Source organism: Solenopsis invicta, chromosome 12, assembly GCF_016802725.1.
Source record: "Solenopsis invicta isolate M01_SB chromosome 12, UNIL_Sinv_3.0, whole genome shotgun sequence".
NCBI classification, from domain to species: Eukaryota; Metazoa; Arthropoda; class Insecta; order Hymenoptera; family Formicidae; genus Solenopsis; species Solenopsis invicta.
Window position 1 is genome coordinate 1,309,083 of NC_052675.1, and position 135,699 is coordinate 1,444,781.

General features: G+C 36.7%; 5 protein-coding genes and 1 long non-coding RNA gene across 8 annotated transcripts; 2 read left to right on the forward strand and 4 right to left on the reverse strand.

Moving 5' to 3' along the window:
* Positions 1 to 3,050: 3,050 nt before the first annotated feature.
* Positions 3,051 to 6,530, reverse strand: LOC113004927. Of its 3 annotated transcripts, none has more exons than XR_005575969.1 (4): positions 6,119 to 6,530; positions 4,040 to 5,870; positions 3,654 to 3,813; positions 3,051 to 3,511 (listed from the first exon to the last, which is right to left on the reverse strand). It is a non-coding gene; the product is annotated as an uncharacterized LOC113004927 (long non-coding RNA). The 3 variants fall into 3 exon arrangements; XR_005575968.1 differs by having other exon boundaries at positions 4,040 to 5,944; XR_005575967.1 differs by having other exon boundaries at positions 4,040 to 5,547; positions 5,652 to 6,526.
* Positions 6,531 to 18,223: 11,693 nt separating this feature from the next.
* On the forward strand, positions 18,224 to 71,054 carry LOC113005845 (ABC transporter G family member 20). Its single transcript, XM_039455707.1, is given in 16 exon segments — positions 18,224 to 24,007; positions 58,255 to 58,393; positions 64,482 to 64,726; positions 65,840 to 66,014; positions 66,088 to 66,178; positions 66,335 to 66,532; positions 66,621 to 66,724; positions 67,392 to 67,617; positions 67,958 to 68,153; positions 68,291 to 68,406; positions 68,496 to 68,566; positions 68,637 to 68,725; positions 68,817 to 68,990; positions 70,299 to 70,385; positions 70,842 to 71,005; positions 71,007 to 71,054. Coding segments are annotated over 15 exon segments (2,085 nt in total). The 5' UTR covers positions 18,224 to 24,007; positions 58,255 to 58,292.
* LOC120359227 (geranylgeranyl pyrophosphate synthase-like) lies at positions 38,037 to 45,968 on the reverse strand. The gene is made up of 6 exons (XM_039456034.1): positions 45,835 to 45,968; positions 39,127 to 39,268; positions 38,775 to 38,892; positions 38,553 to 38,683; positions 38,367 to 38,472; positions 38,037 to 38,239 (listed from the first exon to the last, which is right to left on the reverse strand). Exons 1-6 carry the CDS (start codon positions 45,966 to 45,968, stop codon positions 38,037 to 38,039), a joined length of 834 nt encoding a protein of 277 aa, XP_039311968.1.
* LOC120359228 lies at positions 48,853 to 51,579 on the reverse strand. The gene is made up of 4 exons (XM_039456035.1): positions 50,583 to 51,579; positions 49,910 to 50,141; positions 49,207 to 49,384; positions 48,853 to 49,071 (listed from the first exon to the last, which is right to left on the reverse strand). Exons 1-4 carry the CDS (start codon positions 51,190 to 51,192, stop codon positions 48,853 to 48,855), a joined length of 1,239 nt encoding a protein of 412 aa, XP_039311969.1. The 5' UTR covers positions 51,193 to 51,579.
* A 2,453-nt stretch (positions 71,055 to 73,507) lies between the features above and the next one.
* Positions 73,508 to 74,713, reverse strand: LOC120359229. The gene has a single exon (XM_039456036.1). It carries the CDS (start codon positions 74,711 to 74,713, stop codon positions 73,508 to 73,510), a length of 1,206 nt encoding a protein of 401 aa, XP_039311970.1.
* Positions 74,714 to 89,981: 15,268 nt separating this feature from the next.
* On the forward strand, positions 89,982 to 92,519 carry LOC120359230 (zinc finger MYM-type protein 1-like). The gene is made up of 2 exons (XM_039456038.1): positions 89,982 to 90,345; positions 90,868 to 92,519. The coding sequence occupies exons 1-2, from the start codon at positions 89,982 to 89,984 to the stop codon at positions 92,517 to 92,519; spliced, it is 2,016 nt and encodes a 671-aa protein (XP_039311972.1).
* Positions 92,520 to 135,699: the final 43,180 nt, after the last annotated feature.

Below are 135,699 nucleotides of genomic sequence, written 5' to 3' on the forward strand. Positions count from 1 at the left end.
AGTTACAAAGTAAGTACTTTATGGATAAATATAAAAAAAAATTTGCACAAACTTATTATAAGTAATCTTATCATAACTCTAAGATTGTCGCAAAGAATATACTACAGTTTACATATGTCATGTCTGATAGCATTCAATTTTTATAAAAAATTACATATCTATAATAATTATTTGAATATTTTCTAAATATGTAGGATAATAGTTTCATAGACACTTTTGTGATTTCAGATTGAATAGATCATAAACATTTATTACAGATGTTACATAAAAATATTTATGAAATACATACTATATTTAATAACATTTTCAATATTGCAATAACAATTTTATAATTTTTTCCCTTTTTTTGTATAAAATATTTATAAAATATTTATATGATAAATATAAAAGTAAATATTAATACATATTTATAAATATCATAAATATTGTGTGTTGTCTGGAATAGCATCTTATTAAGCTTCCTAATTTATTTAAAAATTAAATTTATCCATTATTACAGCTGAAATTGATACAAACAATGATAAATTTGAAGCAGAAGAATCAGAAATCATAACTGTAGAAAATAAGAATATAGGTATAAATACGAGTATATACACACACATGTGTACAAAAGCACACAGGCTTGCACGCCCTCCCTCATTAATATTTTTGAACAATTTAAATAAATCATTCCTTTTTAATTTATAATAAATTATTTTTACTGCTGAAATAGATATAAATGATAATATTGAAGCAAATGATATCGAAGTTAATATTATTGACGCTAACGATACTGAAGCTAATGATATAGATGACTCCGAAATATTAAATGCTGACAGCATTTCTTTCGTTGAAAATTTTATTTCTTGAAGACTAAATATTTTATTATATTAATCTTATAAAAACATGATTTGCTTAGATAATAAAAGCAAAAGAAATCTATAGTTCGCGCTCATACATTTTGGTTTTTTTCTATAAAAATTTGCTAAAAGTTCTTTTAAAACGAAAATAAAATTTGCACAATTTTTTTTTTTTAAATGACGTAGTTAATGTAGTCATAGTGAGTATATTATTGATAATAGTAAATAATTTTATATATGTGCTTGTTGCTTCCTAAAACTGTTTAGTGAATGTATAAGTCAAATTATATGTGCAACATGTTGTCCTCAAATTGTACGTTTGACATATCAAATGGAAGTCCCTGCTAAAAATTCCATTAGAAGCGGATAGATTCTATAATAACAGGGAAAGAATTGTGCAGTAAAATAATAAAAAAATGGATAAAATGTTGAAATAACGTTTATTACGGAATCTATCCATTTCTAATGGAATTTTTACCAAGGATGTCCTCGAATTATACACTCGACATATTTCATGGGAATATAATGTTCTCAAATTAAACATTCTATCTCTATACTTTTATAATGTACTTTGTCCAGAGTTAACATTATATAATGTTTTTGTAAAACATAAATATATAACTCGTACTTTGAGGACAAAATGTATTTTAAAAGTATAGAAATAGAATGTTTAATTTGAGCACATTGTATATCCATAAGACATGTAGAAAGTATAATTCGGGGACATTTCCGTCAGGTATGTCCAATGCATAATGTGAGGACAATTCATATGTTGAATGCATAATTTGAGGATAGTCTCCAACTAATGCTTTCAATCCAAAAAGATTCAAAGTATGCATTGATTGTAAGATTTCTAATATTTTTTTTGTCTACTGTTCTAGGGTAAGTGCACCTATTATCGTGGCGTTTTCTGAAAATCCCAACTTTAATGCATCTTAAAAAAAATAAATGAATGAAAAGTTTAAACTTTTTTTTCTTAACGTTTATAAAAGAACTAAAAGAATATATAAATCCATCTATTATTAACAAAATGCAATTGTATTAATATTAAAATTAATGAAAACGGAATGCGCTTGTCACCGTGGTCATGTACAAATTATCGTGTACCCGTTTCCACAGATTTACCAATTACCGTGTCCGAAATACCGTTGATGAAAAAAATGTATTTCGTAATGCTGATTAGTTCTCATGCTGTGCTTACTTCATGAGCTACTGTCATCGTGGAGATCGCGTTTTGACAGTTATCAAGAATTATGTGTATATCAAGTAAATGTGTAATTTATAATATCAAAAGCTGTGTATCACGCGCGTAGCATAAAAAAATGATAGAATGATAGTGAACTAAATACTTATGTGTCAAGTTATTTGCACTTTCACTGAAACGTGTATACCGCGGTAATACGAGTACCAACAACATGCGCATTGCACCTAATTTCGTGTAGATTTGACGCAGTTTAACTCGTGGTTTCCCCACTTTCGGCGCGCACCCACGCTCACATGCTTGCCCGATGTTACGCCTGACGTCACGCGACCGGGTGTGAGAGCGAGCGAGACGGAGAACGATACCGATGTCATGTGGCCAGAGCGCGCGAGCGAAAGAGACGGACCGACATTCCGCGATCGGGCGTGCGAGCGAGAGAGACATAATATTATACCTTCGTAACGAGCTATCGTTACAATATATATATAGTATAATATATATATTTACTACGTTTTCATTTAAACGTAGTAAACGTAGTAAATATATATATATATATATATATATATATATATATATATATATATATATATATCAAAAGCTGTATATAAATATTATAAAGCTATATATATATATTATCTGAATATTATATGTAAAATTCTTTAGAATATTGTTATAATTTTGTTATTACACTCAAACGAAAAAATCTAATTGAAACATTTGTAGAATATAGTTAATTATTGATTTAATTAAATGTATAACTTTGATCTTTATACTGATGTTTCAGAGATACTCAAGAAAAAATCAAAGAAGTTAAAATATATATATGCATATAATACATATATATATATATATATATATATATATATAGTTAATTATTGATTTAATTAAATGTATAACTTTGATCTTTATACTGATGTTTCAGAGATACTCAAGAAAAAATCAAAGAAGTTAAAATATATATATGCATATAATATATATATATATATATATATATGTATTATATGCATATATATATTTTAACTTCTTTGATTTTTTCTTGAGTATCTCTGAAACATCAGTATAAAGATCAAAGTTATACATTTAATTAAATCAATAATTAACTATATTCTACAAATGTTTCAATTAGATTTTTTCGTTTGAGTGTAATAACAAAATTATAACAATATTCTAAAGAATTTTACATATAATATTCAGATAATATATTTATAATTTTTTCAGCATTGATTCAGCATGAACAAAAAAGTGACATCTGACTATTGCTTATTCTATATTGCTATAAATCAATTTTAATTTGATTAAATTCCAAACCAAGAAATCTGATTAATCTATATATAATCATGACATTCCTAACAGAGAAAACATACGTATACATACTTATTTCTTTGAATTCTTACAGAAGCTTGAGCAAGCCGTTTTGATATGTAGTCTGCAATGTCACTTTCCGTTAATTGATATGTTACACGAACAGTCTCTGTAATGCATTCATAAATGTTTTTTTTTTTTTTTTAATATAGATTGTTAAAATTTTTTTTAAATATCTGTATATGTGCATGTTTAAACTAAATCTGAAATAAGTAAATCAAAGTTAATTTAAAAGTATACTAAAAACTTACATACGATCACTTTAGAAAGACTTAAATCTTTGAAACAACACTTATTGTTTTTGCCAGTCCAGTTAAAATTTTGCGCTAAAGGATCTACTGTTACTTTTTTCAAAATACTTCTTACCATAGTATGTGCATTAAACCCACCAACACTTTTTAAAATGCGAAGCTGAAAAATAAACAATTTTGAAATTAATATCGAATTAATAAATTTTATATAATAATTAATTATTATTAAATACATAAATTATTTTAGTTTCTTTTAACAATATGTAAATTAGAAATATAACATTCATTAATTTATGATAAAAAGTATAATAATATTAATTGTTATATTATTCGAAATAACATGAACTTATTCTATAATGTAAAAACATTAATAACGTTTATCATACTACTTTGTCCTCAAATGTGGTGTTATGCGTGATTTCCTCGGATTCGTTTGGCAGGAGCCCGTCGATCGGAGACGTTTGAATTAAACACTCGTTGTACGGTTAATAATAAAGTTCTTTATTATAGTTTGTTACACTGCCTTTTATTTGAGATAGGTAAGATAGTACCGAAATAGACTGTCGCGTGCTTTAACCTGAGTCTACCGCGTCTGTCGTTGGCTCTCTAGTTATTGGAGAGCTGGCCGATCTGGCCTTGCAGATTTAGCAGATCTGTTGTCCACTCGAGAAGGTCGCCTATTCAGCGTTCCTGGTATCGGTTACTGTGTCATGATGTCGGCATTACCGATACCGGTGGCATAATATAAACAAATTGTATTTTGTAATTAATTGTTTCGTCAGCGGTGGCTTTCGCCACTCGTGACAGTAGTTTCTTTCAATTGTTCCTCAAAGTTTATCAATTCAGTAAATGTAGATATCGGGAACTGGATATCGAATTCTGAATCATTGTAATGCCTGGAAGGTTGTATTTTTTCCTCTAATAAATATCAAATCTATTTTCAATATTATCCAATTTATATAATACTTTGTTAATTTTTCCTGTAATTTGTTTAGTTAAATCTGAAATAAATTTATTATATATTTTAGTAATGTTGTTATGGTACAATATTTAAAATGCTAAATATTGTTACGTCCGTCGGTGGCATAGGACACTCACGCGCACTCTCGCACAAAAAGGCACTCGCGTACAATAAATGATTGAGCAGACTTTTAAAGAAACTCAGACGTTTATTGAAACACGTCCGTTACCAAACGAGGCTTCAGACAAAAACAGCATAGCAACAAGCGTCGCTAACAAGCAACCGTCAACTCATTAATATCGAATAAAAAAGCTACACGGTAACACATTACAAATAGCACGGCCGTAACACTATCATACAATAACTAGACACACGCGCATAGACATACATTTCTCAGCACAGCTTTTTAATAAAAGAAATAAAAAATTTAATAATTTATTTTTATAGTAAATACCATCAGCATAAAAATTTTCTTTTTCGATATTTTTTGGAGAATCTTGCATACAAAGTTTATTTTTATCAAGTTGCTTTTTTATTTGTATCTAAAGAGTAAAAGTTATTAATAATTTTTTGTGTCATATAGTTTATTTATAAATTTTATTACTCACCATTACTGTATGTGTTGTTCGTAGGATTAAAATTGTTTTCATGTAAAATATTTTGTGTAGATTTATTAACTACTTTATCAATTGATACTGTACTTCTTTAAGGAAAAGGAGGCAGGATTTTAGATTGATTTACGTTTAATTGATTTTTCTTATCCTTTAAAGATATGTCTTCTGAAGAAGAAGAGGGGGATGATGCATGTCTTTTAGCTTGTATACGTCTTCTCTTTTTTTTTTGTTTCCTTAATTCATCTGATGATATCCCTGTATCATCTATATTTGATGTATCTTGCGTTAAAATTAGTTTCTGCATACCTTCTTCATAAGTCTTTAAAACATTTGTAACAAAAAAAGGTGTAAAACAAATTACATTTATTAAATGATTAATTAACATGTATATAAATAATTAACGCGTATGAATAATTCTCTTACTTCCTGTGCCTAAAATTCTTTTAAGTGGTAGTTCTTCTCAATCAGATTTTTCTCGTGGCATTTCTCTTGCCATATTAATGCGCAATTTAGTTTCCATATAACTAGGCCATATACATGACATTTTATTAGCATTGTATCATACTGTGAGTATCAATTGTAATCCATCAAAAAATTCCGCAATCGTAAATTGCCAGTTTTCCATTTTTCTGATATAAAGTGCTGTACACGTTGCATATTTATTATGTGTAGTTTACATTATTGAAAAGAAATATGTTAAATTGTACAGGATATAACTAAAAAAATATACATGGAGTGTACCACGAGATACGTAGGACAAGAATTCAAGTCAAAAAATCTCATTAACTAGGTTAGGTAAGAAATTTAATACAAGATTAGGTTAGATTATAGGTTTATATCATTATAACCTAATCACTTTGGAAGAGATTGCATTATTGCTGCATATTTACCTAAAATAATACATATCCTTTTATACATTGAATTTTCGCCACGTGTGTTTACGATGAGACACCCTTAGAACATATATTCATATATGGTACTGAAAGTGACTGGAAAGAGGCTTGCAAGGCTTGCGCCTAGTGGACAATACACATGCTCAAAACAAATCAAACCATCGCACACAACACACACAAGACTATCGATCAGTTATCGGCGCGTGAATCTCAGCGATAAATGTGATCAGTTGGATTTGTAAGAACCTTATCACGTTCAATCGCTTGTAGCTATTTGTCAACTTGAACGTAATCAATCTTAACCACAATAGATATAAGGCGCTTATATATATTGTTGTGCCCGTTCGGCCGAGCTTGAGAAGCTGGCTGAAGGAAGATCTATCGATCGGACAAAAGAAGCGCGGCCGGCGTTTGTTTGTTCTGTTCTGGACGCGTAGCTGTCAAGCGACATTTAGATAATTCCGCTTCCAGTAAATTGTATATAATTACTTAATTAAAGTCAGTGTTCTTTTGTACAAAAGAGAGAGTGTAGTTATTTCGTGCTGTGTGCTCGCGCGAGTGTTTTTTTTGTGTGCTCGTCTTGTCGAGCATAACAATATATATATATATATATATATATCGCGAGCACACAGCACGAAATATAGCAACTAATTTACATATATATATATATATATATATATATATGTAAATTAATTGCTTATATATTAAATATATAATAATATTCCCTGTATGTATACATATATAATTATTAGTAATTAATAGTTTAAAAATTAATAATTACTATAATAGTTTAAAAATAATAAACAAAATGAAGGTATACATAAACATATCAGAATAATATAAGATTATCTGACAATAATAAACCTGTAGGAATCTTTTTGATACCTCTGATCTTTTATAAGAGTTTTTCAAAATGTTTAACATTTTCGGTTTCTCTACATTTTTTTTTAACTATTGCTGCAACATTATTAAGTTATGATGCATATCTATATTTTAACAATGTTTCTACAATATTGCACTGCAATATGCAATGTTGCAACGTTGCAGCAATATTGCTGCAAGCTTTTGTGCTGTGTGGGATACACGTGTACTCGATCGACATCCGTAACGGTAAGAACACCACAGTTGTCCGTAAGTCTACGTCACATCATGCTTTCTCTCTCGACCCAGCATCAAGTAAGAAAGATGCGTAGGGAGCTCTACTGTCTTTTTCTTTCACAAGCGGTCTATTCTTCTCGACCTATCCTCTTCTACTTCGAGCGTTCTCGCTTTTTCTCATTACAAACCGGCAACACTGCACAAGCGGACAACACTGCACAGCTTAGCGAAACGATTTCAGATTTTTGTGTCGCGGATCAGAATTGCTTCGCGCGCGCGCGCAAGCGATGTATTATTCTATATACGTTTCCCACTTTTATATATATATTATATATATAAGTTAGTAGGAAAATTTTGATAGGACAACATTTATTAAATTATATGACGATAAAATCTTGTATAACAATTTTAATCAGCAATTAGGTGCATTTAGAAAAATAGATGTAGAGGTATTGACCTTTTATAAAACATTGATAACTGCCGATGTAATTTACCAAAATTAGTATTTCGGCAAAACTATAACGATATATATCGATTTTTTATCATGGTATATTTACAAAATTAGAAAGAAATTGAAAAAAATATAGCTGCATGCACGGATAAAACACTTTAAAAAATAATCCATATACATGTTTACAAAAATGCTTAATTCTTTCTAAATTACAATGTAGAAATATTGGAGTATGAAATATATTACAAATATTCAGTATAGTGATATTTTTAATAAAAGGAACCAAACGGTATTGAAATAATTTTAAAATGTTTGCAGCTCAAACAGAGATTTAATTTTTCACAAATATTATTTAGAAATTTTATTTCTATAAAATTCTTGCGTTTTGACGCTTTATCATAGGGCAATATTGTAAAATTTTCGTCAATTCCTTGGGTAATTAATAACTTCGATAGGCATATTGCGTGAATAATATTGTAAAATAATAGCATCAAAAATTGACGAAAATTTCGAATAATTGCATTAGGATAAATTATTACAATTAGAACGAAGCAGTTAAGTCAAAATAAAATCTCTAAGGAATATTTGTCAAAAATGAGATAAGCCTAAAATTGAGATATAAATGTTTCACAATTATTTAAAAAATCGTTTGATTCTTTATTTACAATGTTACCATGCTGAATATGTAATATTTCATACAGCAACACTTCTACATCATAATTTAGAAATAGTTGCATATTTTGGTAAATATTTATTTGGATTAATTTTTTTATAAATGTTTTACGTATAGCACAACTAAAAGTATCTTGCCTAATTATTTCTTTACAAATTTAATTTTGCAAATACATCACTAAGATGATTTGCATATCGTTATAGTTTTACGAAATACTATTTCGAAATTAATTGAACAATTATCAATATTTTATAAGAGGGCAATACTAGTTTTTACATCTTTTTTCTAGATGTATCTACATAATTGCTGATTACAATATTTTTATGCAAGATTTCGATATAATTTAATAAATGTTGTCCTATCAAGAAATGTCGCACGTCGCGCATCGCCAATTCGACAACTCTAGATCTGAAATCACATATAGCTGTTATTGTTGCTGTAACATAATTTTGAATTTCGAAATTTTTTAGACGAATTTGATGGCGATCACAATATTCGGTAACTTAATATAGCAATTGAAACATGTTAATATTTAAGTCCATTATTAGCCATGCGCGTTTTTTTTTTTTTTTAAATTAAAAGATATGTGTTATGTACGTTACAAAAAAATTATGCTCAGTTTTTTAAATGCTTCAGTTTTTAATATTTTTTTTGTAAGAACATTGTTCGAAAAGAAAGCGTGTGAAAAACGTGTCAATTTAAACACGTAAAACACATACACACACACACACACACACACACCAAGGAAAATGTAAAAAATTTATTTTGAAAGTAATATTTAATTAGTTACATTATTGAATATTCACACACTCGTTCTTTTGAGCAATGTTCTTACAAAAAAAAAATATTAAAAAACTGAAGCATTTAATAAACTAAGCATAATTTTTTGTAACATACATAACACATAGTTTTGAAATAAAAAAAAACACGAATAATGGCTAATAGTGGACTTAAATATTAACATGTTTCAATGGCTTTATCAAGTTACCGAATATTGTGATCGCCAGAATTCGTCTGAAAAATTTCAAAATTCGAAATCATGTTACAACAATAATAACAGCTAGATTTCAGATCCGGAGTTATCGAATTGGCGATGCAATATGCGACATTCTCTGATAGGACAACATTTATTAAATTATGTGACAAAATCTTGCATAAAAATAATCAGCAATTATGTAGATACATCTAGAAAAATGATGTAGAAACTAGTATTGACGTCTTATAAAATATTGATAATTGTGTGTTCAATTAATTTCGAAATGGTATTTCGTAAAACTATAATGATATGTGAGTCATCTTAGTGATGTATTTGCAAAATTAAATTTGGAAAGAGATAATTAGGAAAGATACTTTCAGCTATGCTATACGTAAAACATTTCCAAAAGAATTAATCCAAATAAATATTTACAAAAATGCATAATTATTTCTAAATTATAATGTAGAAATATTACATAACTATTTTGAAATGTCATCGGCAGTTATTAATGTTTTACAACAGGTCAATACTTCTACATCTATTTTTCTAAATGTGCCTACATAATTGCTAATTAAAATTTTTATGCAAGATTTTATCATCATACAATTTAATAAATGCTGTCCTATCGAGATTTTCCTGCTAATTTATATGAATAAATAATTGTACGTATAATATATATATATATATATATATGTGTGTGTGTGTAAGGGTGTGGTTCAACATCACTGTAGAATAACGTGCAATTTCGGTGTTTCTTCCAAAAATCTGGAGTAATATATTTTATGACAAGATACAAATATGTCCGAATTAACAATTAACCATTAATAATTCCAATACTATAATGAACACGTGGTCGAGTCCTCACCTGGAGAAGCCGAAGAAAAAGATGTAGTTATTCAACAGGTAAGGGCTCGTTTCAGGGTTCCAATGACCCCGGAATAATCTTACCAAAATGAATGGTTACAAATGAATGGAATTTAATTACAAAGAAGTTGCACTATAAAACGAGGATTAACCATACTCGATCACCGTGGGAACAATCGTCACGGGCACATATCAATATTCCTCGCGTTACTCACTCGCGGCGTGCTACGAATCAAACTCCTAACGGAACGGCGCTGTGTCTGCGGCTAGCGCGTATTTATATGGAGTGGGGATGTTTCCACATAAGGTATATCATATCTTACATCCCCCCATCCCCCCATCCCCCCACCCGCCCATCCACCCCATCCCCCTCCACCCAACGGCGAGACTGACGATCGGTCCAGGGAAAGAATCTCTGCAACAGCAGACGCACTGACCGGAATCAATTTGGATATGTGATGACGATTCGATTCCGCTGTTTTTTTTTCTGTATCTACTTCGTATATTGTATTTGAAACTTTTTTTAGAATTTTATAAGGTCCCTTTCGTACTTTATTAAGTTTTCCTCTGTTCAATTTGTTACCGACGCTCACAAACACAAGATCGCCTACTTTAAAGTTATAGTGTTTTCTGTTCTTATTAATTCTCCTGAAATTTTTATCTCGTGATCTTTGTGAATTTTGGAACGCTATTTCTCAATCGGATTAAAAATTCGATATTTTTCGAACTTTTTGCGGTATTAATTCCGGCTTTTTACCTAGGAGCAGGTACGTTGGCGAGAAACCTGTTGAGGAGTGGACAGTGTTGTTATACTCTTCCACTGCCTCCTCCGCCAGCATTGACCATGGTCTATTCAGTTCTGAGTTTTGTTTACATCGGATGCGATTAACCAAAGTTTGATTGAGCCTTTCATTTAATCCGTTCGAGAATGGACAATTTACTGCTGTGAAAGTTAATTTTGTATTTAATTTTCGGAGTAGCTTTTTGAATTCTTCTGAATTTATCCCGCTGTATTGATCTGCTAGGATTTCATCAATCTTTCCAAAACACGCAACTTTGTTTACCAGTTGTATAAAATCTTTTGGTTTTTGAGTTGTGGATGTTACAATGAAAGCAAAACGAGTGAAGTGATCAACCAAAAGATGGAGATATTTTTTTGTGGAATTGTTATCAACGAATCCTCCAATCGTATCTAAGGATATTATTTCTAAGGGTTTTTTTGCTGGGACTAACTGTGAAAAAAGTCCCAGTTTTGCCCCTTTTCTCGTTTTGTTCTCTATGCATATTTTACATTCTGAAATCAGATTCTCAATCATTTGATCTAATTTTGTAATATAGTAATATTTTCCTAACATGTTCCTAATTTGATTTTTATTTATATGACCGTAATTTATATGGCATATTCTTATTAATTTTTTCGCTAGTGTAGAAGAGATTAATATTTTCTTTTTGTTTTTGATTTTTAGCATTTTTATTCCCGACTCCGATATTAATTCATAATTGTCGGGATTTTCTTTTTTGATACTATTCTGATCTTTACGTAGTTCCTCGATAATTATAAGGTTCATTGTTTTTATTTCTTTTTCATTTTCACTATTTGCTTCTAGGACTGGATTTCGAGACAATCAGTTTCTTGGTTTTGTGATCCCGGGGTGTATTTTATGTTGAAATCAAATTGCGATAAATAGAGAGTCAAGTCCCCAAGTTTCTCATCCGTTCTGGTTTTTATATTCAGATTTTCAAAGGGTTTATGGTCGGTGAAGACTGTAAACCTCCTTCCAATCAACCAGTGTTGCCAATAGCGGATGGCCTCCCTGACCGCCAAACACTCTAAATATAATGCTTTTTTCTTTTTTTGTGCGTTATTTAGTTTTTTTGAAAAGTACACCACCGGTTTCACACCTCCATTTTGCTGTTTCTGTTTCAATATTGCACCCACATCTTCGAGGCTCGTGTCTGTTTGAATAATAACATCTAATTTCGGATTGTAAATCGCGAGAATCGGCTCTGAGCAAAGATGATTCTTAATTTCTTGGAAGGCTCGTTCGCAATCAGCGGACCACTCGAATTCTACTCCCTTTCGCAGTAATGCATGTAGCGGCTTCAGAAGCCGAGTGGAACTCGGTATGTATTTATGATAGAAATTAGCCTTTCCCAAAAATTGTCTGATATTTTTTTTGTTCTGTGGAACTGGGAAATCGCGAATTGCAATTAAGTTGTCACGTAGGGGTCTTACTAAATTCTCTTCCAGGATATGTCCCAGATATTTGATTGACTTCTGTGCGAAGTGACATTTTTCAAATTTAAAACGAAATCTCTCGCCCGCCACCGCGACCAGGACCGATTCCAGATGATGCATATGCTCTTCCAGAGATTCTGAGAATATAATGATGTCATCGATATAAACCGAACAGAAGAGATGTAAATTTTTTTTGAAAAAAATGTTCGAGAGTATTCTTTGGAATATTGCCGGGGATGTCTTTAAGCCAAATGGGAGACATTTCCATTGGTAGTGCCTGTTCTGTGTTACAAATGCCGTTTTATACCGATCTTTTTCATAAAGAGGTATGGACCAGAATGCAGAATTGATATCCAGAGTCGAAAACAAGGAACACCCGGAAGTTTTTACTAAAATGTCTTCGACGAGAGGAAACGGTTGTGGTTCGGGGACCACTATTTTGTTGAGTTCTCTGAAGTCCATACATAGTCTCGATTTTTTCCTTCTTCACGTATATAAGCTAATGTTACTGACGCCGCAAAAGGTGAGCTAGAAGTTTCTATAAGGTTTGCTTCTAATGGGTTTTTGACTTGGTCATCAATCTCATTCTGGAATCGAACACCGGTATGGTCTTTTTGCAACATAGCGGTTCTCTGTTAATCTAATATGGGCTTCGTAGCCCTTGACCGAACCTATATCGTACTTATTTCTAGCGAAAATATTTTTTTTACTAGATAGCATATTATGTAACTTATTGTTAATATGTCTATCTGTATGGTACTGATACTCTAAGAGGTTTATAATTTGGTTTTCTTTTTCGTCGTTTTGTTTTTCTGAAAATTTTTGATCAATTTGTAATTTTTCATTTTGTCGTAGTCCAAATCCTGATATTACATCTGAACCAATGAGAAGGTCGTACTTGAAATTTATACTTTTCGTAACATAAACGTTGACTTTTTTTTCAACATCAAAAATTTTCAAAGTGATTTCGGTTGTTCCGTCAACATAAGTGACTCCATTAACCGTGCGGAAAGTGCTCTTGGAAAATTTTTCATTTCGTTTGATTTTTTTTAAGAATTTATAGCTTATTATCGAAATGTTTGCACCCGAATCGTATATGGCGTTTGTTTTCCAATTGTTGTCAACTAGCACCTCCACCTTAATTAACGGAGTCACTTCTCGTTTTTTCAAGCCTCCTGAGCTAAATTGATTTTTTTATCTAGTTCTAATTCGATTTGGTTGACTTTTCTGTTTTTATCTTGATTATCAGTGTTTCTATACTAGCAAACGATTTCTGGATGATATCTATTAGAACCAAGTTTTAAACAGTGAGGGCAAGGCGAACGACGGGTCGGAGATCAAGATTTTGAACCAGCAGTATTAGATGGGGAAACATACGTTGGTTTTCCTAATTTTGAAGTGTTGAACTTCTTCTCTATTTTTGGACTTTTTTGTTTCCGAGTCGTTACTAATGTTTCATAGTTTTTAACAGATTCTAACAATTTTCTAACTGAATTTGTCGTTTCTCGATCTAATTTTTCTCGCACATGTTTAGGGAAGTTATAATACAAACAATTAGGTTTACTCGTTGTCTTTCAGGGGATTGCGGATCGGTTTCCAGTAGTAATTTGTTTTTCTTTATTACAAAATCCGTTAATGTCCCTGATAGATATTGATAATCGAACGCGTAAGCGACGTGCTCCCACCCGTGCTTAGTGAATGCAGCGAGAAACTCGTCTCGCCAAAATTTTCATTCGCTTTCTACGGAATTGTTTATTAGTAAGCTAGAGTACCAATCCGCAGCTGTATCATCCAGAAATAAACGTAATGCTTCTACTCTACGTCCAATAGGTAACTTGAATCTTTCACATTCTGCTTCAAATGTAGTTATCCACAGAGATGCGTTTTGATTAATATTATTATAACGGGTAATTACAAAACGTTTTGTGATTTTGTCTAAAATATCGCGTGATTCCGGTACCGATGAATCCTTTGGTGTTTGATTAACGGATGGCTCTAACATTTCCTCTTCGAGCATTATACCTTTGAAGATCGGATTCAAATCCTTGTACAGTTTTGAGAGTTCTGGTTCTAGTGATATTGTAATATTACGGAATGCTTCCCGTTTTGTAAGAGCTTTTATCGCTGCTTTCGCCGCCGGTAGTCCCATTATCTCCTTATGATGAGGTGTTGTTTGGTAATATTCCGGAAAAATGAAAGTCCGGTTCTGCTCGGCCAGAGTCACCGTTCGAATTACCGCAACACCAATTTTCGGATCCGGGCCGGCCATCATCGTGATGTAGAATCGAAGTTTTAAACTCATCCTAACTTCTTCGGCTTGTAAAGGTGTGGTTCAATCACTGTAGAATAACGTGCAACTTGTTCCTTCCAAAAATCTGGAGTAATATATTTTATGAGAAGATACAAATATGTCCGAATTAACAATTAAACATTAATAATTCCAATACTGTAATGAACACGTGGTCGAGTCCTCACCTGGAGAAGCCGAAGAAAAAGATGTCGTTATTCAACAGGTAAGAGCTCGTTTCAGGGTTCCAATGACCCCGGAATAATCTTACCAAAATGAATGGTTTTAATTACAAAGAAATTGCTCTATGAAACGCGGATTAACTATACTCGATCACCGGGCACATATCAATATTCCTCGCGTCACTCACTCGCGGCGTGCTACGAATCAAAATCCTAACAGAACGGCGCTGTGTCCGCGGCTAGCGCGTGTTTATATGGGGTGGGGATGATTCCACATAAGGTATATCATAGCTTACACACATATATATATATATATATATTGCGACCGCACTCACGAGCGTGGTGCACCTACGTTAACTGCACGTGACGCTAGTTAGACAGCCGCGGTAACCGCGAAGTCGCTCACATCAAATGCGTGAAGTTAGCCGGTACGATTGGGCGCTAGGCACGAGCGAGCGTGCCACTTTTAGATCGGAACGTGACCGATCTCTCGGTTCATGCCGGAAAAGGAAACGCGAAAGCTCTCTACCTCGTCACGGGCAATAACGGGCTCTGTTAACCGGTAGCTCAGCCACGGGATTGGCAGAGGGGGTGGTTCGCGGCGGGCGGGAGGTGGAGGAGAGCGAGGGAACTTAAAGAAAACACTTCAATTTGATAAAGAAATGGATAATGTATTTCCACGATCTAACACTACTCCCAGGGTTCGGCGACGATGCCTCGCGACCCGGGCGCGGTCGGAGAATACTACGCGGTCGTCGGTACGAGCTCACCAAACGGAGAGAGTCAAAATTCCCTTCTAATTAGCGGCGGACAACATACACCGTGCACACTCGCCACTTTGCACACGCACTCTCATTTCACGCGAAATTATATGGCGATTCGGTACGAACCAAGTTCGGAAATACGCGGAGCAAAACGGAAATCGCCAAACAGAAAGGCATACACACGCTACTACGGACGACACACAAGAATGTGACACAATTAACGCGACTTGGCTGTGGTGTCGGCGACGCTCTCAATAAACGGAACCGAAAGAATCCAGACGGGACTTGATCGGATGAGACGCACGGCGGCTGAGCACGCGGACAGCACGCGATCACCGGCGTGTTCCCGGCGGGAGATTTTACGGCGAACGATAACTCTAAATGCAGCTATCGCACGCGCGACTCATCCGATCGGCGAAATCGGTGGCTTTACACAGGTCTCGTTCGTCTCACCACAACGCTGGCTTGTCTCGAGCTCGTCTCACAAGGGGAGACTACAACGTGATACCAATCGATTTTGTCGAAACTCCGTGTATCGATAGAGTATCATGTCAAGTGTTTCAGGGTAAACGGATAAGACGCATTTCTCAAGCGTTCGCGAGAATATCGAGATTAAAGAACCCCAAGCGCTATATTAACACATGGTGTAGAGCATAAAATCGAAAAGCGCGTAGCTCAGCGGTTAAGTACTAGACTCGTAACGGCAACGTTGCTGGTTCGAGTCTCGATATTTTTTTTTTTTTTTTACAAGGAAATGTAATTATTAACATATTATTAATATATTATTATTAATACATACACAGAAAATAAATGTAAATACATTTTATTCATTCATTGCATATTAAAAAAGCACATTTTTCTACATATTACGAAGGAAAAAATTAAATAAATGTAAATGTAAAGTAATAGTAAATGGTCAGTGCTATGCAAATAAATAATCATAAAAAATTAATGTGAAACATATTTTATTCATCGGGGGAAGTAGATGGAACAGTACATGTTGAAGGATGATATTTATCATAAAAACAAGCGAAACAATTCGCACGACAATGTGCGCATCGTATAAAAGCTACATTTGTACAATCGCATGACTTTTTTAAAATGTCTAACGGAAAACATACTTCGTTGACATTCATGAAAACTTCTTTTTCATCTGGACCCTTGCAAAGGGTCCTTGGTAACATAACGTTCTCCCTTCTCCTTCTTTCTGTGTAACGGCTTTTAACTGCTTCACAAAACACGTTTAACATTTACTTGTATATAGCACTAATTTATCCGTTGTTTAAAAACAATCAATAATTACATTTATTTAATTTTTTCCTTCGTAATATGTAGAAAAATGTGCTTTTTTAATATGCAATGAATAAATAAAATGTATTTACATTTATTTTCTGTGTATGTATTAATAATAATATATTAATAATATGTTAATAATTACATTTCCATGTAAAAAAAAAAAAAGAATATCGAGACTCGAACCAGCAACGTTGGCGTTACGAGTCTAGTACTTAACCGCTGAGCTACGCGCTCTTCGATTTTATGCTCTACACCACGTGTTAATATAGCGCTTGGGGTTCTTTAATCTCGATATTCTCGCGAACGCTTGAGAAGTGCGTCTTATCCGTTTACCCTGAAACACTTGACATGATACTCTATCGATACACGGAGTTTCGACAAAATCGATTGGTATCACGTTGTAGTCTCCCCTTGTCAGAACAGGGGTACGACTCGTCCCTGGGTGATGGCGGCTCCCGTCGTCTCGGCTAAGGGTCCGATCCCGGCGACGATCCATAGCGAAGTGATCGATAGCGCGAGGAATTTTGGCAGGCGGCACGCAGGATCTCTCACCCCACGCACGGGGGTTTGTCGCGCCGCGCTATTGGTTCCGCCTTATAACGCGGTCCTCGCGACCCTCTAATCAGGCTGTTGCGCCGCGGCGCGCAATTCGAGGTAGGTCGGTGTCTTCGGGCAGCTCGCGACTCTTCCCGTGGTTTTCCCGAGGCCGGACGGCTATCCTTACGGACTCTTCGACGTCCGGTGCCCCCGCGCTCGGGACCACGTCAGAAACTTTCTCTCGCAGCTCCTCGTTCGTAGTCTCCTACGCGATGATCCGCGTGGAGTGTCGACATCCCTTACTCCGGACCTTCCCTCTTTGCGTCCTGCAACTTCAGCGGCCTTACTGTTGCGTACAGGCGTGACGGTAAGAGATAACGTAATTAAATGAAGAGAGATCACCTGTCGCGCGCGCTACTGCGCCCCTGCGCACGGTCCGGAAGGTCTCAAGTGGCGGGAGGTCCTCCTTCTTGTAGTCTGCTCGCCGGGTGAGATTTCGTTGATACAAAAATTGAATATCCGCTAGCCGCCGATCCGCAAAACGTCGCTAAAATTAACGGACGGACACACGCACACAAAACAAAGACGCGAAACTGTAAGCGCACTCGCCGACACGTCCGACTCCGAGCCGAGAGGACGTAAAGCCGCAGCGTGCGCTTCTCGTCCGGATCTTACGATCCCTGTGACGGACAGCCAAACGGGATGTCACGTCACAATATATATATATATATATATATATATATATATATATATATATATATAAAATACATATATAAGTAGGAAACGTATATATAGTGATACGTCGTGCGCGCGCGCGTCGCAAACTCGGCTCTGCGACACGAAAATCGGAATTCGTAGCTGAAAGCAAAGCTATGCCTGTTATAAGAAAGAAAGAGAACGCTCGAGACAGAAGAGGATAGATTGAGAAGGAGAGAGAAAGGACAGGAATAGCTCTACGGCTGCTTTCCGCCGGAGAATGTACATATGTTGTCAAGGTCATGACCCTGAGTAACGTCTAACAAGTTTTAGCCGTCGCTCGCCCTTCGTTAAAAAGTTATAATCATAAAAAGTTTATGAAAATTAAAAGCGATAACTACACATATACTGACATATATTCACATATACTCATATATACACATAAAAATGATACAGAGAACGCGTAGGCGGGAGAGGGGTTCCGCCCCTCCCCCTGCACTTCCTCCCTTTATTTTTTCTAACCTAACCTAACCCTATTTTAGTACCCTAACCCTAATGTTGGTATTATCGACATTTACCATTTTTAGTTCTGCTAAGGTCTGCAGATGTTGCATTTAGTTCCACAGAAGGCCGCAGATGTTGCTGGACCATTAGAGTCTAGACCGACCTCGATTGAGTTCGTCGTTCACTTTAGCATCCCCTTAATAATAATATTTGTACACAAAAGAGCATTTTAATAACTCTTACGTCCAGCCTCAAGGGAAAGGTAGGCTACCTGAGGTACGAGTAAGGCGGGAAGGACGCAACAAATGCTTAAACTCGTAACCGTACTGATCGGACGTACTGCACAAGGGCGAACGCACTTTATTGACTCAGAAATGGGTCAACGTGTCAAGACACGCTTTAACACCTCTTTAGAAGTCGTGCAATCGTCGGCCCTGTTTTGAGTCAGAGAGTTGAGTCTCTTTAACTCGGGATCGGGCCTTGGGTGATCTTTTTAGCCAGGAGGAAAGGGAAAGAGATGGGTTTAAGAAATCAAAGTTCCTTTAAAATTAAAAGTTAATATATATTCTTGTAATTATTTGGAAATGGATACATTACTTTATTAGTTATTATTATTAAAAACTTGAACGTTTTTTCGGGAAATAATATAAAAAAAAATTATAAATACTTAACTAGAAATTAGTGTACATTATCATTAACTAATACAAATAGTTAATGTAATTAATATCGCAAGAGAAGATGGAACTGATTTATTTTAAAAATGCCGTTGAAAAATTACATCAAATTTATTTGAGTATACCTATTGATGTTTGTGGAAATAATTGTAAAAGAGTGTGTGCAATGCGGGAGAGGAGCGGTCATGATCATGGTCAAAAGGAATGTTTACTTCTTCTAAAAATTCCTCGCTGGACGTGGAATTCGCGGGTGAAAAAGGCGAAGGCTTCCTCCAAGAATTCTACGCTAGACGTAGAATTTGTGGGGGAAGGAGGGGAGCAGATTTCCTCTACGAGTTCCACGCTGGACGTAGAACTCGAGGGTCCTTGAAATCTAACGGAATCGGGGAATAAGGAATACTTGAGGGGAAGACGGAGGGGTTTCGGGATAAATCCGGTACGTTAGCTGGGAAGAAATTGGATGGGCCGGAGAGGGTGGCGGAGGAGGAGGTTCTTCGCGGAGGAGTCGCGTTCTTCGGGAATTAGAGGGGAGGGCGCAGAAAAATCAAATGGGGGCGTCTCTAAAAAGAGCGCCCATCCCGGAAGCGGTTCTTTATTCCGGTTTTCGCGCCCCCCCTGCAAGATTGCTCCAAGTAACTCGAGGAGTCTGACTTGGCGTACGGCGTAGTTTAAGAGGCGATCCCCGCGGTGGTGACCGGGTCGCGACTTCCTCGGAATGTACACCTTGTCTACTGATAATAACGATTACTAAGTTAGAGAAATCTGGCAAGGTGTTAAGAAATAAATAATTTAATTGTTGATTGTTGATGAAAGAGGAAAAACAAGAGACGGCGAGAAATCCTTGGACTGGCTCTTAAGTGTAGCTCGTAAGCGTTAGGCTGCCAATTGGTAGCGGTGGTGCGGCTGAAGATATGCACGTAGATGTTTCTAGCACAGATTCTAGATAACTCGAGCTTAAGTCGGTTTTAAAATATCTTGCACAGCTTCGACTCTAACTTCAAGGAACCAAATGATGATGAGTGTTAGGAAGTTGGACATTTAATAGGACTTGAAAAGAAGGGCGTGACGAGTCGAGCGGGTGGACTGGAGATTTTAGTGGTAGGAGATTTAGGATTGTTATAAACTTTATATGGTTTATCTTTAGACTCGACTTGTTGTTGGCTAGTTTGCTAACGAACATTGGTAATCAGCACCCAGGATGATCTATCATTGATAAGTTCTCCATCTTCTCCCAAGTTTCTTCAATTCTAAGGGGAGCGAGTTGTGGGATCGCCCAATTGTTCGAGGGCTTTCTTATCGGTAGTTTCCCTTTTTTGAGGGTTTACAATCGCGGTATCTCGTGTCATTTATTGTTTTTAAGGTTTGTTGTTATATCGTTAATATGAGTGGTTTGTGTCGCGACGTCCACGGGAGCGAACAGGACCATCTTCATCAATTTTAATTTATAGTTTGCCATTTTCCTTGATCGACGTTCCGACTCTGCGCTATCTTTTAGTCGACGCCAGGTTAAGATAAACTTGAGTATCCTTTTTTGAATCCTGGTTTTTCCCGTTTTTATGATACGACTATTGTTCCCGATTGCGTCGGGACTCGTGCGTTTGAACAGGTAAGCCAGGGTTGTAAATTATATATCTGTTCTAAATTTAAAATCATTTTAAGCACAATCTTAAGAGGCTAATACGGCCATTTGACATAAAATAAAAAATTGTATATGTACTTATAAGACGATATAATGGTTCCTGCACACTGGACGCGGAAACGCTTGCCGCGCGGCAAGCGTTTCCGCGTCCAATGGGAAGGAGACATAAATGTAAGACGAAACTACATGTAAATATCTTAACATATAATTTTCCATTATTCTACGTATATTAACATATAACATTCAATGGACGTTTATAATGTATTGATAGAATATATTTGTAATAGAGTTGGGATACAGTTCTAATAGAGATCTATCTGGCTTCCATGGCGGAAGTAAAATCCTATGGAGCTATGGAGGTTCTATGGATTTTTAATGGACGTCCATTTGACTTCTATGATGGAAGTAAGATTCCATGAAACTATAGAGGTTTCATGGACTTCTAATGGAGGTCTGTCTGATTTCCACGATAAAAGTAAAATTCCATGATAAAAGTAAAATGGAGCTATGGAGGTTTCATGGATTTCTAATGGACGTCTATCTGACTTCCATGATGGAAGTAAAATCTCATAAAGCTATGGAGGTCTCATGGACTTCTAATGCACGTCCATCTGACTTCCATGATGAAAATAAAATTTCATGGAGCTATGAAGATTAGATGGATGTTTAATGGACGTCCATCTGTCTTCTTTGATGGAAGTAAAATCCCATGGAGCTATGGAAATTACATGGATGTCTAATGGAAATCTATCTGACTTCCATGATGGAAGTAAAATCCCATGGAACTATAGAGGCTTCTAATGTTCGTCCATCTGACTTCCATCATGGAAATAGACCTCCTATGGAGCTATGGAAGGGCGATGGACATCCACTGGAGGTCATTTTCTATGTGGGTAATTTCGACACTTTCCGTTCGGTATTTGGTTCAAGTGTGTCTCCCATCGGTCCCTTGTCTTTAGATAGTTGCTTCAGATCCTGTTCATCTTCACTTTGCGCCAGAGTGAGCACATTTGCTCCTGATATATGATTTTTTTTTATGTTTTTGCTTTGTCATTTTGGTCGTATTTTTAAGAGTTATATCTCTCGAAACAAATATCCTGCGTCGCCGATTTTCTTTACGACACGGCGGGGAATTTTATTATCGGCGAAAGGGGAAATCGTGGAGTCCGCTGAACGTAACAATAACAATACTATAATAAATGTTAAACGGAACTGCTATCTGAAAATAAAGTATATAGAACACAAAGTATCAATTTTTATAATGATAATTTTTACAACCACAAATAAAAACGTTTCGTAAAACTTATCTGGATAAAACTTCGAAAGAGCTAAATCACTCTTGATGACCTTGACCTTTACATGTGTTACAGAGGCATAAATACTGAATAACTTTGTCTTATAAATTAATCGGCGGTCTTGTACAGTTTTTGAAATATACATGTATTTAGAGAAAAAAAAAACAATTTTTCTTAATTATTCTAGAAAATATTCATTTTACAAAGAAAAGAGTTAAACAAGAAATTAAGCTCGTGATAAGCTCTACAAGAAAGGTCATATACATATTTTACCTAATTTCAATACTTAAGTTGTTATAGTAGAAAAACTGTTTTAAAATAAGTATATACACACTTGTAGTAAATGGCCACACAAAGCAAGGTCCACCCTACACTTCCATGCCGCGGGAGCGAACAAGCACACGCGTGCGCGCGCGCACACACGCACACAATGACGGACTTTTTACCTTAAAGTCATCTTCAGTGTCTCTTATTGTTACAAATTTAAATTAATGACGAATTACTATTATATTATCCCTAATATAAGCCGCTAAATAATTTTGACTGAATAAATTCACTTCAAAGTCATAATAAATAAGAAATCCGATAATTGAAAACGTATTATAAAATGTGAAGGATGCTAGCAACATATCCAATCAAATGTATTAAAAGGCAACGAGCGTCGCATACAGAATTCAATAAAATTAATATTACAATAAATTATGAACAAAGCAATAATCAGTAATCAAATTAATTTTCAAATGACATCAACACTTGCTTAGTTATAGTTACTTATTATGTCCAGGCTTGAGAAGAAATAATATGTGAAGAGAGAATGGAGGGATGTAACAACTTTAGAACGTGCAGCTGTGGCACGAACGGAGCGCGTCGACAACCCGAGATATATGGGTCAGTGGCCCACAGATGCGGGCCCAACAACGAATGTCCCTCGGTCCTGTTTTGAGACAAGAAATTTAATTGTTTTACCTCGGGATCGGACCTAGTGCTTAGCTTATTAGAGCGGGAGATGGTAAATTAGCTCGCGAAATCAATCAAATTCTCTTATATTTAAATCATTGGTTTATTAAAAAAAAATATATTAAGAATAATAATATTCTAAAGTAGTTTGTTACAAGTTGCTTGTTTAGGATTGTCGAGTAAGAGATTATAATAAATATTTATCTATGTTAATGTAAAACATAGGGAACGGAAGCTTTAATACTAATAATTATTTAATTAATAAGGTAAGTTCAATAACTTTGACAATGATTGGTAATTGATAATTATATTTATACCTATCTACATATGTATTTCTATTATAATTTGGGTAACTTAAGATGAAAATGTAAGAACATAATAGATTATTACAGATGAAAATTAGTAATTAATTAATAATAAGAAAGGTTTAGAGAAGTTCGCAAAAACTTGTGATAAAACGGTGAGGATTAATAATTATGCTCATATATTTATCTTTATATATTTTCATTTGTTATATTTTGTAATTTTTGATCCTTAGTTATAGTTGTATGACAAATAATGTTTAGGTATGTGTGTATGTGTTCGTATCTACTGAGGGAATTCGTATTCACCTGCAAGATCAAGAATTTGGAATTCAGGGGGAGACGGTGGAAGAAAAGTAGGGGTATCGGGGAAAATCCTGTACGTGAGAGCACTGGAGGATGAGTCGGGGAGTCAGGATGGTGTTCAGGGAAGGACGAGGATCGTTCGACCGGTGAGTAAGAGGGTTCAAGAAAGAAATCGGGAGGGGATTGAGTGGGTGGTTCAAGGGAGTCTGAGGAGTGTTCGGAGGGATAAGGGCATTTCCTCAGAGGGGGGAACGGGAGAATGAGAGGGTTGGTTAACAGAAAAATCAAGGGGATAGTGAGAGCCTGATTCGGGGGGAAGATTTACTAAATTGTTAGAGCTTCCGGGTAGGGGAGCAGGATGTGGAATGTCAGCAGTTAATATGGCATCGTTAAATTCCGCGGCGAGGATTTCGCATCTTTCCGCGAAGAACTTGTGCATTCGAATTTTCGGATGCGACGGTTGCGGCGATTCCGCCAATGAGCCACGGCTGCTCGCGATTTCCACTTGTGAGTGGGTCGTTGGGGAACTTTATCCACTAGAATTAATGTTAACAATAAGAACCTATTTCTCTCTGCAGTTTGGAAATCGTTATAAATAAATAACACAAAAGAAAAAAATAATTAAAACAAAAATATCTTCCTAAAAGGAGAAATGCAATGAGGAAATGAATGGAAAACCGAGTAAGTTAAATCTTGTTGGAACAAGTTCAAATGAATTCTTGAGAGTGAATTAGAAAAAAAAGTGAAATTGAATCTAATCGATAAACTCTATTAAATTATCAAATGAAGTGAAGAATAAGAATTTCGAATCTATTCGAGACTTGCTCGATCAATTTTGCAAAAGTAGAGCAGAAAGAAGAATAGACTAGAGGGAGAGAAAAAAGAGAGAAAAGGGGGGGAAGGAATATCAAAATGAGAATAGCAGTAACTTTTATAGAGATGAATATGTAAAACAACCTTACTCGAGAGAGAAAAAGGTAGATATTCAGGCAGGAAACGGAGGAAGAAAATTAAATGTGAACTTACTATTTGATAGTAGTAGTATTCGTGCTGTGTGAAACGCTCGGAGCCGCAGGTCTCCAATCTGGCCTGTGCACAGCGGAAGCGGGTAGCTCGGTCGAATACAGCTGAGGGGCGCAATGCACAATTTATGAGACGCGTCTTAGAGAATCGTCTAACACTTGTAGGGATTTTTAGAGTGCGGACAAGCTTAGAGACCGCGGATCCGAGAGTCACCGGACTTGGACATACGAGATGTCACGGACTGTGTACCGGATTGTATTAGAATAAAAACTGCGCGCTCCGCTAGGAAATCTCCTTATTTATACCCCTTTTCATCGCTTTCCCTTGTTCTAAGGAGGGTTGTGTGCACCAATTTTTATTACCTACGCCTACGCGTGAGGCGTAGGCGTTTAATTTTACAACTTTTTTTGTCTTTAACCCTTTGCTCATTGAACACGTGTCCAACGATTATGCTCTCTGCATGACGAGTCTCGTCATGTCATTTCCATATTTTCCGGTAATTATTGAGTGATTTACTACTGAGTTTTCAGGAACTAACGGAGCTGCGTTCCCACGTCTTTCAGCTTCTGGACTTTTATGTCTGCTGACGGAACTTTGTTCTTTCCGGTGTCGAGCAACGGTGTTATCTTAGGCGCCCTCATAAATTAATTTGTTCCAATGGGTTTATTAACCAGGGTAGTATAGCTATCCGCGGTAGAGTAATTGACGCGACATTTCTATTTTAAATTTATGAGGGTCAGGTTGGCCGCTTGTAGGAGGATGACGTTCTCACTTGCTTTAGCCATCTGTTCTCTGTGTCACTGAATCACACTGATCTTAACATCGTTGCTCGGCCCTCTTTTGTTTTTAATATATCGAATGTTTCACAAAGGAAAAGAATTGTTACTCCGCAGGACGCAACATACTCAATAAATAATAAATGTTGCACAATTTTTAGTTGAATCGTCCCCAACAAAGGTTGCAGAAACTCAAGCAACCATAGTAATTATCAACTACTCCATTAAATCAGATATATTAATTTTCTTTTATCACGAAAAAAATTGTCACTTTTTAAGTTGTTTTTTTTTTAACTAATAATCTAATTTAAAAAGCCTACGCTTAACTAAAAACAATTTTGTTATAAATGTTCTGTCCAAAAATCAAGACATTCTGATAAAAATTAGCTGAAATATGTTAGCATTCAACTACGAAAATGTAGTTTCGAAGATAACACATTTATAGCTATTAAATTATATTTACTATATTTTTGAATGGAAGTTCAATATAATATTTTAGGACCATATTTTTAAAACTCTAAACATTACAAAAATAAAAAAGAACTTTTTTAATATTTTCACAATGGGATGGTTGCTTAAAGATGTTACAATTATTTTTTTGTGTCAGTTTAAATCATAAGTGTTTAAATTTTTGCGTTGTAAGATTGTAATAGAAGCGTCTTTATATTTGGTTTTCTTAAATATAATACAAGTTAATTACGTTTTCGTTTCTGTAAAGACCCTTGCCTAATGCGAGGGAATAGCTATAAGAACAGCGATAGGAATAATATAGAAAAAGCGATATATAATTGTCGCCTCCTGTTACACAATGCTGCAAAAGAAATAAAGATCAATTAATCAAATCGCGTATAGACTGTAGTCTCTCGCATCTATACCTCAAGTAAAACGTAACCTAAAATTGTTAAAAGGACGAATTTTGATGTTTGTCGATAATTGCTACTATGTATCATAAATATATTATTTAATTATGTAACAAGCACATAAAGCACTGTTAAATGAAGTTGTCAAATAATGCCGACCAGTAAATAAATAATATATATTGTATTAATTTACTTATTGAATTAATTAAAAATTATTTAGAATATTTAAAATTTCGACTCTCTTTTTCCACGCATTATCTTTCAAATTTATGTTCTTATATTCTTTCATGCTTTTATCATATAGATAAGGACGACTTTGTACAAGGTCAATTAGAAGCTCATTACCAAATTTTTCATTATCACTTACTTGATTGCTATCACGTATTTTGTGTATTAGACAATTATTCATTGTTAAAAAAAAAAACATTTTTATTGCAATAATCGAAATGATCCATCTTATAGTTTAATTAAATTAATTGACAAATAGTCTTGAAACGTGAAATTTGGTGGAATCGTACGTGTCTCGCGAAAACAATATCAACACCGAGGAAAAATCCGAACGCTGTGATTGGTAAGTTATAAACACACATAAGGCAATAAACACAGACAATTCTAACTCGTTGGAAATTTTGTCGCTATTGCCTATTCCGTGTTCCAATCTGCATTGACACGTGCATTCCCGTATGTTAGATTTCTTTATTCTTATCGTTATGCTTATTGCCTATGTTACTTCTATCACTATTACTATTCCCTCGCATTGTACAAGAGCCTTAAAAGAAGAGGCAGGGTGTCCGCCATTGTTAAACAAAATAATAAACATTATTTTTTAACATAATGAGACAAAATTCCTTGTTATAAAAAAAAGTGTATTTTGCACACATACAAAAATAGATTCTTTGAATCAATGGAAATATTATGGAATTGAATAATAAAACAACAAAACATCCAGAGAAAATATTCTAAGTATATATAGAATATTCTATTCAGAAAATATATTTGAATAATTTTAAATTAATTAATATTAACAATGGTTGTGTTAAAAAAAAAATAAAAAAATAAAAAAATAAATAAATATATGACCAACATCTGAAAAACATCTGATGTAAGATTCGTTATTACGATCGATTCGTGTCAATTCTCCACTCAATTTTAATGTATAATCGAAGAATTATGTTACAGAATCTTACAACAGTTGTAGAACGATTTTTTTCTGCTAAACACAGCAAGTGATATACACACATGTACATGTTAGATTATTTTAATCAATTCAATCTTTTTTGAACTTATTGCGATACAAAAAATATGTTGGATGAAAGTAGAATGATTCATAGTAGAATGTATTTTGGTCACGTTAGTTTTTTCAGAAGGAGGTGCCAAAAGATATAAATATTGTTATTATATTTCTTCATAAAAATTATTTGCTTTTCTTTATATAACTTGATTCTTTTAAATATTCTACATATTAAGATAAATTTATTGAATATTCAGTAGTTTACAAGATATTTTACACTTTATTCTAACATATTTTACCTGTCATATCTGAATGTAATGTTGCGAGTTTGTTGTTGCCAAATAAGCAACATTCGCGCTCAACAGCCGAGATTGTGGTCGAGATAATGATTTGTATTAAATCTTATAACTATGTTATTATTATTATTATTATTATATAAGACTAAAGTTAAATGAACTTTGATTATAGTCGAATATTGTTATTGGTTTTCAGAATTTGTTCGTTTCTTAACCCTTAAACACATCTCGTAAAATATGTAAACACATTTTCGGGTCTGGAAGACTTTTTCAATTTTGAAAAGTTATAACTTTGATTCTAATCAACATTTTTCAACAACATTTTTTTCACGTGAAAGTTTAGAATCTCAGGAGTGTGACTGCATAAGCGACTTTGCCAAAAGTAATTTGTTGTTAAGTTGTAAAAGAAAAACCATTAAGCAAAAATTAGAAATTGTGTTCAAAAATCCACTTTTTCTATAAAAAAAACATATCTCCTCAACAAAAAATGTTGGAGCCTGGCGTTTGAATGGCGTGCGATTTTACGGGCCCGCGCGGGGGTCCACGATTGCGCGGCGCTGTTGTTAGCTAGAGTTGGTATAAAGAGAGTTGCGACAATATACGTGCTTATTGCTGATTGGCTTCGCCATTAAGGGGGAAATTTCCGATTAACTATCAGTTAGGTTAGGTAGATTAAATAGAGCTGTACACACCGAGTGCCTTGGACTGTCGTTTTATCTTTGTTGTTCACTGAATGCTAAACAAGGATAAAATGATACTCGGAAGAACTTGGTGTGTATGCCCGAACGCAGCCTAATCATCTTTGGTTGTAGAGTGTGTTTACGTGTGTCAGTTGATACAAACTCTTTTGCAGCCTTTTTGCAAACTCTAGAAAGAATATTAATTCTGAAAAGAATAATAATTACATAAGTGTAATTTTTGTCAATATTTTTTTAAAGCCAAGAAGTTAACTATTTCTTAATAAATAATAAAAATAATGATATACAAATATAATCTCAAATTGTTTTAAAAATTTTTTTATTTTTTTATTTTTTATTGTTAACATTCTATTTATTATTACAAATATTATTGTCATTTTATATGTAGACTAATGAATAATATTAAAGAAAATATGTTAAATAGTCTTTCTGTACACATTGTTTAGTGAGACGGTACATTGTGCAGCAGAAGGATGTCAAAACACTTTAATGTAATAATTATTTTTTTATTAACATATAATTTTTCTTTTAAACATTTTTTTTATATAACAATTTACGAGGAATTTAAGATGATTGAGTTAAGTATTTGATCCTGGTATATTTATAAAACTAATTTTTTCTTAGCATAATCTTTCTGCTACATAAAATAAAAATCTCCTTAAAATAATCTTTTTAAATTATATAATTCTAATTGTAAGTCGTAGAACTCAAAATGTAAAAAACTTATATATATTTAAAAAAAGTAATGATTATTTAAAGTTAAAATTTTATTTCATTGTTATTGAGAGCTTTCCAGCAACAAAACATAGTCATACACTGTGTGACACAGTATTACACAGTATCAACTCGTAAAACACTGCTTCTATCAAAGCTAGATGTATTCGACCTCTCATGAATAAATAATATCGATCATTTGACATGGTTTTCAAAATTGTGCAAAAATTAAGGTTAAGTATGTTTGCTGTATATGAAAAAACGACTCTGTATGATTGTGTCAAAATTAGAAAGCATTGAATTGTATAAACATTGTGTTACACAGTATTGCTTGCTCATATTTTGAAATTGCCGCTGTGTAGCTATATATTTTCCCCCTTAATGGCGATTTCCGGGTAATTGTCGCAACTCTCTTTGTACCAACTCTGGCTGTGTTCCGATATAACTGCCAGTACTGGCAGTGGTGAAAAATCCGTTCCGTTATTGGTACGCAGCGCACTGCGACAGCATCTAGTAACTTCAATGACATCGTGAATGGTAGCCATATTGCCACTGTGACTACTGCAGCTTCCAAGGTGAGGTAGCTACAGTGCAATATGGCTACTGCAATGCTGTTCCTAAATACGATGCTATAGCAGTGCTGGCAGTAATGCAGTAATATTGGAACAGTTGGAACAGTGTACTGTCATGACGTCACATTTACTGCACTGCCAGTAAAAACGCAACACAGCCTCTATTGTTAGCGAACGAGCGCCGTTCGTCGGCCTAGTATGTACTACTGTGTTCAAAAAGTAAAGTGAATTTTTAATTTAAACTTCCCGCGCTAATCGATTCGAGCAAACTGTTTTATTTTTATGTTGGTACTACTGTTAGTGACATCTGTTCCAAATTTCATGTGAATGTTATCATTAGTCATATAGTTACGCTTGTGTTTTCTAAAAGACTAAAAGTGATTTTGGCGATTTTTACAATGTCTGATTTTGCAGAGCAAAGAAGTGCCATTAAATTTTGTTTGCGGAATGAACCTTCGGCTGCGGAAACGTGCAGAATGTTGCAGAGGGCCTTCGGTGAATCGATTATATCGCAGAAAAATGTTTATAAGTGATACAAAGACTTCAAAGAAGGCAGAGAACGTGCTGATGACTTGGAACGCTCCGGACGACCATCAACGTCAACTGATGAGCAACACGTAAAGAAAATTAAGGAATTGGTGCTCGAAAATCGTCGATTGACAATTAGAGACCTTATCGATATGGTTAGCATTTCAATTGGATCAGTTCAAACAATTTTGAAGGATCATTTGGGCCTTAGAAAAGTCAAATCTCGTTTGGTGCCAAAAACACTCAATTTCTTCGAAAAAGAGCGTCGCGTTAAAGTTTGTGAAGAGATGATTTCTGACTATCAGGACGTCTACGAACGTATTATTACGAGAGATGAGACTTGGATCTATGCTTATGATCCGGAAACAACCGACCAATCGAGTGAATATCGTGCTAAAGGCGAGGCAAGACCAAAAAAATCACGCCAAAGTCGCTCAAAAATCAAGGTTATGTTGACAGTTTTTTTCGACTATCGCGGTATTATGCATTATGAGTTCCTTCCGCCGGGCCAAACTGTCAACAAAGAATATTATTTGAGTGTTATGCGTCGTTTGCGTGAAGCTATTCGCAAGAAGAGGCCGGATTTATGGAAAGACAACTCCTGGTTTTTGCATCACGATAATGCGCCGTCTCACACGGCATTGATTCTTCGTGAGTTTATCGCCAGAAATTCCACTCATATCGTTTCGCAATCGCCTTATTCACCTGACTTAGCTCCGTGTGACTTTTGGCTATTTCCCAAACTCAAAGACCGCTCCGAGGACACCGCTTTGAATCTATTGAAGAGATTCAACGTGAATCGCTGTGCGCTTTGAAGGCTATACCGGGAAACGCCTTTTTGGCATGCTTCGAGGAATGGAAAAAACGTTGGCATAAGTGCATTGTATCGAAGGGGGAATACTTCGAAGGGGATGAAATTGATTTGGATGAATAAATAAAGATTTTTCATTTTATAACAAAATTCACCTTACTTTTTGAACACAGTAGTATGTACTCTCTTGTGTGTGTTTGTGTGTTTATGTATGTAACGCGCGATACGAAGCGCAGATTGTCGTACAAATATAGCATTTTAATTAGAATAGAACAAGTTTTTTTCAAGCCACATAAAAAAACTTTTAAGAACTTTCAAATACGGCATTTTAAAGCTAAAGAGTCATACTTAAAAGAAATTATGATATTGTCATTTCTTTTAAAAGGTATAATTATATAACAAAGAGAATATGAGATATTTTTGAGTGTCTAAAAATCCACTTTTTTTTAAATCATATTTTTGCAACAAAAAACTTTTAAAAACTTTACAATACGGCGTATTAAACGTAAAGAATCATACTTTCAAAAAAAGTTATGTTGCTGCCATTTCTATTGAGAAATGTACTTACGTAATAAGGTGAATATGAGGTATTTTTGATTAACTCGAGGTGTCTAAAGTTGAAAATTGATGTGTTGATAATATATTTCGGACCCTATACAAAAATCCACTTTTTTATGGCACTATAGTATTTTAACTTTAGACAGAGTAACATACGCGTACGGATCTGTTTGAACGTGTTTTGTCCAGTTCTTTTACATAAGATTACTCACAAGAAAGTTTCACTCACACACTTTATGAGTCCCATTGACCCTAACAAAACTTTGCTATCGTGCCGTCCGAATTCTAGTTGATCAAAAAAAGTTCATCAACCATATCAATTGAAAGAGAAGATTTCAAACTTTCTTTATGTCCTGGTCCGAACCTTCTATCTTATTCCGTCTTCACATAGCAAGCGTTCGAAGCTTCATATGGAGTCTTTCAGACCTACTTATGTGTTTAAGGGTTAAGGCTCTTGTCTACTCGCCGCGGCTATATTGAAGTTATGACGTGATAAACGTGAAATGACACGTAATGTTGTTTGACGTACCGTTTGCAAATAAAGACAATTTGGATAAAACTGAGTAATCAGATGACTTTAAAACACTTGTAAAAATGGGTAAAGTCTAGCTTTACTCCGTCTAATAGTCGTAAAAAGCATGTAAAGTAAAGCCTATTCAGACAGGAAAACACACGAATAGTTACTGAAAGTAGTGAAAAATATGCTCTTATGTATAAAATTCAAAGAAACTTTATTTGCAGTCCATTTTTACAAATTTGTAGATACGAAACAAGTCATATTTTCCCAATAAAACACATAATAACAAAATGACTTGCACGTCAACATTTCATCGTCAATTTGTCACGTTTTACACCTATTAGTTTTAATTATGTCTGCGACGAAACGTCACTACCGTCAACGCAGTGTTCTCGACTGAAGCTTTAGGAGCCTTAAACGGTTTAACGTAATCTTAATTTAATTCAATTTTAAGCGAAATATCTACAATTAATTGTGTATACGATAATAACCGTTGCGTAGTACAGTAGCAGCGGAACTTCATCCACGTACGAGGAAACTTCGAATTTTTGTCAATAAAGTGTCGCGATTACACTTTCAAATAATTAAGAAATAATATGAATTGACTGTAACCAACACTATGGAAGACCTTGATACTGGCTCTAATCTGATCATCAACGACGGACTTTTAAAACCGGGCGATGCTTACAATTCTGCCGGAGCGCTCATAAAAATAATACGGCTCGAAAAACATCAACAAACTCATCCTTATCAGGACGCCTCGAAAAATTCTGCAATCATTCTTTTCAAGACGAGAAATCCTGTAACCTGTAGCGTCCTTCTTTAAGACGCATCGAAAAGATCACTCGTTGATTACGAGAAAATGTCTTAGCTGCACTGAACAGACTGTCCCGTTGAACGACACGTTTACTAAAACAATCACTAGAAGATTCTCAGGATCACGAAAACAAGAAATCTATCGCTAAAATCATTTTGTGGAATCGGATGGTTGTTGTGGAACCTAACAATCCTACGTTTTCGATACTCGGCAATAGTACGCTTACGAGACCCAGCACATTCAAAGCATCACAATGAGGAAGCTGATCTATATGAAATCATAACGTGCTTACAACTTTTCTTCGATAACATAGACCTTCACATACAACAGCTTACCTCGCCGACGTACAGGTCGGAATATCGCCTCAGCCTCAAAAAATCACTGGTATACACGCGAGCTCAAGAAGGATTTAAGTAGTCCTTAACTCAGTACGAATCTAAGAGTTTAAGTGTTATTGTCACTGATCTAGGCGATTTCTCAAGCCTCGCCAAGTAACAGCTATTCAAAGCGCACGATTAACTACTGTGGCGTCCATCCAAATGCCACTATAATACACCCACGCGCTTAAATATTTATACGGCGCCACCACTATGCGGCGTTCAAACTCAAAGTCCGCCGGTGTGCCCGTCCGACCGTCACCGGACGCGCGCGCGCGCACCCGCCTAGTACGCGGCGATACCGCTACGCGGCGTCCTAACTCGGGAGTCAAGCGCGAACAAAACCAGGATATAAGGGGCTCCGCGAGCCTCGAGAAACCAGCCTTCGCTCGTCTATCAACGGCGAGTCTGTCTACGAGACAACGCACCGTTGATCTCTGAAGACGCATATCGGCGAAGACCTTGTCGCTCGGCACGACCTCCAACCCAGTGTCGACGGCCAAGCAAGGGTCCCGAAGTAATCAACACCCCGATCGAGCCCAGCTCTCGGAACAGGCATCAAAAGCCTCACATCGAGCTCTGCTCTGTGAGCGTTCCGACAGAGCTCAATTCTCGGAATATACCTACTCTCCCTCGCATCGAGCCTAGCTCTGTGAGAAGGTCTTTTGGGACCGACGTCGAGCCCGGCTCCGTCGACGAGGCTAAAGGCAAGAACGACTGTGTTGAGCTCGGCTCCACAAGGGACCCTAAGTGGAAACTGATTCCGCTCCAGCTGCCTCCAGCAAGACGGAACCGGCTTCCCTCGCTCTTCTTAAAAGACGACGACCCTAGGCACGCACGGCCTGTCTTGCCCTCCTGGTGCTTAGATTTCCCAGGGTGGCCTTTGTCACCACTGGCTGCCTCACCACCGGCTTCACCTCCAGCGAGTCTCGTCCACGAGCCGACACTCGACAGGGCCACGTAGACCGACGTTCGTTACACTACTCAGGTTTGCCAAACTCCGGCAGAGTGGGACCGATCAAGGAAACACAGCAACCAAGAGAATCATCGGCCCAGGAGAAAGAAGCAACGAACCAAGAAACGTGGCCTCCTTGAATCCCTAAACTGTTGACCAGGCGTAATCGGAGCTTCAAGAAACCAAACGGCCCTTTTCAGGGCTCCCTCACAAAAAACCTAATTGGAGTCAACCTGAGACTCTATAACAGCAACCGAAATTAGTGAACCTACAACAGTAGGAAAACAATCGCTAAAACTACTATAGAATAAAGTTGCTCAAGAAATATTTCCTTGGCAACTTGTCCTTAAAAGAACGCACTGGGGGAATCTTGGAATTGTCTTTTTCAGGACACAATGAGGACGCATGAGCCATTCATTTGAACGCATTGAGAACTGAGTCACTTGTCGACTCAGCAGTTTTCACATATTGTACATCAGTGTCATATTTTCGCCAACCTACAGGCAAAAGTTTCACTTCAGCTCATTTCTATTCTAAGACTTTGATCGAGAGAAATTCTCATCATCTTAGACATCATCTTAGGCAAATGTAACAGTCAATTAGAGTTAGTGGTTTACCGTGATGCTTCGACAATTAAAGAGTTGTACAAAAATCAAGGTAAACCGATCACTTCTTTCTGAAATCGTTCTTTTTAGGATGACTTTAATGTATCACAAAAACAATTTACAGTGGTTACGTAAAAATATAAATTTTGTGAAACGTAAAGAACAAAGTATGAGAGAAGAATCAGTATGAGAGAAGAATCACAATGAAATGTTATAAATGACACAATAAACAGGGCAATTCTATAATTAACAAAGAGGCTTAATCTTTTTGCGAGGATTCAATACGCTTCTACTATTGACTTATCCGACAAATCTGAGAAGTTTCCTGGTAGCGATGGAATCGTTGGAACAGCCACTATCAAAATTTCAAAGGGATTGCTTAGAGAAGTTTCTAATAAACTTTATCTTGGACTAATTATTGAGCTTGTATTACATATATACGTAATAATTGCAATATGTATAACTAGTTATTTTAGATTTAGTTTTCAAAGCTTCTAAGGCGGCTGATATATTAAAGATATTATTGGAATAAAAATTTGTAGCGTTTTTTATAAGTAAAATTCAAAGAAAATGTTTAGATGTTTGTATCATATATGTCGTTACAAACGTTATTCCAATCCAATATAATTTTTTTTTCTTATATTAATGTACATTATAAATAATATATTTGAATTTTTGCGTTGTAAAATTTTCTTTATAGGCATAATAAGAAAAAAATAAAGAAGATCAAGTTAAAGAAAAAGAAGTATAAAAAAAGAAAAGAAAAAAGAAAAAAGACAAAGTATTGAAAAAAAGAATATAAAAAAAGAAAAAATAATAGAGAAGAAAAAAAATAAAAAAGTATAAAAATAGAAAAAAATAAAAAAGAACAAAAAAGAAAAAAATATAAAAAAAGGACAATAGAAAAAAAATTAGAGCTAAATTAGTTAAGTTTTTGTTTCTTTAAAAAAACCAAGAAGTCCATTATTGAACTTTCTTGTTATGAAAAAGAAATACAGTGTATTTCATACATATATAGAATAGAATATTCTACGAATATTTTTAAGAGACAATGTTCGTATCTTCGAAACGTTATAATATAAAATATTTTGTTAATATTTGTAGAATATTCTATTCAGAAAATACTGAAATAATGGATAAATTATTTGAAATTCATCAACATTAATAACAACTGTGTTTAACAGGAAAAGCACGTTTACAACTGATATATGATTCGTTAATCTTGCCCTTAGCTTTTCATTGAATTTAAGTGTATAATCAATTACATTAAAGAATCTTACAACAGTTGCCAATATGAGCTAAATGGCATTTTTAAAATAAAAATTTACTGCACCACGTAAATATTTGAAATTGTCCTATATTTTAAATTAATGTTTAAAAATATTTCCTACTTTGAATCTGGTTATCAGATTTTCATTTTGGATTCAGCAAAAAAATTGTGAAATTAAGGTAGATCATATAATAGAATACAATTATCTTTTACACAATACATGCTAGCCGTGTCTCTGTGCAAAATGTTACAATATAATATTTCTACTCGCCGTCCTGTTGGTTTGTCGGTCTTTGCGTGAGCGGTTGCTCGGCCTTCTCGTCCTCCTCGTTGTTCGTGAGGGCCACCGCATGTGTTATCACGACCGTCGCAACTCTCGACGTGATCGTCTTTTCCGGCGTTCTTGGTCTTTCATCGTCGCTCGCATCTTTTTGTTTTTTTGAGTTTTACCAGTTGTTCGTCTTTCGTCAAGCCGGTGATTGCGCCCATTGTTGGTGTCCGCTGGGTCTGAAACTTGATGTGAGAGGTTATGGATGAAAATTCCGGCGCTTGCAGGTACTTGACTAGGTTTCCAGGTTTTAATCTTTGAAGATTAAATTTTACGTCTTTTTCTCTTAATTTTTTTTTCATGGTATAACTGTGGTTTCATGGATCGTGCGAATCGCGATTCAGACACGATAATATCACCATTATGCGTATTTGATAATTCCTAACAACGCTGCTATGCTGAAAATTTTTATGCATTGATGTATCCAGTACAATCTGCAAGACGTAAATACAATCGATTTATTTCTTGTTTAACGTATATTTGTGAACATTTTCTTAGATTTTTTTTACAAATTAAAACACTTTCCTTAAAAAATATATACAATTCCTATGATCTTAGAGAAAATTTTCTTATTTTATGAAATTAGAATAATTAATGTTCAATCGATTCCAAGCTTAAGGCAAAGTGTCGAAATTATCTTTCAAGATATATATTCGGATTTTTAATAAGTACTGACGTAAGTACCTGTCCCAATCCATATCTTGTATATTGACGTTAATATTTCTACAGCTTGCGTGCGCGCTTGCAAATTCAATTAAAGCAATTATATTCTCTACACGCCACATCCACTCATGAGTGGAAAAATATTTTCCCGTTTTGGCGGAGCGGTCGATTCTTTTGGTTAACTTCAACATTCTAGAAAAAAATGTATCTATTATTAGAAATAAAATTCTTTTATGATTTATTCGAAGGAATACTTACATGGGGTTGTGGCCTCGGGCTCTTAATATCAAATCTAAGATAAAAGCATGCAAAAAATGTAATGTTGCCCTAATGGCGTGAATAAATCTGTTTATTGTAAACGTAAAGCCTGGATACCACACCACGTGTTTTGATCGAACATCTGTAGAGTGTTTTTTTACAAGGTATCTAAATTCATTTCATCTAGTAAGATATATATATATATATATATATATATAATATATATATATATATAGTCGGAATGCTGATAAGACCAGAAAAACTAATAGATGAATGCATTATCTTAATACCAAAAAATAATGTAAGTGCTTTCTTATTTTATGGTATAGTACTTTTCCAATTCTTCAAAGGTAAGTAACTTAGGAAACGTGAATGTTCCCCTAAACGTTTAATTTCTATTTCTATTTCCTTCTTTAATTTCTCAAGTACATCATTCGTGACTTTGAGAGAACCTAAATTTTCTAGTAAATTTACGCCGTACCGTTTCATCTTTCTGTCGGTTGTCCGTTGTTTTAAAATATCTTTATACATTACATTAAGGAGTTATATTTATAAAAATTATAGAAATTATACACATTTATTATTAATTAATTTCTTATATATTAATTACATTATTTGATATTAAATATAATGTTTAATAAAGGATACTTAATATTTGTTTATCCTTGGGATTTCTTGTAATTTCGTGAATTACAGGAAAGCTAAATTTTCCTTCAGATAAATCCGAAAAATAATTGTGATCATCATCAGTTTCCTATAATAACAATAAATTTAGTCACAGTACAAATTCATTTAATTAAATTCATTTAATTAAATTAAACAAATATTGCTTACCTGACACAAATTGCAATAATTGTCATATATCTGATAATATAATGCGATATATATTAACGGTGATAAATCTTCTTTGTACAAAGAAAATAATTTCATTAACTTATATGCCAACCTTGGAAACCAACCACATTCTACAAAATTAATTAATGTTTGAATTTTATAGAGAAGAAAAGCATTATCTTCGGATAGTGTAGTAATATGTAAAAAAAAATGAATATTTACTGCTTGCCACAATTTTATATTCCTCTTCGGTTGGACAAATATAATTTTCTTTCCAATACATGTCCAATCCTTGACCTCTATAAAATTCTTGCAATTCTTCTATTGTTATCTTAATTGCCTGTTAAATTATTAAAAACTAGATAACTTAGTTTACGTTTTATTTATTTATAGATAATACATTATACGTCCGATTTTAATATATAAGCTTTTATAAATGTGTTTAAATAGATCATTAAGTCATTCTTTTACCGATTAAGTACAATAACTATACGATTACTTTCAGGGTGTATTACTTTTATAGATGTGAAAATCCTTTACCTCTTTTTTACAAGTATAAGATGCAATTATTTACTTCAGGATGGATGGTGCCCATTTTTTCTAACGCATTCATTTGTGCGTAATTGGCAGCGTTTATAGTATTACCAATTCCATAAATGGAATTGGCTACGGGAAAATCTCCTCGGTAAGTGGCCTTATCTTGAATATCGTCTAATCTAAAGGAAACAAAAAAGTTTTATTATTTTATAAAGATATGTACAAATAAATCTTTTCAATTAATCGTTTCAATTATAAGGTTAATTAACCTTTTCTAGAATTGTATTTGTATATGTTTAAAAGTAAATACGAAAGAAAAGAATAAGATTAAATAGAAAGAGAGAAAATAAGCAGACCATAAAAGTGTTGTATGTATAAAATATATTTCTTTACCAAAACTTTTTTGTGCAATTTTTTTTGTCAAGTTTATAATTTCTAACTAATCTATTAGTAATATTTATTTTTTTTTATAAATATAGCCAAAACCGTTCTTTAATTCTTTTATTCCGTTTATTTAAAAAAACTAGTAATGCAATAGGCAATTTCTGCAATCACTCATGTTCTTTCACGTACAATTAAATAAAAATTTTATCATACATAATTATATATAGTTATACATAATTATATACTAAGGTATTATATAAAGGGAATGGCTGTGGGAGATATGTAATAGAGTGTGGAAGGGAGAGGGATGGCCGGAAGATTGGAGAGAAGGGATAGTGGTACCGATAGTGAAAAAGGGCGAGGGGGAAAAGGCAGAAGACTATAGGGGGGTTACGCTTACGCAAACGGCGTATAAAGTGTACGCGGCGGTTTTGGCGGAGAGATTGAGGGAAGAAGTGGAAAATAAAGGGATATTACCACCGAGTCAAACGGGGTTTAGGAGAGGGGTAGGAACGATAGACCACATATACGTGTTAAATTATTTAATAAATAAGAAAATAGCGGAAGCAAAAGGCAAAATAGTAGTTATGTTTGTGGATATGAAAGCATCGTTTGACTCGATGGATAGGGAGATACTGGTACAGACAATGAGGAGGAAGGGAGTGAGAGAGAGTCTGGTGGTGAGGTGTGAGGAAGTTTTGGAGAAGACAATAAGGAGAGAAAGGGTGGGGGAAAGGGAAGGGGACAACTTTTGGACAAATAGAGGAGTAAGACAGGGATGTCCGTTGAGCCCATGCATGTTCACACAACTGCTAGCGGATTTGGATGAGGAATTGGAGAAGGGGGGATGGGAGCGTGTAAAGGTAAAGAGAAGAAGAATTTATTCCCTGGCGTATGCGGATGATGTGGCGGTGGTGGCAGAGGATGAAGCAGGGATGAAAGGGTTAATAAAAACATGAGAAGGATACGTAGAACAGAAAAGATTAGAAGTAAATGTGGAGAAGACAAAATGATGAGGTGTAGAAGAGGGGGTGGGAGACAGAAAAAGATAATATGGAAATGGAAAGAAAATGAAATAGAGGAAGTGAAAAGGTATAAATATCTGGGCTACATGATGATGACAAATGGGGGACAGAAAGAACATATAGAGGAGAGAGTCAAAAAAGGAGCGGTAGTGATGAGAGAAGTATGGGGAATAGGAAAGAGGAAATTCGGAAAGAACTGGGCTAGAAGGATGTGGTTATTTGATAGGTTGGTATGGACGGTGGTTAGCTATGTGGCAGAAATTTAGGGGTGGAAAGAAAGGGAAAAGGTAGAGATGATACAGGACAGGTATTTGAAATGGGTAAAAGGGGTGGAAAGGTACACACCGGGGTACATGGTAAGGGAGGAGATGCAGAGAGAAAAATTAAGGGAAAGGGCAGGAATGAGGTCATGGAGTTATGATAAGAAACTGTGAGAAGGAGGAGTGGGGGGGAGTTGGCAAGGTTGTTTTGGGAGGAGATAAGAGGTAGAGCGAAGGAGGGAAAGGTGATGGGAAAATGGGAGGAAGAAAGAAGAAGTTTCTATGAAGAAAAGAGCTGGAATATCAAGGAGATAGAAAAGTTGAGAGAAGAGGGATGTTTAAGGGGGGAAGAGGTGGTAGCAAGAGAGAGGAGGCGGCAGGAAGAAAAAAGGTGGGAAAAATTAGGAACTTGAAGTTCAACAGATAGTATAACAGAGTGAAGGGAAAGGAAGTGCCGGAGTACTTGAAGAGGGATTGGAAAGAGGAAAGATGGAAAAGGATTGCGAGGTTTAAGTTAGGAGATGGTATGAGAGGAGGTAGATACTGGGAAGAGAAAGAGAAAAGAAAGTGTAGGATATGTTGATGGGGAGAGGAAACGTGGAGGATATATGGGAGGAATGCACGGATTGGGGGACGGAAAAGGGATGGCAGGAGATTGTAGGAGAGGTTTTAGGCGAGAGGGGGGAGGGAGAAGTTTGGATGAAAAAACTGGAGGATATGCGGGAGGGAGGAGGGTGGCTGGGTATGAATGAGAGTGTGGAAGGAAGAGAGGAAAGTGTGGAAGAAAGCGGCGGAAACGGAGGTCCAAAGAATGAGTGTAGAGGTATGGATGGATGAGTGATTTTTCTCTCTCTTTCTCTCGTGCGTTGTAAAAGAAACAAGGAAGAAAAAAGGTTGTATGTGTGTGTATGTTAACAGGGGATAGAAAGCAACATATCAAGAAAAGTTTGTTATTTTGGTATCTCATCGATGACTGCGAAGCTTGGGGGAAAAAATGGCGTTCTTCGGAACAAGGTGAAAATTAGAATAGGTGGAGGAAAGAGAAACTGGAATCGTGGCCTCAGGGAGAAGACTTCGAAGAACGGAGCAAAGCTCTTTAAAGACACAATCGTGAGGGCCGAGGACATTCGTGCCTTTGGGGAGAGGAGATGGAGCGACAGGGTACGATGGAATTAGTGACTCCAAGGTCCGTTGAGAACTGGGAGTAAAGTAAAATCGAGGTGGGGGAGGTTTGTATGGGATTTCTTCTAGTATTACTCTACTGGGAATGGGGGAGGAGGAAGGAGAACAAAGACAAATAACTTCATTCAAGAATTCCACGCTAGCGGTGGAATTCGCTGGGGAAGTGGGGCTGTTTGGAATTGGCGTGTATGAAGGACTGGGAAGCAAGGAGGGAGGATTATCAGGGGCAATTCTGTATGTAAGTGCCGACGAGATTAAGAGAGTGGGTGAAGGGGGTTGGTTTTCGTTCGATTGTATCCAGTACAATCTGCAACACGTAAATACGTACAATCGATTTATTTCTTGTTTAACGTATGTTTGTGAACATTTTCTTAGATTTTTGTTACAAATTAAAACACCTTCCTGAAAAAATATATACAGTCCCTATAATCTTACAAGGAAACACAGGGAAGTGTTTCCTTGTAAGATTATTGGGACTGTATATATCCGCCTCAGATTAAAACGAGTTTTTAATATGTTGTAGTACAGATTAAAATAAGGGACACGTATTTTTTACACGTGTCCTAATACACTTCTAAGGGTGAAACACCCCTTTGAAGAAAATCGGGTTTTTTCTTTCGAAGCGTGTATCATCGAAACTGTAAGAGATAAAGAAAAATGTTCTCAATGAAAGTGGAATGCATATTTTTCTCGCATAAGATGACAAAAACATTTCGAGGACAGTCTGTGTCTAACATGAAAACGCAGACATTGAGAAAAACATTTACTACAAAATAAAACGACACTACAGAATAACAACTACACTAAAGAATAACAACAATTTCGGTGTTGTAAGACATTAATTTCTTGTTGAAAAAATAATATGTAATTAATATAAGTTAAACATTTATTTACTAGTCTACATGATTTGACTAGAATATTTGTTCTCTTCAACATTTTATAAATAAGGAGACTTGGATTACAAAAAATTATTACTCACACATTCCATACCTTCACTATCTAACGCTCATCAACTAACAACAAGAGAAGTAACATAAAACTAATTAAAAAATTAGTTAGAAATTTCATCTTTTACACTGCATTTATACAATTCAATTAATGTGTTTATTAAATTCGATTAGTGTAGAAATATGCATAACCACGCTACTGGCGCGTGCACTTTGGATCAGTGCAACTTTTCCTTACATACGTAACTCTTGAATCTATACATGTCAATACTGCCGAGACGTAAACATTCTATTTCAAGATAAGAAATGACCCAAAGTGCACGCACCAGTAGCATGGTTATGCATATTTCTACACTAATGGAATTTAATAAACACTTTAATTGAATTGTATAAATGCAGTATAAAAGATGAAACTTCTAATTAATTTTTTAATTAGTTTTATGTTAGTTCTCTTGTTGTTAGTTGATGAGCTGGCGTTAGATAGTGAAGATATGGAATGTGTGAGTAATAATTTTTTGTAATCCAAGTCTCCTTATTTATAAAATGTTGAAGAGAACAAATATTCTAGTCGAATCATGTAGACCAGTAAATAAATGTTTAACTTATATTAATTACATATTATTTTCTAAACAAGAAATTAATGTCTTACAACACCGTAATTGTTGTTATTCTTTAGTGTAGTGTCGTTTTATTTTGTAATAAATGTTTTTCTCAATGTCTACGTTTTTATGTTAGACACAGACTGTCGTCGAAATGTTTTTGTTATCTTATGCGAGAAAAACATGCATTCAACTTTCATTGAAAACATTTTTCTTTATCTCTTATAGTTTCGAGGCTACACGCTTCGAAAGAAAGAAAACCCGATTTTTTCAAAGGGGTTTTTCACCTTTAAAAGTGTATTAGAACACGTGTAAAAAATACGTGTCCCTTATTTTAATCTGTACAACATATTAAAGGCACGTCGAAATCGGAGGGAGTCACTTCCGTAGCGCACGAACGCGCGGACGGGTGCGCGTACCGTGCGTATAGAGAGGTTTTTAATTATTTTTGGAAAATGGGAATGTTGTATAGTAACTTTATCATATACCGTTGAATTCGTAATAAAATAAACTTTATTTTGCTTATAAAAAAATAAAAATTTTGAAAAAAATAAGTAAGTGGTGGGGGAAAGTATTAAAAAAAATTTAAAAAAATTTTTTTTTTCTGTTATAAATTACTCTTTGAGCCATTCAACTTTCATTTGAAACATTTTTTTCTATCTCTTATAGTTTCGACGGCATACGCTTCAAAAGAAAAAAACCGATTTTCTTCAAAGGGGTGTTTCACCCCCTTAAAGTGCGTATGGGCACGTATAAAAAAATACGTGTTCCTTATTTTTATCTGTACTACAATAAATTAAAAACTCGTTTTAATCTGAGGCGGACACTTCCCTGTGTTTCCTTGTAAGGTAAATAGAATATATTTTATTTCTCTCATGATGTATATATCATATAATAAATTCTCGGTTTACAATAAAAAATAAAAATTACAAATTTAAGACTCCTGACTCCTCAGCCGAGACCTCCGCATTGACAGTAGCGACATTCCATCGCGGACAAAATTAGAACTAATACACATGAAACGTGACAGTTTGACAATGAGATGTTGTCGTGCATGTCATTTTGTTATTATGTGTTTCATTGTGAAAATATGACTTGTCTCGTATTTACCAAATTCGTAAAAATGGACCGCGAATAAAGTTTCTTTGAATTTTATACATAAAAGTACATTTTTCACTCCTTTCAATAGCTATTCGTGTGTTTTCCTGTCTGAATAGGCGTCACTTTACGTGCTTTTTACGACTATTCATTGACTGCTAAGCGAAAAATGCATAATTATTACCGATATTTAGAAGGTTTTAAAGCCATCTGATTAATCTATTTTATCCAAATTGGCTTTATTTACAAATGGCATGTTTGACAAAATTATGTGACCGTGTATTTTTCTGTTTCAATAGCTTCACTTTACATGCTTTTTATGATTATTTACTGACTGTTGGGCAGAAAAAGAATAGTTGTGACCGATATTTAGAAGTGTTTTAAAGCCATCTGCTTAGTCTGTTTTATCGAAATTGGTTTCATTTACAAATGGCATGTTTGACAAAATTACGTGTCATTTCACGCAATTTCTCGCTTCTGACGTCATGACTTCAATATGGACGCGGCGAGTACTCAGGAGCCTTAAAATTATTTCTTTTGATAATCTTGAACATACGTAATCTAACAAAGAAAGGAATAGAAGTGTCCCCCTCCAATTTTGACTAGCCTTTAATATGTTGTAGTACAGATCAAAATAAGGGATACGTGTTTTTTTATGTGGCCCAGTGCACTTTTAAGGACGAAACACCTTTTTCAAAAAAATTGGTTGTTTTCTTTCGAAGCGTATATCGTTGAAACTACCCAGATAACAAAATGCGCGCGCAATGACTGCACTGTGCGCGCACCCATGCGAGTACTCGCACGCGCGTGACCGTTATAACGCACGCAGATGTGTCCTCATTTGCGACTCATATCGCTCGCACGCATGATTGTCTCACGCGTGCGAGCGATATGAGTCTCAATTCCAGAAGATACGTGTTCGCACACTGATGTCACAGTGCGCGCACGCGTGCGGGTTACAGCAAAATGAAAATATAAAAAACAGGTTTATAGAAAAATTGAAGTGCAACTAAGAACAAATTATTTATTTTATTTTACATTAAAATGTTCTACAAAAAAAGTTATATACTATAAAAAAAACTTATGTACTATAACTTATATACTATAAACAATGTTATAGCTGTAATTTGTCATTATCAGTCATTTCATATTCGCTCTGGCAGTCTGATGAATCTTCACCCACTTCGTCCTCTTGATTGAGCTGCTCTTGATGAGGAAACGGCTGGTTTTTTTTTTAATTTTTTTGATACCTCTGTTTTATGACCCGGAAAACTTCCTGTACTTCAACTTTACAAGAAGCCTTGTCCTGTGGGCCATGAAACAAAGTGCATTTCTGTGCTGCCACTGAAAGGAGTAAATGTATGGCAATATTATATGATAACATTTTGACAGAATCTTGAATGACCTCCACAATATTAGATGGAGGTCATCTTGAACATTTTTACATATAAACAACGCTTATTTAACATTATGAAATAATGTTAAATAAGCGTGATTTATATATTAAAATTTTCAAGATGATCTTCATGTAACATTGCGGAAGAAAATTATATCATTATTCTATCATTTATCTACATTTTGAGTGTATTTTTTTATAAGAGTTGTATACAAGATCATAAAAGTTATACGTTATATAAAATTATCTTAAATTATATCATTATTTAACATATATTACTAAATATACAACCTTTATAAAAAAGTAATACAATCCTTATAAAAAAATACATTCAAATAGGCGTTGGCGTCTGAAATGACATTCAGACTCAGTGTTGCTCTTATATAAAGAAACTTCCAATTTGAGGATTAACACTCAACTTGTGTATCATTTCGGACCTTCATTAATGAAGTATATATTCTTGTAAAAGAATTCTACATAAAAAAAAGTATATATACTTACGATATATAATATTGTTTTTGTGTTTCCAAATTTCTCTGATTTGCTACTACCGGGCCACGTAAATTTTGAAACCAAACTGTCGGTCATGATTTCTTTTATTGAATTATACAGAAATTCTCGAAATTTAGATCCTCCTAATCTTCGCAAGTGATTGTACTGAAATAAAATAAAGTAAGATAAGTAGGGGAACAAAGTCAGTTTGATTACAGTTTATTAATTTCTAAATCAAAATTAGCTAATCTGATTGCATAAATGTGCGTTAGACTATTGGGAAGTAATAGATAAGAAAGGAAATTCCGATATTAATAAGAGTTTACAAAAATTTGTAAGAATATAAAAAGATTAGTCGTGAAATATGCTCTTTATTTTTTTATACAGCACCAATTGTTGCAGACAGCTTTGAAAAAGATTTCACCTTTTACATTTTATGTACAATGTTTCTGAAAAGTTTCTAGAACATGTTATATATTGCAACAGAAATGTTTCTGAAATTTTGCGATAATCAGAAATTTTTTTGAAACGTTTTTTTTCAGAAAATAATTCTGGTACATATTATGTTATCAAATATCCTAGTATGGGATACTTGTTGATAACATAATATTTAAACTCTAGGATAGTCACATGGATAATAGACGTGGAAATAAACTCACTAGTTTCCTTCGAACATCTTTTTTGGCATCTTTCTAGCTCTTTGAATTCTTCAATAGTATTCAGTGGAAAACCCTCCAAACCCTCATAAAATGTATTTCTTAAATTAACGTCAATGTTATAAGCGTCACTATCCATAATCTTTTGGATCATTTCTTTTATAATAACCTGGCCCTCAATTAAAGATTTAACGTCGTCTTGTAGCGCCCTGCAAATGATAAAGTCATGCAAATATGTATTTTTAATAAAATTAAAAAGAATAATATAAGTTTAAAAATCAAATCTGTAAAAACATAAATATGAGAAACAAATATGTAATTAGCTCAGGACTTTAGAAATTTAACACAATTAGTAATTGGAAATTGGGCTAATGAGAGTCAGCGCGGGTAAAAGTGCGCAATCACAAGTATTATAGTATTGTACAAATAATTATTTATTCATTTAAAATTACAAAAAACAAACGTTTCGACTCACTTTGAAGTCATCCTCAACGTATTAAATAAAGAAATCTTAAAAGTTATCTATCCGCTATCAGTCATTTTATTTAATACGCTGAGGATGACTCCAAAGTGAGTCAAAACGTTCATTTTTTGTAATCTTAAATGAATAGATAATTTGTATAATACTAATACTTGTGTACATGTTTCCCTCACAGTCAGTTCCGTACGTTAACAGGTCTGGTCTACAATTATAAAATTCTAAAATATTTAAACATGAATTTGAATATACTCACATTAATTTATCTTCAATTATTTGATTATTATTGTATGTGCAAGTCTCTTGCATGTTTGTTGCATCAAGTGCGTGATTACGAATAGAATGCATATTTTCCGATATTTCCTTTATAAAACTATCAATAGATCGACTGTAATCACCTGTGTGCTTCATTGGTTCGGGAACAACGTTTAAATTTCTTTCTTGTCTGAAAGAAATATAACAATTATGAACAATATTATGTACTGTGATCACAAATAATTTTGTGCATTTAAAATTGATATTACAATGTGGTTATTAAAGTATAAATCAGGTTGGCTTTATACATTCATGCGATGATTTTTACACGGTTAATATAATTTTGTCGAATGAAGATTATAATCGTGATACTACTAAAATTTATTTACGAATCTTTCATAGTTGAATTTAAAGCTGTATCAATTGATTTGCTTGTGTTAGTTGCATCGGTATAAGGAATAAAGGTGTCATTTTTTGACATATTTTGTACAAGTGCTCCAAGTTTGTTTAACTCCGTTTGCATTGAATATTGCTGGCTGTTCTTTTTTTCTGCTTTCTACGTTCTTCTTCCGAAGATGTAGTCATTATATTCTTTGGCGTTTTAATTACTCGTCCACTTATACTTGATTTTCTATAATATCTACTTTTTATCATTCTTTTCTTGCTATCCTCCATATTTGTTTGCTTTAATGGATAAAAAAGTTTGCGTTGGAATGTAAGTTACACTGCTTGTATAATATTTTGAAATGGTTGAGTGATTACTATGAGTGAAAAATTACTGATATTTCTCATTGACATTATATGATCTATGTGTAAGTTTGTACATATTAAAATGTATTATTTTTGAATTGCATACTATGTGGAATTTTACTGAAATGTATACTTGCAGTATATATTTGTTTTAATTATTGACAGAAATAGTATGTATACAAGTTTATTATTATTAGTTACTATTTTATAAAATTTATTTAATATTGAATTTATGAATTATTTAATAGTCAGGTTGTATCAAGGGTGTAATGAGCGACACACAGATCCATTCATTTCTAATAATGCGCTCTTCTTGACCTTCTCTACCGCTCCACTTCGGCATCCTGTACATCTTGCCTTTAACATCTCTTAAATTGATTGTTTCAAATGCAGTTGACAAGTTTGAACAGTGATATACTCCTATCACATCAGATGTTATACCAACATTGTATGGATGAATCTGTATTCAAAATTTTCTAACGATAAACAGCGTGTTCCTTTCTGAATGCATTATATTCTCTATAACGCAGATTTCTCCATTATTTATGATGCAACAACTGTCACGAAGAGCGGTAGAGAACGTTATATTTCCAACTTGCATTTTTCGATATTGGCGGTAATGATAGGCAGGCTCAATGAGAGGTCCATCCGTGTGGATTTTTGAAAAACGAATGTGGATTCCCTTGTCGACGGGAATTAAAACAAGACCATTTAATTCATAAATTCTTCTGTAAAACTGTTGTAGAGGCAAGTGCGGTTTTCGTATAAATTTCCTGAATTCACGCATATTGTTTTCATAACAAAACGCACTATACGAATCTATAACGGGCCTAATCGCATAACATCATCGACTACGTGCAGAAGACCATGGATATTATGTGAGAGAAACTGTTCTCCATACAGTTCCTCGCACATGATGACGTAGATCATGTGCTGTAATGATACTTGGCAGTACAAGTACATTTCAAAACATTTTCCAAACTAAGGAGACTCAGTACATAGTGTAAGAGAAGAAAATGTTTGTAATGATCTTTGTCTAAAATATTTTCTAGGACAGCTGGAGCTGTATATAGCAAGAGTTGCCTAAATTCTGTGCCTTTAAACTGATGAAACATGGAGATTTTATTTGGACGACGATTAAATTCCGTGGGGCAGTAGATTTGAAGTTCCGTCATTCTTGAATCCAAAACATCTAACTTTCTTTTAGTAAATTTTTCATGTCTATATTTTCCATAAACATGACTGGCCAACACTTTCTTCACATTCCCGATATATAAAAGAGTTCAAAAGGAACTTACGTTACTAGTCCTAATACTTGATTTAAGGGACTTGGCCCTTTGTGATGATCTTCATCCACCATTTCGCTATATTCTTCATCCGTTCTTAGCGGGTGACAAGTCCCGGGAAAAATCGTCGTTTCCCGAAATAATGACGTCACTGCAGAACGACGTCCTTCAATTTTGCATTTCGAACATGCGTTAGATGATATATGCCCATAGTGATTTAATGCAAAAGCTCTCGCTGGTGCATCTGCAATAAAGCATCGAATTTGAATTGGATACCACCGATCGTTTATGAGGATACCACTTTCTTCACGAATTTCTACGAGTTCTTGAACAAAATATTCAAAAAATTGAAAACAATTTGATGGTTTTTGTGTTCCTTTAAAGACATCCGCTACAATTGGTCTTTTATCAATACAATTATAAATCCGATATTGAAAAGACCAAAATTGGTTCGTGCCACTCTTATGAATTTGAGCGCCGTCTGTGTTAAAATCAATTTGTATTGTTTCAGGCAAGGTATTTTCGGGAAAGGTTTTCAATTTTTTTATAAGGGTACTTTTGAAACCCAAGTAAAGATATTCTCCTCCATTGATATATTGAACGAGCCGCGAGGCCACATCAGTAGGAGTTTTAAGTAACGTTCTCGTGTGTTTCGGCAAAAAAGTGAGATTAAATGGGAACTCACGCAATGTGTTCAGCAGTATGTTGCCTTGCTTATGGTTTAAATTAGTCAATAAAAATGATTGTCTCAGTGCTTTTAACTTCAGGTCATTCAGATTTTGATGCATATTATTATTTTCGGAAGAGTTTGACATATTTTCATTACTATGAACATCTGCATTGTCCTCGCTTCCTTCGTCATCTGCATTGTCCTCGCTTTCTTCGTCTTCTTCATTAGTTTCGTCAGTGTTTATTTCTTGCTCCTGCATTTCTTCTTCTGTTGTGCCTTCACTATCATTAATATCTTCATTTCCATCAGAAGTATCAAAAGTATGAATGTCAGTAGTCGATTCGTCATTACGGAGAGCGTCACCTGTAGATGTAGATGGAGCACGATGCGATGCCGAAATTTGCACCGATTCATTGTCAGACGACATATTGCCCGATTCGTTATTTGCGAACTGACAGACGTTTGGATAATTTTTTCTTGCGTCTAATCGTCTTCTCTTTTGTTTCATATTAAGGTTGAGAAAGTGCTTATATTTTTTTGACATGCCTCGTTCAATTTTGCCTACTGCTGCTATAAACAGGGCCAAGCAAATAATTTTAAAGATAGAAGATTTAAAAGATGTCATAATTACAACTTTTGTAACAAATTGAACAGTGCAGTGCGTATATAGGCGTTCGGTCGAGAAATAGTTTTTGGGTAAAATTCTGTGTAGTCAAAATCACCATTGCATGCATAGAAAGCAGTTATATTTAAATTGTAGTAGAGTTTTTAGAGTGTAAGAAATTGTAGATTTATATGTGTATTTATACATATTGTAAAATTTAGTAAATTTTGAAAGTCATATTAGTGGCTCTTAATATGTAAGGAATATAGATATGTATATTTGTGTGTATTGTAAAAATTATTAAAAAGACTTTAAATATTTTATGCAACATTTTGGACAAGTAAAAAACTTTTTTTCCTCAAGAAATGTTTATTGACGTTTAAAAATATATTTATGAAAATATTGCCAACGTTTAAAACTACGCGTCTGTATAGTTACACTTTTTTGTCAAAATAATTGAAATGAATTGAAAACGGAACATTTGAATACATTATGCAATAGAAAATTGTACATACAATACATGCTCCAAGTATATTACAATTAAGTATGAAATGACAATTAATTTTGTGTACATAAAAATGGAGTGTATACACAAAAGTTCACCATTTAGTGTGAAATGTATATGCTTACATACACAAATACATGCAATTTTATTAATAGTACACATTATTTATTTACTCATAAATCAATTCACATTTTATAATATTCATCGGACATGCAAAATCTAAAAATTTACTATAATATTTGTCACAGTAAAAAATTAACAATTTTAAAATGCAGTAAACGAAATTTTAAAACTCTCTGATGTACTCTGTATTCCCTACTCTTATTAGGGGATTTGCTGAGGTGGCTCCAACTTAATAAAACTCGGGATTTAGACTTTTTACATGATAAAATCTTTTTTATCTCTTTTTTAAGAAAATTTTAAAAATTGTTTAATTTTGCTTTAATTTTTATCTTTTTTCAAATATTAATTAATTAAAAACTCTATTTTTTATAGCAAATTTATTTAAAAATTGTAGTATACGTAACAAACTTTTTAAAACCTCATACATACAAGATAGCAGAATTTTTAGTAAAAAAATAAATTTAATAAAAATTAATTGGATCTAAAGACTCGATCTGACATACAATGTCCTTTATATAAATATATGTACATCTATTAGATTAATTAATAAATTAAATGAATAAATAACTAGATAAATAAATTAAATCGATAAATTAATAAGTCGATCAAATTAAATTCAGAATCATGTTAGAATTCATATTAGAATTATCAATTGAAGCAAATTTTATTAATTATTAGTAGTTAATAAAAAAATAAGAACTCATAAAACTCGAAAAAATTCAATAAAACCCCAAAAAACCCAATAAAATCCGAAAAAACCCTACTGGGTTAGGTTTTTTTAAAAAAAAACCAAGATTTTTTCAAATCCTGCTTATTAGTAAATTAAAAATTTTGTTTCATAGAGTATAAACATAATCTATCAATAAAACATATAATATATGAAAACGACATACATTTTCTGTTACTTTTTTTACAGACAGTAATTATATTTCAGTCTTTTTAAAATGGAATTAAAATGTAAACCATGAAGGTTAAAAGGAAATTTTTATTTAACTTATACTGCAGGTATATAGTGATACATATAAGAAAATATTTGGTGTACTGAAGGTGATTCACCATCATAGATTGTTAATGTAAATATCATGAAATTTTTATGATTTTTATATCATGAAAACTAACATGTCTTTCTAGACATAATGTGATTAACAATATTTGATAGAGAATCAGTTTCACCTTCAATACGACACTAATTATTTTCTTATATAGCCCTATTCTTATATTTTCTTATATACCCAAATAGCACAGAGAATTCAAAAAGTTAAAAAGAGAATTCAGGTTTATATCACCAATACTTCATTTTGAAATGCCAAAAGAATTCTTTTTCTGAAAAAAAAAGAAAAAGTCAAGAAAGAATTCTTTTTGCCTTTCAAAATGAACTCAGTATTGGTAATATAAACCTGAATTCTTTTTGAATGCTGTGTGTTATATGGCTATCCATTATAATTATGTATGTCTGCAGTCCAAGTTAAATGAAAATTTTCTTTTATCGATAAGTAATGCAATTAATGTAAATTATTATTAAATTGAAAATATAAAACATGATAGAAAAAATGAAATTAATAGTAATATTGATAAAAAGAATCAATAAAAGTTTCTTAGGTTTACAAAACAATAATTATATAATGCACAAGTAAAATCATGAATAAAAAACATGAAAATTCATGAATAGAAATACAGCGATATATATATATATATAACATGCATAAAATTAATTAGTATATTAAATTGATGATATTAAATTATAATAATTTGTCTTTTTGCATCAACAAATAATATAACAGTTAATGAGTGTATATAATATTCGAGAGAGACATAATCAAAATAATCGAATTTATATTAAATAATAGAAATATATAATATATTTAAACAAAGAGTATAATATTAGAACGGTCAAATTAACGAGCACAATTAAATAAGCAATTTTGATTACAATTTGAATTACAATAATATAATTAATTAAGTAATACAAATAATTAGGGACGACGTTTCGGCTTTACTTAGCCTTCATCAGCCTATAAAGTACATATATGTAGTAATTAAAAGTTCATTTTGTTTAAATTATCTGAAGATAACAGTTTTCCCTAAATTCTCTTTCTTTATAAAAAACATATCGTGTATCGTATACCGTCTGTGATTCTTTAGATGGCGAACGGGCAATCGTGCATCCGATGTTGTGTATGCGTGTGTGTATGTGTGTGTTTGTGTATGTTTGGCCCAGTGTTGAATCCTTTCAGTAGCACTGACTTTTTCTCCTCCCTTTGCATGATGGGAACTCACGACATGATGAAAACTCACTCGCGGCTCCATATGCAAGTTATTTTTCAAATGTAGTATTTGCCGCGTTTGTTTTCTATATGACGATGGAGTTTATTGTTTTATATGAATCGAAAATTTTCCCGTAGATAAATTAAAGCAACTTACTTGGAAAAGTACTTTGACGGTAATTGTATAAACGTTCGCTATCGTCGATGGTCCTGTTGTTGAGACAGACGGAGCACAAGTGAAGCAGAACCGTTAAAGCAGGAGTCAGTAACGTATCTTTGTATTTAAGCGAGTCGAGTAAACAAAAATAAGAATCATGAAGGAGATCTGTGTTATTCTGTGAGTTTAGTCCGTTTGTTTGTTTTATATGTATCATTTCGGAAATTAATCTCTTTTGGTCATTTTCTTCGGTGTCAAGAATTTTTATTTCCTTCTAATTGAAGGAGTGGTCAAAAAATATTCTATGGTTTGTTATGACTGAGTGTTTTGAAGGATCAAGTTTTATATTATTAATATGCTCTTTTGTTCTAGTCCTCAGTTGCCTCTTCGTCTGCCCCATATATGTGGCATCGCAGTCATTACAGAAAATCTTATAAACATTGCAGTCCCCCTCCATTTTGTCTTTATGTACTTTTATGAAATTGTTGATTTTATTTATGCATCTGTAGCCAACTGTAAATGTATTTTTGTCTAACAGAGATGTTGTTCTTTCAGAAATATTTCAAGTCTCGAATATTCGATCTGTCGTAAAAGATTTCCCCCCTCTTCGATAGAAAGTTTGGGAACATAAGCCTAATCCTCCGCGGTTTGCGCCAAAATCCGTTATTTCGTTGGGAGCTGCTGAGCAAGATCGACGCTCTTTAATTAGGACTCATCATCAAAGTCAAACGTTATTCCGAGGCGGGAGTAAGATAGCCAAAGTTTGCCATTTCCGCTGCATCACACAAAGCCATCGAGATTTCGAGCGTCGATCGAATTGCAACCGTGATCTAGGCATTGCGACGATTTCTGTTTGTAACATAAAATCGTGTAAAAGCGCTTAGACGCGGATCGCGTTCAATCGCTCGCGCGACGCTCGTGTCGTATTTTTCTGCACCTATAGTGTTGTCGATCCCCGGAATTGTGGATTCGGCTCGCATAGCACGCAAGCGTCCGTTTTTCTCGTTTTTGCTTGCGCTTCGCTCTCTTCGCACGAAGAATTCCAGTCGCCGTTCCGTCTCGTCCTGCTGAAAATTATTTCAAGCTGTCGCGGATCAAAATTGGCCCATCGGTAACTACAATGAACATTCTTTATTTCAGAGGACAGTTCTTTATTTCAAGTAGCTGTTTTTTAAATTTATTTATTTCCCTGAAACTTAATTTTTTTTCTATATTTTAACATTCTGTCCTTTATTTGTCTTTCATTTAACGGAATTTTTTTCAATTAACGTTCAATGTCTAAGATGATACTAAGGAATAAATTCTTATAAAATTAGTTGATAAATTTAATTTTATGCAAAGGCGGTATTAGTTATTTAGCGCTATCAAAGAGACCTACTGTTACCTGCTGTAAATCATATATACTTTTCGTACTGAAAACGATAAGTATACATATGTACGAATTTAACGAAAGCGTTTGAACAAAATTTATGTCAGAAGAGAAAAAGTGAAGCTAATTCTGATACATTGAACTGCTATTGGCACTTCTGTGAATTTATTCGACTAATTTTACTAGAGTTTGTTGAAAAAACATATTTAAAAAATTGAAGAATTTTGTTTATGTCTGCTTGACTCAAACGCTTCTATTAAAAGAATGTTCTTAATAATAAATAATATCTACAGTAGAGAAAAATTCCAACTTAAGGTTAACACTTTTAAAGCTTGCATTTATACAAAATGCAATTATGAAATTGCTTAGAATTTTTTTAACAATAATCATAATCTTTTAAAATAAACACATTTTTCTCAGAAATACATTAAAAGATTCACAATTTTTATTAATAAAAAATATATATATATGTCAAAAATGTATAAAATATAAATATATGTATATAAAGATAATTTATCTTATACAATTGTATATTTATATCTAATTAATTGTATATCTAATTAAAATTTAGATTAGATTCATTTTCATTTTTTATTATCTCAAATCTCTTCCAAATTTAAATCAAGAGTTTGTTCCAACACAATTGAATCAGTTTAGAATTATCAGAAACCTGCAAATTACTTTATTTTATTTTGATACTACACAAGAAAATTTCAAAATGCATCGATTCCCAATTACCATAAAATAGTTTGGAAACGTCTAGGAATAAGCTTTAAAATTTTCGGATTTGTCGTTTGTTTTTTTGAAGAAAATATGGTTACCGTAATTATTAACGTCATTGTGTCATCTACATACGTTAATTTCCTTAATTGTCTGTACGCCTATTAATTTATTAATTTATTCTAATCTCTGTACATCTCGTGCAACGCATTTGTTTTCTGTAACTACGCAATGCAGAGTATTGCAAAGTAACCTCGATATGTGTTTTTCATTGACATAACTGGTGTGCACTCAATGGACTTCATGTTTCATTGGAGATAATCAATGCGCGCAAAGATCGTGGTTAAATCTAGTGCCAAATTTTTGCACTTTTGTACAAAAATTTTGCACTAATTCCGAATAACGTTGTCGGTTGCATACAAAATATGACGGCGCATAATTTGAACGAGCAAAGTATGCAAGTCGATGCTACTCGATTTCCTGATTTTATGCAATAAACTTGCACTGAGTCTGACGTTTCACTTCACACTGAAAAGTCGTAATATTGTGATCTACGATTTTTAATCAAATTATTTACATACGGTAATATACATTAAGTAAAATATAGTAAAATATGGTAACGTATAGTAAAAGAGTTGCGCAACGATATTGTAACGATTACGAAACTGTTGAGTCACAAAATAGACTACGAACCTTTACCACGAAGAACTTTTTACATTAAGCGAACCATACATATATTAACCTTTAAACACGCCGATCTTGTAAAATATGGAAACACATTTTTGGGTCTGGGAGACTTTTTCAACTTTGAGAAGCTGTAACTTTGATTACAATCAATATTTTTCTACGATTTTTTTTTTTTAAACAGAAGTTCAAAATCTCAGGAGTGTTACTGCACAATCGGCATTGCCGAAAAATAATTTAATGTGAAGTTATAAAAGCAAAACCATTAAGCAAAAATGAGAAAATGATCAAAAATCCACTTTTCCTTCAAAAAATCATATCTTTGCAACAAAAAACGTTTAAGGATTTTCAAATACGGCGTTTTAAAGCTAAAGAGTCACACTTTCAAAATAAAATTTGGCAAAGTCATTCCTTTTAAAAAGTATAATTATGTAACATGGAGAATATGAGGTATTTTTGGGTATCTAAAAATCCACTTTAAAAATAAAATCATATCTTTGCAACAAAAAACTTTGAAGAACTACACAATACAGCGTTTTAAAGCTAAAGATTCATACTTTCAAAAAAAATTATATCATTGTCATTTCTACTAAAAAATATACTTATGTAACAAGACAAATATGAGGTATTTTTGATTAAATTGTGTCTAAAATTAAAAATTGATGATATTGATGATATGTTTCATGATATATTTCGGAAAAACTCTTTTTTTATAGTATTCAACTTTAGACAGAGTATATGCGAGTAACATCCGCAAACCGACCTGTTCGAACGTATTTTGTCCACCTTTTTTATGTAAAATACTCACAAAAAAGTTTCACTTACACACTATATGGGTCGCATTGACCCTAACAAAACTTTGTTGCCGTACCGTTCGAATTCTAGTTGACCAAAAAAGTTGATCAACCATATCAATCGAAAGAGGAGATTTCAAACTTTTTTTACGTCTTGGTCCGAACCTCCTCATTCCGTCTTCACATAGCAAGCGTTCAAAACTTCATATGGGGTCTCTCAGACCCACTTACGTGTTTAAGGGTTAAGCGAGGAGCAGCCGGATGTTGAAATTTCGTGTGGTTACGAAGTGTTACATGTAATAATAAGCGCTTAGACGTCCAATAACCTTGATCAAATTTCGTGGAATCTTTCGACGAAGTTATGATACTGCACATGATCTATCGAGTTCTTCTGGTTACAAATTAACATTAAAAATAAATAGAATGTTAGTAAATCCTTATCTTATAAGTTTTTGTTTTATTTACAGTTTAGTCACTGATTGAACACTCATCACCATTTCGCAAAATGATGCAGAAAGAGGCAGTGGTCGTAAGGAAAGCCATAAAGCATTATGGGAAAAAGCAAGTGCTCAACGGTCTGAATATGACAATTTCTAGGGGTACCATGTAAGAAATTTACATATATGTTTACATATAATAAATCATTATCGTATGATAATTCATTATTCAATATATATATAAGGTACTTTATTCCTTGCGGAGTACACTGCGGACCTCCGCTCCGCTTACAAAATTTAAACCTCGCAATTTTTATTCCTCGCATCCCATCCAACACCTGAGAGAGAGAGAAAGATCATTCATCCATCCATACATCCACACTCACTCTCCGGACCTCCGTTTCCGCCGCATTTTCCTCTCTTCCTTCCACTCTCATTCACACCCAACCATCCTCCTCCCTCCCTCATCTCCTCTAATCTCCTCATCCAAATCTCTCCCTCCCCGTCTTCTCCCAAGACTTCATCCACCATCTCCTGCCATCCTTTTTCAATCCCCCAATTCGTACATTCCTCACATACGTGCTCCCAAGTTTCCATTCCACCTCCACATATTCTACACTTCCTTTCTTCATCCCCTTCCCAATATCTATTCCCCATCATCCCGTCTCCTAACCTAAACTTCGCCACTCTCTGCCATCTTTGTTCCTTCCATCCCTTCTTTAGGTACTCTGGCACCCCCTTACCTTTCACCCTACCATACCATAAGTTATATCTTGAGCCCCTAATTTTCTCCCATCTTTCCTCCTCCTGCCACCTTCTCTCTCTTGCCACTACCTCTTCCCCCCTCAGCTCTCCCTCCTCTCTCATCTTTTCTATCTCAGTTAGGTTCCAGCTCTTCTCCTCGTAAAAGTCTCTCCTTTGCTCTTCCCATTTACCCACTACTTTTCCTACCTTCGCCCTGTCTCTCATTTCCTCCAAACACAACCTCGCCAGCTCTCCTCCTCCTCCTTCTCCCAGTTTCTTTTCATAGCTCCATGCCCTCAACCCTGCCCTCCCCCTTAACTTTTCCCTCTGCATTTCCTCCCTCACCATGTACCCCGGCGTGTACCTCCCAACCCCCACAATCCACTTCAAGAACCTGTCCTGTATCCTCTCTACCTTTTCCCTTTCTTTCCACACCCAAATTTCTGCCCCATAGCTAACCACCGTCCATACCAACCTATCAAATAACCACATCCTTCTAGCCCAGTTCTTTCCAAATCTCCTCTTTCCTATTCCCCTTACTTCTCTCATCACCACTGCTCCCTTGTTAACTCTCTCCTCTATATGTTCTTTCTGACCCCCATTTGCCATCATTACATACCCTAGGTATTTGTATTTTCTCACCTCTTCTATCTCTTTTCCTTTCCATTTCCACACCATCTTTTTCTGTCTTCCGCCTCCCCTTCTACACCTCATTATTTTCGTCTTTTCTACATTGACCTCTAGTCCCTTCCGTTCTATGTAGCTTTCTAATGCCTTAATCATCCCTTTCATCCCTGTCTCCTCCTCTGCAACAACTGCCACATCATCTGCATACGCTAGCGAGTATATTTTCCTTCCCTTTACCCTCACTCCTCCCCATCCCTCCCTCTCTAACTCCTCATCCAAATCCGCCAGCAATATCGTGAATAAGCATGGGCTCAGAGGGCACCCCTGTCTCACCCCTTTCCCCGTCCAAAAGTTTTCCCCTACCTTTTCCCCCACCCTCACTCTACTTAGGGTCTCCTCCAGTACATCCTCGCACCTCACGACCAAGCTTTCTCTAACTCCCCTGTCCCTCATCATCTGTATGAGGATTTCCCTATCCACCGAGTCAAACGCAGCTTTCAGGTCTATATATAGCACTACCATCTTGCCTTTTCTTACTGCCACCCTCTTGTTTATCATATAATTCAGCACGTAAATCTGATCAATTGTGCCTAACCCTCTCCTAAACCCCGTTTGACTCGGTGGGAGTATCCCCTTCCTCTCCACCTCCTCCCTCAATCTCTCCGCAAGTACCGCTGCGTACACCTTGTATGCCGTCTGCGTTAGCGTGATCCTTCTATATTCTTCAACCCTCTCCCCTTTCCCCTTTTTCACTATCGGCACTACCACCCCCTCCCTCCACTCCTCCGGCCACCCCTCTCCTCTCCACACTCTGTCACATATTTCCCACAGCCATTCCTTTACTTCTTTTTCCCCATATTTCCATACTTCATTTACGATAGCATCCCCTCCCGCCGCTTTTCCCTCCTTCAGGTTACTTACCGCCCTTGCTATTTCTTCCCTACTGATATCATCTTCCACTCCTTCTCTTCCCCTCACCTCCCCTCTCACCCTCCACTCTACTCCCCCCAACACCTTTCTAAAGTGTCCCTCCCATTCCCTCATTTCGATCCCTTCCGTGACTCTCTTTCTCTTTCTCCTCCCCCTATTTACTACCCTCCAAACATCCCCTTCCGTTCTTACACCTTCCAATTCTTTCTCCCATCTTTCTCTTTCCCTTCTTTTCCTTTCCTTACAATGTTCTCTGTATCCCTTCCTCATCTCCTTATATTTCTCCCCATTCCCTCCTCTTTTCTTCCACTTTTTAAACTCTTCCCTTACTTCTCTTTTCATATTCCTACATTCTATATCCCACCATCCTCTCCGCACCTTTTTCTCTTTTCTCTCTACTCTTTCCAATGCTCCTTCCACTCTCTTTTTCAATTTCCTCCAATCCTCCTCAATCACCTCCGAAACATTATCCCTCTTGCCCATGTATTCCTCAAATTTCTTCCTTCCCTCTTCCGTCCACACCCCTCTTCAATCTCTTCCTTTTCTTTTCCCAATCCTTTCTTCCCCCCTTCCTCCCCCCTTCACGTACACTGTTAATGGCTGATGATCCGAGTCCACCCAGTCCTCCACCTTCATCTTTACCACTTTACCTCTCGTATCCTCATTTCCGATTACATAGTCAATTACGGCCCCCCCCCCCTTCCCAGCAGTATATGTCCATTCTCCCTCCTCATCTCCCTTTATACATCCGTTCAGAATTGATCATCCTAATTTCTTTAAAAAACCACACAATTTCTTTCCCTCTCCATTCATCTTCCCATCTTTTGAATTTCTCTCTCTTTCCCCTACCCCTCCCTCTTCCTCCTCTCTTATACCTCCCCCTCTCTGCCCGTTCTCGCATTAAAATCCCCCCCTATTAATATACTTATCCCCTCCTCTCTCTCCTCCATCCACTCTCTTAATTGTCTCGTTTTTTCCTCTAAATCCCCATTCACGTATACACCCACTAGTTTCCACCATTCTCCTCCTAATTTGACTATACTCACCTGTAAACCCATCTCTCTCCTTTTCCTATTCTCTTTTCCTCTTTCTATCCCATCCCTAATCCCTACAATCATCCCCCCCCTTGCCCTCCCTTTTTTGCTCTTTCTTCCCGCTTCTTGCACCTCCCAAATGTATCCCTTCGGTAACCATCTTTTCACCCTCTCCCATCCTTTCTTCTGTAACCATCTTTCACTCAAAAACATCACATCCCATTTCTTCAATTTCTCCCTAAAGTCCTCCTCTTTATTTTCCATGCCTGCTACATTCCAAAATCCTATTTTATATTCTTTACTGTCCCTCCTTTTTCTATTCCTCCTTCTATCATATTTTCCATTTCCCTCATTCCCATCCTTCTCCCTCTCTCCCACCCCACCCCCCTCTATTAAAAAACCTCTTTCCCTTTCTCCTCCTTTCCTCCTCTCTCCTCCACTCTTACATCTCTTCCCCTCCATTCCCTTAATTGATCTTTGATCTCATCCCATATCCACAATTTATCCTCGATCCACATTTTCATATATTCTACTCTTACCTTCTTTCCTTTTCTTCTATTCCTTTCTGCTTCCCTCTTTATCCACCACTCTACCCTTCTCTCTTTTTCCGTCAAGTCGTCCACGATCCACTCCTTCCTATCCCTCAGCTTCATCTTTCCCTTCATCACATCAATTTTCTCCCTCACACTCGCTAATCTCACCCATACCATGATCCCTCCCCCCTTATCTTTATCTTTATCTTTATTCCCTATCCTCCTCACCCCTTCCACTCTTGCTACCACCCCCGTTGCCTCTACTATCTTTTCAATCTCTCTTTTTAATTCCTCCTTTCCCTCCTCCTTTACTCTTACCCCCTTTATAATTATATTCCTTTTCCTCTTCTCCCTTTCCCCCTTTTCCCTTTCTAATTCTAGTCTCCTCATCCTTTCTTCTAGTTCCTTCGTTTCACTCTTTCCTCTTATCTGCATCTGCTCTATCTCTTCTCCTTTATCCTTCTCCCTTCCTTCCGTCACCTTCTCCGCCCTTCCCCTACCTTCCTCTATATCCTCCACTCTTCTCTCCAAATTGTCTACTCTTTTCCTCATTTCCTCCATCCATTCCCTCATCTCCTCTCTACCGTCCCTCAATTCTCTCAATTCACTTTTCATTTCTTTAAAACCTTCCCTCACCTCCCGTAATATCTCCCTTAGCCCTCCTTCTTCTTGTCTTACCGGCGATCTCTTTACCATATTGCTCCTCTTAAAGATTTCTCCCTCCTCTACTCTAGTCTCCTCCCCCTGTTCACCCTTCCTTTTCTCTCCTCTCTTCAACAATTCTAGCAGTGGCGCACTATTTGATCTTTCCCTCATAAGACTTTCTGCCTTGCTCGGCCTTCCTACTCTTCTCTTTTCCTCTCCGTTCCCCTCTACTTCCTTTTCCCTCTCTTTCCCTCCCTTCTTTTCTTCCTCCATCTCGTCTTTCTTCTAACCTGCCAATTTTCCTATTTAAAATATTTACTAGAATGACTCCTTTTATATTTAAGATTATCACTTTTAATCTAAGAAAACAAATCAATTAAGTTTAGGAAATGTAAAAATACCAAATTATATGTTAAGATATTATATTGGATACTCAGGAGATTACTCCAATTCAAAATTTCCCGCGACTGCACTAACTCTCTCCTGCTATGCTTCTCACTTCTACCGCCCGATGTCGCTATCCTCCCTCTTTTCTGCTTCCTCTCTTTTCTCTATACCTACTATCCCGTCTAACCTCCAAATCCCGTCCCAACCCTACTATCACTCTTGTCTCCCTATTCCCTTACCCCTGTCCTATCCCTTATTCTCCCAACTCCACCTGCTACTTCTCCGTCCCCTCACCCCCTTACTCCAATCCTGCCCTTCTTCTTCTCAAAAACACAATCTCACCAAACACCCTTACAAACACACGACTATCACTCTCGCTACCGGAAACGGAAGTCTCTCATTATTCAATAATTTATTATTAAATAATAATTTATTAATTAGACATATGTACAGGGTCCCAAAAGTAATGTCCCAAAAGTAATGAGTCTCATTTTTTTGCCACGCGACTGTACAGCGCACACCTGCGCGACCGGTTGGAAGTGGAGGGGTACTGTGGGGAAGTGGGGGAACTGGTTCAGTTGCGTTCGATCTCTCGGAGCGGTGGTACGTCATTTTTAGTGAACCTCCGCGCAGAGCCTTGTCGTGATTAGGATGGAGAGAAATTTGAAGCAACGCTATGCGATAAAATTTTGCGTCAAACTCCAAAAGACGGCGAAGGAAACGTTTGATTTGCTCACTCAGGCCTTCAAGGATGATTGCTTGTCGTACTCGCAGGTCAAAAAGTGGCACAAGTCGTTCAAGGAAAGCCGGGAAGAAGTGGCCGATGAGGCCCGTTCTGGGCGTCCATGAACGTCAACGAACGACTTGTGCCACTTTTTGACCTGCGAGTACGACAATCAATCATCCTTGAAGGCCTGAGTGAGCATATCAAACGTTTCCTTCGCCGTCTTTTGAAGTTTGACGTAAAATTTTATCGCATGGCGTTATTCCAAAGTTCTCTCCATCCTAACCACGACGAGGCTCTGCGCGGAGGTTTATTAAAAATGACATCTCACCGTTCCGAGAGCTCGTACGCAACTGAACTAGACGTCGCTGGCAAGCTTAGAGTCCCCCGCCCCTCACCACTTCTAACCGGTCGCGCAGGTGTGCGCTGTACAGTCGCGTGACAAAAAAATGAGGCTCATTATTTTTGGGACAAACCCTGTATATGAAGAAGAAGAGGGTATTATAGCTATTGTGGACACAACTACCCCAATTATCTCTATTATTAGGGTCTGTAGTCGAATTCTAACAAATTGTCCACGGAAATACTCAATTTAAAGATGAGGAATGTAAGCGAAATCTTTCCTTTATCCAGATACGGACTATTGGGGGCCAGCGGACGTGGAAAAACCACTATGTTGTCCTGCATCGTCGGAATTCGATATTTCGACAGCGGAGAGTTATGGGTTTTGGGAGGAACTCCGGGCAACAAGGACTCTGGCATCCCCGGGCCTCGAGTGGGTTACATGCCGCAAGATATCGGTTTGGTTAAAGAGTTCTCTGTGAGCAATGCCTTCTATTACTTTGGCAGGATCAATGGGCTCGATGATAAGGAAATCGGTACAGTACAGATTAGATGAATAGGGAAAGACCATTAGAGCCAGTTTCACAACCTTCGGTTAATTTAATCGGCTGATTTTTCTATAGGAATTGATCAATTGGATTTGTCGTTAAGTAGAATTGACCATAAATAACCAATCACTGTTGATACTTAACCGGTCAGTTCAGTTAATCGGTGTGAAACAGACCCTAAGCAGTTGTTCTCGCGTGTACACTGAGAAGTTTCAAATTGATCGCGTATTGTGTCGCATAAGAATCGACACGCGAATGAGAAGGCCGGTGCCACTTGGGGGGGGGGGGGGAGGAGAGAGAGAATGCGAAGTACGCAGATTGGAGCGAGACATGTGTTTTAAAAAGCGATAGCACCATTAGAGTGTAAGCAAAAAAGAGATAAAATGCAAGAGCAACAAAAATCGAGCAAACGAGCTAAGCAGTTGGTCGTCAAATTGGGTATGAGCAAAAGTAAGAAAAGCTTGGTCGAGTGATTGAATTGTGCATAGATTTGGATGAGTAACCAAATCATCTTTAATATCATAGCATTTAAGTCTGATTTTTAAATGTTTGTTTCATCAATTTACAAGGTAACGTTTGTCACTCGGCGAGTGATCTCTGTTATTCTCTGAATATTTATTAATGTGAACAAATGAGAGGTCTTATCGAACTGACAAATATTTTGGAGGAATCGCATTCGCCGACTTTCTTTTCTCCGTAAACGAAATAAAAATAAATGCTTGTAAGATTAACGAGATTTTGGTTTGAAACTTGCTCGTTTTGAAGGTTCTCTTACTGAACGCGTGAAATTGACGAAATGAAACTATTACTCGAATTAGCGAATACTGAACAAAATTTAATAACAATAACAAAATTGAATTAAAGAGTACATTTTAGAATTTTTGGTTACGATTTCGCGATTGACATAAGGTTAAATGGACTGAAGTGGTTATTACTTATCGTGGTAAGATAAGTAATAACAATTTTAGTCTTGAACACAATTTTACAAAATATTTTTTTTAAAATGTATTTCAAACGGTTCCAGTTTATGTTTTGAATTATTCGTTAGCAATATTTCATGAAGTTTCAACTCTCAATAACTTTTTCATTTTATTTTAAGAGGCAATCTCACCTTTTTCTCAAAATTACTTCAATTACCCCCGTTGAATCACCTGGTGAAAAACATGAGTGGTGGTGAGCAAAGACGGGTCTCTTTTGCCAGCGCGTTGATACATAATCCTGAACTTCTAATTCTGGATGAACCCACTGTGGATTTAGATCCAAATTTAAGGGAGGAGTGAGTTTTCTTTTTAAACGCTATAAACAGAAAGAGTGATTGAAAAATATATGAATATACTTTTTTTTCACAGTATTTGGACTTACCTGAAGAAGCTCACGCAGGAAAAAGATGTCACTGTGTTAATAACTACACATTATATCCATGAAACAAAGGCTAATAAAGTGAGTCTCGGTTTTACTAATTTACTTAAATTAATCCTGAAAATATCCGTATAAAGAGATTGCAAGAAAACATCCCGAACGTTAAAAAATAACTTTTTATATTAATGGCGAAAATTTGGTCGTGTAAATTAATTGTGTAACTTCAATGATCCGCAGATAGGTTTAATGAGACATGGTAAATTGCTGGCGGAATCGGCACCGCGTGATTTGCTGACGCAATTTCAATGCGAGTCTTTAGAGAACGTTTTCTTGAAATTGTGCAAAGAACAGAACACAGCGAATGAAAGGTATCGGAGATTATCGGAGGTCACCAGTAACAACGTGTTGTATCAAGATAGATACAGGCCAACAGAAGTATGAAAATAATATATGCTGTAATCATTTTTTTCTAAATTATGTAAACTTGTATTATTTTATAACAAAAATGAATCAAATTGTTAAGGGAATTTCGGAGTGCAAACTAAATTCAAAACGTTATGTTTCGCGATTAAAGAGGTTCAAAGCATTACTATCCAAAAATGACATTCAATTTTTGCGTGATTACCCGTAAGTATTTATTAGTCATTAATTTCTATACAGCAGAAACATTTTCACAAAATCTCAATTGTTTCAATATTTCGAATTATGCCATACTTTCCATTTTATGTACCTTAATGAATCATATGTATGAAATATCATATTTAAAAAAATTCACATTTATACATTAATCGCTACACATTTCATAGCAATGATAAATAATATTGATTTAAAGCCGCGAATTGTGTACTACAAATTAGATATAAGGCAGCAACGAGTATACAATTCTTAAATCTACATAATTTTACACATCACTCTTTAAAGACGTTCTCTGAATAACACTCGTTGTAAAGAATATTACCAAGTGCCTCGGTGGTCGAACTGACTAAAACACCCTTCCCGGATAATTGGGGGGCATTCAGGTTCAAACTCCAAGGCAAAGATGATTTTTTTCACACAAAGAAATGTTCACTTCCTTTGGTGTGGGAGGATTTTATAAATGCAAGTTAACAGTATTATTTAAATTGATTTTCATTTTAATTATATTTCATTTTCAAGAGTTGTGTTTGAAACCAAAAGTAACGGCGCGCAGTTCGAAATAAATAGGAACATTTGAAATATTTCATCCCAAAGATCTTGCTATGACCATCTTGGTTTATTTTCTATTTAACTTATTGTAAATAATGTATTCTTCCAGAGGCTTAATCCTCGCAATTTGGATTTCTATATTTCAAGCCATCATATATGTTATGGTATTTGGTGAGGACCCTAAAGGCATCAATATTGGGATTGTCAACAAAGAAGCTAGCAACTGCGAATTTAACAGCAATTTTAGCAAAGCTTGGAATGACGGAAAGACTTGTCATTTTGTTAACCTCAGCTGCAGATTTGTACATAGTTTTGATGATTCCATAGCGAAAAAGGTTACTTAAAGATTAATGTAATCGGCATGTATATAATTAAAACAAATTTTTATTTTCTTAGTGTTTCTTTCACGAATTTATCCCTATATAAAACTGAGACAATTGATTTTAATATAAATCAACACTAGAGTGTACAATTTATATTTTTCTGTGCTGAATCAGTACTACTATTCTGTACTAATATACATAATAGGCTAGTACAATAACATTAACTTTTTAATGTTTTTCTGGTACAAGACCTGTACTAAAATGTGAATCTCATTTTTTGGTACAGAATCGCTATCTCGCCAGTATTCAATACTGATTCAATGTATTATATTCCTACTTGGGTTGCTTTCAGGAATATGTTGACTTTTCTAAAGCAAAACTTGATATGAAGAATAGAAAACTCTACGGTGCAATATATTTTAATCAAAACTTTTCCGAAAGTCTGCAAAAGCGATTGGAAGAGGGTTTTTTTGCGAGCGATTCCGTCCTTTATGGTAGTCAAATTCAAGTTTCCCTCGATATGAGTGATACGTTATTTATACATATATGTAGAACATTTATCCGTAACAAATTTGTGTATGTGTGTGTGTGTGTGTGTGTGCGTGCGTGCGCGCGCGGGCGCATGTAGGAAAAAATCAATTGTATTTAAATTATATTTTTAAATTTTAAATATTTTTTGTTACAGATGGTGTAATTGGGCCTATTATACAAAAAAAGTTACTCGACCATTTTACGAAGTTTTTTGAAGACGTTATGAGAGATTGTGGATATTCGACAAAATTGGCAAATCTGCCCATTATAGTTTTTATTATTATTATTATTTTGTATTATAATTTATATATCTATAGTGTAGAATTAAAATAAGAATCTAAAATTCTAATCATTTTTAGTTTGAAGATCCTGTATATGGTAGGAATGACTCCAATTATAAAGATTTCACGATACCGTAATTTATATTATCGTTAGCAAAAATCAGGCCAAGATAATAAATAAAATCAATTACTCTTCTTAAATTACATTCACTTTTGCAGATTCGCCTTCTTTCTGGCTATAGCAGTATCTAGCAATTTGATAAACTCAGATCGATTGGAAGGTATATGGGATCGAAGCATAGTCCAAGGTAATTTAGTTTCTAATCTAAAATTAGTTTTTCAATTACTTTTTATCTATTTATTTTTTATCGTCATAATGCAAATGTAAATATGTATTAGGTGTTAGGACAGAAGAAATTCTACTATCTCACATTCTTATCCAGAGTTTCATCGTAGTTATTCACACCATTCTATTAATGCTCATATTTTTTGGATGGCGTGTAGATTGTAAGGGATCAATATTCGTCGTAATCCTCCTTGTATTTCTCAACGGTTTTTGCGGATTGATGTGCCGTGAGTACCTTAACACAGAACATTACAACAACATTGCAGCAATGTTGCAAATTGCAAATTGCAATATTGCTGAGATATTGTAGAAACATTCCATACAGCATAGAATGTTCAAAAAACATTACTGAGATATGTTAAATGTTAAAGTGCAAATGGTTTTCAATATTGAATCTGTGTTGATTTTTCTCCATTGATTGTTAATATTGTGAATCAACATCTCAGTAACATTTAATTGCAAAATTGCGAATGTTTCAGCAACATCGTGATATAGATTCACTATTGAAAGGGCATCACAGAAACTTCTAAATATCCGTTGAATCTATGTCTTACAGACATTGCGATTCGACATTGACTTAATATTGATTCTACATTTATCAACGTAGAAGGAATTACGTTCTTTTGATTTTGAGGTCCAAGGTTTTTTTCTTGAGCAAAGCACTGTTCAAAATAAATATTATTGATATACGAAATATCCATGTAATGGATCCGTGGATGAAAAAACCTTATCTACATTTCAATGAGCAAACTTTTTTTAATGTTTTAAAAAAAATTTGTTTTCCGTATTTAATTTAATTATTGTATTACATTGACTGTTCTCTACTTATATTCTTATTTAAACAAATAATAAAAAAGTTATTCCAGATGTGATTCAGCATGTGTAAAAATCAGTGATAAACAATAATTTTGTATATGAATAATATACTTTAATTATATATGTTTCTTCTTTTTGATAACATATATTTATCTGATTTATCAGTGATATATATGCATTAACATAAAGTATTCACATATTATCACTAGAAATCAGTTCTCAGAAGTTAAGCAACGTTTGATCCGGTTACGACTTAAATAGGTGACCGCTTAGAATTTTTATGAAAAATTCTCTGAAAAAGGAATTCTTTTTTATTGCAAAAAAAATGTGTTGTAAAATGTTATAAAAATATTATTTTGCATTGAGATTATGTCGTGTACTCATATTAATACTTACATGGATATTTCAAAGAAATTTTTTTATACGTTGAATAGATATTGAATCAATATCATATATGTTGAATTACAATGTCTATAAAACATTGATTCAAGGGACATTAGACATTACTGCAATGTCTCATTAATATTGCATGAATATTTCTCAATATTTTTGCAACATTTGCAATCTTGCGATTCAATATTGCTTAGATTTGATACAATATTAGTATGCTGTGTGGGGTAGATGGAGCACTCTACATGTTGCGTAAAGAAAAGCGCGCAGTAGCAGATGTTTAAAACTGCTGGAGATTATATTAATTATTCATTTTAATGAATCCTTAGGTTTCGTTATCTCTGTTTTATGCAACCATTACATGATGTCGGGTTTCTGTACGACCGGAAGTTTCGTCCTACTATTAATGTTAAATGGTATGTCATCATTTTATCTGTTTTATGAGAATTGCTGTTATATTTCAGTTTAGTGTTGCTAAATAGTAATAAATCGTATCGATTATTAAATTTATTATTTTTTAATTAAAATTTTTTTATTTCACACGTAGCAATATATCGCATTAAAAATTTAAATTAAACTAGAAAAAACTCTGAAAAAGTAAATCAAGATATGAATCAATGCTGTGAGAGCTAACGCAAAATGTTCATGTATGAATTAATATAATTAACAAGCAATTATTAATACAGTACAGACGTTTCGTTGCTTATTAATTCACACATGAATAATTTATTAATAATTTAATTTAATTAATAGTTTTTGGAAGATGTTAGTAAAAATTAATATTAAGTACGTCTCGCGAAGGATTGTTTCACGTTATTCAAGTTTTTATTACACGTACATAATTTATGTACATAATTTATTCAAAATTATAGGATTTTTTTGGCCGTTGGAAGGAATGCCAAAATTTCTTCGCTGGTTTAGCAACGCTGTGCCAATTACTTTGTCCTCTACATCCATCAGAGCAATCATTTATAAAGGCTCTTCTATAATTGAGTGGCAAATTTTGATTGGCTTTTTTACAAGTTTAGGATGGATATCTTTGTCTTCTTCTGACTATATTATATTTGAGATGGAAAGTCTCGTAATATAATATAGTCACAAGAAGACAAAGTAAATACATCATTTTGTCTTCTTGTGACTATATTATATTTGAGATGAAAAGCGTTGTAATATTTAGAAAAGAAAATTCTTTAAAAAAAAAAAAAAAAAACAAGAGAAGGACGGTGCTCTGAAAATTATGTACAAAACAAGTGCGCCAAGTATGCTGTTACTAGAGATTTTGCCCATCTTTCATTTTATCTGTCACATAATTTACTGCTTATCAGAGCACTTAATTCCTTTCTGATTTCTGAATTTCTCATTACGTTAATAATTTATTATATTTTATATCCTTTTTTTATTTTCCGTTGTATTTTATATACCTTAAATATCTATTAAATTTTGCATTAAGTTACCGCGATTTTAAGAGATAGTTTCTCTCAAGTATTATACGTATGCCCTTAAATTAATGATAGATAGATAGATAGATAGATAATTTATTGCCTCCCCTTAGGGTTACATCTCCGTACAAATCCGTACAATTATTCCTTACCGACTATCTTACTTAACTACAAACTAGGACGCCGCAATCTATACTTATATCTATCCTATTTCTCCTACTATTTACACACACACACGCGCCGCAGTCCTACCTAACCTAACGGGACCTCCGCTTCCGGTGTTTCTTTGAGTCCTCTTCAATCATCCCTTCTTCCACTCACTCATTTGAATCTTCCTCCACACATTCCTCCCCCCCCCACCCTCTCCTCATGCCCATTCCCTCCCCTCCATACTTCTAACCTCCTCAGCCATTCTTCTCCCTCCCCATCCTGACCCAGCACAATCCCCCTCATCTCCTGCCATCCCTTCCCATTCCCCCAGCTCACACATTCCTCCCACACATGCTCCCACGTTTCATTCATTCGTTCACACATCCTGCATCTCTTACGCTCATCCTCCTCCCAGTGTCTGCTTCCCCTCATCCCCTCTCCTAACCTAAATCTTGCCACCCTTTTCCACCTACTCTCTCCCCACCTTTTCTTTAAATACCCCGGAATTCCCTCCCCCTTAATCCATTTATACTCCCTATTACCCTTCGTCTTCATTATTCTCTCCCATCTTTCCTCCCTCTGCATCTCTCTCTCCCTCTTAATCAGACCTTCCATATTACTCCCCATTATATCCCCTCCATCCCCTCCCGCTCCTCTCATCCCGAAGAATCCCCTTCTTTCCTCCTCCCATTCTGATATACTTTTCTTTCCTCTACTTCTTGCTTTCACTTCCTCCGAACACCTCTTTGCTAGCTCGCTTCCCCTTCCTTCCTCCAACCTTTTTTCAAACCCTATTGCCCTTATTCCCGCCCTTTCCCTTAACTTTCCTCTCTGTATTTCTTCTCTTACCATATACCCCGGAGTCCCCCAATTTACCCCCATCACCCATTTCAGGAATCTTTCTTGTAGTCTTTCCAGTGCTTCCCTCTCCTTCCATCCCCATATTTCCACCCCATAACCTATCAACGGCCATACCAGCATGTCAAATAACCAGCACAGTCCCCCTTAAACCTTCTTTTCCCAATTCCCCATACTTTTCCCATTATTGCTGCTCCTTTCCTTAACCTTTCCCTCACTTGTGCCCCCTGCCCTCCATTGCCTTGCACTACGTAGCCCAAGTAGGAGAATTCTTTTACCTCCTCTATTGCCTTTCCTTTCCATCTCCAATTCACTTTCCTTTTCCTCCCCTCCCCCCTTTCCTGAACCTCATTATCCTCGTCTTGCCCACATTAAGTTCCAAACCTTTTCCATCTAAGTATCTCTCCAACCTAACCAGAATGCTTCTCATGTCGTCCTCCTCCTCCGCCAACAGTACCATATCGTCTGCATAAGACAAGGAGTAAACTTTTTCTTCCCCCAGTTTCACTCCCTCCCATCCACCCTTTCTCATCACTTGCTCCAGGTCCGCCGTTAACAAGTTGAATAGGGTCGGACTCAGGGGACACCCCTGTCTCATCCCCCTTCCCGTCCAGAAACACTCTCCGAGATTTTCTCCTATTCTCACGCGATTCCTTGTTTCCCTGAGCACCCCTTCACACCTTATCACCAGCCCCTCTCTAATCCCTCTATCCCTCATTACCTTTGCTAATATCCCTCTGTCCACACAATCAAACGCGGCTCTTAGATCCACAAAGAGCGCGACCATTTTACCTCCCGGCTTGCTGACCTGTCTGTTTATTAGATAGTTTAGCACGTAGACGTTATCAATTGTCCCTAAACCCTTTCTGAACCCCGTTTGGTTCTGTGGAATCAACCCTTTTTCTTCTACCTCTACCTTCAACCTGTTTGCTAGCATCGTCGCATACACTTTGTACAGCGACGACGTCAGTGACACTCCTCTGTACTCCTCCACGTTTATCCCCTCCCCCTTTTTCACGATCGGGACGATCACCCCATCACTCCACTCCTCAATCCATCCTTCGCCCCTCCAGATCCTGTCACATATTTTTTTAAACCCATCGCTCCATTTTCTCCCCCCCGTATTTCCACACTTCAGCCGGAATCCCATCCGCCCCTGCTGCTTTTTTATCCTTCATTCCCGATAGTACTCTTTTTATCTCTTCGCGTGTTAACCCCTCCTCCTGGTCTCCTCCCCTTCCCCTTTCCGCGCCTCTCCTTACTCTCCCATTTACTCCCCCCAACAAGTCCCTGAAATATTTATTCCATTCCTCCATTTTAATCCCCTCATTCACTCTTTTTCTCCCCCTAGTCTTACCTACCATTTCCCACACCTGGTTTTCCGTTTTTATCTCCCTCAACTCTTTTTCCCACTTCTCATTCTCCTCCTTCTTCTTCCTCTCCATCAGCTTTCTATACTCTAGCCTTTCCTTTTTGTACCACTGTCTATCCCCTTCCCCTTCTCTCCACCTCCTCAATGCCCTTCTCACCTCTTTTTTCTTTATCCTACATTCCTCGTCCCACCAGCCTCTTCTAACTATCCCCCCTTTCTCTTTATTGCCCCTCTTCAAAATCTCCAATACCAGTTCTTTCATTTCCTCCCACACTCTCTCCACCTCCCCATCGCCTACTGGTAGCTCTCCTAACGCCTCTCTAAAATCTTCTATTCCCTTCTCCAACCATACCCATCTTCTTCTGGTACTTCCCCCTCCTCTTTCGAATTGATTCCCCTCGTTCCCTCCGATCCACACCACCAGGGGGTCGGAATCCACACAATCTCTTATCTCCATTCTATTCACCATTTCCTTGGTCTCCACACTTCCCACCACATAATCTATGACTGATTCCCCCCTTCCCTCAGTAAAAGTCCACTCTCCCTGCCTGTCCCCTTCTATATTCCCATTAAAAATTGCCCACCCTACCTCCTCTATCCTTCCTACCAACACTCTCCCTTCCTTGTTCATCTTCTTGTCCTTTGACCTTCTTCTCCCCCCTTCCTCCTCCCAATTCTGTTCGTCTACTCCCCCACCATCCTCTCCAGTTCTGGCATTGAAATCTCCACCTATTAGAGTCCTTACTCCGTCTCCCTCCTCCGTCCATTCCTTCATACACTCCAATTTTTTTTCCATATCCCCATTAATATATACCCCCACTAATCTCCATTTTTCTTTGTTCGTTTCCACTATCACCTCCACCATTCCTTCTTTCCCCGCTTCCACTTTTCTCACTTCTATCCCCTTCCTAATTTCCAGGACCATACCCCCTTTTGCTCTTCCTTTTTTATTCTTTCTTTTCGCTACCTGCACTTCCCATCTGTATCTCCTTGGAAAGAAATCCCTTGCTCTCATCCACCCCCTTTCATCTAACCACGTCTCGCTCATTATAATTATATCCCATTTCTTAACCTCCATCCAAAAATCTTCCCTTTTGTTGGCTATCCCTGCTACGTTCCAAAATGCTACTTTATAACTTCCTTTCCCTCTCCCCTCTGCTGTCCGCCGTTCCTCTTTCTCCTCACTCTCCTCTCCTACACACTCTACTGCTCTCCTTTTCCTCCTCCCCCCTTCGTCCCCCTCTCCTCCCCTCCTTCCCCCCGCTTACTTGATCCCTCCACTGTAGCTCTTCTCACCCCTCTCCTTCTCAATTCTCCACTCTCTTCATCCCAGGACCACCATTCCCCTCCAATCCACGCCCCCTTTTGCCCGATTCTCACCCTGTTCCCTTTCCATCCTCTTTCTGAAGCCACTCTCCTCGCCTTCCAATTAATCCTCCTTTCCTCCCACGTTAAATCCTCTTCTATCCATACTTCTTTCCCTTTTAGTCTCCATTTATTTAACATAACCTCCCTCTTACAATCTTTGGTTGCCATCTTCACTATCACCATCTCCCCCCCCTCTCTCTTCTACCTCCCTCTACTTTCCTAACTTCCTCCACTTTTCCCTCCACTCGTATCCCTAATACTTTAATTATCCCTTCCACTCTTTCCTTCAAACTCCCTTCCCCTCTTTTCATCCCCTTTACTATCAAGCTTCGCCTTCTGTCCCCCCTTTCTTTCATTTCCCATCTTCTCTCTAATTTCTTAACTCTTTCTTTCCACTCCTCTACCTCCCTGCCTCCCCTGAGACCTCCTCCCTCCCTCTCCACCTCTCCCTCGCTTCCTCTCTCATCCTCCTTCTTCCTATCTTTAAACCTTCTACTTCCTTCTCTATCTTCATTATTCTTCTCTTTAAGTCCTCTCTCTCTTTATTCCATCTTTCCTCTCTGACCTTAAAATCCTCCTTCATCCTTTCTACCTCCATCCTCATCGCCTCTTTTTGTCCCTCCGCCTCTTTCCTTATTTCCTCTCTCACCCCTCCTAAACCCTCTCTTATTTCTCTTCTGATTTCCTGTAGCATCTCCTTCATCTCATCCCTCACCCCCCTTCCCTCCGGTGACCTGGTTGTCTTGTGGCTACGCTTAAAAATCTCTGCCGCCCCCCCTTCTTCCTGCGACTCTTTTCCCAACATCTCCTTTTTCCTCTTTCCGCTTTCTATCGCGCTCTCCCCTACGCTCTCCCCTACCGAGATTCATCGCACGCGTGTACTTCTCCATTCTGCCCTCTACACTCTCTACCAGCGACACTCTTTCGCTCGTCCCCTCTCTATATCCTTCCACGTTCCACGCTATAGTTACTTTCTTCGCGCGCTCTCTAGTTGCTCTCTCCCCCCTGCCACCTCTCGCATCGGCCGTCTACCTAACCTCACTCCTCCGTCTCTCATTCGCTTATTTTTCCCAGACCCTCTCTCTCCCTCCACCTCCCCTCACTCCCACGCACTCCTCTCGCTCTCCCCTCGCTTCTCTCGCCCACACACTCCCTCCACCTCACTCACTCACACACCAAACGCACCTTATACTCCACTAACTAACACTCCGAGCTCTCTCTCCAATACCGCCGGAAACGGAAGCCCTTAAATTAATGTTATTGTATAAAAATATATTTTCTAAATATATATTTCGACGAATATTCGACTCATGATTTTGCCGAATAATCGGTATTTGGTTAAGTACCGAATAAACTATTCGTTGCATCACTAATACATTTTGGTTAGTTGAAACATATACCATGCACTTGTTTAATGCAATTTTTCAAAAGAATTTTCTTTTCCAAATATTACGAGGCTTTTTATCTCAAATATAATATAGTCACAAAAAGACAAAATGATGTATTCATTTTAGTTAGTTAAAATGTACTCTGCATTAAACAAGTGCAGGGTATGTTTCAACTAACCAAAATGTATTAGTGATGCAACAAATAGTTTATTCGGCACTTAATCAAATACCGATTATTCGGCAAAATCATGAGTCGAATATTCGTCGAAATATATATAAAAATACAACGGAAAATAAAAAGAAGATATAAAATACAATAAATTATTAACGTAATGAAAAATTCAGAAATCAGAAAGGAATCAAGTGCTCCAATAAGCGGTAAATTATGTGACAGATAAAATGAAAGATGGGCAAAATCTCTAGCAACAGCATACTTGGCGCGCTTGTTTTATATATAATTTTCAGAGCGCCGTCTTGTCCATACTTTTATTTAAGTATGTGAGACAAATTGGTTTACTATCAAAATGAGCAATTTCATCTGAAAACATATTACTGAATTATTACACACTATTACAATATGTAGAAATTTTGAAACTACTTATAGACTTATTTGTCATTAGAATGACTTGGTTTGTCGTCCAAATATTACTACAGAGTTTTTGTTATCAAAAAATAATGTGTCGGAAGAAATCGATCTTCTTTTTATTCTCAATATTTGACAACGCTAAACAAATCTCTGATATATTATGTTTACATTTGTATTATTTATTTTATAAAAAAAGAAATTTTATTATAAGCAAATTGTATATATATTGTTAACGCTTCATTCTATAAGAAATTTTGTATTCTGTATATAACAATACAATCAAATTAAAAAATAAAAGTATTACGTCTAATAATAATTTCTATTGCTACCTACCACAATAAAATTTAGAAATGAGTATTTTTTCACTTTATATACAAAATAATAATCGTTTTATTCTTCTTCTTATTTAATGAGTAACAATAACAGAATGAAATGCGTGCGTGCGTGCGTGCGCGCGGTTGCGCGGGCGCGCGGGTGTGTGTGTCTGTGTGTCGATTTACATTCTACGCGCACGCATGTGAGTTTAATGTTAAACATTTTTCTCTAACTGAAAAAGGAAAACTTATTCATTATTTTAACGTTTTTAAGTGTTTTAAAAATATTTGAAGAACATTGTTTACTTATTGGAAATATGACCTTAAATATAGAAAGATAACATTTAATTATATTTACATGTGAAATGTATTCATTTATGTACATTTTACCACCTCTTTTTTTACCTTGCTTCTTTTATCTTTTACTTTCTTTACTTTGTTTTAATTTGAATTTAATTTTATTCTATGCTTTATGGAATCACCAAAAGAGAACAATCATAATTTAATAAACAAAGAAAATATCAAATCTGTAATTCAAGATGATGTAATTTTCTATGATGATTTCATTTATATTTGTATTATTCGCTATAAAAATGCTGCCATCTGAAAAGGATATGATCAGCATTTGTACACATAGATGTCCTAAATGTTCTGATACTCTTTGATAAGTGATGAACCTTTTGGACTTGTTGGTACCAATTGCGGTGGAAGTTTTAAATGCAGGACTTGTCGACCTAATAGGATCTTTGGCGTGTGTCAGATTGGTCAGATGCGAGCTAAACGCAAAGACCAATGGTCAAGATCTAAGAAAGCCTTATATTCTATCGTAGGTAATCATACGCAAAGCACTACGATTTCTTTATTCTTTAAGCAAAACTGCAGACATTTTTTTAAAGAAAAAAATCCAGAAGTTTGACCCTTATTTGAAATACTGAGAAAGTAATAATTCAAATAAGACAACATTATTTTTTAAATAAGTAAAAATAATGTCACGTTACTCACACTGAGAAAAATGATCTGATTATATTAATAAAACTTATATGATTGCGTATTTCTGATGAAATGGGTAGAGATGGGAGTGGGGAATTAATTTATTCGATCGCGCGTGTGTTTCACATCGGTATTATTCTAATAACAACCAAATTTCTGGTCATTATAACAAGATTTTGGTTATTATAATTAGAACGTTTGCTAGATTTTAATTCACTATAATGTCTGCTAATTTCTACAAGATTTCTGATTCGTCCGTTTTGGAACAGACATGCTGGCTGAATTTAACAGAATCTCTATTAATGTAACAAAACCATTTTTTTTCAGTGCGTAAATATATATTCTGGTGCAAACTTTTTTTATATTTTTTATAAATTAGAATATTTTTCAGATATACTCAGAAATTCTACATTTTGTCATAGAATTTTTCATACATGTGAATTCTGAAATATTTTGATATTTCTACTTCCATGATTTTTTAAAAATATTTTTAACTTTCTTAGATTTTATAACATTTCGTCAGAAATGTTATGGAACAATAAATCTTAAAAATCTCAAGATATTTTTCAATTAATATATATGAAAAATTCTAAGAAATGATGTAATATTTCTTAGTATATCTGAAAAGGGTTCCAATTCGTATAAAAAATATATCATTGTGATATAACGTAAATCTATGATTTTTAAAATAAGATTAAACAATTATAATTGTACTTACAAATACATTAATTTATACATATTGCTCTCCTTTATGCATAATTTTAATACCAAAACTTAAATTGATTTATACATTGATTTATATATGTACATTTCACTTTTATAACAAATAAAATTGTATAAATTAAATAATTTTTGTTGCATATAACATAACCATTTTTTTATTAAGCTGCTTTTAATGCTGTAATTTTTTAATACTCGAGGAACTATATTAAAAATATTTATAAATTGATATTTTTAAGAATATTTGAGATCTTATTGATATTAAATCTTACAGTATATTATGTTCTTACTTATATTAGTTCTTTGAAATCTCCTTAAAGTTTACTATCTCACAACCTCGTGGCAGATATTTAGAATGACGATAAAAATATCGCAATTATTGCCCCATGCCTCGCGGGGGCGTAAATTCCAAGGTATGCGACTAACGAGATAATTTTTCCGCTAATCAGAATTAAAATAAAAATGAAATGCAGTTATAGCGCTATTGTGATGACAAACTGCACATTTGCCGCAAGGTTTCCGAACTCTGCATCGTAACAATATGCTGTTATTGTAAAATACGGACCGGATTTGAGGCCAAGTTGCACGAGTAATTTTCCATGATAACACGGGTCTCGCGATCTATTGATCGCTCGCGATCCAGGGCATCAGTCATGGTTTGGAAGGGCTGATATTATGTTTTGAAATGGAAATCGTGCATTCTGCCATCCGCGAAAAATTTAGCCAATTTCCTTGTACGACTAATGACGCAATTTATTTGTCACCTGGAGCGATACTCGGTAGGGTAAAATAAAGTAAACGTAGAAGTGAAAGCTTATAACGCTTATAGCATCAAATTAAGAAAAAAAGCGTGTTAGTTTCGTTTAAGAGTTGTTACTGATTTATATATATTACATGTTTGCCCCGTGTGCTACTGCAGTTCTTATCAGTGATTTTATTTCGATAAGATAAAAGCTTATATTCTTCCTAGAAAGGAAAATAATTCCACTCTACATAATACCAGCGTAAGTAGATACGAGGTGTGTTCAAAAAGTAACGGGAATTTTTAAATTTCGCGGGTTTGGAGAGTCCGACAGTCAAATTTTTTGTTTTGTTTATGTTGGTATACATGCCCCTGAAGTATGCTGAAATGTTGAGCTGTATTCATTGTTTACTTTGTCTGTGGCAGCCGCTAAGGTTACACATGTTTTTATGAGCTCGGCGATTTTCGTTTCTGAAAAAAAATGGATCAAAGAATTTGTATCAAATTTTGCGTAAAAAATAACATAAAGTGTAACAAAGTGTGTGAAATGTTAACAAAGGCCTATGGTGAGTCTGCTATGAGTAAAACAAGAGTTTACGAGTAGTATAATCGTTTCTAAGATGGCCGTGAAGACGTTGAAAATGACGAACGCCAAGGACGCCCCAGCACATCAAGAACCGATGAAAACGTCGAAAAAGTGAAAGAAATGGTTATGAACAATCGCCGAATCACAATCAGAGAAGTCGCTGATGATGTTGGCATATCAATTGGCTCATGCCATGACATTTTTCTGAATGTTTTGGGTATGAAACGCCCGAATTTATGGAAAAACAATTCATGGCTTTTGTACCACGATAATGCACCTGCTCACACTTCATTGCTTGTTCGTGAATTTTTGGCCAAAAACAATACTGTAATGATGCCCCAGCCTCCATATTCGCCAGACATGGCTCTGTGTGACTTTTTCCTATTTCCAAAAATAAAGAGAACCTTAAAGGGCCGTCGTTTTACAAGCATAGATGACATTAAAAGCGCATCGCTGAAAGAGCTAAAGGCTATCCCAAAGATCAAGTTTGAGAAGTGTTTCGGGGATTGGAAGAAGCGCTGGCATAAGTGCATAATATCTAATGGTGACTATTTTGAAGGCGACAACATTAATGTAGACGAATAAATAAATATTTTTTTTCAAAAAACGAAAATTCCCGGTATTTTTTGAACACACCTCGTATACTGCAGCGAAGCGTTTCATTGCCGTTCATTAATGAGCGACAGTATCAGGGTGCGCAGTACTTCAGGACAACCGCGGAAAGTAGCTACGCACGACACCTACACGAGTGCATTTAAAAATACTTGTTAGAGAGCATTAGCGTCGTTTCGACGCGATCTAGATCGTGACGCGAGATCACGTTTAAAAGGCATTTACCCGACACGGCGGATTAAGAGTGACGCACGGTCCGACCGTTAAAAGTGCGGAATTACACGCAGGAATTATGCGTAAATCTGTCCGCGATAGCCGCTTTTAAATATCGGACGCCGCTGGTGCCACCCGACTACATGATTTACCGGGCAAGTTGCAGTAAGTTCCTGAACCTGAATCTTTATGAGGGAGTTGCGAATTACTAATAGATGATATTACTAATAGAATTACTAATGCGTGCTTGGTGAGATTGGGCTTGGGGCGGGACGGGGTAGAGATGGGGGTGGGGAATTAATTTGATCGATCGCGCGTGTGTTTCGCATCGGCATTATTCTAATAACAGTTAATTTATTTCGCTTTAATCGCTTATTAGCATACGATAGCATTCGATTGCGTTTAAATATTTCAAATTGTCTTTTTATGTTATTAAAACGGTCTCTATTAATAGATTTATCTATTTTGTCTCTGCGTGGAACCTTCGACTAATTATTAAACGGTTTTTCAACTTCCGTTTTAAAAATGCAAAAGTATGTCTTATTTTATTATCATACATTCTTTAGATGATTGTAGATCATTTTCTAATAAAAAATAATAAAAGTTTGTAGCAGTAGCTCAGCAGTTTTATATTAATACGCGACGGTTATATATACATGTCGTACATAATCTTTTCATTTTAATTTAAAAATAAGTAGATACCCATCTCAATTGAAAATATTAGTTATCCAAAATTCTTCAAACGTCGGAGAAGGATGCAATCGGCAAATTTCCGTTTTTTAAATTGGCTGATTAAGATTAGGACGGGTGGGTTTCTCGTTTCATCGATAAAATCACGCGCATATCCTCTACGCCAGTCTACGTGAATGATGATAAAAGAACAGGTCCGGTGGCGGTATTTAGAAAGCTAGAAGGGGACGGATTAGCGATAACACGTTAACCACAATGTACTGTCACATTAGCGATAACGTAAAATTACTACGAGGCATAATTTCCTTGAATCGCGGGGCCATCAGCAAATAATCGCCGGTTTTATTGAAAGATGATCCCTGCTCTGGGTTCCCGCCGTAAAGAAAAAAAATCATTTTTTAATGATTAGATAATGAAAAATTTTTTCGAGTTATGTCAAAGTGTTGTACTGTAAATATAAGTAAAAAATAAATATAATATCAGTCTGGTATAAAAATAATTGTGGTTTTCGTTGTCTTAAATTTTAATGCTTGTTCTGAAATAAATTTTTATTCAACAATGTTCACGTATTATACTATTTTAAAGCGCAAAATTTGCTCCACTGATTTCTACTGATGATTTGTTTTCACAATTTATTCTTGTTTATTTTTGAGGTTACTAAATTTAAAAAAATAGGAAAAAGCAAATTTGAGCAATTTTAGTGTATAAGTTTAATTTGGGACGTAAAGCAGCAAAAACTCGTAATATCAACCATTTGATGAGGAGATCGTCAATAACAAACGTACAACTTTGTTACCACAAATTTCGTTACGGAGACAATAGCCTTGAGGATAAAAAGAACCGCTGACGTTTCTTTTTCATCTTTAATTTGACAGACTGGCATAAAGCATGAATGTCAATAAAGTGAAAACAGCTACTAACATAAAGAGAGTGAATTTTGTGCTTTAAAATCTTAGAACATATACTAATATATGTTCTAAGTTTAAAATAATATATACCAATAATTTATTCCATGATAAGTATCAGAGTAGCTTCAGTAGTAGATAATCTGGGTAGTCACTTTATTGGTGGATTCAATGAGAACTTTCACATGTTGGGTTATTTTTGTCGATTTTGTCATATTAACAAAATAAAAGAAAATTCGCAACTTATAACGTCAAAATTTAAAAAAAGAACAATAGAAACTTACAAAGAAGATATAAATAATTTAGTAAATGATAATCAAGTCAGTAGAGGAGTTAAATTAAATTCTGTTTTTAACAATTTGAACTTTTTTCATGTTTGCCAACCTGGAATGCCACCTTGTATATCACATGATTTTTTTGAAGGGATTGTTCAGTACGATGTCATGTTAATAATAAATGAATTAGTTGGAAAAAAATTGTTGACTTACGAATATGTTAATGAAAAACTTAGCAATATTAATTTTCAAAATGAAGAGAAAATATACTTGCCACCAATAAAAAAGTCAGAAAAATTAAATGGCATTCATAGTCAAAATATGAAAATATTAAATATATTACCTTTTGCCTTGATTAGAATAAATAAGTTATATGACTTTGAAGAATGGAAATTACTTCTTTTTTTGCGAAAAATTGTAAACATTGTGTTAGCTTTCAAAATATCGATTGGTCAAATTGCGTTGTTACACTATTTGATAGAAGAATACTTAGAAACTCGTCAAATATTATTTCCATCTACAAAATTAAGGCCGAAACATCACTATGTAATCCATTATTCTAATTTATTCAGAGAATTCGGGCCACTGCGACATTTATGGACATTAGCATTTGAGCACAAACATCAGTATTTTAAAAGTGTTGTTCGTTATACGATTAATTATAAAAATGCCCTTTTTTCTCTCTCTCGGAAACATCAACTTTTACAAACTTATAACTCTTCTTTGAATTCTTTGTATTATAATAAAATTATATCAGAAGATGCAAGGCTGCTTGAACAAAACGTAATCTTTCAAGAAATAAACAAAATTCATAAAATTCATGAAAACCAATCTTATTTTTCTTTTTTGGCAAGCTTTAAGGGAGTAATTTATAAGAAAAACAGTTTTGTGTCATACGGAAAAAGTATTTTTGGATATTACAATCTTTGTCAAATAGATTATCTTATTAACGACCTAGAATTTGAAAACTTATACTTTTTTGGTACCAAAATAAATATTTGTTATAATTCAATGAATGGATTATTTGAAAAATTAACAATAGAGAATGAAACAAAAATATTTATTAGTCATAAAGATCTTATCTCTCTGGAAACTGTCTTAATGCAAGAAATTGATGGCAGTCCTTTATTTTATTTCAAATCTGCACCTTTCGATAAACTTTAAATTTATCCATTATCTTTTATTTTTAGTTGTAAAAATGTTCATTTTTATTAAAATTTTGATAAAACTTGATGTTTAACAGTTTGAAATATGTGATGACATGATAATGGTTAATGTTAAAACAAGAAACTTATATAATACTTGTCCTCAATATTTTTAACAAATCTATTCTTTTTCAATGTGACATTAAAATAAACAGTTTTTTCAACATAACTTCTGAATATGTATTTATTTTTATAAAATTTGATTAATATGTCATTTTTGTTGTATTCAGCTTTTTCAGAAAAAATTGAAATTTTGTATATGAGTGTTAGACTTTTTTCTTTGTGCAAAGGGATACTTTTACATAGTTTTTTATCAATTTATTTTTGAAAATAATTTTAAGATTATATTAGGAGTATAAATAAGTTTCCGCCGTTTCACAAAAAATGGCGCCACTAGTATGTTATGGTTGAAATTGTCTGTTGTAAAACATTATATCGTAAGGTTGGACATCTGGCAACAACATAACCTTAAAATATTAGCGATTTTGTATCAGCATCATATATCTTTTTTCGTGCGAAAATGTCGAGTTTTGAGCCGAATAAGCGTCATTTGCGGGAGCTTTTGATTTACTTCTTTAATTTGAAGAAATCTGTAGCAGAGGCGCATCGATTGCTTGTAGAAGCATATGGTGAGGCTGCCTTAAGTGAGAGAAGTTGCCGTGAGTGGTTTCACAAGTTTAAGAACGGTGAATTTGACGTCGAAGACAAAGAACGTAGCGGAAGGCCGAAAGTGTACAAAGACGCGGAATTGGAAACATTATTAGATGAAGATTCGTGCCAAATGCAAGAAGCACTTGCACTTACATTAGGAGTGACACAACCAGCAATTTCACATCGCTTAAAATCATTGGGAATGATTCAAAAACAAGGAAACTGGGTTCCACAGGAACTGAAGCCGAGAAACGTTGAACGCCGATTTTTCACATGTGAAATGCTGCTTGCCAGGCATAAACGAAAGGGTTTTTTGCATCGTATAGTCACTGGTGATGAAAAACGGATCCACTACGATAACCCAAAGAAGAAGAAATCATGGGGACCACCTGGCCATGCTTCAACATCGACAGCCAAGCCGAACATTCATGGAAAAAAACTCATGTTGTGTATTTGGTGGGATCAGCTTGGTGTCGTGTATTATGAGTTGCTCAAACCGAATGAAACCATTACTGGGGCTCTCTACCGAACACAATTGGTAAAATTGAGCCGACTACTCAAGGAAAAACGTGCCCACTACTACTCCAAACACGACAAAGTTATTCTTCTGCATGATAATGCTCGTCTACATGTTGCGGCGCCGGTCAAAACCTACCTGGAAACACTCAATTGGGAAGTTTTACCCCACCCGCCGTATTCACCAGACATTGCTCCTTCTGATTACTACCTGTTTCGATCGATGGCGCATGGCCTGTCTGAGCAACACTTCACATCATATGAAGATACAAAAAATTGGGTCGATTTGTGGATAGCTTCAAAAGATGAAGCATTCTTCCGACGCGGTATCCGTATGCTGCCAGAAAGATGGGAAAAAGTAGTGGCTAGCGATGGACAATACTTCGAATAAAACATTAGGTCCCGTTCTTTCACAATAAATGGCCAATTTTTGATAAAATCGGTGGAAACTTATTTATACTCCTAACATAAAAGCTATGAGTTTTTTAAATATAAAATAATCTCTTGGTAGATCCATATTTTCAATGACTTTTTAGAATATTACCTTTAAAATCATAAGAATCGCAATTTTTTTAAATTTTGATTAAGTATAGTTGAATTTTTTTTAATATCTACATTTAAATTTGATTAATATATTTAAGCTCTTTGAAGCTTTATGGGGTAATTTTGATTATTAAAATTAATATTGTCTTTAATTAATGATAAAAGTTTTAACTTATTAATATTATATGACATTAGTACAGTGTATACCGATGGGCATAAGAGATAAGAGACAGCATAGATATATACTCTATTATTTTCAATAAACTATTTCAATAAATAAATTACTCTATAACATCTATCTCCTTGTTTCACAAACGAATCACTACCCGTCAGTACACGTCCCCATTTATTGAGGTTTTCTAATTATGATATCTTACACATTCTATTTTAATTATATAAAGTTGCAGTTTGTCGGTTTTTTATATTTACTTTTTAGTTATTCGAACGTTATAATATGAATCTTTTTAAAGGACGAAAGGGGGCAAAAAAAAGCTTTTGTAACAATTACAGCAAATGAAAATATATGCAAGAATTTAATATCGCAAGGTTTGTTATTTCATTATATAATCTTTTTATACTTTTATATTTCTTTATACTTGATTTTAAAAATAATAATTTGTTTCAGCATCTTGTAACAAAACGCCCCTCCACCTCGCGCGCACTGCCACTCCGCTCCGTCCACCCGAGCAATACACCGGCAGAACGTCACGTGCGCGCACCAGGCTAACCTGTCGTGACGATCACGCGGCAGTACGCGCGCCGCCCGTGGCGTTCGGCAACGTTCCCGCTCCGGGCCAACAGACCGAGCGCGCGGATTGGTCCGCCCAACCGTGCGTTCGGATATATAAGCCGGCCGTGGGAACGCCGAGTCAGATCTTCCCGGTCCGCCGAATCCGACAGGTCGAGAATCCTCGACCGCACTCCAACTCCTAAGAGGAAGAGAATACTGGTCTCATCCCGACTCCCATCGACGAGAATCCTCGTCGTTCCGGCTAGCTGAGGCTAATCCTGCCATACCGAATACCGTACACAGCCAATCACGGCGAGCATCCTCGCCGTGCTCCGTAGTCGAGTATCCTCGGCGAATCACCATCCATGACGAGTATCCTCGTCGAGTCCGCAGGCTGGGTATCCCTGGCCAATCACGTCCGTCCTCTCCCTCAGGGAAGATTCTCTTGTAACCTAAAGCCTCGTCAGGGCATCCGCGCCCTGACGAGACCTTCGCCTCATTTTTGCACGAGGCGGCTCGGGCGAGGCGCGGAATCACCGCCGTCGCTCCGATTCCGCGTTCCGCGGCTCCCCGATCACCCCGGACACCGTGTCCGTTTAAACCCACGCGATTAGTAAGTAAGATCATTCTAGTCAGTATTATCACGGTTCTAGTAATCAAGTTCTTATTATGTTTCTTTTGTAAGTTAGAATTACTTTCTCAGTCACTTTACCGTTTCATCCGTGTTCTCGCGGTCATTATAATTCTTGTCTTGTAATTCAATCTTGGCTCTCGCCTAGCGTTCTCGTTATTCCACGCGTCACCTGCGCTTACCGTTACCAACGCTCGCGATTCCGACCGCTCAGCGGCGATTGGTTGTCGCGACCACCGCAAGCCAATCGCGTCCCCGCTTAGGCTGGGCCCACTTGTCATGAGGCGTTAGACGCAATAAGCTATGAGGCTACTTGTAAACATCACATCCAAATAAAGATTTAGTATTTTTGTCAACTAAATACCGAGTGCGATTATTATACCGAACCCGACCAATCCGGCGAGCTTATCCGCAATCGTATCCTGACACCTACCAGAACCGCACGAAAACCACCAGCGTTACAATCTAAAAAAATTCAAATAAATGGAAATAGCTTAGTTTTAGAATCTGATGAAACACCGGCAACAGAAGATGAAGTGTTGTTGTTAATTAAGACCGACACTCATTTTTTTAGAAGAAAACGAAATTTTTAATGAAATACCGGACTCAGGTATTATTGCCAAAACTACTGAAAACTCTAGTACACTTGATATATCTGAAATACCATTCATTGAATTCAGGACCGGTGCAAGCTACAGTTTGACCAGGCAGTCGCCTGGGGCGACAACTCCGGGGGGGGCGCCAAAGACGCCTTAATTTTCTTAAGAAAAAAGGTCATTCCCAGATCTAAATTTTAAAAACATGTATTGCTTAAATATAAAATTCGTTCTTGTGTGTTTTCATTTTGTGGCGGCCGTTTTACTAGGCGCCACCGTTTCACGCGTCGGCACTGCGTACGCTCGCGGGCGCGCGTTCGCCAGGCGCCAGTTCGCGCTACCGCCGCGGGGCGGTGACGCGGCCGAGCGCGGCCGTTTTCTCGTGGACAAGATGCATCCAATAGGGAATATAAGGGCGCTCGGAACCGAGACCAGCTAGAGTCCCTAGAAGTACAGAGTCTGGATATCTCGGGGTTCCACGTGATTGGATACACGTGATTGTGCACCTAAAATGGCAGTACCAATACGGATCCCTATTTAATCCTCTTTAGGCCCAGTTTCACAACTTTGGGTTTAACCCGAGCTTAGTTGAACTACCGTCAAGTTTAACGCCACAGTTAAACTTCTATCGCGTTTCACAACCAGATTTTAACTCTAGGTTACGTAAACCTATAATCTATGCGAAGAAACTTCAACAGACTTATCTTTCTTCTAGAACAAGTAGTGTGATTGGTTGTTACCGAAGAGTAGGGAATGAGATATTACAGGTTCTATACACCAAGGCAAAAAATAATGAACAAATTTAAAAGTTTTAAAGTTTTCTTCTTACATGTTTCCAAATCAGTTTGAACTAAACAATTAAATTCAATTGTTACTGTAAAAATTTACACTTTATTAAGTACATTAAACATTGGAACACTAATTAGAAAAAAATTTCTCATAAAATAAAGAACAAACAGATTAGAATGAAAGACAAAATTGAGTTTTGAAAAAAATAAATAAATCTAAAAGACAGCCACTCGAAATAAAAAAAAACTGTTCTTTGGAAAAACACATATATGGTCATCGTAATTATAGTATGTAATCTATAAGTACTAATTTAATAATATTACAAAACTATTTTTACTGTTCTGTTTTATGAGAAATTTCTTCTTTGATTTCTCTTAAGACTGCAGTAACAGATTCCTTGGTTAAGCGAAATCGAGCATAAAAATCAATGTCATCAAATTCTTCAAAATATGACGGTCGTCTTCTAATTATTCTCGGGCGTCGATTTATTATTTGCACAAAATCTTCATCGTCAGATGACGATAACATATATTCCAGAGCCATATCTTGCAACATAACCTTTTTACAATTTCGTGGAGATATCAGCCATGAAGTACAATACTCGAAAGATTACTGAAAGCAGTGGCGCTGCAGTATTAAACCTCGGTTATCTACCTTAAACGCCCGAATTTCGCCGTTCAACTTTAACCGCAGTTTAACAACGTTAACCGAGGTTTAAGACAGTTGTGGGACACAATATTTACCGTAAACCAAGTTTAAAGGTTTAAACTCCGGTTAAACTAAGTTGTGAAACTGGCCCTTAGCCAATGCGATAACAGCATACAAGTGCACACAACGATAAACATACACACACATAAAGCTCACGTACATACACTGACATAATCATCACCGACATTTTAGGAATAGATGTCCAGACTCTCTACTTCTAGGGACTCTAAGACCAGCAGATCTCCTGCTTTTGTGGAGTGAGCCCCGTTGTCAGTTCGAATATTCGCTGTAGGAATCATAGTTCCATATTTACCGCTAGGCGGCTGCCAGCGGCTGCGTTTCTCGTTAGAGAAATAGTTCCTCCGATATTATAAGGGACCTCGCTCGATCGGCGTTTACCTTTATCATAAATATCATAATCATTTTTTCATAAAAATGGCTTCGAAAAAATTAAGCGGATCTGCGAACCGTAAACGAAAACTTCGATGGGAGGAAGAAGAAAGTAAATCTGCAAAATCGCTTGCTGCTTTCTTTAAGCCGCAAAGTGATTGTAACTCTAACTTCTCACAAAATGTTACTACAAACCTAACATCTGAAATAAATAAAGAAAATTCCATTCACGAATGTAGTACAGCATCAAATGCCGAAATGCATATTATCTCTGATAATTTAGATTCTCAAGAGTCGAATTTAAAAATTGTGGTAGAGGAACCAGTTGCTTCGTCTTCTTCAGGTAGCATTGCAGTTAACGATCCGATCATTAACTATGGCGATCCGGCATTTTGGCCTTTTCCGCTTAGTAACACTGTTCGTGACCATATACTGACACTAGATTTAAAACCGCAAATTAACGAAAATAATGTTTTTCCTAAAGATGCCGACAATCGATCGTTCTCGAAATTTTTGTATTATCGAAGCACTGGAAACGGCGAGTCCTATATACGATCTTGGCTTTGCTATTCAAAGAAATTAGATAGAATATTTTGCATTCCTTGTAAACTATTTTTTTGTGACAAAAATAAATCTTCCTTTGCAACAACTGGAAGTAATAAATGGAAAAATATTCATGACTATCTACGATCACATGAAAATTCACCAGAACACCGAAAGAGTTTTGCAAGTTGGTTTGAAGCTTGTCATAGACTTGAATCGCGTCAAACTATCGATCAGAAATTACAGGCAGATATTATTAAGGAGCGTGATTATTGGCGACTTGTTTTAGATCGCTTATGCAATATAATTTTATACTTAGCAACACATAATATTGCACTTCGCGGATCATCCGATCGGTTATTTACTAAAAATAATGGGAATTTTTTAGGTTTGGTAGAATTACTAGGAAAATATGACGTCACTATGCATGAGCATCTCCGACGCATTTCATCCCAAGAAACTCATGTTCATTATTGCAGTAACACTATTCAAAATAAAATTATCACTTTGATGGGATCAAGTGTTAAAAACACAATATTAGATCGTGCCAGGCAAGCAAAATACTACAGTATAATTTTAGATTGTACTCCTGATTTGAGTCACACAGAACAACTTTCTGTTACAATACGATTTGTCGATGTATCCAGTGATGTGTCCTCCAAAGAACATTTCATTACTTTTCGAGCAGTTCATGAATCGTCTGGTCAGTCCTTGTTTGATATAATTTTAAAGGTATTAGAAGAACTCAATTTGGATATTAAAGATTGCAGAGGACAAGGCTACGATAATGGGTCCAACATGAAAGGAAAGAATAAAGGTGTTCAATCTCGTATCCTTCAAATTAATCCAAGAGCTTTCTTCATGCCTTGCGGTTGTCACAGTTTAAATTTAGTTATTAGTGATTGTGCAACTTCTTGTACCGAGTCTGTTAGTTTTTTCGGAGTTATTCAAAAAATTTACACACTCTTTTCAGCTTCTGTTGGAAGGTGGAAAATATTAACTGATACTGTGCCAGCTTTTACAGTAAAACCACTTTGTACAACCCGGTGGGAGAGTCGTATCGAGTGTTTAAAGCCGTTGCGCTACCAAGTTATTGAAATACATGATGCTCTGCTAACATTAAGTGAACACGGTTCCTCTGATCCTGCAATTAAGCATGAAGCGCAAACCCTCGCGTCACAATTATGCGATTACAATTTCCTTGTTATGCTCGTTATCTGGTACGATATTTTGTTTCGTATCAATATTGTGAGTAAATCTATGCAATCAAATACAATGGACCTCGGATCCGCCGTTTCGCTCATGGAATCTTGTGCCGAATATATAGAAAATTATCGACTTAATGGATTTACTAAAGCGTTAGTAGATGCAAAGGAACTTGCTAAAAGTTTAGATGTAGATCCCATATTTGTGCAGAAACGAGTAAATCGAAAAAAACGCATGTTTAATTACGAACATAGTGATGAAACCATGTCTGATCCTCAAAATCTTTTTAAAACAAAGATTTTTTACGTTATATTAGATACTGCAATAACATCACTCAAAGAAAGATTTAAACAACTCAAGGAATTCCAAGATACTTGGTTCTTCTTGTTTGATATAAGTAAGTTACCCGAAATAGAAGAGTTGAAAAAGTGTTGTTCCAACCTTGAAGATAAACTCAGACACGGGAATAATTATGACATCCTCGGAAATGAATTATATGACGAGTTGCAATCTACTAGTAGTTTAATCTCAAAAAATATTCATGATCCATTGAATGTTCTTAAATTCATAAATCAAAACAACCTGCAATCGGTTTTGCCAAATCTTTGGACGGCATTGCGAATATTACTGACTATACCTATCACAGTTGCAAGTGGAGAACGCAGTTTTAGCAAATTAAAGTTAATTAAAACCTATTTGCGTACATCCACAAGTGATGGCCGTTTAAGTGTACTAGCGATATTATCAATTGAGAACGAGATTACTCAAAAAATAGACCTTGCTAAAGTTATAAAAAGTCTATCGGATTTAAAAGCACGAAAAAAATCATTTTGAATATCAACAAATCGGAGCATTCATTTAGATATAAGATATAAATTTACTTTATAAAAATGCCTAGAATGAGAGACAAAACATTTGTTAATTAAAAATATAAATAATTCATAAAAAAACAAAATATAAAAAAACAAAATATTAAAAAAATATTAAAAATATAAAATACAAAAAAAACGAAAAAATCCTTCTCGTTTTACATCAACCTTGACGCGGTGAGAGGGCTTTAAACCAATAGATGTAATACATGAAATAAATTGGTTGGTTAGAAGTAAAAACAACAAAAACATATAACGTTAAATTATAATATTAATCATTGTAATAATTACTATAAATATATATAAGTTACGATTTTAGAATTATACCATACAAAGAATATAGATTTATCTATAGGGCGCCATATTTTACTACTTGCCTGGGGCGCTTGCTTAACTCGCACCGGTCCTGCCGACACCTGAAATGTACAACCGGTGTGACCCAGCCGAAATCGCTATAAGTTATCCGATTGAAAGTTCAATGTTTTAGAGTTTTATTGAATCCAATTTTTTTGAAATTAAATCTAATAATTCCTTTTCTAAAGTTCACGTATTAATAGAAAATCTTAAAGCTGTATAAAAATATTAACCGTATTTTACTTTCTCATATATGAGAAAGTAAAAAATCTAATGTATTTTACTTTCTTATATAATGTATAAAATACACATGTATGTAATACACACGTATTTTTTTATATAATATTATGATTGGTTCTCTCGATGTGCTTACTTCGCGAGCTGCTGTCATCGCGGAGATTACGTTTGGACAGTTAATAGACATAACTGTTACATGCATCACGAGGTTAATGGTGTAATAATAATGTGTTGGTTCTCTTTCCTACGTCGATGAGGACTTTTCTTTTCCGTTTGAACAACTTCACGATTATTTTAGATAAGTATTATTAAACATTTATGTTTATGGTTATAATATCATTATAAAGAATTGATACTTTGTGTTATATTTTATTTTCAGCAGTTTAAAAAAAGAGTAATAAAATAATGTAAAAAGGAAGGAAGGAAGGAGGTTGAATCAAAAGAGTATAAAATGGTAATAAAATAGAAAGAACAAAAGAATTAAAAAAGGCGGAGAAAGTAAAAATTTACAAAATTAAGAATGTAATTAAACACGCGTTTTAAGGATTTTTTAAATAACGGGTGAATATTATATTTTGCGATTTTTTGTTATTAAAATAAAATTTTTTTAATTAGAACATTTTCTCTTTCAGTGAAGAGTTTAAAAAATATGCAACGAAAGTAAAGATTGCGTTTTGACAGTTAATAGACATAATTGTTACATGCATCACAAGGCTAATGGTGTAATTATAATATTGTGTTGGTTCTGTTTCCTGCGTTGATGAAAACTTTTCTTTTCCCTTTGGACGATTTCACAATTATTTTAGATAAGTCTTATTAAATGTTTTTATTTATAGTTATAATATCATTATAAAGAATTGATACTTTGTGTTATACTTCATTTTCAGCAATTTTGTTTAATATTATTATAATATTGCTATTAAAATGTTATTAAAAAAAGATTAATAAAATGTTATAAAAAGAAAGGAAGGAAACAGGTTAAATTGATTAGTGTAAAATAGTAATAAAACAGAAAGGAGAATGGAATTATAGAAAGCGGAGAATGTAAAGATTTAAGAAATTAAGAATGTAACTGAATACGCTTTGAAAGTTTTTTTTAATAACGATTGAATATTATATTTTGCCAAATATAAAAAACCGTAAATAAAATTTTCTTTATCTATTTCTAGATTCCAGGTACACATGAGTACCATCAATTGTAAAAACCATCAAGAAAGGGTTAATAGTACATTATCTCTTTTAATAAAGAGTTTAAAAGATGTGCGATGAAGGTAAAGAAAAGAAGAGTAATAAATGCTTTTATTTAATATTGCTATTAAAATGCTATTAAAGAAGAGTAAAAAGGAAGGAAGGAAGGAGGTTGAATCGAAGAAGTGTAAAATAGTAATAAAATAGAAAGGACAAAGGAATTATAGAAGGCGGAGAAGGTAAAGATTTAAGACATTAAGAATGTAATTGAACACGCGTTTTAAGGTTTGTGTTTAATAACGGGTGAATATTATATTTTGCGATTTTCTGTTATTAAAACAAAATTTTTTTTAATAGAACATTATCTCTTTTAATAAAGAGTTTAAAAAATATGTGACGAAGATAAAGAAAAGAAGAGGAATAAATACTTTCGTTTAATATTATTATGACATTGCCATTAAAATGCTATTAAAAGAAAAGTAATGAAATAATGTAAAAAGGAAGAAAGGAAGTAGGTTAAATCGAAGAAGTGTAATTTAGTAATAAAACAAAAAGGAGAAAGGAATTAAAGAAAGCGGAGAAGGTAAAGATTTAAGAAATTAAGAAGGTAATTGAATATGTGTTTAAAAGTTTGAAAGTTTTTTTTTTAATAATGGGTGAATATCATATGATATTTGTGATTTTCTGTTATTAAAATAAAATTTTCTTTAATCCTTTCTAGACTCTATGTACACATGTGTACCATCAGTTGTAAAAACCGTCTTGAAAGGGTTAGTAGAACATTATCTCTTTTAGTAAAGAGTTTAAAAAATGTGTGACGAAGATAAAGAAGGGGAATGAATACTTTTTGTTTAATATTATTATAATATTGCTATTATAATGCTATTAAAAAAAAAGAATGAAATAATGTAAAAAAGAAAGAAGAAAGGAGGTTGAATTGAAGGAACGTGAAATGGAAATAAAATAGGAAGGAGAAAGGAATTAAAGAAAGCGGAGAAGGTAAAGGTTTTAGAAATTAATAATATAATTAAACATGTGTTTGAAAGTTTTTTTAATAACTGGTAAATATCATGATATTTGTGATTTTCTGTTATTAAAATGAAATTTTTTTAAATAGAACATTATTTCTTAGTAAAGTGTTTAAAAAATATGCTATATTAAAGGTAAAGAAAAGAAGAGGAATGAAGTAATGTAAGAAGGAAGGAAGGAAGGACGAAGAATTGAAGGAGTGTTAAACAGAAAAAAATTAGAAAACAGACAGAAACTAAAAAACGTGGAGAAAGTTAGAAATTTAGAATAGAAAGGATGAAAGAAACTAAGCGTGCAAATGAACACGGGTTTGAAGATTTTTTAAAATATTGAGTAAATATCATATGATATTTTGACACTTTGTGCTTTAAGAATAAAATTATCTTTTTTTTAAACATTATCTCTTTTAATAACGATTTTAAAAAATGTGCAATGATAGTAAAAAGAAGAAGAGAAATTAAATAATTTAAGAAAGAAGGAAAGGAGGAGGAAAAATTGAATGTAAAATGGAAATGGAATAGAAAAGAGAAAGAAATTATAGAAGTTGGAGAAGGTAAATACTTTTAAATAAAGGATGAAAAAAATTAAGAATGCAATTGAATCCGGGTTTAAAGATTTCAATTGAACCCGGGTTTAAAGATTTCTTTTAATAATAGGTAAATATCACATAATATTTAGACATTTTGTGATTTAAGTTTTAAAATATTTTTTTTAAGAATATCTCTTTTAATAAGTTGTTCAAAAAATGTGTGACGAAGATAAAGAAAAGAAGTGGAATAAAGTAATGTAAGAAGGAAGGAAAGAAAGAAGGATGCCTCTAAATAATTTAAATGAAACATAAATTCTTATCTTAATATACATTATATTATTGGCTTCATTGTTGTTATTTTAAAAATATTCTAAATTTATCTGTTTGTATTTTAATTGACAATTTTGTAATTATTTTAATAAACATTGTTTATTGAGTTTTTATAATCAATTTTTAATATTGTGTTTTACAGTTATGACTTTTATTTCTGTACCGTATATTTACTCGGAGAGAGGATTAATATTATTTATATTCTTTTTTGTTCTATGAGGATTAATATTATTTTTATTTTATGAATTTTTCTAAGGTCATCAGATGTGTTAAATATTAAATTGCTGTCTATACAAATATACAAAAATTTATAAACTTTAACAGTCATTATCAGAGTTCAGATCTCGGCGGTGTTTTTCCCTATTATGAGTGGTAGAACATGTATAAGGAAATGCATCAATCAATTTGCATATTATGTAGCTATATAAAAATGTGTGCTTTTCTCTTAAAAAATGATATCATTGCATGTCATTTTAATCCATAGAATTGAAATCGTAACTGTTATTTTTTATTTTGAAAAACAGACTATATGTTTAAAATGTTAATTGCATATTATTAAAATATATTTGAAGTTAAATATGTTTTATTAATCCTTAAGAGATTTATTACACTTATGTAAAATTTTTTTAAGTTGTTGATTGGTTGTAGTATAATAAATTTTTATAAATTTGAATCCTTTTTTCTGCCATTATTCAATATGTCATTAAGATTTGTGAGTGATACCTGTTTGGACACAGCTCGATTGGATACTAACCAATCATCTTGACTTATTTAATCTAACCAACAGAAAATCTTTATTTATTATTATTCTCTATGGCATTGTCTCGTTTTTTTCAGTCTTTTATTCTCTTGAAGTGTTGTTTAACAAATTTTAGACTCAATGTTATGATTCATTTATTATTTAAATTGTGATAAATTGTGATTTATAAAAATGTGACTCACTGCATAATCGACAGAAGAAAAAAATGGTAGTAATATAATATATTCAAAAATAACTTTTTAAAAATCCATTTAGTTTTAAAAAACACATTTTGTAACAAAATTATATAGTTTAAATTTTCTATTGTTTAGAATTTTCTTGATTTAAAATTTTTTCCGCGTTCAAAGATTTTAGATATATATCATAAAAAATATTACTTTATTTCTGTTTTATATTAAATATCAAACATAAAATAACATCTCTCTTAACAATGGAAATAATGAGGGTAGCCATATTACCTTTTCATAACGCACTCACACACTTTCTCCCTTTCTCTCTTAAATCTTTTACAAAAATAACTTATATATAAATATTGTTAAATAAATTTAATTTTTGATACTTTATTTTCAAAAAAGAAAAAGAAAAGAAGGAATTAAGACAAAATTGAAAGAAAGGAGAATTGAAAGAAGGAAGGAAAAAACGAAAAAGTAAAAGAGGAAAGAAAGAAAGATTAAAGAGCTAAAAAAAAGAAGAAAGGAAAAAGTTTAAAAAAAGTAAATTATATTTTTAGGAATCTTTCTTTTCTGAAAAAAAAACGTACAGAAAGCGTATTATTCATATCAGTCTGCTTTATTTTGTGTTTTTTAATTTGTAATTACAGACAAATACAGATAAAACGTGTTCAAAATCGATCGATTTTTATTCTTAAATTATTACCTCATTATTTAATTCTTTTTAATTTTATCTACATATACATATATATATATATATATATATATATATACACTACTCAAAAGAAAATAGGGAACACTTTCCAGACACCAAAAATTAGGCTATTTTCAAATAACTGTAACTCGGTGAAAAATCATCGTAGATAAAAAATAAAAAAAGCATTTTGAAGCTTGAAGATCCAACTTTAACGCTCTATCAGCAGATTTTCAAAATTCTTTTAACTTCCTTGTCTTATGCAGTAAAAAAGCACACCCTGTTTTGTTCCTTAAAATTTCGTATTTTTGACACTTTGCAGCTCGACCAACAAATTTTTTTCGAACAATTCAAGTAAAGCATCATAAACTACAACATTTTGCCTACAAAATGCTTTTTTTAAAATTTCTCTACGATTTTTTTTGACCGAGTTACGCTACTTTGAAGCTAAACCCGCATTTTTTACAAATGATATCCGTACTCCGTGAAAAATCATCGTAGACAAAAAATCAAAAAACCATTTTAAAGCTCGAAGTTCCAGCTTTAACATGCTGTTAATGGTTTTCAAAAATTTTCTCAATTTCTTAGTACTATGCCCCAAAAAAGATACACTGTTTTTTCCTTAAAATAACGTATTTTTAACAGCCTGTAGCTCAATAAAAAAATTTTTCTCGACAAATCCAATGCAAGTGCCATAAAGTATGACATTTTCTCTACAAAATGCTTTTTTTAAAGTTTTCTCTACGATTTTTTTTGACCGAGTTACAAGACTTTGAAGATATACATTTTTTACAGTACATTTTTCCGAAAAATGACGTCTACCGCCGACATTAGCATTAACCAATGTGCACCACGTGGAGGTTGTCGGTCGGATTTTTGCACATCGTGTGTGTGTGTGTGAGTGTGTGTGTGTGTGTGTGTGTGTGTGTGTGTGTGTGTGTGTGTGTGTGTGTGTGTGTGTGTGTGTGTGTGTGTGTGTGTATGATGTATGTATCACAGCAGAGATAAGGACCCCGCAGTTCGTCACTTCTGCAGTATTTAATGACTCCAAACCCTCTCTGCTGTGTGTGTATGCGCTCGCGCGCATGAGAGTTCAATGGTGTGTATTTCCTCCTCTCTGATCAATTACTGCTTGCAAGCGTTCTCACATATTTATACATCTTGCAATACGATCTTGCGGAATGTTGTGCCAAATTTCCGTTAAAATTTCTCCCAATTCTTCTAAATTTCGCGGGTGTTCCTCGCGACGCCTTAATCGTCGTTCCATTTCATCCCAAATGTGCTCGATTGGATTTAAGTCCGGGCTATTGGCGGGATGATTTAACAGTCTAATTGCGTGTCGTTGAAAAAAACGTCGCGTTATATTCGCCGTATGAGGTCGAGCGTTGTCCTGCATAAAAATAAAGTTCCGACAGGTTCGATTTAATAGCAAAACGTGTGGTCGTAGAATATCGTTGATATAACGAACACCCGTCATTGCCGGAGGTGGCAGGATCACTAGATCACTTCGTCTTGTAAGTGATATACACCCCCACACCATCACGGAACCGCCGTTGTAGGATCGTATTGGCATAACGCAACGTCGATCATAGCGTTCATTTCGTCGATGCCAAGTACGTATACGAGCATCATTGCCATAAAGGCAAAAACATGATTCGTCGGAGAAATATACATTTCTCCAATCCTGTGAACTGTAAACATATAGTCGTCTTAGTCTAAAAAAATCTCTTTTTAGACAAAGATGACCATATGTAAACATTGCATGCTCAATACAATAAAATTTTGTTTAGTACGCCGGCGATTCTCGCAGTGTGATAAGCGACACGGAATTTTCAAAATGCCGCGTAGACATTTATCGGCCATAGAAGTTGCACGCATAATTGCGCTTTTGCAACAACGTTTTAGTATGCGTTATGTGGCGCAAGATATTGGTGCATCCGTGTCCGTAGTGAGTAGAGCTTGGTTACGATATCAAGACACGGGAAATTACACGAGACATGAAGGTAGTGGTCGTTCTCGATTAAAGACAAATAGACAAGATCGAGCCATTGTTCGTTATGCATTAGAAAGACGAATAATTACCGCAAGAAACATTCGTGATGACATTCATTTGCGCCATGTGTGCGAACAAACAATTCGCAACCGTTTGAGAGAAGCCGGTCTTCGTTCTCGTGTTCGTGCACAAGTACCAAGACTCACACTCGTACATCGCCAAGTACGTTATCAATTTGCGCGCGATCACATAAATTGGACCGCTAGGGATTGGAGAAATGTATATTTCTCCGACGAATCACGTTTTTGCCTTTATGGCAATGAGACTCGTATACGTACTTGGCGTCGACGAAATGAACACTATGATCGACGTTGCGTTATGCCAATACGATCCTACAACGGCGGTTCCGTGATGGTGTGGGGGTGTATATCACTTACAAGACGAAGTGATCTAGTAATCCTACCACCTCCGGCAATGACGGGTGTTCGTTATATCAACGATATTCTACGACCACACGTTTTGCTATTAAATCGAACCTGTCGGAACTTTATTTTTATGCAGGACAACGCTCGACCTCATACGGCGAATATAACGCGACGTTTTTTTCAACGACACGCAATTAGACTGTTAAATCATCCCGCCAATAGCCCGGACTTAAATCCAATCGAGCACATTTGGGATGAAATGGAACGACGATTAAGGCGTCGCGAGGAACAGCCGCGAAATTTAGAAGAATTGGGAGAAATTTTAACGGAAATTTGGCACAACATTCCGCAAGATCGTATTGCAAGATGTATAAATATGCGAGAACGCTTGCAAGCAGTAATTGATCAGAGAGGAGGAAATACACACTATTGAACACTCATGCGCGCAGCACCACCCGCACACACACACACACACCACGCAGAGAGGGTTTGGAGTCATTAAATACTGCAGAAGTGTCGAACTGCGGGGTCCTTATCTCTGCTGTGACATACACACACACACACACACACACAACACACACGCACACGCGACAGCAGCACGATGTGCAAAAATCCGACCGATAAACTCCACGTGGTGCACATTGGGTAATGCTAATGTCGGCGGTAGACGTCATTTTTCGGAAAAATGTACTGTAAAAAATGTATATCTTCAAAGTCTTGTAACTCGGTCAAAAAAATCGTAGAAAAAACTATAAAAAAAGCATTTTGTAGAGAAAATGTCATACTTTATGGCACTTGCATTGGATTTGTCGAGAAAAATTTTTTTATTGAGCTACAGGCTGTTAAAAATACGTTATTTTAAGGAAAAAACAGTGTATCTTTTTTGGGGCATAGTACTAAGAAATTGAGAAAAATTTTGAAAACCATTAACAGCATGTTAAAGCTGAAACTTCGAGCTTTAAAATGGTTTTTTGATTTTTTGTCTACGATGATTTTTCACGGAGTACGGATATCATTTGTAAAAAATGCAGGTTTAGCTTCAAAGTAGCGTAACTCGGTCAAAAAAAATCGTAGAGAAATTTTAAAAAAAGCATTTTGTAGGCAAAATTTTGTAGTTTATGAAGCTTTACTTGAATTGTTCGAAAAAAATTTGTTGGTCGAGCTGCAAAGTGTCAAAAATACGAAACTTTAAGGAACAAAACAGGGTGTGCTTTTTTACTGCATAAGACAAGGAAGTTAAAAGAATTTTGAAAATCTGCTGATAGAGCGTTAAAGTTGGATCTTCAAGCTTCAAAATGCTTTTTTTATTTTTTATCTACGATGATTTTTCACCGAGTTACAGTCATTTGAAAATAGCCTAATTTTTGGTGTCTGGAAAGTGTTCCCTATTTTCTTTTGAGTAGTGTATATGTATTCTGTTGTCATATTTTTCAAAATATGTTAAATTTAAAATTAATGTTTTAAATTTCATTCATTTTAAAGTAAATAATTATTATATATAATTATTAAAAGTTTAATATGAATTACAGACAACATTTTTTTTATTATGTCATTAAATCTCATAGTCAGATTAATAAAAATATCCAAAAAATAATATTTTGAACTGTGACCAAAACATGAAAAAACATTACTGACGTAAAAAACATTTTTCAAAAATCAATTTTGCAACTATGTAAGTTAAGAGAGTTAGGAGTTCAGAGTTTTAAGGCTAAGACGACTATGTGTTTACAGTCGTCTTAGTCTAAAGAAAATCTCTTTTTAGACAAAGATGACCATATGTAAACATTGCATGCTCAATACAATAAAATTTTGTTTAGTACGCCGGCGATTCTCGCAGTGTGATAAGCGACACGGAATTTTCAAAATGCCGCGTAGACATTTATCGGCCGTAGAAGTTGCACGCATAATTGCGTTTTTGCAACAAGGTTTTAGTATGCGTTATGTGGCGCAAGATATTGGTGCATCCGTGTCCGTAGTGAGTAGAGCTTGGTTACGATATCAAGACACGGGAAATTACACGAGACGTGAAGGTAGTGGTCGTTCTCGATTAACGACAAATAGACAAGATCGAGCCATTGTTCGTTATGCATTAGAAAGACGAATAATTACCGCAAGAAACATTCGCGATGACATTCATTTGCGCCATGTGTGCGAACAAACAATTCGCAACCGTTTGAGAGAAGCCGGTCTTCGTTCTCGTGTTCGTGCACAAGTACCAAGACTCACACTCGTACATCGCCAAGTACGTTATTAATTTGCGCGTGATCACATAAAATGGACCGCTAGGGATTGGAGAAATGTATATTTCTCCGACGAATCACGTTTTTGCCTTTATGGCAATGATGCTCGTATACGTACTTGGCGTCGACGAAATGAACGCTATGATCGACGTTGCGTTATGCCAATACGATCCTACAACGGCGGTTCCGTGATGGTGTGGGGGTGTATATCACTTACAAAACGAAGTGATCTAGTGATCCTGCCACCTCCGGCAATGATGGGTGTTCGTTATATCAACGATATTCTACGACCACACGTTTTGCTATTAAATCGAACCTGTCGGAACTTTATTTTTATGCAGGACAACGCTCGACCTCATACGGCGAATATAACGCGACGTTTTTTTCAACGACACGCAATTAGACTGTTAAATCATCCCGCCAATAGCCCGGACTTAAATCCAATCGAGCACATTTGGGATGAAATGGAACGACGATTAAGGCGTCGCGAGGAACAGCCGCGAAATTTAGAAGAATTGGGAGAAATTTTAACGGAAATTTGGTACAACATTCCGCAAGATCGTATTGCAAGATGTATAAATATGCGAGAACGCTTGCAAGCAGTAATTGATCAGAGAGGAGGAAATACACACTATTGAACACTCATGCACGCGCACGCATACACACACACACACACACACACACACACACACACACACAGCAGAGAGGGTTTGGAGTCATTAAATACTGCAGAAGTGCGGGATCCTTATCTCTGCTGTAATACACACACACACACACACACACACGCGCGCGCGCGCGCGCGATGTGCAAAAATCCGACCGATAAACTCCACGTGGTGCACATTGGGTAATGCTAATGTCGGCGGTAGACGTCATTTTTCGGAAAAATGTACTGTAAAAAATGTATATCTTCAAAGTCTTGTAACTCGGTCAAAAAAAATCGTAGAAAAAACTATAAAAAAAGCATTTTGTAGAGAAAATGTCATACTTTATGGCACTTGCATTGGATTTGTCGAGAAAAATTTTTTTATTGAGCTACAGGCTGTTAAAAATACGTTATTTTAAGGAAAAAACAGTATCTTTTTTGGGGCATAGTACTAAGAAATTGAGAAAAATTTTGAAAACCATTAATAGCATGTTAAAGCTGAAACTTCGAGCTTTAAAACGGTTTTCTGATTTTGTTACGTCCAGAGTTGAAGTAGGATAGGTAAGACATGGAGGGAGAAAGGAGAGACGTAACAACTTGAGAATGTGCCCACGAGGCACAGGCAGGCCGCGTTGACAACCCAGAATATATGGGTCAATGGGTCCACAGCGGGGGGGCCCAATGACAAACACTCAGGGTGTTCCGCGTCCCTCGGTCCTGTTTTGTGGCAGCAAATTTAATTGCTTTACCTCGGGATCGGACCTAGTGCTTGGCTTAATAGAGCAAGGGATGATGAGTGAGGTGGAGAAATTAATCAAATTCCTTATAATCAGTCATTGATTTATTGAAAGAAAATGTGAAAGATAAATATGTATAAAAAAAAAAGGATTAATTCTATGTAAAAGTAATTTATTACAGATTAGAGCTGGTAAGGCGCACAATTTTGTAATACAAAAAAAATCCGCAGACTTGCGATACAAAGCTCGAGGTTAACAATTAAATTATGCACATTTATATATACATATATATATATATATATATATATATATATATATAATTTTATATATATATATATTTACATTTATAATATTCTATATTAGTGTAACAAACAGAGTATTCGCAAGTGTGTATGTGTGTCTATATTGGGACTTCATTTAATACGGCGGTATTGGGGCGGAAGTGATTAAAAATATTAGTTTGGGAATTAGATAATATTTTGGATATATATGGGGGAGATACACGGGGACTGGTGCATCGGGGGGAGACAGAGAAAGGAAGACACGGACCGCTTCGAGGTCAAATTCTTCGGGGCCGATAGAGAACGCGCCAGGAGGGAGTGGGACAGAAGAGATCGGAAACATTGAGAGAATTAACTCTAGCGACTGAAGAGGACCAGGGGCAAAATAACAACGTGGGGGAGGTGGAGGTAGCTCCTCTACGATCTCTATACTGAGCGCGGGGCTAGGAGAACGATCCTGGTCCTCGAGATCATGCGATCCGAGGATCGGAGGAGTGGAGCAAGGTTGCTCCTTCTCCTCGTGGGGCCCTACGTGTGGGAAATCCGCAGGAGGTTGATCTTCCTCCAAATTGAGAATCTCAGGGGTCGGGGATCCCTGAGAAGAGAGCGAAATGGAAGAGTCCGGGAAGATTCTATAGGTTATTTGAGAATCGGGGGAGTCGGCGCGAAGAAAATTATCTATGGGGGAGTCATCGCGAAGATTTTCTACGGGGGAGTCGGGGCGCGGAGAATTATCTAAGGGGGAGTCGGCGCGATGAAAACTATCTACTGGGAAGTCGGCGCGGAGAAAATTATCTACGGGGTAGTGGGGGAAAAATGCGAATGGAGGAAGTTGCTCTTCTTCCGGTGCGACCGGCGAGTACGAGACAGGGGGGCAAAGTCGATTGACTTGGGCGGCGATCTGGCGGATTTCCTCCTCAATGGCTTCGAGGCGGCGGATTCGGCGATTGCGGCGATTTCGGCGGCGCTTCGCGGCTGCTCGTAACCGGTTTTTATGAATTTTGGAGACTTTATTCACTAAAATAAAAAAAAATATTCCGTTTCTCTCCTTTGGCGAAAAGTTAAAATTTAGACAACCTCTCGGGTTAACTCGAGTGGAGTTCGAGTGAAACCGAGGGAAAAGATCGGAAGTAAGGAAAAAGGGTTCGACAGAATCTAAGGGGAGAGAGAGAAACGAGAATTCTTACGAGAAAATCCCTAGAAAGGAAAGGATTTAAAGATAAACAAATTCTTTCGGATTAACTCTTACGAGTTAATCCCAGGAAAGAGAAGAATTAAAAATAAAGAGTTTCTTTCGGATTAACTTTTACGAGTTAATCCCAAGAAAGAAAAGAATTAAAAATACAGAGATTCTTTCGGATTAACTCTCACGAGTTAATCCCAAGAAAGAAAAGAATTTAAAGATAAAGAGTTTCTTTCGGATTACCTCTTACGAGTTAATCCCAAGAAAGAAAAGAATTAAAAATACAGAGATTCTTTCGGATTAACTCTCACGAGTTAATCCCAAGAAAGAAAAGAATTTAAAGATAAAGAGATTCTTTCGGATTAACTCTTACAAGTTAATCCCAAGAAAGAAAAGAATTAAAAATAAAGAGATTCTTTCGGATTAACTCTTACGAGTTAATCCCAAGAAAGAAAAGAATTTAAAGATAAAGAGAGAGAGAGAGAGAGAGAGAGAAAGAGAGAGAGAGAGAGTATGGAGAGGAGCATGGGGTGGAAAGAGTAATAACCTCAATAAATGTATTATGTTCGAAATCTTTCGCGCTAGAGAGAGAAAGGGTGTTCGAAGAACGAGAGCAAAACAAACGGTTGATTCGGGACTTACTGCTTGCAGATTGTAGCGTGAGTCGATGCAGGTGAATGCTATTCTCCCGGAGCCGCAGGGCTTCAAACTGAGCCGGACTCGGCGGGAGGTAGTAGATCCGGTCGGGGGTGTTCCGGGTCCAATGGACAATGGTCCGCAGATCCCAACCGGGGACATTTGAACTGACACTTTTTCCTCTCGACCGAGACTTGCGCCGCGCACGAGTTTAAAGGCCGCGGATCCGAGAGTCGCAGAACTCGGGCATGCAAGATGCCACGGAACTGCGATTCGGATGAAGACGAGATTAAGCCGAACCGAACTGTACGGTCTGAAGTGCGTGAAGCGAACTGTGTACTGTGAACTGCGAACTACGAACTGCGTACTGTGAACTGCGAACTACGAACTGCGTACTGCGCGCTCCGCTGGAAGGCGCACCTATTTATACTATTATTATACTATTTATACTATTTTTCATCTATGATTCCCTTTGTCCCTTCGAGGGCCGTGTACACCACTTTATTCATTAATACACCCACGTGCAATATTTACTTTTACGACTTTTTTATATTCCTCGGTAATTGTTAACCGAGAAAGCGGCAGGTTTGACAATTGAACTCTCAGAAGCATTAAATGTCAAAAAATTCTTTGATTTGTTGCTATGCGGTTTTCGGGCATCAGAACTCAAAGGGATGCACACGTGCGTCTTCCAGATCCCTGATTTTGCTATCTTGAGTGTTTCCAGTATCGAGCAACGGTGTCACCTCAAATCTCCTCAATTGATGAATTTATAACTACTTAATTCGTGACATCCGGTTATTGCCGTGAGAGTCACCGAATTCTTGGGATCGGTGTGAGATCACCGTCGCTCGCCCGTTAATTAGAATATCCGCTGGTTGCGAAGGAGAGAATCGTTACTCCGCAGGACGTAACACCCCCCGGCTTAGACAAATGTTGGGGATGTACAACATTTGCAAAGAGATTTGATTCTTTTCCTTCGACAACTATTAATTCTTATATCGAAGAGGGAAGATCTATATCTAAATGCGCTCAGGTGTGCGTTGTGAGTTATATAGAAATAGGAAAGAAAAGGGCGACCTCTAGATCCCCTTCCCTTTTTTTCTTTCGTATTCCTGGTTATTTATTTGTTTAGTGTTATTTACTTAACTACCAGCGCCGCGTTTATAATATAAAAATTCTAATTTTTGTAAGGTTTTACATAATTCCCTGATAGATGCAAGGCATAAATATATATACATAAATATATATAAATGTATATTCTTATAAAAATATTTGCATAATATATAATAAAGGTTTCCCCTTTTTTTTAATAATAATATTTTTTATAAGGATTTTTTTTTTTTGCATTTCTTACATACTTATATATTTATGCCTTTATTCTTCTCTATATATGTGGGTGAAAACAGGAAAGACAAAGAATCTTTTCTATTTCCTTCGTGTTCCCAAACACTTATTTATTTATTAGCACTCGTTTAATTATCTAAACGTTTAAGGTACTTACACAAGGTTAGAGTTCTATATTATTTCAACGGAAGATATATATATATATATTAGGAGTACAAATTGAAAACCGCCGTTTTCCAGTAGATGGCGCCAGCGGTAAATGCTGGCGCCAAACGTTAGATCAAAAATTTTAAATGCAAGGTTGGGCATCTGGCAACAATTCCTTATCATTGCAGTTGTGAATTTTTATCGGCGTTATATATTTTTTTGTGATCGAAAATGTCGAAATTTGTGCCCAATAAGCGTCATTTGCGGGAAGTTTTGCTTTTTGCCTTCAATTCGAAAAAATCTGCGGCTGAGGCGCGTCGAATGATTGTAAAAACTTATGGTGAGGCTTCCATTAGTGAAAGAACGTGTCGAGAATGGTTCCAACGCTTCAAAAGTGGTGATTTCGGCGTAGAAGGCAGGGAGCGTCCCGGACAGGTGAAAAAGTTTGAAGACGCACAATTGGAAACATTACTGAATGAAGATTCATCTCAAACGCAACAGGAGCTTGCAGATTCATTGGGCGTGACTCAACAAGCTATTTCACATCGTTTGAAAACCATGGGAATGATCCAAAAGCATGGACACTGGGTGCCATACGAATTAAAGCCGAGAGACGTCGAACGGCGTTTTTTCGCGTGCGAACAGCTGCTCCAACGGCAAAAACGGAAGGGTTTTCTGCATCGTATTGTAACCGGCGATGAAAAGTGGATCCATTATAATAATCCAAAGCGAAAAAAATCGTGGGGCTACCGCGGCCATGCATCAACATCGACGGCCAAGCCAAACATCCATAGCTCGAAGCTCATGCTGTGTATTTGGTGGGACCAGCTCGGCGTGATTTATTATGAGCTGTTGCAACCGGGTGAAACCATCACAGGAGCTCGCTACCGAACACAACTAATGCGTTTGAGTCGAGCATTGCAGGAAAAACGGCCACAATACGAGCAAAGACACGAAAAAGTGATGTTGCTGCACGACAACGCTCGGCCACATGTTGCTCAGGTCGTTAAAACCTATCTGGAAACATTGAAATGGGACGTCTTACCTCATCCGCCGTATTCTCCTGACATCGCCCCTTCAGATTACCACTTGTTCCGATCAATGGCGCATGGCCTGGCTGAGCAGCACTTCCATTATTACGAAGAGGCCAAAAACTGGGTCGATTCGTGGATCGCCGGAAAAGACGAGCAGTTTTTTCGACACGGGATTCGTATGCTGCCCGAAAGGTGGGAGAAAGTAGTGGCCAGCAATGGACAATACTTTCAAGAATAAGTATGTAACCATTTTTCAACAATCAATCATCAAATTTTGACAAAAAACGGCGGTTTTCAATTTGTACTCCTAATATATATATATATAAATATGTGTTTTACAATTACACACTCTGTAAAGATAAATCAATAAAATAAATTTTTTTTTTTTATCGTTATTAATTTATATAATTTGTTGATAGAAGTATATATATATATATATATATATATACCTTTCTTACATAATTTTATTCTCCATTTTTTCACTTTTATTCTACTATATGCGTTTAATTATATACAGGGTGATTCAGAACGACCCATGTGTCCCTGTAAAGACGTGTTCTTGGATAAATTCTGAGTCGATTTTTCCTGTACGAAAATTTTGTCCGACGCTTACTTTTTGAATAATAAGAGGATAAAGTTAACAAATCACGGGCCGTGTACACATGGTAGACAAAGGCGGCGCAACTCACCGTCCGATACGGGTAAGCGCCCGCGTCGGACGGTGAGTTGCGCCGCCTTTGTCTACCATGTGTACACGGCCCGTGATTTGTTAACTTTATCCTCTTATTATTCAAAAAGTAAGCGTCGGACAAAATTTTCGTACAGGAAAAATTGTCTCAGAATTTATCCAAGAACACGTCTTTACAGGGACACATGGGTCGTTCTGAATCACCCTGTATATGTATATTTATATATACGTATGCGTATGCTACGTGTGAGTAATGACGGAAAGAAAAGGCAAATTTAAATCTCTTTTCTTTTCTTCGTGTGATATAACTATTGGTCTATCGAATACTTATTGGTCTATCGCTAGCTGCTTAATTGTTTATTGTTAGTTACCTTAATATTTAAGATGCTTATACAGAATTAAGGTCCCTACGTTATTTTGAGTAGAATATATATATTAAAACGATTTTTTTTTCCCTTTTATATATATATATATATATATATATATATATATATATATATATATATTATTGTTTTATGAATATGTATGTTTATAATTATGCATATACTCTTCTCTTTATTCCTAATTGTAAAGACATGGAAGAAAAGGTAAATTTTTTTTTTTTTTTTTTCTTCCATGCTTCTGATTTCTTATTTGTCCCCTATTAATTACCTAAACTACCGAGGTTACGCCTGCGGTGCTAGGTGTTATGTTATCTTTGGTAAAATATACGTTTATAGTTATCTTTGGCACAAGGTTTACCTATTTCTCTCTTTCTTTCTTGTACTGATATGTGGAACACTACTTGATCGCGGTTAACAGCAGGGGAGAATCATTCATCTGGTCTAACCGGGTCTATGATACCTTTGTTGACCAATAGAAGGGTACCCCCATCTTATTTTCAGGCCCACGATGTCTGCGTATTCGAATGTATTGAGGCACTCCTGGCATTCTTCAATATCCCTATATCTCAGCATTACCTGCAGACAGCAGGTGCACTTGTCCTGGTTGTGGAGAAAATCCATGTGGGCCAGGAGGTGTGCTGAGACAGCCGCGTATTTTCTTTGTTGGTCGAATGTCATTGCCAGGTAGCAACCTTCACATATTTTTTTATAACTGATGAATCGTTGATATATCGGGCGTCCTCTCAATGTAGTGACGCATCGGAGTTTTCCCATGAGTATGACAGTGCTCAGACAACGTGATGAAAATTTTTCTTCTTCTTCTCGTCCCTTTTTTCCCCAGCAGAAGTTGCGAATTGCAGACATCATTTGCGTATACGTGTGCTGTAATCGATCAAGTAGTGAATAGATGTATGCATATAAAAGGAACAAAGGAAGATTTTCCCTCGTTTTACCTTATGCTCAAATACAGGTGACGATCAGTTTAGTAAATTTTGAGAAATTGTTATTCTTTTTTATCCTAATGCAATCTTATTTTCCCTTAGTATTATACGTAACACTACGCTTGTGTAATCTTAAGTTTCCCTTGGGGGAACGGCTACAGGTATGCCGTGGCCGGCATTTAGGAGTGTTCTGTCGGCGTGGTCGAAACGTTCTAGACAATCCTGACAAGATTTGGCCATTCTAATCATTACCATTATTTCGTGACATATAGCGCAATGGGTTTGACGCACGGCGTTTACATGGATTAGATGGTGCCTAAATAGACGAGTATATCTGAGTTTCACTACGGGTGTCAGAATTACGTAGCATTTGCTGCAAATTTTTGAATAATCATCAAGTTGTTGAAATACTCTCAAATTTCCTAAGCTGGTAACACACCGAAGATCGCTCAGATATAGATAGTCTTCCCAGAACAACTCGGCCCAGTGGAGGCTAAAGGGCTCCCCCATGTTACATGCTGTAATTGAAAATTCATCGATTGAGATATGTATTTAACTACTAATATATACCATATATATATATATATATATATTTTTTTTTTTTGGGGGGGGGGGAATAAGGTATTCGATGAATTTCTTTAATTGGGAGGCTCTTCTCCCTCCCTGAGTATTTAGTTCTGTTGTACTATCTTTGACATAGTTGATGGACATTAATTTTTCGCTACTGTTCCTGATGGCATAAAGAAATATGTAGTTGCTTATAATGTTAACGCGGTATTAAAAATTTGTAGATGTCTCGCCCTCTCGATGGTTGCTGGAGTTCCCTCGATGATTGTTGTAGTCCTCAGGTGTGATTGCGATGGCTATTCCCCATCCTTGGTCTAAGCGTTTTTTGAAGGCACGTTGATATCCCGTAGTGCATCCCTTACAGCTACTTGTTGGTCTGATATTTATCATCCTTCCTTTGCAAATTGTGCATTTGTCTCTGTGTTCTACTGATTTCCTATGGACCAAGTTGTGCGGGAATAGCGGTGTATATTTTGATTTTTGATCAGCCGCCATATTCTGGTAACAGTCGCTGCAGAACAGTTGTAGGTTGTCGAGGCACATATAGATTGGTCGTCCTTCTAACAGGGTGATGCATCGAAGTTCTTCTCTCAGTTATTGATTATTTCCTGAATCGTGGCTTACGGTCTGGCTCCACGTGGTGATCCATGGATCCTCGCGACTCATTGGTACTTCGACCGCTGGGACGGATCGAAAATCGTCGCAATGTTCACCATGTCCTAGCAATATCATTATTTCCTTTATTTTGATTTCACCTTTGTTTTCACCCCTTAATCGTAATTCAACAAGGGCTACTTTATCCCTTAGGGTTCCTAATATGTTGATCCATCCTTCTTGCTTTTCGATTAATGCTTTGATTGCCCTTTTTGCTCTTGGTGACCATGGTCCTCCCGAGGTTGATTTTAGGTAAGCCAGTCCGCAAGGTACTCCTTGCCATGGTAATGTTGAATGCCATGAATCTATTTTCTAACGTGTAAATTTCTGTGAGTCGTCTTTGGACGATGCGTCCCCAATCTAACAGGGCTACTGTTACCTTACCATTTTCTTCGATTCCGTAATGATTCCTCTTTTCCATTTTTGTCCTTCTCGTGTAAGTACTGGTTCTCCGCTTATTGCGTAATCAATTATAGGTTGTAACAACTGTGCCTTTCGGCTCGCCTTTTTATTTAAATCCCTTTGCATTTTCTTAAAATCCTTCCGCATGTCCTTCAGATGTATCCAGAATCGAGTGGGTGAGTCTACTTTTACCACTTCGACCGCTTGTGGGTTTTCAGTCAGCAGTCTTGGATTAGTGCTTTCGATTTGCATATCTATAAGAGAATGGTTGCAGACTTTTTAGCCTTAAGAGTGCACATATTAATTGCGAGATATGTATATACGTGTATATATTTTTATTATGTGAGTAAATATTGGTGAGTATTTTATAAGATAGTTGCTTGATTATTATTAGATTATTGGTTTTCTACCTAACCAACTTTATTATTACTACATCTATGCTTTAGATCGAGGGGTATACTTTTTCCAGAATATTCTCGGTGTCCCGAGCATGCCCTAATTTCAAAAGAATGTCTTTGACGTCGAGCATTTCGCTCCCGCAGTCGTTTCTTGTTTCTAGTTTTACAAGCGCTGCTTCTTCTTCCACATCGCCCATGATGCTGATCCAACCTTCTCTTTGTTCAATTAGGAACTTTAAGAGCTCTCTGGCTCGTCGGGGCCATATCCTTTTTATTGGACAGGGCCCTACGTGAGCTATTGCGCAAGGAATTGCCCGCCATTCAAAGTCGCGAAATCTATCCTCAAGCTGGTAAATGTCGCAGAAAAGCCGTTCGACCACGCGAGCCCAATCCCTGAGGAGAATAATGGCTGTCCCATCTTCGTGGGTGTCAAGGATAATTCCGCGCTGCCATTTGTGCCTATCATGGACAGCAACAATTTCGTCCGGTTTAATGTCTTCGGGTGGGTAGTGCAAAAATCGGCTTCGCCGTGCCATTCTGCGTTGGAGTTCCTCTAGTAGCTCTTCGAAGTCGTCAGCAGAGTTTTGCAGATGTACCCAGATTAGAGTGGGCGCGTCTGCTTTTATTATTTTCACTCTCAATGGGCTCCTTGTCAGAAGTCTTATGTTCGTGTGGCCAATATCCATAGTCATCTATAACAATAGAATGGGAACTGGGAAGTAAAGGATTGGTTTAGTTTTTTAATTCAAGGGTATAGGTAGTGGCTTCCCGCGGGGAAAGCAAGGGATAGGTATGTCTTTTTTGCGTAGGATCGTCTTGTAATTCAGAAAGTCTTACTTCTTGTAGTTCGGACTCAGCAGGAGCTGAGGGCGATGATTTTTTTAATTTGCGTTTTTCCTTTCCTAAATGTAGCAGGAGTTGGGTGATAGAATCCCATATTGCTCCCACTAAATATACTGACCATCCGTACACGGTATGTAAGGCGTACCCGTGTACAAAGGTATCTATTATTAGTTTAACGACTCTTGCCGACATATAGATTCCAATTATGCCAGCGCTGACATTTCCAAAAATTAAGAACCGATTAAAAAAATTTTCCCATGCTGTCGCGGCTATTTTTTGTATGGAGGCTTCGTCCAAGAGGTTAGAAATAGATCCTCCATTTATAGAGCTTGATTGGCCCATCATTCCTCGAGCCAACGTATTGAGTAACGCGGGTCGTTCAGCAGGAAACATTATGTGATCTCGAAGTGTTTCGAGGTCATTATCTGTATATATTCCGCTCGTGGCGAGTGAGCCGGGACTAATATACTTCCATGTCGATTTGGTCATGGGTTTCATAATTATTGGAAGGAGTGATTCGACTGGTTTAGGTGTAAACTTATACCATGAATCTTCGAGAAGGTACATGGCAGGTGCAAGTGAGTTGCACGTAACTTCTGTTCCTTGGCGTAACAAAATGTGAGTTTGCGGAGTTAAAAACAGACTTTCATTATTTCGTAATACCGGCAGTTGATCGTAACACTTCTCAGTACGAGCGATCTTTACTTCAACGGGTACGCATTTTACTATGTGTATCACTTCTCCAGCTAGCAGGGCTATATATCCTGGCCCTTGCATTATGTGATAAGCGAAAGCGTCTGGAGCGTGAGTGGCGAGAGCCAATGCATTTTTTAATACCTTCTGTTCGAGAATACATTGTTGCTGGAGAACATCTCGATATAACTGGTTTACTTGGATGCGCACATGTTTTTCTACGTACAAAAATTTGGAGTTTATATAGGTAAAAATATCGAGGTTTTGTGGGCGGTATTGTTTACCAAATATCGAATTTCCGAAGGTTGTTTCGTAAATCAATAGTTTCGGATGTTCGGTTCTTATGAGTGTATACCCACAATGTGTGTACTTTCCCTCATTGTTAATGCGAAAATTGTTTCGTGAGATTTTACAGTGTAGACTATCTGGGATTCCTTCCCGGTATCATCTATTAACACGTCTGCGAATCCGTCATAGAGGGATGCGTAATTAGAGAGTGCACATTGATCCGCAGGAAGCGGGTCCCAGAATGTGTTTCCTCCTTCTAAATCTATACAATGAGTAGCCTTGAAATCGCAAGTCACTCCTGAGCGGAGCATTAAGCGATTAGAATTTAGTTGGACTGTTGCTTCGTAATCTTGAAGTGTGATTTTAACAGTGGCGAGCACGATCACGTTAGGCCAACTCCCGAAAGTGTCGGAATAACTACCTCCGTGGCACCCTCCTTCATCTATGTGCCCTGCTAAAATCAACGGCCGGGAGATTGATTGATTAGCCTTTAATTCGGATATAACAGTGTTTCCATGTCGATAGACTCCGATCCATTGCATTCGCATACAGGATTCACGAGATGTTTCCTCTATATACGAATATTTGCCATTAAGTACATCGCTGGTATAAGAAAACATTCCGCATGTTTTCACTATTCTATCGATCTCGACCTTGCATTGCCTGACTCTTACGGTTTTAAATTCATTAATCTGTATGAGTTGTATGTAGGTTTTGGTTTGGTTCACGCGTTGAGGGGGTATATCGCATTCTTCGGTATTGAGTAGAGACATTGTAGTTATATTAGCCATTGGTGATCCACAATCGTAGCCTATTATTCCATTCGTTTTGCGCGTCCATGCTATTATCAACATTATAGCAATAAGCCGGGAATCCATCTGAAATTTGGATTATTGTTGTTACTATTTATTTAAATTGTTAGAGGCAGGTTTTATATAGGAAATTCTCAATCGGTTTGGATGCACAATTCGGCTATTTTTCTTTATTTTAATTTTTACATTATTTTTGTTCAGTATTTCTAAGACTTCATGTGGCCCAGTGTAATGATCCCCAAATTTACCGGGTTTAGGCCCTTTTAATAAGAACACTTGATTCCCAGGCCTAAATGTTTGCGGATTGATTTTTTTATCATAATGTTTTTTGGATTTAATTTTCGCCTCAACTACATTTTCTCGGGCATTAGTTTGGATAGCATGGAGCTGAGTGGCTAAGTTTATTAAGTAATCGTCATAGCTTGTTAGTTTATCCTCAGGCCCGAATAATTCTGAGGGAATTCTTGCTATTTTACCAAAAACTAACTCATATGGTGTATGCTTGGTGGCTTCATGGACACTAGTATTATAATTGAACATTGCCAATCCGATCCATCGATCCCATTCTCTTTGATTATTGGCATACTGTTTCAAATATTCACCTAACGCGTGATGTGATCTTTCTAGAGATCCGTTGGATTGCGGATGAAAGGCAGTTGTCCGAAACTTACGAATTCTGAACAGCTTTGCGATCTTTTTCATTAGTTCGCTAATAAAATTTCGTCCTTGATCTGTTAGTATCGCCTTAGGCACTCCCAACACACAAATAAATCTATCAACAAAGGCTTCTGCGATTGTCTCAGATGTTTGATCTGGAAGGGGTATTCCCATGCAAAACTTAGTTAATTGATCTTGCAATGTTAAAATGTATTCACTTCCTCTTTTACTTCTTGGCAAAGGTCCTACAATATCCATAGCTACTTTATCGAAAGAGGAACCAGGCGTGTCAGTAATTATCATGGGTTGTTTAGTTTTGACTTGCACCAACTTTTTTAATTGACATTGTAAGCATTGTTGTATGTATCATTGGATATCGGACTTCAAATTTTCCCAATAATAATGGTGTTTTATTCTACTATACGTTTTCGTAACTCCACGGTGTCCGCCTGTGGGTGAGCAATGTATCTCTCCGATTATAATTGGCCGAAGATCCTTGGGGGGATATTTAATTAACCCATTACATATTATTAATTTTGAAGTTGAGTTTATAAAGGTTGATTGTAGTAAAGGCTTAATGCTACTCCATGGGACGTTGTTCACAAAGTCTGATTTTGCGATGCTTACTGTTTCCAGTTTTAAATTTTCAATAATATTGCGTAGATCTCTGATGACTGTTGTGATTTGAATTAAAGTCATAGTTGGTCCTTCACGCTGTCTCTCGCTAATAGGCAAAACTATATGATAATGTTTCTTATATTTTACTGCCTTAGCTTCACCCAGGGTTAGAGCTCCTAAATTTGGCATTTCATTTCGCTAAAATAATTTTTGCGAGCCCGAATCTAGTGGACTTCCATCAGTGTTGACAAAATATGCAATATTATCTTTTCGTAAAAATAATAATTCGCGAGAATCGATTGTGTTAGCCTTAATTATTCGATCTTCAATAATAATGGGTTTTGATTTATGTTTCTTTCTCCTTACTTCCTCTTCTCTTCCTTCTTCTTGGCTATCCTCTTCGTCATTCCTGTCGTTGTTACCTTTGTCCCGTGGATCGTTTCTTTCCTCTATTTGCTCTATTTCATCTATATGTTCATGCGAATCTTGAAGTGATATTTTTTGTTGGATATTTTTATTTTTGGTCTGGTTTCGAGTTTGCATTCCAGTGGAGCGAGGTGGTTCATGTATTAATACCTCCTCTGTGGTTTGTAATTGCTGCGATTCATTTTGTTCCTTGCACATGGAAGTTGTCAGATCGGGGTTTTCTTCAGGTAAATTCTCGTCGGGTATTAGATCTTCAATTTCCTCATTGTCCGAAAGGTAAAGTTTGAAATCGTCATCTTCTTCTCCTTCTTCATCTTCGGACTCTTCTAATATTTTAGAAATGATTTTCGCATCTTCTAGATCATCGGGGTTAAAAATTTTTCTTCGAGTGATAACATTGCAGTCGACTTCTTCCATATTTACGGGGTTTCGAGACAAGGCATCCGCGTTTACATTGGTTTTTCCTGCTTTATATACAACGTCGTATTCGTATTCCGATAATTTTAATTTCCAGCGAAGTATCCTCATATTTGCATCTTGAGCATTTTTAAACCAAAGCAGAGGTTTATGATCGGTTACTAATGTAAATTTTCGTCCGTATAAATAAGGTCGGAAATGTTTTACACAATATACAATAGCTAAAGCTTCCTTTTCGTAAGTGTCATATTTAATTTCGTTATCTGTTAGGATTCTCGACGCGTATGCTATCGGTCGGTCTTTATTCACTTCACTTTGTGATAAGATACCTCCTACTGCTATACCGGATGCGTCGGTAGTTAAAATAAATGGTTTGGAGAAGTCGGGATATTGAAGCACCGGTTCTTTGCATAAATTCTCTTTTAATGTTTCGAAAGAGTTTTCTTTATCCGATGTCCATTCGAAGCGGACATCGTTCCTTAAGAGATTTGTTAAAGGCTTGGTCAATTTTGAAAAATTTGGTATGAATCGCCTATAATACCCTGCCAATCCTAGAAATTGTTTAATATTTTTCGGTGTCTTGGGTCTGGGGAATCGTCGGACGGCTTCTAATTTCTTGGGATCGGGCCTAATGCCATCTCGGCTTATTATATGCCCCAGATAAGTTACCTGTGTTTTTAAAAATTCGCATTTATCGGGTTGCAATTTTAAGTTAGCCTTTCGGAGTCGGTCCATCAATAGATTGTATTTTCTTTCGTGTTCCTCTAATGAGGTAGCGTAAATAACAATGTCGTCCATAAACAAACAATTCTTTGCCTTGTAATCCAGATAATACTAAATCCATGAGACGTTGGAAGGTGGCTGGAGCGTTTTTTAAACCGAAAGGCATTCGTTCAAATTCGTAGTGACCAAAAGGTGTGGTAAATGCAGTTTTGTGACTATCAGCAGGATCCATTTTAATCTGGTGAAATCCGGAGGCTAAATCGCACACTGAAAAGTATTGTGCTCCACCTAACTGGTCAATGATATCAACAATGTTGGATAATGGGTAAGCGTCGCCAATGGTTTTTTCATTCAAAGCTCGGAAATCTAAAACCATTCTCCAACGTTTATTTCCCTTTGAGTCTTCCTTCTTGGGTACTGTCCATATGGGTGTGTTGTAAGGTGACTGAGATAATTTTACTATGCCTCCTTCTAATAATTCTTGGACCTGTCTGTTTATTTCTTCTTTATGGACTTGTGGGAACCGATACTGCCTAGTATTAATGGGTCGATCATCTGTTGTCGGTATCTGATGTTGCAACACATGAGTTGCCGTTAAATTTTCTCCGGGAATGTGAAATCTATCTTGACTATAAGATATAAAATTCGTTACGCTATTTCTTTCTTGCGTATTTAAGTGCTCTAACCTCAATAATTCTATAATTTCTGCGAGTCTGGTTTGTTCATTCGTTTTGGAGATTTTTAAGCATTCGTGAGATATTTCCTTTTGCATCTTTCGCTTCTCTGTGCTTGTTGAAATTTATTTATCCTCGGATTTTCCAATTATTTGTTGAAATGAGGCCATATTTTCCGAGGATGATTCGCTTTCTTCAGAACAGCATAAATTATTTAATTCTTTTGCTGGTTTTTTAATGATAGAACGAGAGAGGTCGTCACTTCCTATAAGCATTTCCTTTTTTAGAACATTTATTTTTTCAGGGAGAATAAAAGAGCTCTTTTCTTCTGGCTCTCTTGGAATAGAAACCGCATCGCTCGAAGTTTGGTAACTTCCCTTTTCGCGATCGGCAGGAGTGGGGGGCATTGGGGGAGGGGTTTGGAAATTTTCCCCTTTAATAAATTTGAGATCCTTGGACAATTCAAGGGAGGTTTGGTAACTTCCCTCCTCATGAATTTTTGGATCGAAGGGTATTTTGGAAGAGGTTTGGAAACTTCCCTCTCCATAATTTCGAGAATTAGAATTCTCACTTAATGTTTTGTTCTCCCTTTGAATCTTATGTTCATTTTTCCTTTTAATTTTTATCTCGTTTTTAGATTGATTATCTTTATTTTTTATTTCTTTATTTTTATTTTTACCATGCTCTCTCGTTTTTATTTTCGAGATTTCACTTTTATCATCAACCAATTTTATATCACCGTAATGCGTATTATTTCTTCTTCCGTCATTAGTTTCCTCTTCTGCTTCTCCTTTATTAATTTCATCCTTTAAGTCGACAGTTTTTTCTGGTTTGTTCTCATCTTCTAACTTATAATCGTTGAATATATCATTCAAGGGTTTAAGATGCAATGTAGGTACCTGAACGTCTACCTCTTCGTCCAAGGTACTTATAATGCTAAGGTATGCTTTGCCGTCGATATTTTCTGCTATGGTCTCTCTCGAGTAAATTCCGTGAGCGATTTTTTGTTTAGGGATATACCCGATTTTTACTTCAGGGTTTCCTATTCTTACATAAAACAGTGACTCAGACCGGGGAGCTGCGGTAATAATTTCTGGAGAAAAGAAAGGAACATTAGTGCCTGATACATTTAAATAGCCTTTAGCATAGTCTATTTTCGAAAAGGTTTGTTTAAAGAAATCGTTGCCTAAAATACCGGACTGTGATATCGGAAAATTACTTGACACAATGTGGAATGTTATCTCCTTCCCAAAAAGGGGCAGAATAATTTCTCCGATAGTATAAACAGGATACTCATTTATTCCGCTTAATTTCAAAATATTGTTATAATTGATAATTTTATCTTCGGGTACAAAGCGTTCTTTAATTGGGTCCACTGCCTGTGTCTAATAAAAAGGTAGTTTGCGGAATTGACTCACAAAGTTTTACCTGAATGGTAGGTACACGACTATGCTTGTCGAGATTTATGGTTACTTGACGGGCGGTAAATGCATGGTTACTCACTTGGTCTCTTGGGCTCCCGGCGGGTGTGAGATCCTTCCCGACCCCTGCTGCACACCCGACGTCGAGGGCCCGCTCGCATTTCCCGAACCGTTAGCTTTCCTTCGATTATTACTTGCAATTCGCAGTTCGCAATTCTCAAGGAGATGCCCCTGCTCTTTGCAATAACGGTACGTTACTGTATCTTTAGGCGCCACATTTGCCCTCGAGTTAGATCGACAATCTCTCGCGGTATGCCCAAAATTATTGCAATTTTGACAGGTGGGCCTAGGCTTATTTTCCGTATTACGTTGTTCATTCTGCTTTTCCAACAGTTATTAGCCATATGCCCTAGTCTATCGCACTATTCCCACATAGAACTAAAACCTCCAATGGACGTCTAATGGACGTCTGCCGTGGAAGTTCGGATCTTCCAGTGGACGTCCCATGGATATCCAATGGACGGCCACTAGGCACCCACAGTTCCGCATTGCGCACGTCCATTGGACGTCCATTAGACGTTAACAACGGATGTCCGTTAGACGTTACGTGGATTATTAATAAAGGGATCATAGAGCCTTAGTGAATGACAAACCGACGTCACGTGGATTATTAGTAGAAGCTTTATGGAGTCTCAGCAGACGTAATTTAGATTATTAATGGACGTGTACCTTGGAGGTTCGGACCTTCAGTGGACGTCTTATGGACGGTAAAAAAATTTTTTTTAAACAAATTTTATTATTTTTATAGCTTAATCTGTATTCACTGTTTCACATATAACATTTTAATTCACTAATTACAATTACGTATTATTTTATAAATTTTTGAAACGCATCGGCGCCGGCGGGATTCGAACCTAAGATCTTCGGAACGATAACCTAGTATCTTAACACTGAGCTAAACGTACACTTGTGAGATTGTTAATAAAAAGTTATATTTGAAGTAAAGCTGATTTTAACAAGAAGAAACTGGCGTCTTGTATCGCGCGAACACTCTTATTAACCTTTTGTTTATTTAGCTTTAGGTATTTTTAATATAAATTATATAAATAATTAAAACCTGTTTCTGCCCATGGCCAAATCAGTCAAAAAACAACAATTAGAAATAGTATCAAAGCATGAAAAAACATTAATGACGTAAAAAGCCCGTTGCCAAAGTTAATTTTGCAATTAATTGTTATAAACAAATTGTCAAAACTGACTATAGAGGAGAACTGATTGCGCAATCGATTCACCGAGAAAAATTACTAAAAAAACATATATGACGCTTTTTTAATTGTCATAGTTGTTATAATTGTTATAAACAAATTAGTTGCATAATTGTTTTGATAAAGAGATAATGACCAAATTCCGTAAAGAGAGCGCATGATGTACGTAATATAACATTTTATCCTTGTTTAACTTCTGGTGATCAACAAGGATAACGTCATGCGCATTATACGCTTTACGGAATCTATCTGACTTCTATGATAAAAGTAAAATCTGATGATGCTATAAAAATTTTATGGACTTCTAATGGACGTCCATCTGACTTCCATGATGGAAATAAAATCCTATGAAGCTATAGAGGTTTAATGGACTTCTAATGGACGTCCATCTGACTTCTATGATGGAAATAAAATCCCATGGAGCTATGGAGGTTGGATAGATGTCTAAGGGAGATCTATCTGACTTCCATGATGGAAGTAAAATCCCATGGAGCTATGGAAGTTGAATGGATGTCTAATGAAGATCTATCTGACTTCCATGATGGAAGTAAAATCCCATGGAGCTATGGAGGTTTCATGGACTTCTAATGGACGTCTTCTAACTTCCATGGTGGAAGTAAAATCCCATGGAGCTATGGAAGTTTCATGGACTTCTAATAGATGTCCATCTGACTGCTATGATGAAAATAAAATCCCATGGAGCTATGGAGGTTGGATGGATGTCTAATGGAGATCTATTTGATTTCCATGATGGAAGTAAAATTCCATGAAGCTATGGAGGTTTCATGGATTTCTAATGGACGTCTATCTAACTTCCATGATGGAAGTAAAATCCCATGGAGCTATGGAGGTTTCATGGACTTCTAATGGACGTCAATCTGACTTCCACCATGAAGATAGACGTCCCATGGAGCTATGGAAGGGCGACGGACATCCACTGAAGGTCAATTTCTATGTGGGTTGACAAATTACCGAGGGCTTATTTTGGCTACTAGTCCTATTAGTTCGACAGGATTTAGCATTATGACCGGGTTTGGAACACAGCTGGCAAATAATATTAGTTTGTTGTATTAATTTGACGGATTGTCGATTTTGAGGATCGCGGAATCGACATTTGTCAACAGAATGTCCGCGTTTTTTGCAAATTTGGCAGATTAAAATTTCTGTTCCTAAATTAATTTTATCAAGGTTTTGAACAGTTTGAGTCAACTTTCTACACTTAGAAGCAGAATGTCCTTCTTTGTAGCAGATCTGACAGGTTTCACGTGATTGATTGATAATTGATAGTTGCCCTGGGGTGTTATTCTTACCCTGTCGTAGGTCGGTTATAGAACGCAATTCTCTTTCTATTCGTAACGCGTCGGATACTGTCTCGTGAACACTTAAATTTCTCGCGATTCTTTGTTCAAATTCGAGTTTTAATCCTCTAATAAAGCATTTGCTCATATCCCTCTCTAATGACGCTTTAATATTTTGATCGGGGGGAGCATTTCCCCAAGACTTATACGCTTCCAATATCTGTTTGCCCAATAATTTCACTCTATTCGCGTAAGTAACTACATCTTTTTGATTTTTTTGATATATGCAACCTAATTCTCCTTGCAACTGGTATAAGGTTTTAGATGGGCCGTAAACTTGTTTCAAAAACGCGGTTAATTGAGCAATGCTGTCAAAATTTTAGTCTTGAATCGTCCGACGAGTTTCGCCTACAATTCGCGTTCTTATAATACGCGCGAATTGAGATTCGGCTTCGCCGGGTAACATAGATTTTGCTTCTTCGCATCCTTCAATAAAATATGATAGCGGGATGTTTTGCCCGTCGAAAAACGGGACGGCTTCTACAGCGTATTTTAAAGTATTTAAAGTTAGAGGATGTGTCATTTTTTTACGCTTTAGTTTACGCTTAAGGGTAAGTTCGGCGTCGCGCTCTTTCACGGTATTGTCTCCGGAATCGCCGCAACCGTCGGAATCGTCAGAATCGCCGGAATCACCGGAACCAGGTACAAGAGTCCTGTCGTTATCTTTTAATGAAGCTTCTGAATCGTAATAAGTAAAATTAATTGATTTAGAAATGATTCGAGGGGGTAGGACAGGAGTTGATGTGTGTATTATCGTGTTTATTGAACGTCCAGGAATACCCTGATTCTCGATAGCACCTTTGTAAGTACTTTCAACTTCTTCTTTATTCGATCCGGACCTCGTATTCATCCCTGCTCTTTAAGATTGCACTTGTCATCACGGACGAGCCCCCAAAAATTCTCATATGTAACGTCCAGTGTTGAAGTAGGATAGGTAAGACATGGAGGGAGAAAGGAGAGACATAACAACTTGAGAATGTGCCCACGAGGCACAGGCAGGCGGCGTCGACAACCCAGAATATATGGGTCAATGGGTCCACAGCGGGGGGGCCCAATGACAAACACTCAGGGTGTTCCGCGCCCCTTGTCCTGTTTTGAGGCAGCAAATTTAATTGCTTTACCTCGGGATCGGACCTAGTGCTTGGCTTAATAGAGCAAGGGATGATGAGTGAGGTGAAGAAATTAATCAAATTCCTTATAATCAGTCATTGATTTATTGAAAGAAAATGTGAAAGATAAATATGTATAAAAAAAAAGGATTAATTCTATGTAAAAGTAATTTATTATAGATTAGAGCTGGTAAAGCGCACAATTTTGTAATACAAAAAAATCCGCAGACTCGCGATACAAAGCTCGAGGTTAACAATTAAATTATGCACATTTATATATACATATATATATATATATATATATATATATAATATATATATAATATATATATATATATATATATTTACATTTATAATATTCTATATTAGTGTAACAAACAGAGTATTCGCAAGTGTGTATGTGTGTCTATATTGGGACTTCATTTAATACGGCGGTATTGGGGCGGAAGTGATTTAAAATATTAGTTTGGGAATTAGATAATATTTTGGATATATATGGGGGAGATACACGGGGACTGGTGCATCGGGGGGAGACAGAGAAAGGAAGACACGGACCGCTTCGAGGTCAAATTCTTCGGGGCCGATAGAGAACGCGCCAGGAGGGAGTGAGACAGAAGAGATCGGAAACATTGAGAGAATTAACTCTAGCGACTGAAGAGGACCAGGGGCAAAATGACAACGTGGGGGAGGTGGAGGTAGCTCCTCTACGATCTCTATACTGAGCGCGGGGCTAGGAGAACGATCCTGGTCCTCGAGATCATGCGATCCGAGGATCGGAGGGGTGGAGCAAGGTTGCTCCTTCTCCTCGTGGGGCCCTACGTTTGGGAAATCCGCAGGAGGTTGATCTTCCTCCAAATTGAGAATCTCAGGGGTCGGGGATCCCTGAGAAGAGAGCGAAATGGGAGAGTCCGGGAAGATTCTATAGGTTATTTGAGAATCGGGGGAGTCGGCGCGAAGAAAATTATCTATGGGGGAGTCAGCGCGAAGATTTTCTACGGGGGAGTCGGGGCGCGGAGAATTATCTAAGGGGGAGTCGGCGCGATAAAAACTATCTACTGGGGAGTCGGCGCGGAGAAAATTATCTACGGGGGAGTGGGGGAAAAATGCGAATGGGGGAAGTTGCTCTTCTTCCGGTGCGACCGGCGAGTACGAGACGGGGGGGCAAAGTCGATTGACTTGGGCGGCGATCTGGCGGATTTCCTCCTCAATGGTTTCGAGGCGGCGGATTCGGCGATTGCGGCGATTTCGGCGGCGCTTCGCGGCTGCTCGTAACCGGTTTTTATGAATTTTGGGGACTTTATTCACTAAAATAAAAAAAAATATTCCGTTTCTCTCCTTTGGCGAAAAGTTAAAATTTAGACAACCTCTCGGGTTAACTCGAGTGGAGTTCGAGTGAAACCGAGGGAAAAGATCGGAAGTAAGGAAAAAGGGTTCGACAGAATCTAAGGGGAGAGAGGGAAACGAGAATTCTTACGAGAAAATCCCTAGAAAGGAAAGGATTTAAAGATAAAGAAATTCTTTCGGATTAACTCTTACGAGTTAATCCCAGGAGAGAGAAGAATTAAAAATAAAGAGTTTCTTTCGGATTAACTTTTACGAGTTAATCCCAAGAAAGAAAAGAATTAAAAATACAGAGATTCTTTCGGATTAACTCTCACGAGTTAATCCCAAGAAAGAAACGAATTTAAAGATAAAGAGATTCTTTCGGATTAACTCTTACGAGTTAATCCCAAGAAAGAGAAGAATTAAAAATAAAGAGTTTCTTTCGGATTAACTCTTACGAGTTAATCCCAAGAAAGAAAAGAATTAAAAATATAGAAATTCTTTCGGATTAACTCTCACGAGTTAATCCCAAGAAAGAAAAGAATTTAAAGAGATTCTTTCGGATTAACTCTTACGAGCTAATCCCAAGAAAGAAAAGAATTAAAAATAAAGAGATTCTTTCGGATTACCTCTTACGAGTTAATCCCAAGAAAAAAAAGAATTAAAAATACAGAGATTCTTTCGGATTAACTCTCACGAGTTAATCCCAAGAAAGAAAAGAATTTAAAGATAAAGAGATTCTTTCGGATTAACTCTTACGAGTTAATCCCAAGAAAGAAAAGAATTAAAAATAAAGAGATTCTTTCGGATTAACTCTTACGAGTTAATCCCAAGAAAGAAAAGAATTTAAAGATAAAGAGAGGGAGAGAGAGAGAGAGAGAGAGAGAGAGAGAGAGAGAATGAATGAATGAATAAGCATTTATTCTGTCCTAGGGCAAGCCCTCTAAGGACGCACAGAAGTACAGAGAAACGTAGAGAGTAACAATAATATCACTTACAAACTAAGAACAAACGAAATTGCAGGAGAAAACTAAGCTGCAAAGAAGAAGTAGATATAACTGAGATAACTAAACTATATAATAATTCTATAATAACAAACAAAACTAATGAAATAACATAACGGTGATAGTGATGTTTGTGGTGAGTGAAGTTGAGGAGCGCTATGTGCCAGGCGGGGGGGGGGAGGGATTATAGCGCGACCGCGGCTCAATAAATGGCCGAAGAGCGAGCGCTTAAAGGCGCTAGCTGAGGCAGTCTCCCTGACGGCAGGAGGGAGATTGTTCCAAAGAGAGCATGCAGTCGAATGAAAGGAACGTTGGTAGGTGGAGGTGCGGCAGAAGGGGATGGCGAGATCGAGGGATGAGGAGGGGGAGGAGCGCAAGTGTGAGAGAGGGCGGTGAAGAGGACGGAAATTTTCTGAGAGATAGGAGGGAGACGAATTAAGGAGGATTGAAAATAGGAGGCAACATGTGAGATACTCCCTCCTGTCGTCAGAGCTGAGCCACCCCAACCTCTCGTAGTACCCCGAAATGTGCTCATCCTTGCGAAGATTGAAAATGAACCGAACGCATGAATTCATTAGGCGTCTTAGCTTTAATTTTTGTTGCCCTGTTAAATCTGTAAAGAGGGCCGCGCAGTAGTCGAAGACGGGGAAGATGAGAGCCGTGACGAGCTGAGTACGGAGGCGCAAGGAGAGGCAGCCGGAGAAAGCTTTTAGCCGCCAAAGGATACCGTTGACGCGGCTCGAGATGCCGCGAACTTGTTCCGACCAACTGAGAGAGCTGGATAGACAGATGCCGAGATTTGTTACCTTGTCGGTTGTTTCAATTGGTGCACCGTTGAGGTGAAGTTGGATACGAGAAGAGGGGATGCTGTTGATGAATTTGGAGGACCCCAGGAGCATGGATTTGGTTTTGCGAGCGTTGAGAGTGAGAAAGTTGTTCAGGGCCCAGGACTCGATTGCGGCAATGTCCGCTCTGACCTTAGCGAGAGCGGTGTCAATTTCAGCAGGTGGAAAGTGAATGTAAATTTGAAGGTCGTCCGCGTACAGGATGTGGTTGCAATGTTTTAGGACGGATCTGAGATCGTTAATGAAGAGTGAAAAAGAGCAGGGGGCCGAGAACCGAGCCCTGGGGGACCCCGGCGAGAACAGGCATCCAGGACGAAAAGGAGCCGTCCGGGCCACGCACGCGCTGGTGACGCCCCGTAAGATAGGACCGCACCCATTGGCAGGCGGAGGGAGACAGGCGGAAGGAGCACAGCTTACGAAGAAGGAGCTCGTGAGAGACCGTGTCGAAGGCCTTTGTAAAGTCGAACAGGACGAGCAAAGTGACCATCCTTTTGTCGACGGCCAGTCTCACATCGTCGAGCAGTTTCAGTAGAGCCGTTTGTGTGCTATGCCCCCTTCGGAAGCCGGTTTGGAGAGGATCAAGAAGGTTGTAGGTCAATAGGTGGGAGGAAAGTTGCTCGAAGGCAACGCGTTCGAGCACTTTGGACAGGAAGCAAAGCAAGGATATAGGGCGGAAATGGGAAGGTTCGGAGGGATGCTTGGATTTGGGAAGTGGAATAATGTGAGAGAGTTTCCAGGAGGAGGGAAAGGAGGAAGTGGTGAAGGATCGGTTAAAGATATCAAGGATGAAGGTAAAGATGCACGGAAGACACATTAAGATGAGGCGACGATTGATGTCGTCGGGTCCGGAAGAGTTGGAGGTGCTGTGGCGCAGAGCACGCAACAGAGCGTCGGGTGTAATATGAAGGAAGTAAAAGGTGGAAGGGTCAGCCAGAGGCGAGGAAGAGACAGAGAAGCAAGGAAGGGGAGAGAGAGAGTAAGGTGGGCTAGAGGGAGAGATTTGAAGAGAGCCTGGCGGCGGGACAGGGGGGTCGGGTGAGGCGAGGTGAGCTAAGGAGAAGAAGGAGTTCAGGATTTCTAGGGAGACATTTAGATGCGGACACTGGGTCCCAGCGCTAGCGAGGCCCAGAGAGCGCAAGTCGGACCATAATCGTGCTGCGCTGGAGGTCGAGCCAAGCCTTTTGGTCAAGTAGGTATTTTTGGCGGACTTAATAGAGGCCTTGGCTTGGTTGCGGAGCACTCGAAAAGTTTCCCTCCTCGAGGGAGAGGGGAGGCGGAGGAAGGCTCTCCTAGCTACGTCCCGCCTTCGCAGGAGATCACGAATGGTGTCGTTTATCCAAGGGGCGGGAGGTCTCCTCGCTATGAACGATTTTAGCGGGAAGAGTTCGTCACGAGCAGAGGTAAGGAGTTGACAGAAAGCGAGAACCATGTCGTCGACATGGGAGAAATTGCGGATGCGATGCCAGTTGGAAGATAGCAGGAGACTGTGGAGAGTCTGTAGGTCGGCCCTGGAGTGATCGCGGATGGTGACAAGGCGAGGAGAGAGGCGATGGATGAGAAAGTTGAGTGACACCTCGATGAGGTCGTGATTGGACAGGAACGGAACTGGAAGTTGATGGTGAGACGTGAGAGAGAGAGAAAGAGAGAGAAAGAGTATGGAGAGGAGCATGGGGAGGAAAGAGTAATAACCTCAATAAATGTATTATGTTCGAAATCTTTCGCGCTAGAGAGAGAAAGGGTGTTCGAAGAACGAGAGCAAAACAAACGGTTGATTCGGGACTTACTGCTTGCAGATTGTAGCGTGAGTCGATGCAGGTGAATGCTATTCTCTCGGAGCCGCAGGGCTTCAAACTGGGCCCGACTCGGCGGGAGGTAGTAGATCCGGTCGGGGGTGTTCCGGGTCCAATGGACAATGGTCCGCAGATCCCAACCGGGGACGTTTGAACTGACACTTTTTCCTCTCGACCGAGACTTGCGCCGCGCACGAGTTTAAAGGCCGCGGATCCGAGAGTCGCAGAACTCGGGCATGCAAGATGCCACGGAACTGCGATTCGGACTGTGAACTGTGTACTACGAACTGCGTACTGGGTACTGCGCGCTCCGCTGGAAGACGCACCTATTTATATTATTTTTCATCTATGATTCCCTTTGTCCCTTCGAGGGCCGTATGCACCACTTTATTCATTAATACACCCACGTGCAATATTTACTTTTACGACTTTTTTATATTCCTCGGTAATTGTTATCCGAGAAAGCGGCAGGTTTGACTATTGAACTCTCAGAAGCATTAAATGTCAAAAAATTCTTTGATTTGTTGCTATGCAGGTGTCGGGCATCAGAACTCATAGGGATGCACACCTGCGTCTTCCAGATCTGATTTTACTATCTTGAGTGTTTCCGGTATCGAGCAACGGTGTCACCTCAGATCTCCTCAATTGATGAATTTATAACTACTTAATTCGTGACATCCGGTTATTGCCGTGAGAGTCACCGAATTCTTGGGATCGGGGTGAGATTACCGTCGCTCGCCCGTTAATTAGAATATCCGCTGGTTGCGAAGAAAAGAATCGTTACTCCGCAGGACGTAACAATTTTTTGTTTACGATGATTTTTCACGGAGTACGGATATCATTTGTAAAAAATGCAGGTTTAGCTTCAAAGTTGCGTAACTCGGTCAAAAAAAATCGTAGAGAAATTTTTAAAAAAGCATTTTGTAGGTAAAATGTTGTAGTTTATGAAATTTTACTTGAATTATTCGAAAAAAATTTGTTGGTCGATCTGCAAAGTGTCAAAAATACAAAATTTTAACGAACAAAACAAGGTGTGCTTTTTTACTGCGTAAGACAAGGAAGTTAAAAGAATTTTGAAAATCTGCTAGTAGAACATTAAAGCTCGATCTTCAAGCTTCAAAATGCTTTTTTTATTTTTTACCTACGATGATTTTTCACCGAGTTACAGTCATTTGAAAATAGCCTAATTTTTGGTGTCTGGAAAGTGTTCCCTATTTTTTTTGAGTAGTGGTATATAAATCTTCAAAATTTTTCTGTTAGAATTACCTATTATATTACGTGTATTGTGTAAAAGTTTATTTGTTATAAATATGAATATTTATATTCCTTTTTTCTTTTGTTTCAGGTACCACATTTGGTTTAATAAGTTGCAAGATTTTCAAATTTATTTTATTATAGTTTATAATATTAATTTTAAATATGTGTTTATACAGTTCATTAATTAAGTTATTAAGTGTTATTAAGATTTTTTATTTTAACATATTTGTTGCGGGTTTAAGGATCGCGAGTAAAGAACAGGATACGTTGTTGCAGGATACGGATAACCAGTTTATTAAGATACGTGGCGATACAGAGTCTCGCGTGTAGACGAATGGCTACCGAACCGAGATCGTGCCAAAAAGAACCGGGAAGGAAGGGTAATGTAGATAGGCGACTAGAGGCGCTATCTCCGCTTTTACATGCGGATCGCCCAATTGACCAATGGAGAATCGCCAATACTTCCCCTCGAACCGCAGTAAAAATTCTGAACTCCGTCATTCGATGAACCTCAGTCCCAGAAGATGAATGCAGTTTTCGTGTTTGGCTGCTGACAGCCCTTTGGTGAGGACATCCGCGGGCATCTGGTCGGTAGGCGTGTACTCAATGGATATAATTTCCTTCTTGACCGCGTCACGCACAAAATGATGCCTGATGTCGATGTGTTTAGTGCGTGAATGATACACAGGATTTGCAACCAATTTCTGTGCACCCAGGTTGTCGTTCTTTAGAACAACACTTGGTAAAATTGTTCCGAAGCCTTTCAGCAGTCTCCTCATGTACAAGGCTTCCTTCGTCGCCTCGGATAAGGCCATGTATTCAGATTCTGTGGACGATAAAGCCACAGTCTGCTGCTTCTTCGACTCCCAGCTGACCGCCGCGCCGCTTGCAATGAAAACGTAACCCGTGTAAGATCTTCGATCGACATTACAGCCACCCCAATCAGCGTCCGCGAACATTACTGGAGAATCATCGCTGCGTTTGAATACGAGACCAATATCACTGGTCCCCTTTAAGTACCGCAGCACTCGCTTAGCTGCCTTCCAATGGGTTTCCCCGTGACAGTCATTAAATTGACTTAGATGACTCACAGCGTGAGCTATATCGGGTCTTGTCCCTACAGACAAGTACATCAAGGCTCCGATTAATTTTCGGTAAGGAAAGCTTGCCTCACTCTTGTCCTCTTCATCCTCTTCGACGATGAGTTTTTGACCAGGATCCAACGGTGTCTTCGTAGGTCGACACTCTGACATCCCGAATCTGTCAAGAATGTCTAATATATAACCTCTTTGACTAATGGAGATGGTCTTCTTGCTTCTGGTGAACTCCAGGCCTAGGCAGTGTTTGACGCTACCCAGCTCCTTGACCTCGAATTTGATACTGAGATGATTCTTCAGTCTCCTGACCGTCTCGTCGTCACGTGATACTAGTAGGATGTCATCCACGTAGATGATTATAAAACATATGCTCTTCGCTTCCCCGACGCGATAAACACAAGGGTCAGCTTCAGATGCAACCGCTCCTATACTTCGCAGTTCGCCGTCCAAACATGTGTGCCAGGCACGTCCCGCCTGTCGCAGTCCGTATAGGGCCTTTTTGAGCAGACAGACTACGTCCTTTTCCTCCAGTTCCTTCCACATCTTCTTCGCCGTTTCTCGAACAGATTTGTCTCCTTGTTCGGCTCGAACGATATGCTCCAAGATAGCTTTGAGATACATTGGAGGTTCCATAAAAATCCTTTCCTCGACGTCGCTATTCAGATAAGCCGTTGTTATATCGAGTTGCTCGATTTTCATGTCATGTTGGACTGCTGTAGCTGCCGCTGCGCGTATGGAACTTAATCTGGCTACTGGTGCGAACGTTTCATTAAAGTCCACGCCAGGTATTTGGGCGAAACCGCGTGCCACTACTCGAGCTTTTCTCGTCGCGAGATTTCCGCTGGAGTCATATTTATTTCGCAGAACGAATCTGCTTCCGATTACTTTCTGATCTTCGGGACGCTCGACAAGGCTCCACGTTTTCTTTTTAATTAACGATTTCACCTCCGATGCCATGGCTTCTTTCCAAGCTGATGAGTTTGCTCCTGATATCGCCTCCGCAGTGGGAATCTCCGCGAGAAAAGCAAATTCTGCTTCCTGCTCATTCTCACCGTAGTCTTTCCGAGGTCGTCCCGGCCGTCCTGTTCGAATTATGCGAGGGCGTCCGCGTCTGCGAACTGGCTGATCTATCTCATCTTCCGTCTCTATTTCATCGACGATCTCTTGGAAATCTTCTTCTGCGTCCGGCTTTCTTGGTGTTAACTGGATATCGATTTCTGATGCTTTTGGGTCGTCATCAGTGTGATCACGTGTATTGGACTCCGAATAAAAATCCTCGAACGATCCTCTTGACTCTTCGACGTGTCCTTCCAGAAAACGCACGTCTCTTGTGATCTCTACCTTTCGAGAGTCAGGTAGCCACACTCGAAAGCCCTTTGACTCTTCGGAATATCCTATGAATACTCCTTTCCTAGATCGAGCCTCAAACTTCCCCTTCGTTGGACTTCTGTCTAGGCAGTATACTTTGCATCCGAATTCTTTGAAATGCTTTACCGTCGGCACCTTGTCGTGCCATGCCTCATAGGGAGTTCTTCCATCTAACTTCTTCGTTGGACAGCGGTTTCTTATGTAATTTGCCGTACAAATTGCCTCTGCCCAGAAGTATGGTGATAGACCGGATTGAAGCAGGAGACATCGCGCCGACTCCACCAACGTCCGATTTTTCCTTTCCGCCACGCCATTTTGTTCTGGCGTATAGGCCGTTGTGAGTCGACGCTGAATACCTTCCGACTTTAGATACTCGTCGAATTCCTTGTTCACGTATTCGCGTCCATTGTCGGACTGGATGCTTTTTATCTTCATGCCAAGTTGTTTCTCGACGAGCGCCTTGAAAGTCTTAAACTCTTCGAACACTTGACTTTTGTTCTTAATAAATCTTACTTCGGTCCATCTAGTGTGGTCATCTGTGAAAGTGACCATATAAATCGAACCACCGTTCGACGGTACGCGCATCGGGCCGCAAACGTCGGTATGGATGATACCTAACTTCTCCGTTTCTCGACTTGATTCCTTTGGAAATGACGGCCGCGTCATCTTCCCCTGAATGCAGATTTCGCAGCTAGGGTCCTTGTCTGTGCTCTGGATGTCTATTCCACGAATGGCGCCATTCTTAAGAGCGCTTATCAAGTCCCGAAAGTTTAGGTGACCCATTCTTCGGTGCCAGATCAACAAATGATTCGCTGACCTTGTCGTATTCTTCTTGTCTTCGTGCTCTGCGTTTCGACAACTTTGAGGCGATGCTCCCTCCACATAGTAGAGATTATTGATGCGCCTCGCAACCAACGTTTCGGACCCGTGTTTATCCATGATCGTGGCTTTTTCATTATTGAATATCACCTTGTAGCCCTTGTCCGTGATTTTCGAAACTGATAACAAGTTTGTGCGGAGCTCGGGCACGTGTAATGTGTCGGTTAGAGTCACATCGCTCCGCTTACCATCTAGGGTTACCACGATTTCGGCAGCGCCCTTTGCCTTAATTTCGGCGGATGCATTGCTTGCTAATTTCAAGTTTCCTGGCTCACTCTTCTTGATCTCTGTGAAGGTATTGATGTCCTTGCAGAGATGCGACGTGCACCCACTGTCCAAACACCAAACGCTCTTGTCGCTGTTGGTTGTCATCTGACATACGTCGCCTTCATCGATGGTCGACAGCAGACTTACACTCGCGGGTTTCTTGTCCTTTTTCGTCGTGCACTCTGAAGATTTGTGTCCTTCCTTGTGACACTTGAAGCATCGGAATTCGAATTTTTTGCTTTTGTTCTGGTCGTCCTTTCCATGACGATTCTTCGGCTTCCATTTCTTTTTGTCTGCTAGCATGGCTCCTTGTTGCGGAGTCGACGTAGCTGCTCTTCTAGCTTCATACTCCTCGGTTATTTTAGTGCGCAAGTTCTCAGGCGTGGGTAGCTGATCTCGACTTTCGATCGCGCATCTGAAATTTTCGTAACTCGATGGTAGGCTGTAGAGCATCATGATGGCGAGTTGATCCGGATTTATGTTAACGTCCATTTCAGACAATTTGTCCACAGCATCAAAAAATTCGTGTAGATGCTCACGTACATCGCCTCCTTCGTTCATCTTTTGTAGAGTAAGGCTCTTCAATAGTGTGGCCTTGCGTGCAGGTCCCTTCGACTGAAAAATGCTTTCCAATTTAATCCATAACTCACGAGATGTTGCACAGTTCTTTATTTGCTTCAGCTGGCTGGCACCTATGGATAAAATTAGATCGGATTTAGCTTTTTCGTCCTTAATTTTCCAATCTCGAACTGCTGCTGCTGAGTTCGCATCTCCCTCTACGATTTCGGGTTTTGTGATTTCTCCGCTAACATAACCCCATGCGTCGTTCTTCACTAGCAGTGCACGCATCTGTAGTTTCCATGTGTCGTAGTTCTCGCGCCCGAGCGCTTCGATACGTACGTTACCGTTGGCGTTCATTTTTTTTTTTTTTTTTTTTGTTAACGCGCGTGTTTGCTTCAACGACCGAACAAGCGCCTCCGGTATGTATATATCCGATCTCACTCTTTCGTTCGACCTCCCGCACGTACGCCAAACAACAAAAAAAAATCGTGTTCGTGCTCTGTCTTATTCACTCGCACTTTCGCGGATTTTTCCCGCGCGCACCGAATTTCACGCCAATATCGTTCCGCGCGTATGCCAATGTCCGTTTGCACACTCTCACTCGGATTCCCGCGCGCACTGAGTCTTACGCCGACGCCGTCCTGCGTGTGTGCCGATATCCGGTTGTACACGCTCAATCGGTCCTTTCGCGCACACCGATGCCGTTCCGCGTGTGTGCCGATATCCGGTTGTACACGCTCAATCGGTCCTTTCGCGCACACCGATGCCGTTCCGCGTGTGTGCCGATATCCGGTTGTACACGCTCAATCGGTCCTTTCGCGCACACCGATGCCGTTCCGCGTGTGTGCCGATATCCGGTTGTACACGCTCAATCGGTCCTTTCGCGCACACCGATGCCGTTCCGCGTGTGTGCCGATATCCGGTTGTACACGCTCAATCGGTCCTTTCGCGCACACCGATGCCGTTCCGCGTGTATGCCTAATCAAGGGTACTTACGAATCGTGTTCGTACTCTCGCTCTGTTGGCTTGCACCTTGTGGGCTCTCCCGCGCACACTGATTCTCGTACCGAGATCGTCCCTCGTGTAGTATGCCAAGAAAAAGGAATGTGAGCACTCGCGATTTCAGACGCCCTGGGCCCATAACCTGTTGCGGGTTTAAGGATCGCGAGTAAAGAACAGGATACGTTGTTGCAGGATACGGATAACCAGTTTATTAAGATACGTGGCGATACAGAGTCTCGCGTGTAGACGAATGGCTACCGAACCGAGATCGTGCCAAAAAGAACCGGGAAGGAAGGGTAATGTAGATAGGCGACTAGAGGCGCTATCTCCGCTTTTACATGCGGATCGCCCAATTGACCAATGGAGAATCGCCAATAATATTATATTTTTTAGTTTAATTAGAGTTAATTTAACACGTACGTTTAAGTTATTATCTTATGTTATTGTTTAAGTTAT

Excerpts from the sequence above, each read along its gene's own strand:
- LOC120359230 (XM_039456038.1), top strand. The coding sequence starts at position 89,982 with ATGGCTTCGAAAAAATTAAGCGGATCTGCGAACCGTAAACGAAAACTT. Across the intron at positions 90,346-90,867 it reads ATTTTGGCCTTTTCCGCTTA|GTTTGGTAGAATTACTAGGA; the intron begins GTAACACTGTTC and ends GGAATTTTTTAG.
- LOC120359227 (XM_039456034.1), bottom strand. The coding sequence starts at position 45,968 with ATGTTATCATATAATATTGCCATACATTTACTCCTTTCAGTGGCAGCA. Across the intron at positions 38,893-39,126 it reads TGGGCACCATCCATCCTGAA|GCAATTAAGATAACAATAGA; the intron begins GTAAATAATTGC and ends ATAATTTAACAG. Across the intron at positions 38,473-38,552 it reads ATTATTGCAATTTGTGTCAG|GAAACTGATGATGATCACAA; the intron begins GTAAGCAATATT and ends TTGTTATTATAG.
- LOC120359228 (XM_039456035.1), bottom strand. The coding sequence starts at position 51,192 with ATGACATCTTTTAAATCTTCTATCTTTAAAATTATTTGCTTGGCCCTG. Across the intron at positions 50,142-50,582 it reads CATACTGCTGAACACATTGC|ATGCACCAGCGAGAGCTTTT; the intron begins GTGAGTTCCCAT and ends GCTTTATTGCAG. Across the intron at positions 49,072-49,206 it reads GCCAATATCGAAAAATGCAA|ATTCATCCATACAATGTTGG; the intron begins GTTGGAAATATA and ends TTTTGAATACAG.
- LOC120359229 (XM_039456036.1), bottom strand. The coding sequence starts at position 74,713 with ATGGTCCTGGAAATTAGGAAGGGGATAGAAGTGAGAAAAGTGGAAGCG.